Source organism: Peromyscus californicus, unplaced genomic scaffold, assembly GCF_007827085.1.
Source record: "Peromyscus californicus insignis strain IS unplaced genomic scaffold, ASM782708v3 Scaffold_4__1_contigs__length_199733344, whole genome shotgun sequence".
Classification (NCBI taxonomy): domain Eukaryota; kingdom Metazoa; phylum Chordata; class Mammalia; order Rodentia; family Cricetidae; genus Peromyscus; species Peromyscus californicus.
The window spans coordinates 17,433,023-17,576,107 of NW_026294562.1; the positions used below are offsets into that span (position 1 = coordinate 17,433,023).

Genomic DNA, 143,085 nt, shown 5'->3' on the forward strand with positions numbered 1-143,085 from the left:
CCCTACTTCTTCTCTCTCTCTGCCTGGAAGTCTCACCCATACCTCCCGCCTCACTATTGGCCATTCAGCTTTTTATTACACCAATCACAATAATACATTTTCACACAGTGTGCAAACATCCCACCACAGTAGACCAGGCTGGCCTTGAACTCAGAGATTTGCCTGTTCCTGCCTCCAGAGTGCTGGGATTACAGGTGTGTGCCATCACCACCTCACTGAAATTAAATTTTTTAATAAGATAATTCTGAATTCTTCCTTATTTACAGAATCTTGGTGCTAAAAATAATTTTTAAATAGCTTCCCTTTCATTGTCTCATTGTGGTAGAAAAAGAGAAGAAATGCACCATTTTAGTCTTTAAAACAACATACACACATACACACACATAGAGAGATGCACACACACACACATGCACACACACACACACACACACACACACACACACACACACACACACACGCATGCCTGGTATCCTTGGAGACCAGAAGAAGGTGTCAAATCCTGTGAAACTAGTTACAGATGGTTGTGTGCCACCATGTGGGTGCTGGAAATCTGGGAATCTAACCTGAGTCCTCTGGAAGAGCATCCAGTGCTCTTAACCACTGAGCTCTCTCTCTCTCTCCAACCCTCATTTTAGTAATTTTTAAGTGTGCATTGATTGTTCACTGTGTTGTACAGCTACCACCACTATCTATTTAAAATATTTTAATTACGACTAATAAAAATGTCATGCCCAGTAAACAATTATCACTCCACCCCTCCCTCCTGCCAGCACCTGACAACCCCTACTCTACTTTCTCTGAATCTGTGTGCTCTGGGAACTTTGTAGACGTGGACTCACATATTTGTCTTTTGCACCCAGGGCCATCAAGATTCATCCCTGTGGAGGTGTGTGTCAGAGAATCCTTCCCTTCTGTGACTGAGCAGTGTATGTTTATGCCACATTTTGTTTCATCAATCGACTATTGATGTGTAGGCATTCCCGTCTTTAAATCCATTTCTCCAAATTGATGTTGCGTGTGCAGATACTAACTGGGAGCCTGTTTTCCATCACTTCAAATGGGAAGAATGTTAACAGGCTGTGTGTCAGCTCAAATCAGCTGACTTCTTGAAACATAACTAAATCCCAGAAAAAGACCTGTAAATAAGTATCAGCTCCTCTGTGTGTGTGTGTGTGTGTGTGTGTGTGTGTGTGTGTGTGTGTGTGTGTGTGTGATGCCCATGTGGAGGTCAGAAGACAACATGTGAGAGTCAGTTCTCTCCTTCCACCGTGTGGATTCTGGGAATCAAACTCAGGTTGTCAGGTGCCTTTACCCATGGGCCACCTCACTGGCCCCAGTACAAAATGTCTTATGTTAGGATGTAAAGTGTTTAACACAAGTTTCTTGGGTACCAAACAATGAATATGGTTGGTAGGAGTAGGACCTTGGTATTGGCCACACTCCAGGATCATATATCTACTTGTCCACAAGTGATTTTTTTTTCTATTTTGGTTTTTCCAGACAGGGTTTCTGTAGCCCTGGCTGTCCTGGAACTCATTCTGTAGACCAGGTTGGCCTGGAACTCAGAGATCCACCTGCCTCTGCCTCCCGAGTTCTGGAACTAAAGGTGTATCACAGCCCAGCTGTGATTCTTTTCTGTTATGATTTTGAGGCAGAGTCTCACATAACTCAGGCTGGCCTCAGCCTTGCTATATAGCTGAGGATGATTTTGAACTACTGATCCTTTTTGCCTCTGCCTCTGGCATGCTGGGATTACAGGTGTGTGCCACCACACCTAGTTTAAACAGTGAACATAGGGCTTCCTGCATGCTGGGCAAGCACTCTACCGAGCTGCGGCTTAAGCCCCACAGGTGTTCCTGACACCTTACTAAATCTATTGGACAGGTAGCTTGGGTTTCTTTCTGCACACCACTGTGTTTGGAATATCAAACTGAGATTGGTGGACACACATACTGTGTTTACTTTTCCTATAAAATGGTTGGAAAATGTTGTGCTATACACGTGTCATATAAAGTTGGGGTTTTAAAGCCCTAGAGTTGTTGGAGGGAAGTATTTATGGATTTTCCTATGTAGTCTAAGCATAAAAAGCAAGTTATATGGGTATATGTGCATAAATGCAGACCTCTGGAAGAATATACGGCAAACTATCAAAAACAGAGAATGGACTAGAATTGGTGGCCAATGAGAACTTTAGCGTCGTGTCTAATATTTGCATTTTGTTGAGAATGTATTTATATGTTACTAATCTGACTAAACATAATAAATATTCATTTAATGCCAAGGACCTTTAGGGGAGAAGGTTATGAAGTAGGATTAACCAAGACAGAGTCCTCTAAATTTTCTTTATGTGTCCATAGTGTTAAGGTGAGTGATTTCAAATCAGAAGTAATAGGGGAAAACCATAATTAATAAGTCCAGACATATGACACTGAAACTCTGCTGACAGCGACCTTTGGGAACTCATGGAGGATGGGAAGATTCCTATGGAGTAGTCATCACACAATGGGAGGATCCTGTGGAGTACTCATCACACAATGGGAGGATCCTGTGGAGTACTCATCATACAATGGGAGGATCCTGTGGAGTACTCATCACACAATGGGAGGATCCTGTGGAGTAGTCATCACACAATGGGAGGATCCTGTGGAGTAGTCATCACACAATGGGAGGATCCTGTGGAGTACTCATCACACAGTGGGAGGATCCTGTGAAGTCATCACACAATGGGAGGATCCTGTGGAGTACTCATCACACTGTGGGAGGATCCTGTGGAGTACTCATCACACATGTGAAGGATCCTGTGGAGTACTCATCACACAATGGGAGGATCCTGTGGAGTACTCATCACACAATGGGAGGATCCTGTGGAGTAGTCATCACACAATGGGAGGATCCTGTGGAGTACTCATCACACAATGGGAGGATCCTGTGGAGTACTCATCACACAATGGGAGGGTCCTGTGGAGTACTCACCACACAGTGGGAGGATCCTGTGGAGTACTCATCACACAATGGGAGGATCCTGTGGAGTACTCATCACACAGTGGGAGGATCCTGTGGAGTACTCATCACACAGTGGGAGGATCCTGTGGAGTACTCATCACACAATGGGAGGATCCTGTGGAGTACTCATCACACAGTGTGAAGGATCCTGTGGAGTACTCATCACACAGTGGGAGGATCCTGTGGAGTACTCATCACACAATGGGAGGATCCTGTGGAGTACTCATCACACGGTGGGAGGATCCTGTGGAGTACTCACCACACAATGGACGGATTCTATGGAACAGTCATCATCCAGCAAAGACAAAGCTAACTTTTCATTGCTGTGATGCTGTACCTGGGAAAAATCAAGTGAACAGGAGCAAAGTTTTAGCTCACAGTTCTTGGTCACTTGTTTCTGGGCTATTCTGAGGTGAAATGTCATGGTGGGGAGCACTTCAGAAGCAAAGGGAGAACATACTTCATCTCATGGCAGCCAGGAAGCAGAGGAGAGTAGAGGAAGGAGCCAATATCCCAAAATACCCTCCAAAGGTTTGCCTCCTATGACATGCTTCTATCAACGAGACTCCACTATTCAAATTCCCACCACCTCCCAAGAGCACCACTGTCTGGGTTCCAAATCTTCGACCAGCCTTTGGAGATGCAAATTCTAATATACAAGCCCATAGTCAGAAGTTTCTCCAGTCCCTCCTGGCCCAGCGGTTCCTCAGCTGCTTATAAAATAATCAATCATTCAGAGACTTAATATTAATTACACACTGTATGGTCTATGGCTTAAGTTTCTTGCTAGCTAGCTCTATCATCTTAAATTAATCCATTTCTATTAATCTATGTTTTGCTACATGTTCTGTGGCTTTACTGGTCTGCTGGCATCTTGTTGTTCCTTTGGTGGCGGCTCTCTTCTCTTCAGACTCTGCCTTTCTCTTTCCTGTCTCTCTCCTTGGATTTCCCACCTGCCTCTAAGATGCCTTGCCATAGGCCAAAGCAGCTTATATATTAACCAATCAGAGCAACACATATTAACAGCAAACAGAAAGACATCCCACAACATGAGCCTAGAATCTGGAAATTAAAGATTGTCAAGATGTTGATTCCTGGAAGAATTCTAGAAATGGTTATTGTTTGTGTGAAAGTAGGCACAATATGTGCATCCTCTAATCTCAACTTGATATTCTAAACACAGTGGTGTGCAGGAAGAATCCCAAACTACCCTTCCAATAGATTTGGTAGGGTGTCAGGAACAGGTGTGGGCTTGAGCTGTAGCCTCAATTGGTAGGTAGAGTGCTTGCCTGGCATGCAGGGAGTCCTATGTTTACTCCTTAAACTAGGTATAAGGGCACACACCTGTAATCCCAGCATGTCAGAGGTGGAGGCAAAAGGATCAGAAGTTCAAATCACCCTCAGATATGCTTGACAAGTAGAGTGATGATTGGCAGAAGCCATAATGCATCCTCCATTAATAAACACCAAAGGAAGAAATACCAGATTCTGTTGATGAGGAGAATGGACGAATAAGCCAATAGTGGGTGAAGGTTTTGGGTCTTCCTCTTTTTGTCTGTTTTGCTTTCAACAAGGCAGTTTGTCGCCGGGCGGTAGTGGCGCACGCCTTTAATCCCAGCACTTGGGAGGCAGAGGCAGGCGGATCTTTGTGAATTCGAGGCCAGCCTGGTCTACAGAGCGAGATCCGGGAAAGGCTCAAAGCTGCACAGAGAAACCCTGTCTCGAAAAACCTAAAAAAAAAAAAACAAGGCATGTTGTCCTGTATGTGAGAAGTGTGGACTGCATGATAGCCCTGTCTATAGGATTTTACCTAACCTAAAGAGGGATGACCATGTGTTTTATGTTTTGCTGTAGGAACTCTTTGAGCCAGGGACTCAGCTCTGGCTGTGATGTTTCTCTCTCAGAGACTCAGATGAAGATGTAGGTGTCCAGTTCATCACGCTTTCAGATGACACCAAGAGCAGCAGGATCTGATAGACTGGATGACAGGACTTAGGTTTGAAATGATCTCGACAAGCTGGAGCAATGATTCTACATGAACAAATGACATGCAGGGAGGGTGGATGTGGAGCCATGCAGGCAGATGGAGAGAAGAGGTGCCTGTGTGGAGCTGAACCCGGGGTTTAGGGATGGGTCATAGGGGAAAGACTGAGTTTATTCCAAATGTGTTCATCGAGAGTCAGTTGTGCAGCACTGCCTGGGGCATGTTGACTCCCAGACTGCCTCGGTAGAGCGGGAGTCCTGAAATAGCAAATGCTAGTGGTACCAAAGGACCCCATATTTTTCTATGTTCAGAGCTAAAAAAACAACCCTCTTTAAAAAAATTTATTACTTTTTAGTTAGGTAGGGCATCACATGCCTTAATCTCAGTATTAGGGAGGCAGAAGCAGGAGGATCTTGGAGTTCAAGGCCAGCCTGGTCTACAGAGTGAGTTCCAGGATAGCCAGGGCTACAAAGAGAAACATTGTCTTGAAAAACCAAAAAAAATTATATTTTTGTTTTATGTATATAAGTGTTTTGTCTGTATATATATCTGTGCACTATGTGTATAGCTGGGGCCCTGGGAGGCCAGAATAGCGTTCTGATAGCCTGAGACTGGAGTAACAGTTGTGGGTAGCAATAGTGGAATCGAATCCAGGTCCTCTGGAAGAGCAGCATGCATTCTCCTGTCTGTTGAACTGTCTTCCCAGCCCCTGAACCCCCTTTTAAGAGCAAGGAAGGGAAACTCCCAATAGTGAGGAATCTAAACATTCTCTTATGATTAGAGTAATCTTAAAATTTATAACTTCAGACTGGGTCACATTTGAGAGGGAAAACACGTTATTAATAATAAGAATGTACAGTGATTCCACTTTGAGGTCTCACTGGAGAAACTGGAACATTTACACTGGAGGAAAAAATTCTTCAATCAAACAAACAAACAGCAACAACCCAGTTGTTGACCATAGATCCTCAAGGAGGGGCAGGGCTTCATGAGGTCCTCCCTACTCCACGATGAAATCTTGACAGGCACAGTCTTTTGCAGGTCTTCTCCAGATAATCACAGCTACTGAAAGTTCAAGAGCTCAGTGTCATGTCCAGAAGACACTGAGATGGCTCAGTAGTTCAGAGTGTTTATTACTCTTGTGGAAGACCTGCGTTTGGTTCCCAACATCCACATGGAGACTCACAACTGTCTGTAACTCCAGTTTCAGAGGCTCAGACACTCTTCTGGCCTCAAAGGGTACCACACACCATTCATGTGCTTACACACATGCAGACAAAACACTCATAAAGTTAAAAGAAGTAAATCTTAAAAAAAAAAAACCCTAAGAATTATCATGAGATGAACATATGTTTATGACCTACTGTTATTATTATTATTATTGTTTTAATTTTTAAAGATTTATTTAGGTATATAGTCCTCTATCTCCATGTACACCTGTATGCCAGAAGAGGACCTCAGATCTTATTATAGATGGCTGTGGGCCACCATTTGGTTGCTGGGAATTGAACTCAGGACCTCTAAAAGAGCAGCCAGTGCCCTTAGCTGCTGAGCCACCTCTCCAGCCCCCATATGATTACTTTTGAAGTTATTATTTAAAAGGCCGACTCCCCAAGGCCATCAGGAAGATGGCCGAAGAGAGGACAGGAAGGATGTAAGAGTCGGAGGGTTGCGGGAGCTGAGTGCTGTGTCTTCTGGACATGACACTGGGGTCTTGAACTTTCAGTAGCTGTGATTATCTGGAGAAGACCTGCAAAAGACTATGCCTGTCAAGATTTCATCGTGGAGTGGGGAGGACCTCATGAAGCCCTGCCCCTCCTTGAGGATCTATGGTCAATTAATAGTTGCTGAGGGAGAGAGAGACTTTTTCTTCAGTGGTTGTAGACACTGCTAAGTTGTCCGTGTTCCTGTAGACAACCGATCTATCCTGTAAAAAGTCCTCATTAAACTCAATGGGTCACACACACACACAAGACCATGAGAGCAGAAGTGGGCTAGCTGGGAACAGGAGGGGGCAGGTGGGGTGGGAGAGGAGCAAGAGAGGATAATGGGGCGTGAATATGATTAAAAATACATCATATATCAAATTCTCAAGGATAAATAAAAATACTTTTAAAAAGCACAAGGTTCTGGGTTTAATTCCTAACATTAATAATAAAAAAATAACATCATACATAAATAATTATAAAAATATATCAAGGGTTGGGGAGATGGCTCAGCCTTGTGAACTGAAGAACCAGAGTTCGATTCCTAGAATCCATATTAAAAAACAAAACAAGCCGGGCGGTGGTGGCGCACACCTTTAATCCCAGCACTCGGGAGGCAGAGCCAGGCGGATCTCTGTGAGTTCGAGGCCAGCCTGGGCTACTAAGTGAGTTCCAGGAAAGGCGCAAAGCTACACAGAGAAACCCTGTCTCGAAAAACCAAAAAAAAAAAAAAAAAAACAAAACTGGGCATGGGGCTGGAGAGATGGCTCAGTGGTTAAGAGCACTTGCTGCTCTTCCAGAGGACTTGAGTTCAGTTCCCAGCACCCACATGGCAGCTCACAACTGTCTATAACTCCAGTTCCAGGGGATCTGACATCCTCACACAGACATACATGCAGGCAAAACACCAATGCACATAAAATAAAAACAAAGAAATCCTGACAAAACTGAACATGAAAGAAAAAAAATACTGTGGGGCATGGGGCCAGTGAGATGGCTCAGTGGTACTTGCTGCCAAGCTGCCAAGCTGACTTCGAGTCCCAGAACCCACATGGTGCAGGGAGAGACATGATTCCTGGAAGTTGTCCTTGGACCTCCATACGCATTCTGTGGCATACGCACTTATGTGTGTCATATAATAAACAGACGTAAAAAGTTAAAAAGTTGGCAAAATGACTCAGCACAAGTATGTGTATGTCTGTGTGCTACAAGACTGAGGTGCCCATGGAGGCCGGAAGTGGCCATTGGATTCCCTGGAACTGCAGTTCCAGACAGTTGTGAGCCACCTTGTCAGTGCTGAGAATCAAACCCAGGTCCTCTGCAAGAGCAGCCAGTGCTCTTAACTGCTAAGTCATCTCTACAGCCCTCATTTCAAACATTTTACAATTTAAAGTAAGAGAAGAACATGGTAAAATCTTGGTAGTTGCTAAAATTTGAGCTATTGGAGTATGAAAGTTTTCTGTGTTATTCCTCCCCATTTTTGTGTGTCTGAAATTTTCATTAAAATGGTATGTTTATATAGCTCAAAAATGAACTGAGGAGGATATGCAGCTGTCTTCTGTTAGCTCCTTATCCTAGATTGTCTAGATAAATCTTTTGATATGTCATTCCTTATTTTCATTCGCTATGCTGATTTGGACATTTTAATGCCTTATTTTTAGATATAATCTGTTCACCGATTACAGAGGATTAGGGTGAGAGTGCCTTATCACCATCTATATTCATTTTATGTTTGTGTAGTCTCCTAGTACCTCAGCATTTTATCTTTATATAAATTAAACCTATTCTTAATAGAGCAATGTTATTTTATCGCATTTAATTATTCCTTCTCTTTTTCCTTAGCTTTCCCATTCCTTCCTATTTTTACTTTTTATTTTTGGACTCACTGTGGCCCAGGCACTCCTCGAACCTGGGGTCCTCCTACCTCAGCCTCCCAATGCTGGGCTTACAGGCTTGGGCCACCACGTCTGCCTTGTCACATTTAATTTCTCATATAGTGTTTGTTTTTCCCTAGAGTTGATAATTGCCTTATGTTTTTGCTGTTGTTAAATTTTCTAGCCACTTAGTCCTAATTCATCTCTAACAGAAATGAAATTTCCTTTGCTTTTGCAAAATATATATTGTGATCTCTGGTACTATATGTTTATTTTAGTACTGAGATGCTTCCTCAGTTTGTTTGGTTTTGCCTGTTTGTTTTGAGGCAAGGTCTTGCTATATTGCCCAGGCTGCATGGTTCAGGCTGGCCTTGAACTGTCAGCCCTCCCCGTGGTATACTTCTGGGACCTGAATGCTTTCATTAACAGCTGTCACTTGCACAAATGACCACTGTGAGTGAGTTAGAAAAAAGTACTTGTCACGGGCAGATGAATTTATTTTATTTTTACCTTTATTTTTGTAGGCTTTTTTGAGATAGAGTTTCTCTGTATAAATAGCCCTGGCTGTCCTGGAACTTGCTTTGTAGACTAGGCTGGCCTCGAACTCAGAGAGATTCACCTGCCTCTGCCTCCCGAGTGTTGGGATTAAAGGTGTGTGCCATCACACCTGGCTTGACAGATACAAGTTAAAGAGGAGCTTCCTAAAATGACAAATTCAAAAATTTAAGTCTGAGGAAAAATTATTAAGAAATCCCTTTTCCTGTAGTTGATGCAATCCCTCGTCGGGACCTTGGCATGGCAAGCAGAGTGAAGGGATTTTGGCTCTCTCTTATGGTCGCAAAGCAGACGCTTTAGGATGTGGAACACCCTAACAACTGTATGTGGTGAGCTTGTTCTGGTTCCTATTCGGTACAATAACACCATGATCATGCTGTTCAGTTGTCATTGTGAAATTTCCTTTTCCACCATTTTGAGGATTTTGCTCATCTCTCTGATGTTAAATCCTTTGCTTGCTGGGTCTCAAATAGTCTCCTTTCTTGGTTAGTTCCTTCTTGCTCTTTTTTTCTTTTGCAACTAAGTTTATCTGTGTAGCCTAGGCTGCCTTGAACCTTGTATCTGCTTTCCTCAGCCTCTTGAGTACTGAGATTACAGATGTGCACCACTGGGCCTGAAAATCCATTCACTGTTAAGGGTGGACATTCTCTAACAATTTTTCAAGATAACATTCATGAGAGCTAAATTTGAGGAGACTTTGGATGTATGTTAGTGACATTATTTCAGTTTCACTATTGATTGATATTTTGGCTGGGTATAGAATTTTAAATTTAAAATCACTTTTCCCAAGAAAATTTATCTTGATATTTGTCAAAAGGCCAAGGAAACTTCTTAGGAACATTGAAGGCATTATTACATTATTATAGTTTCCATTGTTGGTACTGAGAAGTCTTAGGCTATTCTTATTCTGAATGGTCATATTGGATCCTCTCCACACCCTCTTCTGAGACAGGATTTCTTTGTGTAGTCCTGACTGTCCTGGAACTCACTCTGTAGACCAGGCTGGCCTTATACTCAAAGATCTGCCTGCTCTGCCTCCCAGGTACTGGGATTAAAGGCGTGTGCCAACCACACCCAGCTTATTATTTTTTTCTCTTATTCTGGAAACTTCTACTTCTTCCTTGATGTTCTATAGTTTCACTCTAATGTACTTTAGTTTGAGAACTTGTAAATCTATTGTACTTGCATTTCTTAGGCCCTTTCAATTTAGAAATAAATTCACTTCTGAGGAATTTTTGGAATTATTTATTTTATTTTCATACTTCTATTTACTTTCATGCTTTTACTGACATTGTTCTTGTTAAATGTTCAAACTTCCTGTATTTATGCTCTAGATTAATGTGTGTGTGTGCTAATGTAGGGTGCATATATGCATGTGTGTGTGGAGACAGAGGACAACTTCATGAATTGTTCCTCTGGCAATGTCCTCTATTATTTTTGAGACAGGGACTCATTGGTCTAACTCACAAGTAGGTTAGATAGGCTGCACAGTCTGCAAGGCCCTGCTTTCCCAGTTCCGGGATTATAAGTATGCCCCCACAATGCTTAGCTTCTTTTTACATGGGTCCTGAGGTCAAATTCATATTCTAGTGCTTGTGAGGTAAAGACTTGACCAACTTTACTATCTCCTCAGCCAGTTAAATAGTTTTTCTATCTCTGTGGCTGTTACCCTTTTTCATGATTTCTGAAATTCTTTTTTTTTTTTTTTTTTTTTTGGTTTTTTTTTTAAGACAGAGTTTCTCTGTGTAGTTTTGGAGCCTGTCCTGGATCTCACTCTGTAGACCAAGCTGGCCTCAAACTCATAGAGATTCACCTGGCTCTGCCTCCCGAGTGCTGAGATTAAAGGTGTGTGCCATCATCACCACCACCACCACCACCACCACCATCACTGCAGCGATTTCTTAAATTCTATCTTGAAAATTTTCTATTGAACATTTTTTTTACTTTCAGTGTAGATCACATATACAATGTGCATATATTGATTTCATGGAATTTTATTTATTTATTTATTTATTTATTTATTTATTTATTTATTTTAATTTGGAGCTGAGGACCAAACCCAGGGTCTTGCGCTTGCTAGGCAAGCACTCTAGCACTGAGCTAAATCTCCAACCCCTGATTTCATGGAATTTTAAAAATTATTATTATCTCCTAAATATATCTTCTTAAAGTATTTATTTATTCATTTTATATACATGGGTATTTTGTCTATATATGTGTATTGTAACACAAATTGCTAAATGGCCTTATTAATAAAAAACCTGGAGCCAGATATTGGGGTGAAAGCTGAAAGATCAGAGGAATAGAACAAGCCAGCCACAAGTTCTTACCACTAGGAAATCCTCAACCCAAGAGAGAGCTACTTCCTGTATACCCACGCCTTATATACCTTTCTGTGCCCTGCCCTCTTACTTCTTCTCTCCGCCCAGCTACACCACTTCCTCTTTCAGTCCAGCTCTATCACTTCCTGTCTGTCTATGTAGCCCTCTATGGTTAACTAGTGCTGGGATTAAAGGCATGTGCCACCACACCTGCCTGGCTCTGTTCCCAGTGTGGCCTTGAACTCACAGAGGTCTGATGAATCTCTGCCTCCCGAATGCTAGGATTAAAGGCGTGTGCTGCCACTACCTGAGCTCTGTGTTTAATATAGTGGCTGGCTTTTTCCTCTGATCCCCAGGCAAGCCTTATTTGTTAGAGCACAAATAAAATATCACCAAGTGTATGTAAACCATATGTATGCCTGGTGCCCTTGGAGGTCAGAAGAGAGCCTAGAATTCCCTCACGACTGGAATTACAGATGGTTGTGAGCCACTGTATGGTTTCTGGGACTCGAACTCAGGTCCTTTGGAAGAAGAGCTAGTGCCCCTGGCCATTGAGCCATCTCCCCAGAGCCTCTCTGAATAAATATTAAATCTACCAAAAATTAAAAATATGCTGTGTGTTTGTCTCATGGATGTGAGTTTCTTTTACTTCTCTGATGGTACATAACATACTTTAAAAAAATCTTCTCTTGTTTCCTGAATTGTTTTATTCTTTCAAACTCTTTCTTTCTTTTCTATTTTTCTTCTTTCTCTCTTTTCTTTCTTTCTTTTTTTTTTCAAGACAGGGTTTCTCTGTGTAACAGCCCCTGCTGTCCCAGAACTCACTTTGTAGAACAGGCTGGCCTCGAACTCACAGAGATCCTCCTGCCTCTGCCTCCCAAGTGCTGGGATTAAAGGCGAGTGCCATCATCACCACCCGGCCAAACTCTTTTTCTTGGAGCATTTAATTTTGGAGTTTATCACTTATGCTAGAAATTTGTTTTAAATCATTAGTATCATTTTCTGACTATCAGCATACAAATGTAAGGTGTGCAAAGATTACTCTGACATTTTTGTTTATCTATGGGACCTAGTGATTAGTGTATATAATTGAAGGGTGATCAGACAAAGACCCAAATGTGCAGGAGACATCATAGTCAGTATCTAGAGATCTTTTTTCTTGGGCTGGCCACTTTCTTGAGCATCTCCAGCTCTGAGGGTTGATCAGCTGATTCAGCTGCCAACTTTCTGAAAGTCAATGTTGGAGAGTTATTTACCCCGAGTTTTCTAATTATTCTTCATCAACAAAAGATCGGGAGTCAGATATCGGGGTAAGAACCTGAATGATCAGAGAAACAATGGAGAAGTCACCAGTGATCTCCTCTCTCTTCCATTCCTCAATCCAAAAAGCTTGAGACCCTCTCTCAGCCCTGTCTTACTACTTCCTGTCTCCTATCTATCCTCAGTCTAAGACCTCTATGGTTAATTTTGGTCAGCTAGTGGCTAGTTCCGCCCCGGACTCAAAGAAAACTATTGTCAGAATGCAATCAAAATATCATACAATATTTCCTCCTTTTTGTCTAAATAAAAAGGTAAGGTTTTAACTAACATAGTAAAACTGTATACAATAAGTACAATAACTATATACAAATATATACAGGTAAGAATTACATTAACAATGTCCAGTCTATTTGCATTTGGCAAATTCAGAGAAAATTATCTATCCTATCTTGGTGAGTCCAAAGTGTTGTACCTAATTCACTTTCTGTTCTAACTTGTGTTACCAACCCAAAACTCTCTTATGTCTCTCAACCCTTATACACTTTATACCTCTTTTGTGAGTTTCTTTTCTGAATTGGGTAAGAAGGAATACTATAACTATAACTATCTAGTCTTCAACTCCATCAGAGACCTGAGAAGGGTATAATATTACCTGAGTAAGCAAGAAGTGCAGAGCAAACAACTTCCAAAACTATTTATTTAATTCTCTCCCTCTCTCTTCATTTTTTTTTTCTTTTTGAGTCTAAGACCTTAGGCATCCTAGGTAAGGGCTCTGTCACTGAGCTACATACCCAGCCTTGCTACCCCCAAATTTAAACAGTTAATTTCAGTATAGCCTTAGTTTAAACTGTTGTTATTGAAAACTTCAAGTATGTTTAAAAGTGAGATAATGGTACAATGACCCCAGCTCCAACAATTATCAAGTTGTAACCAGTTAGATTATTTTTTTTCCTTTTGAGATAGGTCTTGTGCAGCCCAGGCTAGCCCTGAACTAACTATGTAGTCATGTATGACTTTGAACTCCTGATTTTATTTTTAAGACAGGGTTTCTGTGTGTAACAGCTCTGGCTGTCCTAGAACTAGCTTTGTAGACCAGGCTGACCTCGAACTCACAGAGATCCACCTGCCTCTGCCTCCCGAGTACTGGGATTAAAGGTGTGTGCCACAACCACCTCCTGATCTTTCTACCTCCACCTCTCAAGTGCTTGGATTATGGGCATGCTCTATCACACCTGGCTACTGTGACCAATTTTATTCCATATATTCATGCAATCAGTTCTGTTCCATCATTATTTTATAACAAAATGCAGATACTGTATCATTTAATCTGTAAATATTTCAGTTTTATCTCTAAGACAAAAAGATTTTTAGTAACATCGCTGCACTAGCACACCTAATTCAGTGTCCAAGTAAAGCAGTGCTTACATATTCATTTCCTCATAACAACCCCCCACTACTTACAGAGTACAAACGTGGTGTGATTAGTCACTATACCTCTTAGCGGTGTTTTAATCTATCCACTTGCCTCATTTCTATTAATTGGAGAAGCTAGGTTATGCGTCCTGCCAGCATCTGGAGTTTTCAAGTTATGTCCTTGCGGTTCCTCTGTCCACAGCATTTTCTGCAAAATGGTGCCTGCATCTAGGCTTGATTAGAGTAAAGAAGGCCTGATTTTTCAGAAGAATTATTTTTTCTTATGTTTCCAGCATAAGGAATCTGATGTTCTGTTGTTTTTCTTTTCCCAAAATTAATAGCCATGAGTGATGGCTGTTAGCTCCATTATTTCATTGGGAAGTACAAAGTGATGATGTTCTAATTCTGTACACTTAGTTTTCATCTGTTAGTTGAAAAAAACCTTTGTAAAAAGCAACTTCTCTGCTGTTTACCCCAGACACCATTCTTATAAGGACAGTCAAGATGCTTGGTGCCTCCTTTCCCCATCAGCTTTCCAAGTGAGGAGTTGCTTCTCTGCGATCCCCCAAAGAAGATGAGCAGAATTTTTTTCTTTTCTTTTCTTCACAGAGATCCTCCTGGCTCTGCCTCCCGAGTGCTGGGATTAAAGGTGTGTGCCATTGCTGCTCGGCCTCAGAATTTTTTTTAAAGTATAATTATGTACTTAGATTTAACTATCACAGCTGCGTTTCAATAATTGCAGTTAACGTTCTCAGTGATGGTCACCTGTCCCATCTTTGGCCAATGAGAGCCTCTAATGGGTACATGAGCCTTTTTTGACATGACCCTACTATTCCCTTTTTGCTTTCTGTCAAGACAAGACTTCCAGAACCATCTTGCCCATATTTTGTTTTAGACCTGGAATCTTCTATTTCTCCTAAAGAGTTCTGGTTCCTTCAAGTCAAAGTGACATTTCAAGACCACCATCGGGGACTGGAGACACTTGTTCCTGTTGAGTTGTTTGACCCCTTGAGACGGACACTGTTATAATTAAAATGCGTTGAGAGTTACCACTGATCCTTCCGAATCAAATTCCAGACCGTGGAGGACTCTATTAATCCTCACTCACCATCTGTTTTTGTTTGTTTCTTTGTCCCACACCCAAAGCCTCCAAGAACATCAATATCATTACGTATTTGCTTTATTAGTATATACCCCACCAGGGATGTATGTGGAGTCAATTATTGGATTTTAAATTACTTGAAATAGTTTCTCTCTATGTGATGCTGACACCAACTCAATAGACAGTTAGGTTCATTTATTTCATTTTGCTTCAGAGTTTATTTATTTATTTGCTTGATTTTTTATTGTGCCATTATGTAAAGTATTTCCATTCTTTTAAATTCAAATCTATAAAATAAGCTATACTTGGTGATCTCTCTCTTCTGCTCCATCCTCTCTCTACTTTGTTTCTTCCCTTCTCTAATTATGATTTAAAAATTTTTTATCTTTTCAATTTGTAAAGTGTAAGCAAATAAGTATATTCATATTTCTCCTTTTTTAGATAAATGGTTTCTATTATGTACAATTTATCTACCTTAATATTTACTTTTTAATAACATTTTTAGATAAGAATATGTTACATATTTATCTTGTGACTCAACCTGCCTCCTTATTTTTCTCATGTTGGCCTATCACACATTTCTTAAAGCAAACAACGTCAAAGGCGTAGATGTGCCACCCCTTTCCTGGTACGTGATTTGAACAAGTAGGTTCATCTCTCCAGGTGTCTTTATCCTCACCTGTAAAATGGAGATAATGAAACTTTCCTTAGAGGGTCATTTGTAGCACAAATCTTTAAATGTCTTATTAATTAAATCAAACCCAGAAACAGGTATTGGGGTGAATGCTGGAAGATCAGAGAAGCAGAACAAGCCACAGCTTCCTCACCTCACCAGTTCCTCAGCTGATCCTGTTTCCTCAGACTGGAAGCCTCCGAGTCCTCATCCAAATGAATCTCTGCTCAAAAGCCTGAAAGCTTAACCAGGCTCTAGTTCCTGGTTCTCACGCCTTATATACCTTTCTGCCATCACTTCCTGGGATTAAAGGCGTGAGTCACCATGCCTGGCTGTTTCCAGCGTGGCTTTAAACTCACAGAGATCCAGATGGATCTCTGCCTCCAGAAGGCTAGGATTAAAGCCGTGTGTGCCACCATTTTCTGGCCTCTGTATCTAGTGGCTGTTCTGTTCTCTGACCCCAGATATGTTTATTAGAGTGCACAATATTTTGGGGAACACAATACTACCACAGTCATTCATCATGGCCGAGTCAAGACGAGCACTTAGCACCGCTGTCAGTATGTGGTAGGTCAGGTAAATGCGAGCTTCCGGTTCTGTCATGATTGGAGCTGGGGTTTCTTTCTTATTCTTGTCAATTTGATGATTCCAAGGATCTTATGAGTACTGAATCTGATTTTCCCTTACTTTTATCTCCCAAAGGCTGAGTGAGTTAAGGATATTTAGATGCTGGTCAGCAGAGATGGTCCTTCTGACCTAAGGCTAGCCTCCTGCGTCCCAGCTAGCTCACAGTGCTGGGTCCTGTCTTTCAAGGCTACCACCATGTCCTGCCTCCTCAACTTTTCTTCTTGGCTCAGCTCTTTGGTTCTAGGATGCAGAATCCTTCCCGCAACTACTTTTAGGCCTCTGTTGCATCCTGAGGAAACATCTTTCTAAAATAACCGATGCTTTTTTATTCAAGTCTCAGGGTTCTGGCACCTTAGTCTAACATATCCAACTTCTTCCTTCCACTGCCTTTGAGACTTTATCATCACGTGACATTACTACTGTATCTTCCATCATGTCATCATTACATCAGTACATCATCACTGTCAGATTGCCACTAGGTTGCTGGATTCTCCGAACAGTGATGTCAGCACTACAGTGTCACGATTACATGGTTACTTTATTACAGCCCAGTATTGGTAACTTGTAGTGCATTGGCCCATCATTTTCTGGTTAACATTAGTAAATTGCCCCGTGATTATCTTGTTTCTGTAACACGTCAATGCAGTTCAGCCCTATCACCCTCACCTTATGGTGACACATTTTTGCTGTATTGTAAAATTTTGAGATTATTGTGGTTTGGTATTTTACTATTATTCAGTTGAAGAATTACAGGCACCATTCACACTGAAATACAAATTTAGAGGGCAGAAGATTGAGGCAGGGGCATCTATCTCCCAATTTCCTGAGCTACTTTTTACTGTAACTCTGTTTATGGGACACCACACCCAGGCACCTCCAACTCAGGCATGGGTAATCAATATGCAAAATCACGCTCATTGTTAGAGTTCCAAGTCGGCCCCTCTTCTTACCTCTGCAGATGGCCCTACCAGCATCCAGTCTCACAGAATGCAGCCTCGGAGGCAGTCATTTTTACTCTGTCTCATTTCCTCACCTTCATATCTAATTGGTAGCCAAGTCTAGATCTGCTTGGTACTCCAGTGACTCTCTCTCTCTCTCTCTCTCTCTCTCTCTCTCTCTCTCTCTCTCTCTCTTCCCTCTCTCTCCCCCTTGCTCACTGTATTGATCATTTTTCTTTTTTTTTGGTTTTTTCAAGACAGGGTTTCTCTGTGTAGCTTTGCGCCTTCCTGGAACTCACTTGGTAGCCCAGGCTGGCCTCGAACTCACAGAGATCTGCCTGGCTCTGCCTCCCGAGTGCTGGGATTAAAGGCGTGCGCCACCACCGCCCGGCTGATCATTTTTTTTTTTTTTTTATCACTGTGACCACAATACTTCATAAGAACAACTTAGGAGACAAGAGCTTTGCTGTACCTCATGGCTTCAGAGAGGTTTAGTTGATCATGGGTAGAAGTCCTGGCAGATCACCATGGTTCATGGTGGTAGAAATGTGCTGAGCACTGTTCACATCGTAGTAGATCAGGAAGCCAAGAGCCAGACTAGAGCAAGGGACTAAAGAACCACCACTAAAAAGCCCCACTCCCAGAGTTTCCACAGCCTCCAGAAATGGTGCCATCAATCAGGAACAAGCACTAAAAAGACAGCCTATGGGGGTCATCGCAGATTTTAATCACAGCACTCAATGCAGTAGCCTCCTGATGGCTTCCCGCCTCTACTTTCCCTTCAACCACCCTGTCTAGTAGCAGAATTAATTTTTCAAGTAACACTTTGCATTTGATCACCCTAAGAAATAGGCAGGGAAAAGGCCAACCTCAACCTGGCATTCATCACCCTTTTTAAATTACATCTCCTTTTCGTCACCCAGTTAGTATTCAGGTCCTGTCGGCTCAAATTCTAATGACCATGTCATCAGTTTGGGGACGTTTCAGCTGTGTCTCCTACCAGCACATGATTTCAGCCAGCACAGGCTCCGAGCCAAGCCTGCTTTACCCAGACCCTATCTTTGCTCTCCTAGGAAGTCTACCCCCAAGTCTACCTGGCCATTTGCTCTAAAACTGTAACCTCTAGCTTTCAGGACCCCCATCCCACCCCCACCCCCCCTGCCCTGCCCGGGCTCCACAGCTGTTGGGATCAGTATTATGGGATCACAAGTTGCTTAAACAGTCTTTGAAATTGAAGAATCTCACCTCTCTAGCCCCCTAGCCTGTCCTGAGCTACAGTAGACTCCCGATTCTGAGGAACCAGGCTCTTAAGTCAGGCTAGGACCTGAGCCAAGGCAGGGCCAGACATTTATTCATCTGACAAGTGTTTTTTAGTATCTATTAAGTGCTAGACTCTAAGAATAAATCATGGACTCCATTCTCATGGAACTTAACAGTGATGGGAAGACTAAACAAGGGGCTGGAGAGATGGCTCCATGGGAGAGCTTGCTGCTCTCCCAGAAGACTCCAGTTCTGTCCCAGCTTTCACAATCACCTATAACTCCGGAACCAGGGGACCTGATACTCTCTTCTGGCCTCTGTGGGCACCTGTACATACAAGGCATACACTCACATAGACATACATGCCTACACATGAAAAGAAAGAACAAATGTACAATTACTAGTGTGATCTGTGAGCGAATGATTCATGGAAGTTTGAAGAACCATAAAAGTACCTCAAGGGTCAGAAGAGGGTTCTTGCCTACAGGACATAAATCAGAGTTTGGAAAAAGAGCTAGGAGTTAGTTCCCTGAGTGCTGGGAGTCCAAGGGTGGAAGGAGTAAGTCGTGCTAAGAGAACAAGGTTTCCAAACGCCAGCAAGGAAGGTCAGTGGGCCTGGAGACAGAGAACCCAGGGCAGCATGCTAGAGGTGTGTCTGGCTAGCAGAAGAGACTAGAGCATATGGTTTGTAAGTTGTTTAAGAGTTCGACTAAGACCTCTTACAGGCTCATGGAAGTCTACCAATGTGTGTGTGTGAGTGTGTGTGTGTGTGTGTTCTATGTGTGTGTGTGTGTGTGTGTGTGTGTGTGTGTGTGTGTGTGTGTGTGGTCTATGTGTGTGTGTGTGTGTGTGTGTGTGTGTGTGAGTGTGTGTGTGTGTGTGTGTGTGTGTGTGTGTGTGTGTGTGTGAGCGTGTGTGTGTGTGTGGTCTATGTGTTTGTGTGATAGAGAGGCACAACAGAACGTTACTTGTGTTTTGATGATTGCAGTAGCTCTAAACAAAAGCATAAGGCTGGAGTGAGGCAGAGGCTGTGATGGCTCCATCCTGAGTGGTAGAAGAGAGCTGGAAGCAAGTGAAATAGATTTGTTAGATTCCCAGGGCTATCGGGGACTATGGGGGTCCAGCCCCTAGAAAGTCCCCTCCCAGGGTCCGGGAAGAATCTACAACCAGAGGATAATTAATCTTTGATAAAAAGAAATGAATCTATGTACACGAGACTCCTAGTTCACACACTTTATTATTCTGTGATAGTTCTCTCTCTACTCAGCTTCTATTCTGCTCTCATGTCTAGCTCCTTTCTTGCTTGATTTCTCTATATTTATCTACTGTCCCCTCTAGGTTCTATCTTAATTCCTTCATCTAGTTCTGTCCCTTCTAGGTTCTCATCTATCTAGTTCTTTCCCCTATCAGCTCCTCTCCTGTCTCCTTCTCTCTCATCTGGCTCTTCCTCATCTTGTTCTTCCCCATCTGGCTCTTCCTCATCTTCCATCTCATTCCTCTAGTACTCTCTTCTAGCCCTTCAATCTAGTTCTTCCCCATCTCAGTTTGTTCCTCTCAAGTTCTTACCCATCTAGTTCTTCCATTCTCTTTTCTCTTCTCCCTTCCTGTGCCCTGGAAGTCCCGGTATATAAAAGGGAGGGTCCGAGCTAAACTGTGTAAAGCTATTACTTAACGTCCACCTCTCCTAGGCGGTGTCTCCTTGTGGAATTTACCGTAAGTCAGGAGACTTGCATGTGGGCTGTTATCATTGTTATCCTCGGAAGTTGGGCGCCCACCTGGGTGGTGTTTCCTGTAGTCCTTGAAAGTGGCTAAGGGAGATAATCTGATTCCAGAGAAAGCCTTTTCTGAGGCCGTTCTCCAAACACCTGGAATGTGTATGTCCAGAGAGTGATCAGTCTACACTGTTAGTCCTTCTTAGGGGGAAGTCAATTGGAAAAATTATGAAGGCTCACATGATTTTCATAACAGAATACAGCTGATAAATAACAAGCCAAGTAACACCAAAAACTCCTTGGGATTTGGCTTCCTCTGGAGGAATTCCCTGATTCCTCCAGGTAGTGACTTTGCCATAACCAGCTGAGTTCTTATGATATATTCCTGCGGCCTGCAGCACAGGGCTTTGAACCCCTAAGGCTTGGATTCTGATTGGATGAGTTAGAGGAAGGAGTCAAGATGACTGGCAGGATGCCGACTTGTGCAGTTGAATGGATGGAGGTACCATTCTCTCAGATTAGGATCAATGAATGGACAGTTGTGCTTTGGGTTACAAATGTTCCCTAAGATGGGTGAGGATTATGATACAGGAGGGTAAGGAGTTATGGCACCTAACTCAGTTAAGTGGTTGAGAAAGTCTTTCTGGTTGGGTCAGCTGGTGGTAAGGCCATGCCTAAATGTGGTTGGGCCTTGAACTAGATGGGAGGGGCCTGGAAGTGGGAGAGTCGGGAGACCTGGAGGCTTAGAAGTGGACCCAGGGTGGCCCAAGGCCTGGGTGACTCCAGCCTTCATTGGTGACAGACGGCTGGGCTAGGCCAGGCTGCCCTCTCCCCCCCTGATAATTAATCCCGCGCGGGGGCCTCGGGCGATGACAGGGCTGTCTAGCGTGCACTTAAGCATTAAATGACCAATTTCTGTCAGACTAACTTCCCCGGCATCCCCATCCCCTCCCCTGCCGCCCACCCCCTGCCTGGACCCCCTCCCTCCGCTCCTTGCACTCCGAGTTTTTCAGCAACTGATGGCTCCTGGTTCATTTCTGTGGAATTAATTGGTCCCTGAATGAATTCTGTTGACAGGGCAATTTATCATGTGTTTGGGCTGACAGTGCGGGTGTATGTGTGGGGTGGGGTGTGGGGGGGAGATAGGCTGGGAAGGGGCCTGAGATGGGGGAGGAGGTTCCAGGTTGGGGTGAATATTGGCTATACATAAGGGCCTGAGAGGCACCAGTCTAAAGGCTTGGGGTACTGTAGAGCACCCCGATCATGGCTCCATCCTTTGCTACACACCTTGGTTCCACAAGCTTGAAAGAAAACTCAGAATTGGAAAGGAACCCTCAAACTTCGTCTGGATTCTCTTCAACTCTTCCATCACTCAAAATTCAGGTGCTTTCATTGGGAGAACTCAGTACCATCCTGCACTAGCCCTAATGTCTGGAATGGGACGCTGGATTCTGAGAGAGAGAGAGAGAGAGAGAGAGAGAGAGAGAGAGAGAGAGAGAGAGAGAGAGAGAGAGGCATTCTCATGCTCTTAAGGAGCGAAGGGCTGATTAGGTAAGCGGGCTGGTCCCCAGAGAGTTGGGCGCTCAGCCGGCCTGGCTAACAGGGGCCTGAGGGACTGGCTAATTAGGGTATTGGGATGGTTTGGGCAGGCAATGTGGAGAGGGTGGAAGTGTAGTTGGCCCCAAATAGCTGCTTCCTTTGTCTCCCTCCCTCTAGGCCCCACCTTGCACCCTCAAAGGTCCCCTCAGGCCACTTTCATTTGCCTTAATGCTTATGTTCTTCAACCCAGAGACCTCTAGGCAGACACTGGGAAGAGAGATGGGGAAAAGCAGCTGGAGGATGGAAATGAGCAATCTAGTCTCCTTCTGTGGCTTAAAACACACCACTTTGCCTTCCCCATCTGTCTGTAGCCACCAGAACTTTCTAGAACTTCTCCCGGCCACAGAAATTGCTAGAACATGTACAGTATACAATCACCAAAGACTAGAACAGTAAAGTGGGAAAAAGCCCCAGAAGCCATCAGCTTCTTTGAGGAAACAGAGGCATACAGGGAGGGAGGCACTTGTTGACAGTCACATAATGACCTTGTAGGATGACTTCTGGCTCTCTTCTGCCCTTGACTGGCTGAACCTCTGCACTTAGACCTATTTTTTGCTCTGCCTCTAAGTCAACACGTATAGATGGGAATTTCTGGGTGAAATTCTTCTTCTACACATGGGAGCAGAGGCCATGTCCATCCAGGCCCTTGGCGACGGACAGTCCCAGCAATCAGACAGTGAGAATAGGTCCAAGGTGATGCTGGGACCCAGTTAATTAGAGAGGTCACATAAAGGATGAGGATGTGGTGGGGAACACGGGAAGGGAATGAAGTCTTGGGAGCCTAGATGCTGTGTCCTGAAGGATGATGCCACAGTGAGTCATACATTTGCCACCAGAGACATGGTTCGCCCTCCCTTGCAGACTTCCCTCTGAGTCTCTGGAAGAGAATCTCCATAATTCTCTGGCCTCCTGAAGGCTAGATCCAGTCTCGTCCTCATCTCAGCGACAGCCCTGTATCTCCTGACAGATCCTGTCTCAAGTCTCTCTTCTCCTTTCTCCTCTGAGGAAAGGTGCCCCCTTTCGTCTGCCTCCTCCAGGCCCCACCCACTGCCGGTGCGTGCCTCCCCCTCCTTCCTCCAGGCTTCTTTCCACACGCCCTCACACCGACTACTGCAGATCTGTCCACCTAGTCCTTAGCCTGAAAAGAGAGCCTCTCCTGAGCACACTGACCACACCACCTGGCCCTTCCTGCTCTCCCTTTCAACTTTTCTAAAGAACCCCCCACATTCTGTTCCCTGCTTCCTCAGGCTCCTCGCCCTACACCTGCTGAGAGCACAGCTCAGAGGTCACCAGGTGTCTCCTTGCAACAAACCCTAGCCTTCCAGTCACTGCAGAATCAAAAGAGCTACTACATTTGACTTCTTCACGAGACAGTTCTGCTTCCATGTGTCAGGGATCTGGTTGTCTCTTGACTTATATTTATGTGTTTTTAATAAAGTCAAAACTAGACTTAAAAAACGCACTCCAATCTCACTCTTGCTTTGTTCTCACCCACACTGCTCCCTGCTCGCATTAGAACGTTATTGGACTTTCATTTATATGCAAACGTGAAAATTTCTTGCCTTCTCTCTCCTCATACAATGTGTCCTCTAATTTTTTTTTAGTCAAAAATGTGGCCTTGTCAGGGTCTGGAGAGATGGCCAAGAGCTCAGTGGTCAGGAGCACTTGCTTTTCTTGCAGAGGATCCGGGTTCGGTTCCCAGCACACACACACGGGCAGCTCACAGCTGCCGGTAACTCCAGCTCCAGGAGATGCAATGCCTCTGCTGGCATGTAGTGTACATATGTACATGCAAGCACTCACACATAATGATAAAAACAAGTAAGTAAAAGTCTGTATAGCCTTGTCATATCTCCACATTGCTTCCTTTCAGAGCCCATCTAATTGTCCAGCTAGTCCCCATTTCTTCTGGCTTCACCTCATTTTCCTCCACCCACGGTCACTCCTTATGTCCCAGTCCACGTCATTGGCAGAGAGTTCTTCCAAATAGCAGACACACGAAGCTATTCTCTTTTGCCTATAGAAAAAAAAAAAAAAGAATCTAAAATCCTTAACAGGGTTTCATGTTCTCAGAACTTCATGGTCAGAGCTTCCTGGTTGTAAGCGACCACTCAAAGCATATTTGTTTAAGCCCTCAAATGGAAGCTCTATTGACTTCTGACCCTGGAAACTCCGAAATAGGCCTTATTTCAGATCTGTCTGGATCCAGAGGCTTAATTAACACTGCCAGGGCTCTCTGGTGCTCTCCGCTCAACTCTGCTGGTCTCTGCTTGATTGAGGGGGCCTCGCTTCCAGGCAGGCACCCCGAGCACAGTGACACATTAGAGGGGTTCTTATGGCTCCTGGGCTTCATCATTGCCCCCCACAGTCCAGGTGGAGACCCTTGCTTCTCCAGGAGCCAGAAACAGTCCTGGTGAGGCACTGAGAGAAAAACTACTCTCCTTCCTTCCTTCCTTCCTTCCTTCCTTCCTTCCTTCCTTCCTTCCTTCCTTCCTTCCTTCTTTCCTTCCTTCCTTCCTTCCTTCCTTCCCTCCCTCCCTCCCTCCCTCCCTCCCTCCCTCCCTCCCTCCTTCCTTCCTTCCTTTCTTTCTTTTCTTCTCTTTTGGCTATTCTGGAACTCTCTCTGTAGACCAGGCTGGCCTCAAACTCAGAGATCTGCCTGCCTCTGCCTCTCGAGTGCTGGGATTAAGGGAGAAAACCACTGTTTCTAATTGAGGTCTATGCCCTGTAGCCAGAGACACAGGGTCTTCATTATGGAACGGGGTCACAGGCCCCATGTGTGGTCAGGAGCTGATGTGGTACTCTGTCAGTGCCGTAAGAGCTACACAGGATGGTACACGGTTAGTCTTCTGTGGGAGGAGGGGTGCACCCCCAGTGACCCTCACAGGAACTGTGATTGGTGCTTTGAGTTGTGTGGAACAGTTATTTGAGAAGTGTGGTGCTTGTAAGTCTCAAACCACTGGCTGTGGAAGGGGCAGCGACTGTCTCCTGGGACCTTTTAGCAGCTCAGCTCCCCCTCTGTGGTCATTCTCTTCCTTCTCTCAACTTTGTTCCTAGCGCCTGCCCCTGCCCCAAGCCTCCTGTTTCCTCAGTTTTCTTTGGCATCACCTCATTCATGTTTATCTGTCATGTTTGTTGAACAGCTATTGTGTGCCAAGCACTGTCCTTGACATCCTAACATAGAGCTGCCATACAACAGACGCAAAGCTGCCCTTCCGCCTGTCCATGCTCTATGGGCAGATGATTGGAGAGAGACAAATACAATGGAACCTGCTGGGGGGGTGGGGGGGTGCACACCTTTAATCCCAGCACTCAGGAGGTAGAGGCAGGTGGATCTCTGTGAGTTTCAGATCAACCTAGTCTACCTAGAGAATTTAAGGCCAACTGGGGCTGCATCGTGAGATCCTGTCTCAAAAACAAACAAACAAAAATCTAACCTTCCAGGTACTGCTAAAACAAAATGTAAATGCAGGGAAGTGAACGGAGAGTGGTGTGGTGTTGTATATAGTTTGTTTGTTTATTATTTCAGTACTGCAGATCCAACCCTCGGTCTTCTGTGTGTTAGGCAAGTGCTCTACATCACCAGCACCTGTGTGCTGCTTTATTTAAGGTCGTTGGAAAGCCTCTTTGACAGATAACACTGGGGTAGAGAGCACAAGGCAATGAGAGAGCCATTCATGAAGTTATCTAGGGGAAAGATTTTGCTGATGGATCAGATGGACATGGGAGTCCATGAAAAAGGTAGGAGTCTGGGAAGAGCTGAGCTCCAGCCTTGAGCACCTGGTAGAATGGAGCTAACTTTATTGACCCAATAAAAATTAGGGAATCCCCTCAGGGTATTCATGGGGCTTTGCCTCTCCTGAGGAACAGCCTCATTTTCTCCATACTGCTTGCCTCTGCTTCGTGAGAAAGGAAGAAACACTGGCTCGGAGTGGACTCAGTCCGGTAGGCTGCATACACGGGCAGGATGTGACTGTGGGTGACTCAGCTTTCCTTAAACGGCAGGTGCCATTTTGACTGTTCTCACCAGTGTCCTGGCGACTCACTGAACTCTTTCAAGCTTCATCTGATATTTTCTCTCCTTGTTCCACCCCAAGCACCCAATACTCTAGCCACTCTAGTATACTTTCATGTCTTTGCCCCCAACTGTTTGCCCATCCTGGGGCACTTTTTTTCCTGTCTATTAAATTGTTATATTTGGTTACACCACTTGGGAATCTGTGCCAACAAGGTGGGGCAGGGCTAGCAGACAGAATGTGGGGAAAGCAAACTGAAGCTGGGAGAGCAGATCCTCTTGGTGTCTGGGTGGGCGAAAGGGCTGCAGTTAGACTAGGGAGCTGGCAGGGATTGCAGAGCATGTTTGGGGGCTTCAGGCCGATTCCAAGATGAAACCAGCACTCCAGGAAGGACACAGTGAGAGATTTCCGCCCGGAAACAGCCACTGCAAACAGTGCGGCCCGGCTGTCTATTTCGGTGGGAGGAAGACCAGAAGTAAATAAGAAGATAAGTGAGTATCCACCAAAACGTCCCTGGCTTTCCAGTTGATGGGTCGGTAGGTAGGTAAGAACCCTGGAGGTGTGAGCAGGCATGCAAAGCCAGGTGCCTGCTACATTTGGCTAGGGCAACATTCTGATAAAGCCACTGAACTTTGGTCTAACCCCAGTGTGCTGTTGGCTTCCAGGAACCCCCTTGTTGAGCATCAGATGATAACCAGGAGTTCTTCCTGGGTGTTTGGAAGCTCCGAATAGGCACCTCTTCTAAGACACAAAATAATCTATTTAAGATTAAAAAAAACTATTAGAACTTCTGTTTCTATGTTTTCCTATTTCATTCATAATGCCCTAATACCTTTATGGGAAGTGTAAATAAGTAGATATGCTTAGATTAGAGTGAACTTCCAGAATTCTTTTACAGATGCATTAGTATCGCCAAAGAGATTGAAGAGTTCTTTCTGGAGACTGGAAGCCAAGAGGGGATGCACCAGGCTGGGTGAGGTAGGATTGCTAGTTCCTGGGAAGGAGAATGGGTAGTGAGAGGGGAGAGGGAAGAAGTTCGCTGATATGTTGGGGGTCCGTGTATCCCCCTGGGGGTGTGATATGAATAAGCCTGGGTAAACCGCTCTAGGGAAAGGTCTCTGACATGTTGGTGGGGAGGAGCTCTCTGGAAGGCACTGCCCTAGCCAAGCGGGGAAGGTCACTCTTTAGTCTGCTCCCAGGTCCTGCTTGCAGCTCTACAACCAATCCTGGAAGAGTCGAGCCTTTCAAGTGGGCAGGCTGAGAAGGACGCTTAGCTATGGACACTTCCTAGAGTTGAGAAGGAAAATCTCTCCGGGTGGAGGACAGATGCAAGCTGGTGCCACAAGTCTGTTGGCAGGAAGGAAAGCTGACAGGCTGCTGAAGAGATGGACAGGGAATATTTCAAAGTTTTTTTTTATGACACACCAGGACAACCATGAACAATCAAGATATCCCTTCTCTAAGCAGGAACAGATAGACACAAGGACAGACACATAGATCCTTTCTTCTCACCTGAGCTCAAATGTGTTTAAAAAGACCAACATTACCCTCCTTCTTTGCTGCTAGACCTTCTGTAGGACACATAGGCCCACACAGAAGAACAAAAATTCATTTATATGCAGGAAGGGACCGACCCACCTACCCACTCACATTCCCCTTTGCCCAGGGCACCCAAACCTTTCCTCTCTGAGTACACCCACACCCTAAACCTGCACCCAGACCCTAAACCTGAGCTACTAGTTTCAGGCACTTGACAGGTCTCAGGTGGGACTCTGCAACACCCAAGTAGCCCACGAAGGTCCCACGAGCCAGCTCTTAGGGTCTAGAAATAAATGCTGAAAGGAGAAGCTTGGGGCCAGGGTTTGAGGTCTCTGGTCTCTTAGGGGACACAGTATCAAATTGCAGCTGTGCCAATGAGCAGATGAACCCACTGGGGGAGCAGAGAGAAGACAGGACCGCAGGCTACCGCCACCCATGGAGAGGGAGCCCCAGACATTGCTCATTTTGGGAACCTGCGCCCCGTCCCCAGGTGTGATTGCAGGACACTAGCTGTAAGACAAGGCTGACTCGGGAGAGAAGGTAGTGTCAAAGTTACTCTAAGGTTCCAGGAAGCCAAAACTCCTTGGTCCACGGCCTGGGTGAGGGTGGGGGTGGGGTACTGAGGGACAGACTTCTCCAGGCCATCATCTGAGTTCAACTGCAGTCCAGGGGTGTCTTGGCCAAGAATTTAGAAGAAATCGCATTGGGAGTGGAGTTGGATCCTTGACAGAATTACTGAGGGTCCACCAGAGTGAAGACAGGCCTATCCCAGGGGCAGGGAGAGACAAACCTGGAGCCATGGGGAGTGACATACAAAATTTTATTATTATTATTATTTATTATTATTATTTATCATGTGCACAAAAAAAAAGAAAGGAAGAAAGAAAGGAAAGAAGGAAGGAAAGAAGGAAAAAAAAAAGAATCAAAACGAACCGACACATTGAAAGTGGCGGAGGAGACCAGAACCATGGAAGACCTTTCGAAGGCTAGGATCCCTGATCCTGGATCCCGCGCTCCTTGAGCGTGGCCAGCCCCACGCAAGACTGGGATCGCGCCTGGCCTCGGAGCTGGGACCTAGGCACCCTCGCCAGCCAGCTCCAGCCACTGGACCCGGATCAGGCGCTGGCATTCCTCTTAAATTATTCTCTTTTCTCGCTTTCCTTTTCAAATAAAAAGGCTCGAAGGGAACAGAGATCTGGCTAGGACTCCAAGCCTTTTTGGATTTGCTCAAGGATTTTTATTTATTTACTTATTTATTTTTTTTTCACTTTTATTGACTTTGTTTCTGTTATTTCGAGTCGTCACGATCCACGGTTGAGAAGACATGCAGGAAGCATCGCCGCTACCGAGAGAGCAACTACGGGGCGGGGCGGGGCAGGGTGGCCTGGCTCGGGCACGTTGGCAAGGCCACAAGGGGCTAGCCTGGAGGCTGGCTCTGCCACTTTTGATGTAGCCTTGGAGGCCTGGGGCAGGAGGGCCGGACCGAGACAGAGACAAGTGAGGCAGAGAAAGAGACAGAGAAGGGGAGAGTAGCAGAGAAAGGGGAGATGACCAGGGAGAGATGCAGGGAGGTGAGAGCGGAAAACACGGAATTACAGAGAAACAGCCAACAAAACAGAGGCGAGAAGTGTCCACGGGACCATGTTCGTCATTTTGCATAGAGATTTCTTTCATAATTTTTTTTTTGTAACGTAAAAAAATGCCCCCCTCCCCCAGGACGTGCTGTGCTTTAGTGGGCATGTAGCTGTGTCCCCCCCTCCCCCCCCCCAGCGAGCGGCGACTCTCAGCACAGACAGCAGGGTGTATCTACAGGCAGGGCGGACGGGGGACAAGGACTCTACGGTACCCGGCGGGCGGGCGGGGCGGAGAGGGAGGGCATATGTACAGAGAGAGGTTCGCCTCCACACCACACACACCGTCTTTCTACAAAGCAGCCTTTCGGGGTTTTGTTTTGTTCATTTTTGCAAAGACCATAATATTAAATAAGTGTAGACCTTTTTTTTTTTTTTTTTTTTTTGCGGCTATGTTCAGCCCCTGCCCAAGGGAAGGCTGAAGGTGGGGGGAGGGGAGTGGGGGGGGGCGGGCAGCCTCCGGTTTCCATCTCTGGGCAGCTGGGTCGTCAGTTCCCTCCTGGCTCCTACCGCCGGCCGGCAGGTTGGGAGTTTGGGGGGGGGTGTCGGGGCGGGGGAGGCAGCAAGTTACTGTTGGGAAAGACCAGTGCTCGCAGCAGCAGTCGGAGGAAACTGTTCCCGCGGTGGCCCCGATGGGGCTGCGTGCTTGGGACCAGACACAAGGCGTCGTGGGATGAGGACGCGCAGCAGGGGGAAGTGAGAGGCCGGCAGATAGATGGACGAGGCGCTGAGGTAGGGGCCAGGCGGGGCCGAGAGTAGAGTCACTGTAGGAGGAGATCCCAGGCCCTGGGGAGCTAGGCAGTTCGCGTGGACGAGCTCAGTTGGCATCTGCTCGCCTTGGGTACCAGCCTTGGAAAACTCCGACGTCCCAAACGCTGTCCCTCGAGTCCGATCCGATTCTCGCGTCCCGGTGCCACTGTCCGCGGCAGGACGCAGACGGGGGGGCGGGGTCCGCCTGGCAGGCACAGGGGGGGGTGGGGCAGGAGTCTCCCCCGGGGTTCCGCCCGCGGCTCCTCCTTCGGCACAAAGTCCTTTCCTTAGTTTCCCCTGCTCAGCTTCTCCAGCGAAGCCTCCCGGTGCCCCCGGCGGGCGTCGGAAGCAGGCTGCCCCCGGGTGGGCCACGCTGATTGTGTGTCACAGGAAGGTGTCGGGCGCGCGGGCCCGAGGCGGGCAGGCTTCCGGGCGGCGCGGTGGTCCAGGCAGGCGGGGAGGGGCGGCGGGCGGGGCTGGCGGCCGGCCCGGGCCTGAGGGTCCCCCACCCGCGGCTCCACCGGCCCGGTCAGGCCATCGACGGGATGACGTGAAGGGCTGCGGGGGGTGGAGGGGTGGAGGGTGTCTCGAGGTGGAGGGGGGGGGTGGGACAGGGACGGTGGCCGAGTGGCAGCGCGTCGCTTCGGTCCTCCCTCCCTCTGGGGTGGGCGGTCAGACTGGGACGATGTGGAGGCCGAAGCTGTCTGCCTGAAGCTTGATGTGGTCCCCGCGGTAACTAGTGGCGGTCATAGGCAGCGGCAGCAGCGGCAGGGGCGGAGCCCCGGGGGGCGGCACTATAATAATAAGGGGAACCTGGAAGTTAACACAGGAGAAGAATGGGCTGGGTGAGAGGACAAACAGGAGAACAAAAAAAAAGGAAAGAAAAGCAAAGAAAAGCCCTCCCCGGGTCCGGCGGGATCAGAACTGGAGGACTGCGGCTGAGCCCTGAGGCCAGATGCCCAGGAGTGCTGCATTCACAGGGCGGGAGAGGGACAGGACAGGTGACACTTGGCGGCAAACAAGCCAAGAGGTCCGACGGCCACTGTGGCCAAGAGCCTTCCAGTAACCGAGAGAGACAGGGGATGGAAGAGGCAGGAGGCGCAGGCGCCGTCGAGGGATCCCCAGGCCCCAGCGCTGCTATAATGAGTCTGTCTCCCTGGCCCATCCCGCTACCCAGAGGTGGGGTGGTTCAGAGTGCGATCCATGTCCCAAAGCAGCCTGCGCACCCAAGCTGGCAGGAGGCGGGCGGGCGAGCCGCTGAGCTGCGGGCCAGCCAGGTGGCGTACTCACTTAGTAAGGCGGGGTTGCTGAATCTCCAAGCCTCGTTGTAGGCGGTGTACTGGGGATGGCTGTATGGGTTGCCTGAGAACTCGCTCCCTGTGGGAGGGCGGGGAACTGGAATTAGACGTACTCAATGTGCCCAGCTGGCATCTTCTGCCCTCCCCACTAGTCCCAGTCTCAGGTGTTCCAAGCAGAGCAAGGGCCCGCGGGGAGGGGGGAGCAGGTCAGAGATGAGGCAATCCACGCTCTCCGCGTGGGGACAGCCACCAAAGGCAAAGAAGTACCCATATCTCTGCACACCTAGTCATGGAGGGATCTGTGGGCACGTTTGTGTCTGGGCTCCCTGTGAAGCACTGCTGCCTACCCCGGAAGGGTTTGGACTGGTCTGGCTGTGCCCATTTAAGTAACTTGGGGGCCAAGAGCTTTTATAGTGGACACTTGCTTTAGAAACTCCACAGGACGCAAGAGGGGGAGGGTGGTGAAGGAAGGCCCTTGAGACACTTTGTCCCAGAAAGTCTTAAGAACCGCATCTCAGTGCTGTGCCAAGACTAGGCAGGTGGTGATGATGGTGCTCTCTGGGGAAATAGCCCCTCCCATTTTTTCCCTCCTGAGGTCCAGTACGAGGGCCATGCAACTGAGGAAGGAGACTTGGAGGAATCAAGTGGACTGCCCGCAGGCCCCGGAGCAGTGAGTAGTGGAGGGCACTGTGGGTTGGGAGCTGCCTCCCTCCCTCCAGGAGGAGAAAGGCCAGGCCTATGGGTTTCCCCCTCGCCCTTTCTCCTGTGTGATGACCCCAGACTGTTTACAGTGATCCCTAACCGCGGGTTAAGTAGAGGAGAAGGGGCCCCACTCCAAGAAGGAGCTGGGTGGGGGTGGGGGACGCAGCCACTGGAAAGCCTGTTTATTGACGAGGAGGGAAAGCATGCGTGCAGCAGGATAATGAGCTTCTGAGCTCAACTGTGACCAAGAGGAACTGAGCTATCTCCTTCCTCATCGCTAATGAAACAAGTGTAATTTCCTCATCAGCACTAGATTCTGTTTAACGACTCCCCCCTTGCCACCATGAGCTCTCTGCAGGCTTCCCACCCCCACCTCCCCACTCTTTCCTCGCCCCCACCTCCCTAAGACCTCCTCCAGCCTCCACCTGCTCACTGATCTACCTCCAAAGCCTCTCCTTGCCCCTACCAACGCTTCTGCATGCCTTCTCCAAAGTCTGCGCAGGAATCCCTGTCTCACACCTCCAGCTCCCTTCAGCCCCTATTCCCTGCTCCCCTGCAGCGGTGTGGTTTTTCTCAGTCCTACCTAGGCTTACTCAGGGCTGTTCCTTGATGGACGAGGCCAATCACCTTTTCTACCCTCTGCTTCTCCCCCTACCCCTGAGGGTTGCACTTCAGGAACAGGGCACACCAAAGACTCTAGAGGCAGAGGGTTGAAGACTGGGAAAGTCTTGGTCATTTTAAGACAGAGATTTGGGGAGATAAGAACTTCTACTCTCTTTGACTTTAAGCCACTCCCACTTGGGTTGGAGGGTGGAGCTAGGAGCTGCCAGGCTTTAAATACAGCCTCTGTCTCCTTAATTCCAAATCCAAGTCCAATGCCTCTCAGCAAAAAGGTGCACTAGAGTCCCAAAGGAGCAGGAGGGCCTGTGTCCTCTGAAGAAGTGTTGAGGTGTTCTAGCTTGTTTCTTTCTGAAGCTAAGGCGTCTCTGGTTCTCTCCTGTCCTCCACTCCACTTTGAGACTCACTTCCTTCTCTCTCTGGATTGGGGTTGGTTCTCTACAGTGCTCCCCCCAACCCCTGGCTTGGTGTGGACCAGTGTGGCTTTGTCTGAATGACTGCCGTGCCCCTGAAAATGGTCTTTGGTTCCAAGTTTCCATGGAAACAAGGGCAGGCTCTTCCAAGCAGTGTCAGCTAGCTGGGGTGGGCTGCAGCACTGGGACATAGGCTTGGACGGATGGGTGCTGAGGAGGGGCAGACCCTACAGCTATGCACACAAGGGGCACTTCTGCAAGCTTCCTCCTTGCATTGCTTCTAAAGGGCCAACTGTGGCTTCTACGGAGAAGGAGGGCGGAAGGACAACGGTTTGCAGGACAATGGCCTGTTGGATCTCCTCCCACCCCCAGCCTCAGACTACAGACTGTTTAGCAGCGCGCCCACAATTTAGTTACCCCCACCTAGATCAGCCATCTACAACATTGTCACCTACCAGGCACCATTCCTGCCAGGGTGGAGGTAGGGTAGCTTCCCTGGCCAGTGGGGGGCACATGAGGGGGGTAACCAGGTAGAGTGGTGCTCGCCATATCACGACCTGGAAAAACACAAAGGGGAAGGAGTGAGGCCTGGAAGAGAGGGGCCTGCCTCAGCTCACACCTGGATGGACAGGACATTCTCCGAGAGGAAGGAGATGTGCAGATGTGCATCTGAGCCTTCGGGCCCCCTAGTGCCTAAATGTGGGTCCAAATGCCTAAACATGTGTCCACCATCAGCCTCGTGTGTGTGTGTGTGTGTGTGTGTGTGTGTGTGTGTGTGTGTGTGTGTGTACCTCTGTTTTATGTTGCTCATTGCATATCTGTGCATAGGTGTCTGCCTGCCTTAGTCTGTGTCTCTGCGATTCCCAACAGAGATGGAGCTGGGTGGAGATGGCCTGGTTTTACTCCTTTTCCACGGATACTCAGCTGTTATTGCTCTGGTGAACCTCTATCATCCTGTTCACTTCTCTTCCCAACTCCTATCTTCTCTTCAGGTTTGAAGACACCCCACGACCACCTCTACAAGGGTAGAGTCCTTATTCTAATTGGAGCTGTAGATGCCGGGCTTGGTAGGTCTGGAGGATGAGGGACTAACCAATGGGCTATTTTGCTGTGACTGTAGCCTTTAAAGGCTAGAAAACCATCTCTGAAGTGAATCAGGAACTTTGAGGGCAAGCGGATCAGATCAAGTTCCAGTGAGCAAAATCTGCTCCACCTACCAGCAGCCTCCCTGGAGGTCTCTGCTCTACCCAGAGCCTAGAGAATGGGGGATGGGACTCTCCTTGCCAGGAGCAGGAAGTGGAGGCAGAGGGAATCAATATTAGAGAGCTACTTCCATCCAGAGACGTTTGTTCTGGAACTCACGTGACTGGCTTCCTTCCAGTTCTAGGAAGGGGATCCCTTCTAGCATACTCCAGTCTTTCATGGACAGTATTGACTCCTTCCTATTGCCTACACTAGAACCTATCCTCTCCTGGGGCCCAGGCATCTGCTGCGGATTTCCCTGGTCATCCTCACCAGACAGTGGCATTCTGCTCCTCATGCTCTGTCCAACCCTGAGGAGGCAAGGTGTGGCTGGAGGAAGTCATAGCACTATGGACACCTCCCCTAGTTCACTTTCTTTTCCTTAGTTGGGTCCTAGTCATGGTTAGGCCCACGGGACTGACTTTCCATGACTATTCTGTAGCATCTTTCTTTCTTCACTACTGTCCACTTGATGAGGCCAGCTACTTCATTCCCCAGACACGTGTGCTTTCTCATCCCCACTTTGACACATCTGAGAGGGTCGTCCTTCTCTAAGGATACAGAGCTACTGCTCAGGCCTTTCCATTCCTGACTGCCTGCTGAACATCCTCATTAGCTGTCCCACGGCCACCTCAAACTCAATAGGAATAAAGACAGATCCACCTTCTCCTCCATCAGTCTTCCAGCCCTTTTGAAGACTTACCTAGAACTTCAGAGTTCTAGACCCAGCCTTCTTTCCCCACCCCTTCCGATACGCAATCAATTTTCTTTAGCCATTTCTGTTATATTTGTAGTTTGACCCCCAAGTACCTGCCTTTGGCTTCCTCCAGTGGGTTTTCTTTGCTTGTATTCCTGCCTCCACATTCTCCCCTCTTACCAATCTAAATATGGCTGCTAGCCCTTCTGAACACTGCTTTCATGGTACCACGCCCTTGTGAACACTGCCATTGGTTCCCTGTAGGCTACAGTTTGAATGGAAACTCTCCAGACTCCAAGTCTCCCAGGGGCTCACCCCACTTGGCTTTCTCAGCTCTGACTCTCACTTCTGGTCGAGTTTGTTTTCATCTTGTGATGTAAAAGATGTGACCTTTGCTTCCTTTTCACTCATAGTTTTCTTCCAGCTCAAGCCTCAACATTTCCATCCTTCTACTCATCAAGGACGTTTCTCTCAAGTTTCCATGACATCTGTGTGCCATGATGGACTATGTCATCATATTATTGCAAAATGCATTGCCAGCTGTGTTGTTTCATGCCAAACAGACCATAACTCACCCAAGGGCGGGACCTGCATTCTGATCTACCCTGCACAGTTGAGAACACAGTACTCTCACTAAGTCCTTATTGATCAATTCTCAATGCCTCCATTGCATCCACAGCCGATCCCTGGTGGATGCTAATGGTTTTCTTATTGTTCCATGTGTGTTGATCTACTACAGAGAAGCAAAGCTAGCACGAAATCCACTAGACTCTTCTCCTTGAAAAATCAATGGAAATGGGGCTGGAGAGGTAGCTTTGTGGTTAAAAGCACTGGCTACTCTCTGGGAGGACCCAGGTTCAACTCCAAGCCTCCACGTGACAAATCACAACTGTCTGTAACTCCAGTCCCAGGGGATTGATGCCCACTTCTGGCCTCTTGGGGTACCAGGCATGTGGTACCCAGACATACATGCAGGCAAAACACCCATATACATAAAAATAAATAAAAGTTTAAACATTTGAAAAATAAATTGAAACAGCAGTGGAATTTTTACAAAGATTTTCAATGACAGATTCATCTCTGGTGACTCAGATTTACCATGCAACAGAATGATTTCCTTCTATTCCTGTTGAGTATAGCTAATGCCTTACATTTCCCGAAATTCACTAGAAAAAAGAACTAGCAAAGAAAAGGTCACTTCTGAATCCCAGCCAGTAGAAGAATCTGCATCTGCTTTTTGTTTGTCCTATTTTGTTTTGTTTTGAGACAGTCTTACACCTAGCTCAGGCTTGCCTCAAACTTGTGATCCTCCTGCCTCAGACTCCTGAGTGCTGTGATTACAGATGTGTGCCACCACGACTTGCTTGTGTTTGCTTCATTGTAGCTTTTCTTGTATTGACTTTTTTTTTTCTAAGACAGGATTTCTTTGTGTAGCCTTGAGTATCCTGGAACTAGCTCTGTAGACCAGCCTGGCCTCGAACTCAGAGGTCTACCTGCCTCTGCCTCCCGAGTACTGGGATTAAAGGTGTGCACCACCACTGCCTGACTCCTGTATGGACTTCTATCGCCAATTTTAAAAAGTACATATCTCCTGACCATTTCTCAGTGGAGAGGAAGTGCACGGTGAAAGAAAATACCTATCAGTTCCGAGAGAGAGAAGAGGAGAAGAATATGGCATTTATTTGTCAAAGAAGACCTAGGAAAAAGGAGGATTATGGGAGATGTAGAGGTTTTGAGGCTGCAGAGATACAGAACTTGATTTCTCCAGGCCCTGGGATCTCAACATCCACAAAGTAGCCAGGAAGCAGAGTGTGCCTCCCTCCTTCTCTGCCCCTCCCTTCTTATCCCCTTGATTTCTGTTCCACGCTGGGCATCATGACTCGTTGTGAAGACAGGAAAACTGAATTTGACCTCAACTGTCATCATTCTTAACAACTAGTTGAATACACATTCCCCATCGTGGAAGGTATTCACATAAAACAACAACAACACCAAACAGAAACAGACAAGAGGAAGATGGGGTGGCTGTTCAGAAGCTCTCTTCAGACAACTTGGAGGCAATCCTCTTGCAAAGTTTATTCCCACAGCTATCTTGCCTGCAAAATGGCATGTTCAACTTCCAGCAGGTAGAAGACTTTGCCTACTGAGATCCGCTCTCTGAACAATTGGTTGGAAGGCACATTTCCAAATTGTAGTTCTTAAAAGAATCTATGGCCGGGCGGTGGTGGCGCACGCCTTTAATCCAGCACTGGGGAGGCAGAGTCAAGCGAACTCTGTGAGTTCGAGGCCCTCCTGGGCTACAGAGTGAGTTCCAGGAAAGGCGCAAAGCTACACAGAGAAGCCCTGTCTCGAAAAACAAAAACAAAAACAAAACAAAACAAAAAAAGCATCTCTATCTGTAGGTAGCGATTTGAAATGTGAAGAACGTGGGAGCAGAGGCCCGCGGGCGGGGAGGAAAAAGCACTCAAGTTTTCTAGTGTTTGTCATACTCCTCTGCTTTGTTCTGTAGAGACGTCACCAGAGAGAGGCGCCTGCTCAGGACCTCTGAGTCAACAAGCTGCCAGCCACTGCATGCAAAGCACGCTCAATGACTTCATTAGTACACAGACGACACCTGAAGAGCGGGAAAAATTGACCAAAGTCTTGCTAGAGCCATATATTCTCCTGGAACACCATTGTCAATAACGGAAAACGCACAGTGCAGGAAGCTTTCAAATTACTAAAACCATCATACACCATTTGCCCAGCAGCATTCTTGGAGCAAGTCTCCTTTGGTGAGGGAATATCAATGGGAAATGGAAGACCTGACAGAGCGCTGGGCGCTGCAGTGTTAGGGAGAGATGGGTAGACGGCAGTGGGGACGACTCTGAAACTGTAAGATGGCACAGCCGTCTCCTTTACACAAACAGGCCGAAGCACAGAAACAGGAGAAAAGCCTGCCCGGCAGAGTGCATCAGTTATAAACTATGGGCCGTCGTCCCGAGGCAGACAGGAAGCAGTAAAGCGTTTGCTTGCTCACTGACAAAGCCAGCAACATAAAAGCAGCACCAGGAATCAAAGCGGATAAAAAGCCAACGTTACTATGAGAGAGCGGGCATTCCATGCTGCCTGCTTGCTTTCTGATGTGACAAAGCTTTCAGAGATGAGTCTCCTGGATGACCATGCCTTTGTCGTAAAGGTAAAAAGGTGGAGACACAGAGGCACAATGACTCTCCTAGGATTATATGGTTAGTAAATGACAGCATCAACATTGGAAGCCACGTCCATGCCACACTGCCTTTAATGACAACACGGACCCAGATACTCCGACACCCCCCCCCCCCCCCCCGCAAAGAGCTGAAGAAAAGGAAAAGAAGTTTTCCAACAAGCAAAACCTCATACCACCACATTACCATTAAGATGAAGCAGGGAAAAGGGGGACACAAGGAATGAACAAGTGTATGGGAGGTCTGTAGTAAAACTCCATGGGGGTGGAGTCTTCATCTCCCTTGAGAGTTTTCTAACACAAAAGAGCCCCTCTGAGAAGCAGTAGTAGTGGAGAATCTTAAAGTCCCCAGAAGTGTTAGAAGCACTGTACTTGATGAGGATGTCTTCTCAGTTCAACCGAGGGAGTCCCTGAAGACTCCAAAGCCAATTTTTGCAGCAGTTGCTCTGTCTGAATCAGACAGTGAGTGCACTTTCGTCAGGCATTCCTTAGCAAATGGGCCAGAGCAAAGCAACTGTTCTGGAGAATTCTAAGTGCAGCCTCTCTCCCAAGGATGGACAGAAGCAAAGTTTCAGGCTTCATGAAGAAGTGAGGAACTTTACGTCATCAGATCACGTGTGCTGCTTTGTTGGGTGCTGGGTCAGCAATCATTTGCTCCTGGTCTTTCTAGCATGCACTGAACAGCTACCATGTGCTAGTCAGTCATCGCCTTCAGTATCTTACATGTGTTATCCTCTCCTTGAATTCTCTTATCCACTCTACCAGTTGACCTATTTTTAATCCCTGATTTTTCAGATGAGAAATTGAAACACGGAGGAACTAAGGATTATGGTCAGGATTTCACAGCTAATCGACAGAAGAACCTGGACTACAGAAGTGATAGGCCAAGGGATTGATCCTGGGATGATATTCCCAAACATGACAGACCTAAAGACAGAGTAACCTGGGCTCATGCTAAATGAATCTGTCCTGTAAGAGGACATCTTGGATTGTTTGTTTGGTTTGGTTTCTCGAGATAGGGTTTCTCTGTATATCCCTGGCTGTCCTGGAACTAGCTCTGTAGACCAGGCTGGCCTTGAACTCGGAGAGACCCGCCTGCCTCTGCCTCCCCAGTGCTGGGATTAAAGGTGTGCGCCACCACTGCCCAGCTCAAGACTATTTGTTTCTTGTGTGTTTCAGCTTGCCTCATTTTGTGCAGTGGGAGATTTTAGGTTGGGGTTCATTGATTCCACAGGGTATCACAGATGTATTTTAAGGGATCCATATAAAGCTATACCTAAGTGTTATTACACCTCTTTCTGAGTAGAAGGTACATTTTAAAAATTGTATTCTCAAAAGTATTCATGACTCCAAAATGAATAAGCTACACATATAAAAAACAAACAAACAATGGAACCTCTGTTCTTTGGTAGAAGAAACTGATTTGTTTGCAACTACTTGAATAGCATTTAATGAAACCACTTAAGAAACAGCACAAAGTGAAGCATCAGGTTTATCTCGAGACCAGGCTGATGTCAGCGTTCAGAAGACCAAGGGAACACTAAGAAGAAGCTGCCCAGGACACAGAAACTGCTGCTGGTGAGGCTTTGGCAATGAGGCTCATTAGACCCTGATTTATACAGCAGAAGTTATACCCAAACAGTTTAGAGATGCTTTTCCTGGGCATCTTTCTCTGCAGAGGAGCATTTCTGATATCCGTTTGACACCGTGGAGGACCCTGAGGCCAGAAAGCATAACTCTTGTTTTACTGCCCCATCCCCACATTTGTCTGCCTCTCCTAAGGTGGCAAAAGGAAGGCATTAGATTTCCTCAAGGCTGGCGCTCTGTGCTTACATCTCACACAAACATAACACACGCAAGAACAGAGTCACCGACTTTTTCATTGCTGCCCAAATATATTTATCCTTGCATTTCCATGTTATACGTAATATATTAAAACAGTGATCCCTGTAAACGATGCTTTCAAGAGAGAGCAAAATAGCGTTCTATGTATTTCATTTTAGTTTTTATTTCTAAGATTCCCAGACTTTCACAAGGTTTGCCCTCTAGAACAGAGGAGCCTGTGGAAGGACCCCACCTAGGACACTGTTTTGGCCCTACACTCAGCTCTAGGCTCGCCTGCTCCGGGTTCCAGCAGAGGGGGCTGTGCTCACAGTTCAGGGTGGCTGTTCTTCTAGCTGAGCGGCTTGTCCACTGACAGCTGGACCTTTGGTCCCCCGGGGTGCCCTAGGCAGAGATGCTAGATCTGCATTGGCTCAGTGAGGTCTGCCCCTTGACCACCAAACACCTGGGCACAACTAGTCAGACTATTTCCACCTTCTCCCCTCACACAAGGCCCTTATAGGGCTGTGCAGTGCAGCACGGTGTGTGTGTGTGTGTGTGTGTGTGTGTGTGTGTGTGTGTGTGTGTGTGTGTGTGTGTGTGTGTCAGGAGGGGGTTTCCTCTAACTCAGCTGGCATGGATAGAACTTCTGGCTCAACCTGAGAAAAGCTAAGAAGACTCGCACTTTCAAAGGGCAGGAAAGAAACTTGGCTCGTTTACAGAGGTAGAAACTGCAGTTTGGGAAAGGAAATCTCCAGTACTCCTCTCGGTTTGCTTCCCCGAGCTGCCTTCTCTGACTCCATGAGCAAATGAAGAGCAGAACCCAGGAGAATGGGCAAGGGACTCACCCATGGGCTCAGTGCATGAGAGACCCTCATGCTGGGTGGGCAGAGGTTAAGCCTGTTTGCACAGTCTCCTGATACGCCGGGTCTCCCAGTTCCTCTCTGGCTTTATTTTGTTCTCTGAGAGCGCTGAGTTGTCAACCCTAATCCTTCTGAAAGCACAGCGTTTTTCAGGCGCTCAGTGTAAGTGAAACTCTAATCCCAAGGAAAACGGGCACTTAAGCTGCCGGAGCATTAGCCTGTTCTTGGAGCGGCCACTGGATTTCCTCCTCTCTGCCAGGCAGCCCAGCCGCCACCCGCCGCCTGCCACCCCGGAGGAGAGCAGAGGATTCCAAACTGAAGGCAGCAAAGCCTCACAGAAGTGACAATAGCCTCAGGGCTACCTCACAAAGCTCGGGGTTAAAGAAGCATTGGCTTATTTGTCCTGAGGCGACAGCTAAGGAGGGTCTTCCTGTCACCTTGTGGGTCTCTGGTTCTCTGAGAAACAGGTTTCAAGTCTTGCCTGGGTGGCTTTAAGGCCACTAAGACATTTCTGAGCCATACCTGTGACATTCCTTAGAGCACCACCATTCAGAATTCCTGGTCATTCAGGAAAGACTGTATTAGCAGCCTTCTCCTTAGGCAGCCTCTTCTTAGGAAGTGCCGAAGAGCAGAGTAAACAAGCTAAGGGTTGGAGGACCCCTCTTTGGGCCACCCCAAGCATCTCCAAACAACATCTGGTAGCTGAGAAGTTCTTTCCACCTCCCTCACTGGGAAAACAGGGTACTGCCCAGGCAGCCCTCATTGGCCTGAATTAGCTACTGTACACACTTAAAAGAAAGACCACAGTTTGTGAAAATGTTTTGATTTCATTCCGACTGGCCTGTCTCTCTTATCGCTGAGTTAGAGGGAGCACATGATGAGGAAAAGCGTGGTCTGTTTGACATGCCCAGCATCTTGGGTGTGTTTCATGGATAGAAGAGATAAAGGGAAGAAGTGGTAGGAACTCCCACTATGTGGACCAAATTCTGGCTTAGCTTAGAAGGCCACGGAAGAAGTTTGCTAAGATGCCCAATCCCTTGTCATCTTGCTCAAGATTCCCTGTGTGGCCTCACCGTCAGACTGTGTGCTTCTGCCCAGGCCCCTTTCTGGGGAGGCTAGCCCAGCATTCCTGGGACGGCTGGTAGGAGAAGACATGGATGGGTATACGTTACAACAGTTAGCTTGGATTCCCACTAAACTGGCCTGCCTGTCAGCCTCAGAGCGGGTTAAAGTCTCTTCCTTTTAACATCTCTCCCCTCAAAATGAGGTAGACTGTATGAAAGAGAAAAGGAAGAGTCCCAGGCAGTGCCTCCCTGAGCTGCAGGCCCAGGGCACCTGCATATCTGTCAATGTCTCATTGCTATGGAAATGCCTCCATAATTAAATCACAGTGAGGTCTGGGGCTGGAGGTCCTTGGGGATGTAGCTAGAGGCCTCAGAGATAGCTAGAGGAGGCCTCACCTCTTTGCCTTGGGCCTTCTCAGCCTAAGCAGAGGTGTAGAGGAGAAGCCCTCTGGGTTGGCTTGGTGGCCGCAGGAATGGGCTGTCCGACTCTCCACATGTCTGGAGTTGTCCTCACCCTCTTCTTTCCAGGTTGGAGGGAAACTCTAGTGTCTGTGCCCTAAATTCCTCCAGCTAATCAGGGGCTTTGAGGCAACAGACAAGACTCCCAGGCTCCTTCAGCAGCTTTCTGAGCTTTTATTGCCTTCTCCTACCTGAGGGGCTGGCCAGGGGCTATGTGTTTATTTTATGGGGGAAATGTGCTTGCATTGGAAAGGGGTTGTTAACTACAGGAAAGGGAGGTCTCTGGAGGTGGGCACTTTGAGTAGAGGAGGAGGTTTCCCAGGGGCCATACCTCTGTCTGCCAAAGGGCCACTTTGCTATCCCTTGCAGATTCAGGCACCATGTGCAAGCTGCTGCATTGGCACCCTGCATCTGAGCTTGTACCAGCATTGTTTCCTCTGGCCCCTAGGACTGGGGTCAATTCTGTTCTTTAGCTCCAAACCTGGGGTCTCTAACCTCCTCACTTCTGTTCAAAGTCAACAGTTTCTACCTCCTCTGCTGACTTGGGCACTCCTCTCTTGGGTAGCACCCACAGATCCTTCCTGGACCTGAGTGACGGCTTCCTTCAAAGCTGTAGTCTCCAGACAGCCAGGAAAGTTTCCCCCGAGCTCTTGAATAAAACTACCTCCTCTCTACCAGGGCTGGGAAGACAACACAGTCTAACTTCCCTTGCAACATACAGAGGGAAGGAGAGCACTGTACGGGGGCCTAAAATCTCTCATAGTCAGTATTATCCAAAAGAAGAGCAAGACTCTCTGCCGAGAAGACTCTGAATTTGGATAAACCAGGAGTGGGCTTGCCCTCTTCCCTTTCGCTCACTGACCTATGGGTCTCTATTATCTGACAATTGGCTTGGAGCCAGGGGAAGGGCTCCTGGGTCTGGGTCTAGGCTAAAGAAAAAGCTAGTCTTTCTCTTCAATCTTTTCCTTAATCGATCTTCACTTTGGGGTAGTCCATGATAGCTAGCTCTTGGGGATGTTAACTGTCCTCTGCGTCACTTCTGCTAACTTTCCCTACGATGATGCTTCATAGTCACACGAAGTGTAGAAATATTTTTATGGTGAGCTCATCATCTTCTATGGTAAGTTTTAATGTTTGTTTGTTTTTTCTTAACGGGAGTCCTTTGCATCTTAGATCATGGGCTGTCTCTACCGGGAAGGTTTCACACAGCTCCTGCTGGCACGGGAGTGAACTATTGCCCCCTACAAAATTCTGTGTTAGTTTTTGGCTTAGGGTTCCTGCAACTACTTATGGCATGAACTTGGACTTGGGTCTATGTATGGGCTTTCACATCTCCATTTCTCATGACATGTGCCTCTCTCCTTTCTTTCCCTGGCTCATGAGGAAGAAAGAGCCCATAGCTCTCCAGCTCCTGGACAGTGTTGTCCTTGTCCTGTCTCTATTTCTCTTGGGTCCAAGATCACACCTTCTGTCTGGTGCCTTACACCTCACCATCCCTGCCCCAGGGGTGCCTCTGTATGGAAGCCACAGTGTCTCACATCCTGCTTTGACTCTGACTTTCCTCTGTTTCTGGCTCCGGAGCGAGGTGTGGCTGTGTATTAACTACTCTGCTGTTATATTTTATCCAGCTCTGTTTTGCTAAGCTTAGTCTGCCTTGTTTCCGAGTGTCATTCCTCTCATACCTTTGCTGCCCTGAGGGTGGGAACTGCATCTGCACAAGGAATGCCCAGTGTTTGGTAGTGATGCCCACTAGAGGCCAGTGAAGCCCGCTCTGTGCAGCTGCTCTGGGGACATGAGTGTTCCTTAGCTTCTCTGAGAAGCACTGGGACTATGTTAGCACCAACTCCCTTCGGCCTCATCTCAGCCCACATAGACCCAGGAAGGAAACTGGCTCTGCTGTAGAACAGAGTTTTGCCCAAGTCAAGGCACTCTGGAATGCTCCGAAGCAGCCTAGTGACTGTGAGGATCCTAGAGCTTGTTTTCATCTTCTCCTCTCAGATTAACATCACTTTCAGGGTCTCCGCAGACTCCCCTACTGCCGCAGCCTGGGCCAGGGCCAGAGAGGAAGCCGTGGGAAGAGGGGCTCTTGTTGCTACTGGTGATGGAAACTTAGGAAGCAAATGATAGAGCCTGTGACTGAGGCAGCGGCCTCTCTGTAGAGTCCCAGATCAGAGGGGTGGTGGAATACTTAAAGGTTAAAGGCTATTCCCCTGTGGGGTCCTTTGAAGAAGCTCCAAGCAACCACCTAAGGAAGCCTGAGGCCAGAGTGGCCCAGCCCATTCTCCCATCTAGTGGGTCCCATTTTCCTTATCACTTAGTTGAGACTCGGCTCTGTTCCAGACCGGCAGCCTAAAGCAGTGGGCTGGAGCAGAGATGCAGCCGAGCTCGGGCAACCCAGCGGCAGAGGGGAGAGTGGGTGATAAATTTAAATAACCAGCTTGACTTGGCAGCTTGCTGAGTTGTGATGCAGTGAAATTAAAATCTCGGCAGAACTTGCAAACGCCACCCTCGGTGTCTTGCCTTGGTTCCCTGCTGGAAGCTGGGTGGGGAGGCTATCGGGCTGAGTCCTAGCCTGTGGCGGCCACCCTTGCCTGTGATGTGATTAGCTGTGTCCTGGCCCACTGGCTCCCACTCTCCCCTCCACACAATAGTCCAGGCTCCTGTCTCCTCTCAGTCCTGACCTTGTGGAACAGCTGTATCAAGTGGCTGGTGAAGTTTGAAATCAGTCTCCAGTGCCAGGCGGTGGCAGGAATATCAATAAGGTCTGACTTCTCAGGTTGGGCCAAGGCCTTCCCAGCCAGCTTCCTTAAGACTCACTTCTTAGGGTTTGCCTCCTCTCAGGGAGAAGAGTGAGCTGGGCACCTGGGGACTTGTGGAATGCCTTGGCACATCCAAGACTATTAGCATAGCATGACCTTGCAGCTCCCCGATTTAGCACCCATGAGGCCGCAATCACCTACCTGCTACCAAAGCCCTTACTATTCTCAAATGAAACACGCTTTTAAGGAATGTTTGTGAGCCGGATACAGTGACTTACTCTTTTTAATCAAAGCACCCAGGAGCTGAGGTAGTTGGATTGTTGTGAGTTAGAGGCCAGCCTGGGCTACATCGTGAGACGCTATGGGGTGGAGGATTTTTGAGAGGAATTTCTGCAAATAAACCGAGTCTCTCTCACCTCCCCAGCGTGCTTGGAGCCCAGTTCTCACAGATGTCAACACCTCCCTAGAACTCACTCCAAGTCCGTTGGTTCTGCCTGTCCTTGCCACACTGCTCATTGCTGCCTATCAAATCCTGGCCCAGCACGTTAAACCTGTTCCCAAGATGGCCCACGAAGTCTCTGGGCGATACTCGTTTCTCACCTTGACAGTACCTCCAGCAAATTCTGTTTGTCCCCATAATAAACACATCATGAATCATTCATCTTTAATAGATTATGCAAATTAGGAGGACATAAAATCAACAAAGATCAATAGCTGCAGCAGTTTAATTGCCAGCAAAAACATTTTAAGAATGAGCATAATCTGCAGCCCTTTCTCGAGTAATGGCACTATTAATCCAAACAGTGGGTCTGGGTCTAAGTGTGCAAAAATCACTCCCTGCCCCCACCCACCCCTCCCCTCCCCCACCCCTCTCCACACTTCTCTCTTTTTTGGTAATTTCCAGTTTCTGAGCGAGTTTCCCCGTCATTACCACTGGTGAACAGCTCCGAATGTTAATGGTTCTGCTTTTGTTACTCCTCGCTTGATTGAAATGTCGCATACAGATTGAGATGTTAGTGCTAACTTGCCACCTGGGAATGTCAAGCTGAGTCTGAAATGAACTTTTCTCACACTTGGATCCAGATGGATCAGCTGAAGATGTTCCCAGGCTGAGCTGGGACCGTTCCAGGGCCATAGGGGGGGAGACTGGTGGGGGCTGCTCAAGGTGGAGGCATTTTTCTACATTAGCCCCCCAGTGTCCCCTGCAGCAGGAGTCCTGCCCGGAAGAGCCACATGTCCATCCCCAGGAAGTTCCTGCCTTCTGGATTGCAGCACTGACTAGGGAGAAAAGTCCTTTACGCTCTTTCAGCACTTTTGAGGACAAACCACTACATCGGAAAGCTGGCTTGACTTGGGTCAGAAGATCACAGAGCAACTATATGTAGCATCAGAGAACTCATGTCCAGGACCTGTGAGCTAAGCCAGAGGTTCTCAACCTGTGTGTGGGTCATGACCCCTTCGGGGGGTCACATATCAGATGTCCTGCATATCAGACATTTACATGATTCATAACAGTAATAAAATTATAGTTATGAAGTAGCAACAAAATACTTTTATGGTTGGGGGTCAGCACAGCATAAGGAACTGTGTGTAGTAAAGAGTCGCAGCATTAGGAAAGCATTAGGAAAGGTTGAGGATTACTGATCTAAGCTGTGTCTTGACTCAGCTGGCGGAGCTCAGGACAGCACTCCCCAAAGCCTAGGCAGCCCGGGAGCACTTGCTTTGGAGGCCTACCCGGAAGACTACAACTCTGTTTTTGCTGGCCATAGCTTCAGGAGAGCATGGGAGAGATAGGGCTCTCTGGAGCCCCCTGGAGGAGGGGCTTTGAGCCCACCTCAGCCTGAGCTGTGTTCCTATCCACAGCAAGTTATGAAGTCACCAACACAACCGATCACCACAGAGCCCTGGCCTATGGCAGGTCCTATGCCCGCTCCCTGTTTTTGTCACTGGATGTGACGCTGGCTGCCTACAGCCTTGCTGTCCTGTCCCCAGGCAGCCTCAGCTCACTCACAGGTAACGCCTCAGTGTCTCCCAATCCCCACCGAGACCCTTCTCAATCATCCTGTCTCCCAAGGTACAAACGGCACATTGGCTTTAGTGCCTCCAGAATAATTAGGTGAATTTTAATAACACCTCAATGTGTGTCTCTCTTACTGGAGCACTCTCCTGGCCCGGAAACCCTTCCATGGCACCAGGGACCTTCTGAAGCTGGCATCTGAAGCATCGTCTACTAGCCCTCCCCTGAGTGGCCACTCCAGCGCCTCTGCAGCTCTCATCCCTGGAAGGCTTGGCCAGGGTACCTCTGCCCTGTATTTGACCTCCCCTGGCCTTGGAATCCAACTTTCCTCTCAGTGGCTTTCTCCAGGAAGTAGGAGAAAGGCTGCAACAACTGGGTTCCACTCTGCAGGGCTGCCGCTACACCCTCAAGTCCCAGGCCGCAGCTACTCAAGCTGCCTGGAGAGAGGTAAGCAAGCCCCTCGGCACCCCTGGGAACAGAGAAGTGTGAAGGCGACAGGCGGGGACCTCTGAGTCACTTTCCTCAGCCGGCCTGTTTGCCCTGACATTCTTCTGCATATGTCCAAAGCCTGGGAAGTCCAGGCAACTTGGGGAAAGAGAGGAAAGGAAGCAAGGACGCAGAGAGAGCAGGCAGCGGGCCTCTGGTCCCACCCTTTCCCAGGCTGACGCCCAGAACCCTGACCACAGTGTTTCAGGCCTACATCTACACACATCTGTTCACGAAGGCTCGCTCTCTCTTTCTCTCTCTCACTCTGCAGATACCATGGCAGGGGGCCCACTTGTCACACTGGGTCCCAGATGGCACAGACCGAGGCACCCCACTGAAAGCAGCGCCCCACCCTCCCGGAAGCCCCCTTACCGGTCACGACGGGGTACGTCTGCGTGCCTGACACATTGCTGCCCAGCTCAGGGTTGGTGGATGCAGATAGACCTGACTTGACTTCATCAAGCCCAGGGGTCAGGGCCGGGAGCGAGTACTCATTCCCCTGGGAGGAGAGAAAAAAGTGACAGTTCTCTATTGATGCGTCCACATGGAAAGATGCAGCACGCAGATGGAGAGGAGGACCCCGGAGCCCGCCCAGATGGGGCTGAAGGGGATGGCTGGGTGGGGCCGGAGAGTTTGGTGAGAGAGGGGGTGGACCTGACGTGGTGAGTGGAGGTATAGTCTACACACTGGGGGTGGACTTCCCAACACCCCTGGAACTGCTTCCTCATCTTTTGCCTAAGAAGCTCCAGGAGGAAGTGTCACAGTAGGGATCCCCTCACTAAGAAGTGTGGGGTGCTCAGGTTCCTCTGAGCAGGAGCCTTTGGGGAGCAGAGGTGGACCCTCCCTGACACATGGCTGAGGTAGCTGTTGGGGGAAGGGCCTAGTGGGCCTCTAGCCTGGCACTGCTGGGTTGCCTGATGGGGTTTGGGCGCCCCTTTTTAAAAAACAAACAAAGACAGCCCCATGGGCCCCTTGCTCTCTGCCTGTGCACTGGGGTATGAAATTGGGGAGGGGGAGAGTCCACATGGCTAACAGAAGGGTGGGAGGGGGCCAGCCATTGAGTCTGAAAGGGTGTCCTGCCCGAAACACTTGGGTAATTGCCTTTTTATTGCAACCACTACCAAGCCAGACCCTGGAGCTGGGCAGACCAGGAGCCCGCACAAAGCAGGAAAAGTTGCTCTGATTAATATTACGTTAAATTAAAACTGATTTTCTGCTCTTTCGGGTCCGTTTTTTTTCCCCTTCCGCTTCCTGGCCCCCCCAGAGGACCCCCTCCCCTCCCTGGCTGGACGGGATTGCCTCGTCATTTCCAATTCCTTCTCGTATTGATCTTCCTGTAGAAATCAGTTTTGTAATTAGCTGCAAATTAGGCCTTCTACTGGGGGTGAAGCTGCCCCCTGATTTATCACCAGAGTAATTCGCTGTGATCGGAGAGAAATTAAAATGAACTCAATTAGGCTTCGGATTTGCTTTATGGGCCCTGCTCCGAGTTTCAGGGGGAAAAATGACTGTGCTGGTGTTTAATAGTCTAATGAAAGTAAATAAAGGTTATTCATTGTAATACAGCCGGGGACTTGGGGAGGGTGCACCGAGCCGCCCGCCTCGGCCAGCTCCTCCTTTGTTGGTTTATGGCTCAGGGCACCTTAAAAAGACTTTTGATTTTTGTTTTATGAAGACAAACAGCTTACGGGATAAAAGGACGGGCGGGGAGAAAGGAGAGAGACTAGGAGCTGCTGGAGTCTTAGTGTGCGACTGTGCTGTGTGGAGCCCGAGAGGCTTTGCCAGTGTCCAAGTGTGTGCACGTGTGTGAGCGTACAATGTAAGCTTATGCACAGCAGGCTGGGATGTGCTGCAGTTGAAGGCCTGACCTAGGCCATATATGTAGGCTGGTTGGGGCAGGGGGGGGGGGGAGGGAGGCTATACTGGTGTGTGGGTGGAGACATGTGCTAGAGGGTTGTGGAGCTAGAGGGTGACCTGGGAAGCGTGTGCATTTATGGGCTTTGCAGGACTGCTGGGTTACATAGTGAGTACTCTGTGGGGTGGGAAGAGCAGGTGAACGATAGCGGGAAATGGCAAGTCTTTCTTTTTTTATTTTTTAAAATTGAAAAACTTATTGTGTGGGGAGTAGGTCATACCATGGCGCACATGTGGAAGTCAGGGGACAGCTCTGTGGAGTCAGTTCTTCCCTCCCACCTTTATGTGGGGTCTGGGGACCAAAGGCAGGCTGGCAGGCTTGTAGCATTGGGTGGAGAGTGCTATTGCCCTCTGAGCCGTCCTGCTAGCCCTGGAATGTGAGGTCCCTGGGGGTCTGTTTCTGGGTGGTGTGTTTTGCTGATGTCACCTGTGTGCCAGCCTATGTCGTGTGCTCTGTTCTCGTCTGTGTCTGTAAGCATTGAGGGTGACCGAGACATCTCTCAGCTGGCCTGGGCTCCCAGCGGATCAGGGAGAAGGCACAGGTGGGTTCCCCTCCGACACGGGACAAGAGGATCTTCACAGACCTTCTGTAGGACCTCGTGGGGCCAGGGCAAGGGTCACAGCAAGAGGATATTTCTGTCTTTCTCGTACCAGGATCCCAGAATGCACAGCTAGGGTGGGGAAACTGAGGGACGACACATTGCCCTTCATGAGGCATCGGAAACTGAAGAGAGATAATATTTATCCTCTCACCAGATCTTATCGTTTCCCGTGACTACATACTGACATTATTTTTCTTCACTCTGCCTTAACATAGGTCTGTGCTGTGGTGTTCACTGCACACATGGCAGCCATATGAACACGTGCAGGGCTGGGTGTTTGGTGTGAGAGGGGCCTTGCTCTGCCCAGTTCCTCTCTGTTCCGGGTGGACAGGAAGCTCCCCTCTCACCTGTTCTGATTTGATGTGCTCTGATGCCTGGAAGACATCGGGATAGGAAGGACGCTCGAAGACCCGATCCAAAGCTTCCAACTGCTGCTGGGTGAAGGTGTCGGCTCGCAGGTGCTTCCGCAAACTGTCCACACCACTCTGGGAGTCTCCATTAGGGACGGAGCCCTCGGACACATCTGGGGAACACATAAACACTTCAGGCACGAGCACCAGGCCAGCAGAAACAAGGAAGGATGCAGTGGGTGAAGGGCTGTGTACTTGGCTCTGGACCCCGGGACCCTGTGCCCCTGCTAAGGTCTCTTCCTTCCGGTCCATAAGCTAGAGGAGGCTGGAGGCCTGGGCCTAGAGGCCTGGGAGGCCAGCCCCTCCTCAGAGACCTGGTTGAGGAAGCCAGAGCTCTGAAAGAAGGGAGGTCATAGCTGGGTGGACAAGAGGTGGGGCCAGGGGGTCCCATGAAGCTGTCTCCAAGGCTTTCTTTTCCCAGCACCTCCACCCATCCCCCAGCCTGCGTCGTCTGGGGGAGGGGCTGGGTTCTCAGACAGGCATTACTGTGGAGAATTGAACTGGGTTCAGATAAATTTCAGTTCCACGGATTCTAGGGGTTGAAAATCAACAAACCAGGCTGGGTAAAGTAATGAACTACTCCCGAGGAGGAGGGGCTCTGGAAGCAAAGCTCAGGGACACTGGCTGGGAGGAGTCATGTGCTGTTTGGGCACCCCTGAATAGACTCCAGAGAGCAGCAAACTGTTGTGACCTGGCCACGGGTCTCCTCTGGGGGGCTCTGGCTCAGGCCTCAGTAAGAGCCAGCTCCCTGGACACCTGGCTGGCTATTCCATCAGGTTTCCATGAGGAGTCAAGACTTGCTCTATGGAAAAGGCCTAGGCGGTGACCACTAGAGTCTGCTTCTGGCCGGAAGGCAGTCCTGTCTCCAAGTGAGGTTCCACCTCGGCCGCTCATTGCCCTATCTGTCCTTGCTTCCAGTGTTTGGTCACTTGGAGCTTTTAGAGCATGCTGAGGACAAAGGGCCTGTCCAACAGCCACTTTGATCCCTCACCTAGCAACTCTCCTGGCCTTCCAGCCCCAGCCCGCCATTCCTTAGCTTTCCTCAGCCCATGACAAGCTAGGGAGCCTTGGGCCTGGGGCCAGCCTGTGCTTTAGGGCCTAGGGTGTTCCTCTGGGACTGTTATATATATCAGTTTATAGGTGATTATATGATATGATATAATCAATATTGCATTATATACAGTAACATCGTACAGTATCATTTGGGAGACCATAGAAAGTATTACATATTGATTAACCTCAATCTACAGCTGTCTTCCCTTGCTGGCCTCCCAGATGGAGCAAAAGGCCCTGTTTTCCAAAAGGACCTCCCATCTTCCCACCATACTGTTCAGGAGCAAAGAAAGTGGGGGGAGGCGGCGAGGGAGAGGTAAAGAGAAAATATGGAGAGAGAGAGAGAGAGAGAGAGAGAGAGAGAGAGAGAGAGAGAGAGAGAGAGAGAGAAGGGAAGAGAACAAGAGAAAGAGAGAGGGAAAGACACTCAGAGAGAGACACTAAGATGAGCCTGAGGTGGGCAGAGGCAGCCTTGGTGGCATTCCTGGGTTCCTGTGGATGTAAGACCTGGTAGTTGTATATTTTTCTGCATGGTTCTGGAACCATGTGTGACCCTGTAGGGGGACTGGAATACAGTATGCTATTTTCCCCTTTGTGTGAGTGTTCTCTGTGCATATACATGTGCATGTAAACATCTGCGTGAATAAGGGTCTTGGTGAGTCTGAATGACAGCATGAATCTCTTTTGAAAGAACACATGCACACGAGGACTGTGGGCCCGTGTCCCCTTTCTCCCGTGAGCATGCCTCTTTCCAGGATGCACACCTCCACGGCCTGCCACTGTCTGCCTGCCTGCGGTGCCCAACTGTCTCTGCTTGCAGCCCTCCTGCCTTCTGGGGGGAGCCCTGCTGCTAGGGCCTAGTGAGAGCAGCATCACGGGATGTTGTGTTTATTGTTCCTACTGAAAGGGCCCTGGGAGTAGAAGGTACATTCGTCTGTGAGCATGCATTCAAATATGTGTGTGAGTGTGAGCACACACATGTGGCAAGATCCATTTCATGCCTCTCTGTGGATTTGTGTGGCTTGCCTCACCCTGTGACCGAGGTGTGTGTGTGTGTGTGTGTGTGTGTGTGTGTGTGTGTGTGTGTGTGTGTGTGTGTGTAGGAGCTGAACTAAAGCTTTGTCCTCAGGTCACTGGCTGGAGGAGTCTCTTTGCCTTCATTTATTCAGGGGCCCTTCAGATCTTGACAAATCTGTCACTCTAAATTTGCGAGAGATTATGGTGCTCTCTCCCCAGCCCGCAGAGAGGTGATATATGATATCTGCTGCCCCTATTGATTGCCTGATCTGGTGGCAGAGGCCGGCGAAATGAACTTGAAATGAACATCATGCCTCAACTCATTGTGCGTATAATACACTACTTAATCCCACATTTTTCAGCCGCTATGGAATTCAATTGATCAATCATGTTCCACTGATAGTACTGTTTTAGGGGTTATTGCTGCTCCCTCCACTCACTGACCTTTTTATTTATTTATTTTTTTGTACACACTGGCCCTGGTGGTGAGACAGGTTACAGAAGCAGCGATGGCGGGAAGCAGGGGTGGGGGGCTGGAAGGGAAGGAAAGAGGAAGCCAGCTCCTGGAAGAGGAGGCCCTGGGAGGTGGGGGCAGAGGAAGGAGACAGGAAAAGTAGGGGACTGGTAGCATGAAAGTGTGAGCTGCTGGCACAGGAGGAAAGAGCTTGAACTCTGATCTTAGGCTGGGGGAGTCCCGGGGGAGGGGGGTGTCTCCAAGTGGGAAGAAAGGCCATGAGGAAGCATCTTCATCTGGAAAGGTGGAGTTTTGATGAGCAGTGAAGTATGGTTAGAGGGAATCACGGTGGTGGTGGTGGTGTGTGTGTGTGAGAGAGAGAGGGGGAGAGAGAGAGAGAGAGAGAGAGGTGAGCTACAGGGCAGGGAGAAGACAGTGAGTGTAATTACTGGTGGGGAGACAGGGAGACATCTCCCTCCAACTTAGCCACAGGCCTGGGCTGTCCCTGGCATGCTCTATAAAAGGGATGGTGCCCTTCCTTTGGGAATGAAGGAAGTGGGGAGGAGCCAAGGCAGAGAGAGGGCAGACAGAGCAGGGAAAGGAAGTGGGAGGGACCATGGGCCAGGAAGGTGCCAGGAGGAGATGCTTCTGCAAGAAGAAAGCAGAGAAGCAGGGCAAGGGCAGGAAGAGGGGGAGGAAAATGGAAGAGACCTTCTACACCAGAAACTGGGAGGTGCTGGACAAGACGGTTGGCAGAGGATGGAACCTGGTGTCACAGCTGAGTGTCCAGCTTTGGGGAGCAGTCTGGAGGGGGTGACGGGAGACTAGGAAGAGGAGGAAAAGGAGAAGAGAGTAGAAAGAGAGATAAAGCGTCAAAGGAACGTGTGGGGAAGTGGAGTAAAATAAAGCGGTTGGCAGTGCTCCTCTGGAGTGACCCCCAGAAGCGATGGAGAGAGCACCCAGGCAGTCTGGAGAAGAGGCCACTGCGAGGACCAGTCAGAGCTTGAGGGGCTGTCTGGCAAAGCTGTGCAGCCATTGGCAGAGTCAGAACTGAGTCCTGACCTTCGAGTGAGAGGGAAGGAACACGTGGGAGTAGTTAGCATCGATTGCAAGGAAGCTAGGTTCTGAGTTCCTGCGGGCAGGGACCACGCATTTCTGTAACTCTAGACTAGGCATGACACATATCAGGTACTCATTACGTGAATGAATGAATGAATGAATGAATGAATGAATGAATGAGCGATTGAGTGAGTGAATGAGACTCTCCCTTATGGTACTCAGAATGAGACCCCTGGCAGAAATTTTCTAGACTGGCCAGCCTCAGCTGGTTGGTCCAGCACACTCGGTCATTTGTCAGCCCACTGTTAGCCTCTGGCAGCGTCAGCTCCCGTCCCCTGGAAGTCCTTGCTGCCTCAGCAATACCATCCACCTACCCACGGCGCCTCGAGCTAACGGAAAACACCGTTCCTGAGCAGTACCACCTACCCACGGCGCCTCGAGCTAACGGAAGACACTGTTCCTGAGCAGTACCACCTACCCACGGCGCCTCGAGCTAACGGAAGACACCGTTCCTGAGCAGTACCACATACCCACGGCACCTCGAGCTAACGGAAAACACCGTTCCTGGGAATTTAGCCTTGGAATCAAAGGACTGCCACCCAGAACAGGTGGCAGAAGCCACTCCAGGACAGGGCTCAGAGTCTACGTGAGTCAACATTTGAACTCGCTGTGCCAAGAAGGCTGGAGTACGGTGACTGTATGTTCTGGACTTTCTGGAACAATCCCTACTTACAATATTCTTTTCAGCTCTCGGGCTTGGCTTTTAGGGAGAGGATGGATAATATTGCTGTAGGCTTCTTACCCTCCGTGTTATGAGAGGACCATGTGCTGGCCTGATAGTCACCACTGATGGAGAAGTCAATCCAGCTTCCCCTGGCCCCTGCCAGACACTCCACTACTGCACAAGGATCGGGGGCCCCTTGGACTGGGGACGCGGCTCAGTGGGAACATTTACACAGCACATTCGAGGCCCTGGATCCAATCTCCAGTACCACAAAGCAAACAAACAAACAAACAAAATAATGAAAAGAATTATAAAGCTGTACGTAGCAGTGCCTGCCTGGACTCTCAGGATTCAGGAAGTTACAGCAGGGACATTGTGAGTCCCAAGCCAGCAGGGGCTAGCTAGGGAGACCCTGTCTCAAAGGAACTAAAAACTAAAAGCGATGCTTCTGTACTCCAGAGCTCCTTTAATCCCTTCCAACAATGCTGCGAAATAAACACTGCGGCACTACTTTATGTACAAGGAAACCAAGACAGAGGACATTAGGTAGCTTGTTAAAGACTGTGCCCACAGAAAATGACAGTCAGGATTTGAGTCCAGGTCCCATATGAGAGCTTGTCTCCTAAATTACTTTACTCTGAAGCCTAGGTACTGAGCCCAGGGGTCTAGGGTCACTTGGCCCTATTCAGGGTACATCCGCAGTTCTTTGCTGGCGCTTTTCCCTGCAGTGAGGCTAACCCCTGTGGTGTGTGCTGGCTGAGCACAGACTGCTCAGGTGATTAGGGTACTGCATTTATGATGTTATGGGTGTGGAGACTAGTTGGGTGAGTGGGAGGTAAGAGGCCAGTTCTCCCAGGTCCCATAACTGGGTGGTAGGGCTTTCGGGCCTGCGGCCATTCTAGGGCCTCTTTCCACTATAGTGTGATTATTCGCAAAGGAGGATGGGCTTACTGCAAGTCCTTTAGGGAGCACAGACAGGCTAGAGATGAATTAATTAAGCCCATATTATCTTCTTTGACTCCTTATTTATTGAACACCTAACACAAAGTCTTCACAGATCTTGGGTTATTTGGGCTTCCAAACAATCCTCCAACATTGCTGGGAATTAATCCTCTTCTAACTTTCGAGAAGACTAAGGTTCAAAGTCACTGAAGTACAGATTAGGTAAGGGTAAGCGGTCGGAACTAGGGCATATCCACCAGGGACCCCAGCACAAGGAAGTTCCTCAGAAAAGGTTAAGCTGTAGACTGAACTGTTAAGACAACACTACCCACTCAGCTCCAGAGCAGGAAGCCTCCGTGTAAAGGACAACCATGAATTCAAAGGTCATCTGCACTGGAAATACTGACCCCAACATGGTCACAGTGGCTTCTTCCTGATCATAAGTCATTTTACTTTCTTTCTGTCTGCACTTTCCTACGCTGTCTGGACTTTGTACAAAGGCATGTATTACTTCTAGAATCTTTATTTTGAAATGTCTCAGGACTAGCAGGAGAGCTTAGTGATGGGCCATGTACTCAAGGCTCTGGGTTCAATTTCCAACACACACACACACACACACACCCACACACACACACACTGTGCCCAAAAAGAAAAGAAAGAAGGGAAATGTCTTTCCCCTCCATCTGACCACCTCCTGACAGCCTTATCCCATCAATACTGCCACCTCATCTGTTCCTGGCTTGCTCTGGAGCAGAGCCCATCTTATCCTGGACCCCAGGCTAGAACCCTCAATGTGGCCAGTCACAAATGGGAATACCCAGTGAGGTCTCAGCAGCTTGGTGAGTGGGAAGTCACTGAATACTGTGACTCGAGCTGGAGACAAAGGAGAAATATATCCTTTCCTCCTTGTGTTTACCTTCACCTGAATTCCAAAAGTGGGCAATGCAAAGGAAAGGAGATAGATGGAGCCATGCACTCACCCAAAGAGAGGTGGGCTATGGGAGCAGGATAGGATTAGCTATTTCTTTTGTCAGAGGGCACCAAGGTTCCTTAAAGTCTACACCCTCAGGGTGAGGTGAGCTGGGCAGCACACTAAATCCCAGCAAACAGGATTGATTTGAGCTTTTAAAATTATTCATATATATATATATATATATATATATATATATATATATATATGATTGTATGATTGTATATATTGGTTTTTTGACACAGGGATTCTCGGTGTAACAGTCCTGGCTGTCCTGGAACTCACTCTGTAGACCAGGCTGGCCTTGAACTCACTGAGATCTCCTGCCTCTGCCACCCAAGTGCTGGGATTAAAGGCGTGCGCCACCACCGCCCGGCTGATTATTTTCATTCTGAACACTATGTAGGCATGGGTTTTCCTCCTGTGTGAGAGTATGTGAATGCAAATGCAGGCACCTATAGAGGTCAGAGGCACTGGCTCTGCCTGAAGTGAGAGTTAGTTACAGGCAGTTGTGAGATGCTCAGTTGGGTGCTGGGACTTGAACTCTGGTCCTCTACAAGAACAGTCCATGTTCTTAACCAGTGAGCTATCTCTCCAACCTCCAAGAAACTTTGTAACACAGAAAAAAACTATATAGCTTTAGTATTAATTTTTTTCTTCTAAAGGTGGTGACCAAACTCAGGGCCTTGAATATGCTAGGCAGGCATGCTAGCATTGAGCTTTAGTTTTCTAAGCCCAAACACAAAGGTGCACTGGTCATGGGCCAACCAACGGTATGAGTTCACCTATACTTATTAAATCTGTTCAACTTTACTGGTTCTGGTTATCGTCGTCGTCTTCATCATCATCATCATCATCACCATCATCATTGTTTTTCAGATAAAGAAATAAATCTCAGAGAGCAAGTTGCTTTGTCTAACATCACAAAGCTGATAAGTAGCAAAGCCCGGATCTGAAGTCAGAAATGTCTGTTTCTTCCTAGTAAGTCGTTTGCTTTGTCTTCTGGCCACTGCCACCACCACAGCCATCATTTCCTGCTCACTTCCTGCCCTCTTGGACAGACTCAAGGCACTTGCCGCACTCTGCCTCTAGCCCTCACAGAGCCCCCGAGAAAGAGATCCCAACCGTTCAATCTTACAAACAAGAAAACAGCTCTGGAAAAGTTCAACGTGACCTCAAGAACTGGTATAGGAGGGAAAGAGTGTAAGGGATTGGTAAAGGAGGAAAACAGCGCTGGTTGGGGCAGGAGCATTGAATTTATTCCTCTACCTCATCTCCTCCACATCCTTCCCCCTCAGAAGGGCTCACCCCAGCCTGTCCCCCAGTCTCCCCGGCTGCCAGTTGTTGTAGTTTCAAACTCAATTGTTCTCCCCGGTACTGAGGCAAATGGAGTCATTAATTACCTTCTATCTGCTGGGCTGAGTTCAGAATGCGATCAATATCCCCTCTTGTCATTCAGGGCAGCCCGTCTGTGCAGCCCCAGCACCACCCCCCACAGCAGTGGCACAGCAGGATCCGGACAGGTTTGGGCTGCCATTTGAGGCCCCCATCTGAGAGTGGAACAGGGAATGAGGTTGCTCCCCAGAACTAGGGTGCCTTTTGTACTGGGAGAAGAGTGAGGAAGGAAGGGAGGAAGGAAGGAGAGGGAAGAAGACAAAGGGGTATCGAGGAAGGAGTCTAGATGGGAAGAAAATGGGGAAATGGACATGGGAGAGATGGGAAGAGAAGATGGGGAAGCCTGGAACAAGCGAGAAGGAGGGAGGAGAGGAGAGGGAGGACAGAGGAGATGCTACTGTGCTGCAGGGGCCTGGACAGCAGAGAGGATGTGGTACCCCACTGCTTCCCACCTTAAGAGGGACAACTTGGAGTTTGGTCTGGCCATGAACCCCGAAATAAGCTTGGCGGTCATGTAAAGGCCCTTGGAAAGCCGAGTGTTGTGGTGCACACCTTGAATCCCAGCACTTGGGAGGCAGAGGCAGGTGACTCTCTGTGAGTTTGAACTCAGCCTGGTCTACAGAGTGAGTTCCAGGACAGCCAGAGCTACGTAGTAAGACCTGGTCTCAAAAACAAAAATAAAAACAAAAACAAAACAAACAAACAAAACCCACAAAATAACAGAAAAGAAGCCCGTGGAATCTGGCCCAAAGTTTTGGCTCTGGGCAATGTTAGGTCTGCCCAGCCCACCAGCCTGGCAAAACCCACATGCTACCTTTGGCCACACCCAGCTTCTAAGCACCACAGGGTGAGAGACTGGGGTAGTTGATAGTAATCCTGGCCTCAGGCTTACTGTGCCTACCCATAGCTACTTACTTCTGGGGACACTATGCTAGGGATCTTAAAACAAGGCTGGAATAGATGTAACATCCTTAAGCCAAGATCCAGCCCTGGAATAGATGTAACATTCCCCAGGACTGAATCTTGGCTTTTCTTGCTCACTTTCCGTGTGACTTTGGACAAGTCCCGTGAGTTTTCTACGCTGAGTTTCCTTAGATGCAGACAAGAAGGCTGGGGTCATCCTACGGCAACATTAGCTTTCCCTCTGTACCCAAATCCCTGCTATAGAAATAATCATAACGTGGCCCCAGATTCTGGTTGATACCAAACACTACGCTTAACAGAGCATGTGGATTTAACTCAGAACAATAGCATGTTCTAAGTGTACAATCTGTGCTCATGTCAGAATTTCCACTGTAGTAACACATTCAATTTTCATAAGAAACACTCCATCAGGGAGCTTCTATTGTTATACCCACGTCATAGGTAAGGAAATAGAAGTTTGGAAATTAAAGGACTTTCCCAAGGTCACCGAGAGGTAGCTGAGGAATGACAGAGAAGGCAGAGCCAGACCACAGAGATGTGCCTCTGGAAACTGAGCTCATAACCTGGGGAAACTGAGGCATTTCCAAGACAGGTGGCTGCTCCAAACCACTCGCCGTAGCCAATAAGTGTCAGAGCCAAAAGTAAACTCTGTAGGCGGCACAGTTACATGGCTACTCTTGGTCTCTTTACTGAACTGTCTCTGGAGGCAGAGACTCCACATTTTCTCATCTTTATAAACCTAGCATAGAGCCTGATGTGTGTGATTTCAAATATTGGCTGATTCGTTGAATTCCAAAAACAAAGATGGGTGAGCCCTGAACTTACCTCCCCGCCCCGCCCCCATTTTACCTTTCAGAAGGGAAAAAAGAGGCAATAATAGCAGTTGACACTGTGGATTTGACATCACACTTTCCAGCTGCAAAGTGTGACCTGAAGATGATTTAATCCGATTCCATCTTAGAGATTTAAAATCAGAACAAAACAAAACGCAGACTCAGAGAAGTTAGGTAGTGTTTCTGTGTCACAGAAATGGTCACCTGTCCTATCCCTTGACTCTGGCCAAGAAAGAAAAATGAATTAAAGACAATGATGGGAATCTGGGGAGAAAGTGACCCTGTCTAAAGCCGGCAGAGGAGGGGGACGTTGGGGGAATCCCACAGGAGGAAAGAATACACATGAAACTCCATGTCAAGAGATTCTAAAAAAGAAGACAGCGTTCCACGGAAGACAGACGCTCTGAAAGATGAAATTCTGCCTCCTTAAGCTTAAATGAGCAACCTGACGAAGTAAAGGGACTGGGAGAAGGGGAGGGCGGAACCAGAAGGGCCTTTAAGGAAATCACCGTTGCCGCACACGGCTAAGCTTTAAAATGTGATGAGCCTAGACTTTAAAAGGACATGTACATCGAACAGTGGAAGATTATGCAGCCATTAAAAAAATCATGTTTTCAAGGAATATGTAATGACACGGGAAAACGCTACTATATAATGTTAAGTAAAACTAGCAAGACACAAAGCCGTGTGCATCGCAGCACTCCAGCCTTATTAGGAATCCCATATCTAAAGTTACACGTGCAGAGGAGAAAAGGCTCCAAAATCATACGCCTAGTTTCAACACTGGTTATCACTCAATATGGGTGTAGATTATTGGGGTTTTTTTTTTTAGAAACTTATTGTCCTGTCCAAATATTTTACAATAAACATGTATTGCACTTAGAACCAGACACAGCACTCCACCCCCAAAAGGGCACAAAACGGATGGAAGGAGGGACCACAGCCAGGGAGGGAGATGAGAGTAACACAGGCCTGCAGGAAAACAAAGACCCAGAGGGCCTGAGACAGTGCCAAGGGCCCTGCCCTGCAGAGGAGGATCATGGTGGAGGGTACCTTGGCTCAAACCTTGGTAAGAAGAGATAGTCATGAGAGCAGAGGATGGGGAGGGGAGGGGAGGGCAGGGGAGAAGAGGGGAGTGGAGGGAAGAAGAGAGGAGAGGATGGGAGGAGAGGGCAGGGAAGAGGGGAGGAGGGGAGAGGAGAGGAAGGGAGAGGAAGAGTGAACTCCTGGTTCACCTTTGTCTCCCCAGGAAAAGGAAACAATCCCCAGTGTGAGCGCAGAGGGCTGGGGAGGACCCAGGCAGCAGCCCTGAGCTAACTTTCTCAGGTCACTGTTACACCTCAGGACTCAGAGGAACCAAGGATCCTAAAACTGCTGTTGCTGAGGCCTTGAGTCCAGATGGCTGGTTTCAAGAAGATTTTGCAAAAGACACTGCAACACCTTCAGTCTCAGGCTTTGGATATTTTTCTGAAAGAAATTATTTTACCACCGATTTGCAGGGGCCAGAAAATAAAAGGTGACAGACCAGGACCTGAAAGTACTCACTGGAATAAGTTGTGGCACATTAACTCGATATTGATGCTTAGATTAAACGCTCCCCCCGCCAACCCCTGCCACCATGATGGTGTGCCCAATTGCCTTGGCTGGAAGCTATAACTCTGTTTTGCTTTATCTTTTAAAACATTCTTCATAGCTTTTCTGCCATGATCACAGCATCAATCACATTCTGCTTGTGTGATGGTGTGCACATCTGCATATGCACATCTGCCTCTCAACTAGATGATAAGCGTCTTGAAGTCAAGAGCTGTTCCATTTACCTCTGTAAGCCAATCACGCATCTTTACTTAGCAGGTGCTCAGTTTTCTTAAACTGGCATTTTCCCCCTTAGCTGATTTATTGAGACAGTAACGTGGATATAGTAAATGCTAGCATTTGACAAGCACTTCCTCCCCTTTCCTAGCGGAAGGACAGGGTAGAGGAAAGTGAAATAGTTGATGACTGTTGAGTTCAATGGTATCACAAGGGGGAGGAGGTCTTCGCTTTTTGCCACATGATTTTCTTCATTTGAAAGAAGAATAACAACAAGAAGGAGGAGGAGAAGAAAGAGGAGGGAGAGGAGGAGGAGGGAGGGGAGGAGGAAGAGGAGGGAAAAATCCTAAGACTTCTCGGATAACGACACAGAAGACATCCTAATGACTTTAATCAGGTAGGGTTAAGAGCCTGAACCAACAAGATGAAAATGCAGAGGGATAAATGGAATGCCCTACGTTTAGGTTAAAAAAAAAAAATCAATTACACAAGTACGGACTGGGTGGGCCTGGCTGGAGAGCAATTGATGTGGAAAAGATCCTGAGGTTTTAGTTGACCATGAGCTTAATATGAACTTGGGTCGGACACGGCTGCTAAAAAATCGAATGTAATCTTAGGCGACGCTCTGGGTGTGGAGTCTCCCGGCGGGAGAGGGCAGTGGTTCTGCGGTACCTGGCCTTGGCTGGACTGTCTCTGGGGCTCAGCGTTCATGAATCCAGAGACAGGTGACTAGGACAGTGAGAGGACTTTCTCAAGGGTAGGAACCTAGTCATGTGCTTGGTAAATAGGGTAAATGACTGAGGGAAACAGGGAGAGAGAACGAAGGAGCTAGTGAATGAAGGTCCTTTATCACCATCCACTACTGTACTGGTAAATGCCATGATCTCTAAATATTTCACCAGAAACTAAGACTGTGAGAGATAACGTAAATACTCAAACACCCTAGAGCAAGTAAGGTGTGGGGTGGGCTCCTGTCCTGTGCCCTTCCCTCAAAGCAGAGAAAGGCATAGCTGTAAGCAGCAGACACTCTTCAGCCATGTCTCACGTCCACGCACAGGCTGCGGCCCAGCAAGCAGAGCTGAGGGAAGGGCGGGCTCCATGGTGAAAGGTAGGCAAGACCAATGACCCTCAAGAATCGGGGCTCCTCCCCTGCCACCGCTCTCCCAGCCCCTGGCCTCCATCCACATGGGAGGTGTCCTTGGAGCTAGCCAGTCCCAAGGCAAGCTCCACTGCCTGCTTGCTCTTTTGGTCATCCCCCTGCACCTCCCGAATACATAACCAGGAGGTTCACCTCTTAACGAGCAGCCGCCTGTGTGCCCTGTGCAGCCCTGCCCTTCCAGTCTACCTTCAGCCCAGCACAGTGGGCATCAGGGCCCACACTGGCACAAAGCTCAAAGAAGAAACCTGTGCATTCAATACCCTACCTACTTACCACAGCAGCTCACAGACTCTCAGCTTTGAAATCTGTCTGCGAACAGAGGGATAGTAAGCCTGATCATTTAAGGCCCTCATGGTTAATAGCCAACCTAGAAAAAAGAGATGGGATAGAGGAAGCCTAGAACCCCAGAAAATTGTACTAGTATGGCTACTTTGCCCAATTTGAGTAAGCTGGCTTCCTCTTCCGCCCCAGAAAAGCCCACAGGTTACCCACTGCTGAGGCCGAGCTGGTCCCCACATGTGACACCTGTATGAAGAAGTTGGAGATGCTCAGTGAATAGAGATGGGGGGGGGGGAGGAAGATGAAGGCCAGAGGCAATAGGAAGACACAGGAGTGGTAAGAGAGCGGACAGACAGACCCACCCGAGGAAGCAGTCCTCGGGGCCAGCTTCTGTTGGCTTACCCTCGGAGCCAGTGGGGAGGAGGGGCTTTGGAGTGAGGGTTCCTGTCTGGACCCTGGCTCTCCTTTCACCTCCTCCAGAAGGCACTGGGGCCTTCTGCCTGGTGTAACCCTCAGTGGGCTCCAGTTGGGCCAGGACCAGTCCGAAACCTGTCTGAAGCTAAGAGGGAAGGGGGCTTTGTTAGCTCTAAGGACACAAGCAAGGCGAAAAATTACATCCCAGGCCGCCCTAAGTATGCTTGTTTAGAGAAACTGCTTGCATTTATGAAGTCTTTGGTGCGGAAAGCAGGGTTGCAAATGGTTGCATCGGAGCGACAGCAGAGGCCATTAATTTCCTGTTATGTTTTCCTGTGTTGGGGGCTTTATTAATTTAATTTTACACTGTCGAACAACAGCGAGAGCTGACACGGCCACACCGCCACGGTTGGCGTTTTCTTTTTGTGTGTGTAGCAAGGCTTTGCCTGACATGCAAATCAAGGCTATTACCAGAACCAATAAAGATGTGTGGAGGGAAGAGGGGAGGGCTGAGTGGGGAGGGCAGAGGAGAGAGCAGGGGACAGCGAGGGCCAAGGCCGTCCCTGGACGGTTTCTGCCTCACTCTGGGCCTGGGGTATCCCGGATGCTTTGGTATCCTCCACACTCAGCAATTCCTGCCCACCCTCCCCCTCTCCCTACCTCCCCTCTTCTCTCCCTTCTGTGCCTTTGTGGACTCTACCTGCCAGTTCTCCTCCGTCCAGGATCCTGGCAGAACTTGAACACAGACATGGGGAGGGGCGGTAAGCTGACATCTCACTGGCAGGTCAGAGTCAAGGCACCCTTCCCTTTCAGCCTCATTCTCCCCCACAGGCCCTTTTCTCCAAAGTTATGGGTCCTGGTTAAGCTCAGTAGGACATATACCCAACACACACACACACACACACACACACACACACACACACACACACACACACACAAAAGAAAGAAAGAAAGAAAGAGAGAGAGAGAGAGAGAGAAAGAAAGAAAGAAAGAAAGGAAGGAAGGAAGGAAGGAAGGAAGGAAGGAAGGAAGGAAGGAAGGAAGGAAGGGAGAGAAAAGGAAGAAAACAGAAAAAACAAAAACAAACAAACAAAAAAACCCCACCAGGACTATGGAAGAAGAGAGGGTCTGGTCGGGAAGAGGGGATTAGAGGAAAGGAGGGGGATAAGAAAACATTATGGGGGTGAATATAATTAAAAATATGCATGTATGAGATGTCATAATGAAACCCATTATTATCTATAGCTAACATTTGCTAATAAAAACAAAACCTGTTATAAAAATAGTAAACAAAGTTATGGGTTCTGGCTCACTCACATAATCCTAGTGTGCATCAGCACAAGCAAGCCCCATGCTGTGGCAGAAAGGTCTGGAAGGGCCAATACTCTAACTTGGTCGTAAGTCCCTTGGAGATCTCTCATGGCCTCACCTTGTCAGTCACTTACTTCCTTAGAATTCTTGGAGAGCAGGCAAAGGTCTCCAATAATCTCTCCCTAAAAGACTGCAGTAGCTGTCTTTAGTCGCTACAGGGAGCCCATGTGGACATCGCCCAGCGTCAGAAGAAGAGGTAAGTTTCAAGGAGACCTAGTGGTACCACATTCTGGTCCCTTCCATGGCCAGGTCTTCATTCCCACTGTCCAAGACCACACTGTCCCTTGCTGGCTTCCACAAATTGGCTGCTCCAGGTGGTCCATAATGTCTTTGGTTCCGTTTACCATACAGCCATGCCACCCAGTGCCCATACTGCCAAGTGTCTGGGCTGGCCACACTGCCCGGGGGGATAGAGATGGCAGGCGGGTATGGAGAGAGGAGGAAAGAGGGGCTCCTGGAGCTTCTCCTCCCAAGCACCATACCATCTGCACCCCTCTGTCCTGGCTTCTCAGACTTTCTCAGCCTATAGTGTGCGTGTGCGTGCATGCGTGTGTGTGTGTGTGTGTGTGTGTGTGTGTGTGTGTGTGTGTGTGTGTGTGTGTGTGTGCGTGCGCGCCCACCTGAGCATTTGCACAGTGTCCATGCATTTCTCCCTCTGTCCTGGCTTACTCACTCTCCTGCCCACACTTTTTTCTTCTGGAACCAGTTGGCAAGCTTGGAGAAGCTGTTGGATGGAATCCAGCCCTCCTGAGGAGGAAAGCATAAACTTCATAAACGGCATTTACCTTAATGCAGGTTCCTAGGGCTGTTTTCCTCTGGCTTCTCTTTCCTCCCCCATCCCCTCTGTCTCCATCACCTTCTCTGCCTCTATATGCACCCTGACATATGTATGCATGGGTACACACACACACACACACACACACACACACACACACACACACACACACTGTGCAGGTACATGTGCTGTAGCTAATCCTGGGAGGTTGAAAGTGGGGTGGAGCGGAAGGGAAGGGGGACCAGTTCTGCTCTTCCATTCATGGGAGAAGGCCACAGCCGGGGGTCCTCCACAGGCTCCAAGGGATGCCCACGCCCTGTCTCCAGTGGAGATAAGCACAAAGGGTGCTTTGAAGCTGGCCTGCCTCGGGGAGGGAGGGATGCTGACATTTCATAAGGATGGCCAAATGAGGAGCCACCTGGAAGCCAGGCCACAGGGCTGCTGGGAAGGGAGCGAGAGAAGGCTGGCCTGCAGCAGGTTTGTGAGGCCTCTTGTGTGATGCTGTCAAGGTCAGCAGGTTTGGGTTCACTGAAGGGTCAGGATGGTTTGAATTACTGGCTCTGCTGCAGCTAGGCTCTGAGGCTCATGACTGACTCCCAGCCTGCGCCAGGCCCCACCCTCTCCCAGACTGTCTGGCTTTTCCACCACTGTGGGCCAGAAAATGAGGTCCCAGACAGCCCCAAGGCCACCTTGGCTCTGAGGAAGGCAGGATGGGGAAGGGTCGCTGCCTGGTCTCAACAGTCTAGGAGGCTGCAGGCATCCTGGACCTCTCAACCCTTTCATTTTCTTCACATCCATTCCTAGGGGTTCCATGCCAGGGGCCTGTCTTTCCCCATTGCCCATTGGTCTGCAGAAGATGAGGGCACCCAGGAAGGCGAGCCCACAAGCAGCAGGGCCCAGGGAAAGCCCTGAGCCTGGCTCTTCCCTTCTATGTCCAGAGCTCGTGCTGGGGTGGGAGTGGGGAGGAGAAGAGCTGAAGCAGTGGATTTCTTGCTTCATGCCCTTGCTGGGAGTGGGGTGGGAGGAGCCAAACCCACCCACAGGGTTGGAGGGCGGTTGCTGGGGGAAGATGAGGAATGGAAGACATATACCGATGTGATGGGTTCTCATGTGAGGGTGACGACAGGAAAGATGTGGAGGACATGCATGCCTTTGCAGAGAGTGTGTGGCCTACACTCAGTGTTCAGGAGCAGAGGGGTACAAACCATCCCCTCTGCAGCAAGTCAGCACCTCCTCTCCTGGGGTAACCACCCTCCATTCTTTCTGTCAATGTATAGACGATGTATAGACAATGCGTGCTGTTGTGGGAAGCCTCAGAATATTTTAAGCAACTCACTCTTGAGCCACAACAGCACGAACTAGCTGAAAAAAAGGAAACGTAACAATTTGGCTTTCAACTCTAGTTTAAGACTACACATCTGCACCTGTCTGTCCCACACAGCCATGGTTTAACTCGGTACCTCCCCACAGAAAAACACGAGTTACCTCGTCTGCACACAGCCCACAGCAAAGGCTCACACACAACATCGACACAACCCGCATTTGCTTCTGAGGAGTCACAGGCTCATGGCCAGTGGTATCCAGAGAGTTCAGCTAAAATATGTGATCTAACCGAGATAGGGAAAAAGAACCGCAGCAGGTACAGCCCGTCTCATTTCCATAACCAGAACCACGAGAGAATGTCCATAGTGGGGCTCTCTCTGGAGTCCTAGTGACCTTTGAACTTAACTCTTTCTTGAACTGGATAGTAGCCAGTTTTGAGTCTTTGCTGGAGATGAACATAAATTGAGTGTTGTTTAACACAGTCGAACCCCAGCACTTGTCCAGACAGGGGGCTCCCATATTCGGGCCAAGAGACCTGTCGCACTGAGACAGAGTCCGTGACACATGCTAGGTGGTACCCAGCACACACAAAGCCATAAAACCCCAGTGTGACCCACAGGAGCCTTAGCTCTTCCTAATTCCAGCTTTTGCTTTTCCTGGCTTCAGTTACCTTCTATTTATTTAAGTAGATGGGACTGGAGAGATGGCTCAGCGGTTAAGGGCACTGGTTGCTCTCCCAAAGACCCAGGTTCAATTCCCAGCACCCACATGGCAGCTCACAACTGTCTGTAACTCCAGTTTCAGGGGACCCAACACCCATGGCAAAACACCAATGCACATAAAATAAATAAATAAATAGATAGATAGATAAATAAATAAATAAATAATATTAAGTGGAAAATTCCAGAAATAACAATTCATGGGTTTTCAATTGTGTATCTTTCTGGGTAACACAATAAAACCCTGAGCTGTCTACTCAGTCCCACCCTGTGTACGAATCAGCCTTGCGCTCAGTGTACCCATGCTGTACCCATTGGTCACTTAGTGGCTGTCTCGGTTATCAGACTAACTTTCACAGTACCAATCTATAATTGCTCTGTTTTAATTATTGTTGCTGTTTATCTTTTACTGTGCCTAATCTATACACTAAACTTTTGTATGCATGCATTGGGAGAAACAAAGCCTGTGTAGATAGAATTGGGCATATAGGACTCTCCATGATTTCACGTGTCCACCAGGGGTCTTGGAGATATGTCCTTATGGGTAAGAGAGGAGTACAGTATTCTCAAGATGTGAATCAGATAGCATCCTCCCACTCTCTCCAGCTCACTTTTACTGTACTCTTTCCCAGACTCTGTGTGTGTGTGTGTGTGTGTGTGTGTGTGTGTGTGTGTGTGTGTAAGGATTAGGTGGGCACAACTGTACCCAGGTGCTTGACTTAAGTTAAAGAATCAGTACAATATCATTCTGTTGGACCAACATGTGCAACCTTACAGTGTCTCCTGACTCCCCTCAACGGTTCTCCCAGTTCCTTCAGGCTGTATCCTGTCCCATTGAAACAGCATGTAGTCAGCAAAACTTCCTTGTGTCCTTCCCATAGGACAAGCTCCAAGACCAAAGGCCATTGAGAAAGTCAGACTCAATCTACAATCTCTACCTCTATTCAGTTTCTTCGTATCCATTCTGAGGGGGTCCATGCCAGCAGCCTGTCTTTCCCCATTACCCATCGGTCTGCAGAAGACGATGGGCAATGTGGAACGCCCACACTCCTCTCAGGTCACAGAAAGTCTACCTATCCAGCCTTGCTCACCTGCGTACCCACCCTGAGCTGCCGCCATAGCAAGCCGTACCTAGAGATCCAAGGCCAGGAGAGCTTCTCCTCTTCCCCAGGATCTCCCTTGCCTGTCTTGTCTGACACTGGTTCTCTTCCCACGGCTCCTCCAAAGGACAGCTGGGAAGAGTTTGGTGACCAGGGCACGCCTGGTTTCCATTAATGAGATACACGAGTGTAAGCCAGCCATGGAGGCAGTCTACAAAAGGAGGCGATCACGGGCGGCCAGGAGCCGAGCTGCTCAGGTAATTGGTTTATCTATCTGGAAGCAGGGGGAGCGATCTCAGCACAGACAGACTAGCAGTAAAGTCTCTTCCTTAAGGCTATTTCCTTTGTCTTTTCAATTGCTTGCACATCCATGTGAGAGAGGGAGAGAGTGTTAAAGAGAGAGGGAGAGGGAGAAATGTTAATTTGTGAATTAATGGCTTTTCTCAGCGGAATTGTAAATTCAAATGTCACCTCACACGGTGACACCACCGCTGGTCTGCTGAAGAAGCAATGATAAGATCCCCCACCTCCCTCAGTGCCCCTCCCTCCCCAAAGATAGCTGTGGAGTGGAACATGCTACTTTTAATTTGCAATAACACCACAACAGAGGTAGACGGTAATGACTGCCTCTGCCACCCTCCTCCCAGCTTCCTGCCCCCCAGTCCAGGTGGCTCCCCCATTTCCTCTCTCCCCACCCCCTTCTGAAGTGCCTCACCTCACCCTGCTGCCCCCACCCACCCCAGCCGGTGGCTGATCACATGGGGGGTGCCTTCGGAACGCTGCCACCCTCTCTTCTCCTTCAATAATCAGGGAATTAATGACCCTGAAGTTAAAGTGAGGCTGATACCGAGGCCCTGCCCAGCGCTGGGAAAAAGCCCTCATTGTTTTCAAGCAGGAGGCGGGCAGCAGTGAGGGAGATTCATGGATGGAGATTGAATATGCAATTTTCTTTCACCTTGCCAAGAGCTGCCCCTGGGCTGTGCCTGGCCTAAATTTTTCCTTTTACCATCTCTGCCTTATCCGGCCCTCCCACCTCCCTTCCATTCTTTCCAGAAAATTACCTTCAAAATTGATTTCCACTTTTACAAACAAATATAATGGGAACACAGGAAAAAACTTGGGCCGTGATGAATTAGGGCTGTCAGGTGCTTCCAGGTCTCCTTTGCTTTTGTTTTACTACCCGATCTACTCTTTGTTTTTCCAAGGGCTGGAAAAACTGCCCCCATCCACAGAGCGGCTGACCCTCTGGGCCACCAGGCCTCAGCCCACAACCTCTGTGGTGGCCTATGGTGGAAGAAGGGATCCAGGCCCACAGACTGTTAGCTCTCTAAGGCTCCCAGTGAAAGCCTGTGCCTCTGCCTCCAGTTGGCTGTCTGCCCTTAGGACCCATTTCTCTAGCCACGCCCCCCCAAGCTATTCCCCTTAACCCCCACACCATGTTCCCTCTGGCCCTCATACCTCTTAAAGTCCAGACCAGATGCAAACCTCCACCTCCTCTAATGTGGGCAGGATCAGTGTATACCTCGACTAGAGTAAATAAGAGACAGACAGACAGACACTGAGAGATCCCGAAGGACAGGCAGGTAGATTGGGGGCCAGATCCCCAAGCTGGGAGACCAGGCTCCTCTTCAAAGAGATGCAAAAGTTCTGAGCTGCAAATTACCCACAGCCTGAGTGGGAAGGACTAGTTCTCTGCCTCAGTCTCCCTCGTCTTAGGGCCCAGCCACTCTCAGGGGTGGGCTTAGGACAGTCCACTGATTTGTCAACAGATGTAGGTTGATACCAATGGGGTCTTGGGGCTAAACTATATGCAGGCCCATCCAACATCCAGTGTTGAACATTCAACATGCTTGGGTCTGGCTTAGGATTCTCCTGGCTGCTGGTGTCAGCATGTACATGGCCATATAATACTCTCTCCAAGCATGTGCATTATCTAAAACACTGCATGTCTTTTCAACATGTGACATTACACACCCCCTCACTCCTAAAGGTCTCAGAGCGACATCACACACACAATACACTTACATAAATCATAGAAATTTTATATGTGGTATAGAAAACAAGCATCTAGTCTCCAAGGTAAATAAACAAACTTGCATGTAGGAATAGAAATGCACACAGAAGGACAGAGAGAGTAATAGTCCCATCTTAGATAAAGAAAAGCACTTTTGTATTGACATGCGTAGAAAACTATGGTGGACGCTGAAAATGACAAGTGGCCCATTAGGTAACCACAGAGCAACAAGTGGACAGGTAGAGGTAGACACAGGTGTCTCAACCACGCAGGTGAGGCCAGCTGCCTCACTCTTTCCAGATTAGCTTGTCCCAGAGTTACAAAGAGCCCCGCTGGGGTTAGGGAGTCTAGGCCCAAATAGACTTCTTTCTGTCCTCACAGCTTTATTTCATCCTTGTAAAGTTGACACCTGCCAATTAGACTATTTTTTGCCTAGGTACACAGTGATCCATCTTCCAGAGTGGAGCTGGCTTAACACTTTAGAGTAGTGGTTCTCAACCTTCCCAACGCTGTGACCCTGCAATACAATTTCCTCATGCTGTGGTGACCCCCAAGCATAAAATTATTATTTTCTTTTTGTCTTTTTTTTTAAGAGCTAAGGACCGAACCCAGGGCCTTGCGCTTGCTAGGCAAGCGCTCTACTACTGAGCTAAATCCCCAACCATAAAATTATTTTTGGCGCTACTTCATAACTGTAATTTTGCTAGTTAGGAATCTTAATGTTAAAAAAAAAAATCTAGGGGCTGGAGAGATGGCTCAGTAGTTAAGAACACTGGCTGTTCTTCCAGAGGACCCAGGTTCAATTCCCAGCACTCACATGGCAACTTAAAATTGGCTATAGCTCCAGTCCCAGGGGATCTGACACCTTCACACCAATGCATATAAAATAAAGTTATTTATTAAAAAAAAATCTATGTTTTCTGATAGTCTTAGGTGACCCCACAAAAGGGCCATTTGGCCCCCAAAGGGGTCGTGACCCACAGGTTGAGAACCAATGTTTTAGAAACCCCTCCATAAGAAGTTAGGGTTGATCAGGGTCGTGATGATGTAGGCCTTTAATCCCTGAACTCAGGAGGCAGAGGCAGGTGGATCTCTGAGTTCAAGGCCAACCTGGGCTACAGAGTGAGTTCCAGGACAGCCAGGGTTACACAGAGAAACACTGTCTCAAAAAACAAACAAACAAACAAACAAAGTAAGAGTTGTTACTACCCCACTTGACAAAGGAGCTGGGGTAGAGAAATGACTTCCCCAAGGTCACACAGCTGAGGAGTTCTAGGATTCCAGTCCAGGGTTCACGGTTAAGGTAGGGCTGTGCGGAGGCTTCGGCCCTGGCAGGCCTTATTCATGCTTCTTCCTTCCTGATAAGGAGTTTTGAAACCTCCTCTTGCCTCAATCTAGGGCCTCTAACTGGGTGCTGGTCATGTCCATAGCTCAGTCCCCTTGTGGGCTCCAAGCATAGCCTGAGCACTGTTCTTGGGGACTTCTAGGGGGACAGTAAGGAAACAATCTGCTTCTGCCAGCACCAGCAGCATCCAAAGCGGAAGGGAGCTATTCACGCGGTGACGGGACTCGGCTGTTTGCAGCCAGGCAACCCGTCCGGCCTGCAAACGCACAACCACGCCGGCTTGGCACCACCCCCGTCACACAACTCATTGTACACCTAATTAATGGAATACAAAATCACGGCCCCCTGCAAGCCCACCCATCCAAGGCTGGTACCAACACGCCTCCCTCCCACACATCAGCAGCCCCTCACCATATGACTGCATTTGGATTTTTAGGCAAGTTATAAAACTTCTCTGTGCTTCTCACCCCCACTGCCAGTGGACAGCAGTGCACTGGGCTGTGGTTGAAAAGAGTGGGGGGTCGGGGTGGGGGCAAAAGACACAGTTTTCTGTGGTCGGTTTTGTTTTCTTTCCAGGTTGGGGATCGAACCTAGGACGTTACTTATGCCTACCAGGCAAGCACTCCACCGTTTCGCCACACCCCCAGCCTGGCTTTAGTTCCTCAGTCTGAAGATAGAGAGGCTATTACAACTCTGGTTTCCAGCCACAAGAGCCAAGGTGTGTAACATTCAGGGAATTATGTTTCTTAATACAGCTGCCCATGACTGTTGGTTGGAAGCGAAGTTTTCAGCAGGGCATTGATGAGGATTTCTCCTCCTTGGATTGATACACAGCCTGGGTCCCAGGTGCTTCATGCATATTTATTTTCCTTATCTCTCCCTGGTCTTTCTGCCTGGGGTCCTGGATCCCTAGGAGGAGAGTCCAAGCTTCTTGAGTGCCACATTTCTCCAAAACAAGTCTGAGTTTTTGCATATTCCCCATAGGCCAGGGTTTGGGAAGGAGTCTAGATCATCTCCCTATCCCATCCCTGAGTCAAATCTGATTAGCCCTTGATGAATATCCCCATGATGCTGTCCACATTCCAAGGGCCAATGCCAGTAACCTTCTGGTTATTGCCAGTGCGACACCAGTAACTACTGCTGAGAAGGCCTTCATTAATGCCAGCACACACTGCGGTCATCACCCTTGCTAATGCCCACCACCTCAGTGCCCAATGGTTAGAGCTAAAGAATGGGCCACACCCTGACCAGTGACCTTACCACCTAGCAGCCTCACAACTTGCACGACTTGCACGACTTGCACGTAGCCCTTCACCTGCACGTCCCCCTTCACCTGCACGTACGGCATGTCATGCACCCCTTCCCTCCTTCCTGCCCCCTCTCATGCTATATAAGCCTTGCTGAGGAGAATAAAATTTGCAGCTTGATCAGAAAAAAAAAAAAAAAAAAAAAAAAAAAAAAAAAAAAAAAAAAAAAAAAAAAGAATGGGCCACATTGTGAGGTGGAAGCCAGAATGGCTTCCTGGAGGGCAGAGGGACACCCAGCTTGCCTCAAGACAATCTAGGGAGATGTCACTACATCTGAGGTCAAAGGAGGGTCAATACAGTTGACACCTTTAGGACTCTCCCAGAGGAAAATGACCTGGTCCTCTAGTCCCTGGACATACGTCCCAACGCTCTGCGCTCCCTCAGATCAGTTTCCTTTTTACCCAAAGTTCTGGCCCCAGAGTTGAAGGGCACACCTGGGTGGTTTGTGCAGCCTATGCCCAAGGCTCCTCCTGCGACAGGACAACGACAATGGACTGGCCTGCCAGCTGCTTGCTACCTTGGCCTGACTGCAGAGTTGGGCTACATCATCTTGACACATAATTATCTCCCCATTCTTAATCATCTGAGCTGCTCCCTAATGCAAACTGGGCCCTGCTGCTCGGAGGCCTCTGGAGTGGGGGAGGGGAGGAGTCCTCCAGACCTCCCTCTGCATTCTCCTCTCTCTCCTCTCCCCTCCCACCTGGGTCCCATGGATCAAGACTGAGATGGTGGTTGGGGGAAGCTGGCGTCCCTCCCAGGCCCAGCTTCCAGGGAAAGGACAGCTCCATCTGGCCTGGGCTTGGTTTAAGAGAGAGAGAGAGAGAGAGAGAGAGAGAGAGAGAGAGAGAGAGAGGGCAAGAAAACCCCCACAAAAAATGACAGGGTCCCTGATGCTTCTTGTAACCTGGTTAGGCCTAACAGACGAGCCTGTGAGGCTCTCACTATCCCTCACTTGAAGATTACAGCTGTTTCCTGCACTGCCACCCTGCTGGAGGCCCCAGACCAACCCTGCTCCTGGGTCTTCCTGCCCAGATACATTTAGGGCTACCTCTGCTTTCAGAGAAAAGCCTGTCCTCTTACATAGCTCAGTCTTGGTCTCTTCCTGTGACTCTGTCCACTTGGGCTTACTTCTCAGAGTTCCCCCTTTGCCCGCTCAACTCATCCTGGCCAAAGCCACCCAGCCATTGCTGTTCACTGGCTTGATGCGTGAGACAGAAATTTCAGGCTGACGTTGTCCTTAACACCCTCCTCAGCCATGCCCTAGGGCCTTCCTCAAAGAGCAGCCCTTCCTGGCAGTGAGCTTCCCCCCTACCTCCTTCCCCATATAAAGGCCTGGCCAGATCTCCACCACACCATATCCGATGGCCTTCCTACTCTCTGGACGCAGTGTTTAATGTATGCGTTAGAGTATAAGCTTCCTAAGGACAAGAATCACATCTTGTTTGGCTCAGGGACCTTCTGTACCAAGCTATTCTCATAGCTGACAGGCAGAGGGGGTGTCACTGAATTGAACTGACTGGAAACAATGGATGTGAGCAGGAGGAAGGTAGAGCATTCTGTTCCTGACCTGGCTGGCTGGCCCAGCCTGGGTAGCCCCCGCCTCCCTTCACCACCCATGAAGGCCCAGGCAGCAGAAGGCACACAAAGCCCCCACCTCAGACCAATGAGGGAGAGCACAGAAGGGTTCCCATGACCTTCCGGTCCCCCTGGACACCTCACACTCTAAACAAGGCAGGTGGCTAAAGAGAAACCCTTAGGGTTGGAGGCAGACTCTACCAAGGCACTTAGGGTGCCAGGGAGCTTGGCTAAGGCCTAGATGTCAGAGGCCCCAGGGAGAACCGGGGCTTAGGGCCTCTCCCGGAGCCTCCCCCTGCCCATCAGGGGCTGCCGCCAAAACAACCACAATGAAATTTAGTGAGTGGCAAAGGCCGTGGCAGCCAAATGGTTTGGATATTTTGGAAGAAAGAGAAATCGAGCCAGACAAGCTGTTTCCCTGTGAAGCGAGGCCATTAGGGCTTCTGGAAGGAGGCCAGCACCAGGTCATCACTGTCTTGCCAGGCCCAGGTCTCTCCTGCACTGTGTCCCTTCTGCTGGAGGCCAGGACTCTTCTGCTGTCTCTTCACCCTCCCCAGCCCCGCCTGGGTCTGGAGAATCCAGACTGCAGCGTAAGGAATGTCATCTCTGTCCCTGTCTCTGTTCTTTACCCCCTCAAGAAGAGCTTGTCTCTCTGCTTGGGATGACCACAGAGCCTACTGTCCAAACACGACATTTTCTGAAGGGAGAAGGAGACGATGCCTGGTTCAGATGCAGGGACAACAGCATACATTGTGACTTCCTTGAGCTAATGGAACATATGGTCACATCCCCCTTTATGTTCATCTTTGCGGGTTCTGTTTTACGGAGAGTATCTATAGAATCCTGTACATCCTGCAAAGACCAGAAGTTACCACTTCCCTAGCTGGGACCATGAGAGAGTTGGAGCAGGAAGCTGGCCTGAGATATTGGTATCTGTGTCCATCTGGGTGCCCAGGCCTCACCCTCAGAAGAAAACTAGCTGGCCACCAATGCGCCACCAGTGCCACAGTACCCGAGAAGCACCTTGTCCCATGCTTATGCTATCAATCTCTCCCCTGATTTTCTTTCATCCCCTGTCCTCCTCTTAATTCCCCATTCCTCTTAACTGGGTCTGTGCTATCTGAGGTACTGGCTGTACCTCGAGGGCTCAGGAAGAGACGTGGGAGTCAGATGGTGTCCACTCTCATGATCAAGAGTATGGCGAGGCCCTATGTCCAGATTCTCAAGTGCTTTCAACGGGAGCAGTGTCCATGTGCTACAGAGAAGGGACCCCAGGGTCCTCCATGTCCATATCACCTGCTACCTCTAACTGGGATCAAGTGAGGTCAAAGTAGGCTGGCCTTTCATCCCCAGGTCAGATACCAGCTATCTCCCCAACCTCTCCAACCTTCTCAAGGTAAACAGTTGATGCCACTCCTCCTGGCATCCCTCGGGGACAGCTGGGGTGAGTCCCAGCAGAAGGTGAGACCATTGGGGCTGAGCAGATGGTGAAGCTGGTGGCCCAGCAGCAGCCTCCCTCCCTCACTTCAGGAACCAGCAGGGCAGTGGGGGTACCAAGGCTTCGCGGCTAAAACTGATCTCACGGCGCAGCAGCTGCGAGGCCAGCAGAAACCGGAGCCCTGAGTCCAAGGACAAAGCATGCAGAGGGGGGCCAAAGCTCTTCCTCCTCCCTACCTTCATCACGTTTCCTCTTCTCACCGTTGGAGCGAGGAATCCCCAGGATCCCATTGATGGAGTAGGATCCCACTGGGTCATTCGAGGCGCTGGAAACAGGAGGGGAGGCCGTGCTGGGAACTGAAGGAGAAGAAGGAGGAAACACCATCAGGACAGCAGTTGTGACTGAAGCCCCAGGCTGGGACAGAGAGGAGCAGAGGGCAGAAGGACAAGGAGCTCATACCCCCTTCCTTCTGCGGAGGCTTGAGGGAGGAATCACTCCCACAGACAGACAGTGCAGGTGGTTAACACTTCTGCCCAGCTTGAGGTGAGTGGTGACCAGTCAACCCAGGCCTCCTCAGCCACCTATGGCAGACACTGGTCCCTCAAGCCCCTCCCCTCAGATGGATGTAGTATAGGCCCCAAAACTGCCAAGATGAGCTGTCTAGAAAGTGCTCCAGTGACCTTCTCCATAGCACAGTTCCAAGGGTGCCCTCTGGAGCCACGCTTCTAGCGTCCACCTAATCCAAAGGCTGAGCAAATCCTTCCAAACAAACCCCAGCTCACTGCTTCTCAGTCTCCTGGGTGGAGTCTTTGCCAGCCCTGATTTAGAGTCTGAGGTTTCCTCAGATCTGTCTCTTGACACTTGGGGAGGCACAAAGCTGGTCCTGGCGTTCCCCAGAAGCAGCTCTCTCTCTCCCATATGCTTCTGGTCTTGAAATCGACGGAGAAGTTCCTACTTCGCTCTTGGGGACAGGCCAGTGAACACATTCACTGTGCCATGATCAGCTCAGGTATAGCTTAGCACACCCCTCCCTCCAGCACAGTAACCCAGGCCTGGTGAACAAAGGCTCCTGACAGCCCCAGCAGAGCTGATCCAGTCACTTCTGTCTCCTGCTGGTCAGGAGGGAAGAAAACCACGGAGAAGTCAGTGTGCCTGTCTGTGCACAGGGAGGTCGGGTTGGGGGTGTGGAGCTGGAAAGCTGCAGCAGGTGTTCTGACAGGCCTGGGTTGTGTCTCTGGGAGCCTGTGAAAAGTTAAGAGGGCCAGAGAGGCAGAGAGCAGCAGAGGTAGAGACGAAGAGATGAGAGGAAACAGGCCAGAAGAAAAGAGGCCAGAAGGAAGGATGGAGGGAGACAGAGGGAGAGATCTATAACCAGACACATGAGGGGAGGGAAGAGGCCTGGGGAGGAAGGGAGAGATGGGGAGAAGAGAGAAAGATAACTAAAAAAAATTTTTAAAAGTTGGGGATATAACTCCATGGAAAAGTGTTTACCTACCATGCATAAGGTTATGGGTTCTATCCCTTCCTCCCCCAGAATTTTTTTTTTTTCGAGACAGGGTTTCTCTGTGCAGTTTTGGTGCCTGTCCTGGATCTTGCTCTGTAGACCAGGCTGGCCTTGAACTCACAGAGATCCACCTGGCTCTACCTCCCGAGTGCTGGGATTAAAGGTGTGGGCCACTGCCACCTGGCCTCCCCCACAATTTTTTGAAGAAAGATTTACTTTTTGTTTTGGTTTGTTTGTTTTTTGAGACAGGGTTTCTCTGGGTAGTTCTGGCTGTGCTGGAACTCTCTGTAGACCAGGCTGGACTTGAACTCAGAGATCTGCCTGCTTCTGCCTCCCCAGTGCTGGGATTAAAGGCAAGCACCACCAACTGCCTGGCAAGATTTACTTTTTTAAATTTATGTGTATCTGTGCACGAATGTGCACATGCATGCCTACGGAGGTCAGAATGGTATAAGATCCTCTGGAACCGGAGTTACAGGTGGCTATGAGTCTTGCCTGACATGGCTGCTGAGAATCAAACTTAGGCCCTCTGTAAGATCAATACATGCTCTTAACTGCTAAGCCATCTCTCCAGTCCACTCCCCCACCCCCCCAAAAAAAGATGTTATTAAAAAGATGAAGTAAAAGAGTAGATTTGAAACAATGTAGGACTTAAGGAAAGATACATGGGGAGAGTGAATCAGATAAAATAAATGATGATGGGGAGGAAGGCATGTTCAAAGGAGAATGGCTGAGGGATGGCTGGGGGCGGGGCGGATGGAAAGGGGAGAGGAGGGGAGGAAGACACAGACTAGAGAGGCCATGTGGGAGGCACTGATCTAATGTCACCAGGGAGGCCCTAGGAGGGAAAGGAGTGACTGGGGACCATGGGACCATGGATCTCCCTGGGGTGGACAGTTCCCAGGGCTGGGTTGTGTTTTCCAAGTTGATTTCCCTCTTTCCTGAGCCCTCTTACCGATGGTGTGGCCAGGGGCAGTCACTCCTGTCCCTGCGCCATCCGGTGTCGGGTGGAAAGGCTGCTGAACTTTGGTCCGAATGATCCTGCAAAGCATCACAACAGCATTACACATCACAGGCCAGGCCCAGGCTCACCCTGCCCGGCAGAGGGGCCTGCTGAAGCCTCACTCGCCTGCCTGCCGGGCCTTCCTGCCCTCCCCCACTGCTGCAAGGCTGGAGGTTTCTTTCCTGGCTGCTCTGCAGTTCGCTTAGCACAGGCCTGGGCAGAGGTGGTCTGCATTCTGTCCTGCCTTGAACTCCAGCTGAACTGCAGGTGGAGTTTGGGCAGCAAGAATTAAGGCTCAGTCAAGTGGGCCACAGCATCTTTTCCATTTCTGGGGGGTGAGGACTGCCCTGGGGGCTAGTGGCCCACCTTCCTTCCCCAGTCACACTTAGGTAGCGCCTGGGACCAGGAACGCCTGGCTTTCCAACTAGCACCAAAGTTAGGGAAGAAGCTTCCTCATCTACTGAAGCCAGGAGAGAAGGTCCAAAGGCAGGGCTGGACCGACCCCAGGCAACCCCACCATAGCGCCTTGTCCCTTTGCCGGCATCAGGCCCCACACCACCTGCTCCTCATCTGGCTGGCTTACGGCCTCCCTTTCCTTTCTACGGTCTTCTTTGACTCAGACCTTCTTTACCAGACTGGTTGAAGAGCTAGTGTCATCCTTGTGCACCCCCGGGAAATAAAGGAACAAATCAAACCCTCCCAGGAAAGAGAAGCCCATCTTACAGGAGTACAGAAAAACACAGAGCTCCATCATGCAAGAGACCAAGCCCAGGGACTGGGGAATGCTTCTTTCTCCCTCCACCCTGTCCAACTGAGTGTTGCTCCTCTCTATGGAAAGCCAAGTTCACTTCTACCATCTCAGTAAGTTGAGAGTCATGAATCATTCAACTTTAGCTTTTTTTTTTGAGACAGGATTTCTCTGGTTGTCCTGGAACTTGCTCTGTAGATCAGGCTGGCCTCCTACTCACTCACAGAGATCCCCCTGCCTCTGCCTCCTGAGTGCTGGGATCAGCTCAGCTTTAGCTTTTACTGACTGCTTGTAGGCACATAGCTGGGACCCTGTCTCCCAGTGCTGGAAAGTTGGGAGGGCGGATTTATATTTAAAGGATGCCAGGTAGCCCAAGGCAATGAGGCAGCCAGTGCCAGAGGAAGAGCCACCCCTTGGAGGTAGGGACCAGGGGGAGAAGTGAATGAGGAGGTGGAGCCTAGCACAGACCCACAGCAGAGCTGAGCTGAATGCAGGAGGGGCATAGAAAATAGCAGAAAGTGTACCGGGCTGTACCACAGAGCCAGTGCTGGTTCTGTCTCTGTCATTAGAAAGCCTCGTACTCTCATATTTATCACTTAGTGTCTTTGTACCTCAGTTGGTCCAGGTGAACAATAAAGGTCTCTCAGGGACACAGCATCTCCAAGATCTCTTTCCCCAGGGGAAAAAAATAATATGATTCTAAGATGAACAAGAGCATGGAGGGAGGCGACGTCACACACAGGTGCTGGAGGAGGGCAGGAAGTTTGGTGCGGAGGCCTAGGAGGAACACAGGCTGGGGTGACGCCAACACCCCCAGCCAGAAGTGGTAGAGGTGTGAACAGGAGGGAGAGGAAATGGGGCTGGAAGCTTGCACCCCATGAGGGAAACAGCCATTTCCACTCATTAAAATGTTGTACATCAAGCTGGGCGGGGGCGGCGCACGCCTTTAATCTCAGCAATTGGGAGGCAGAGGCAGGAGGATCTCAGTGAGTTCGAGACCAGCCTGGACTGTTACACACAGAGAAACCCTGTTTTGAAAAACCAAAAAAAAAAAAAAAAAGTTGCACACCAATCTCATATATAATCTATAAGACTCCATATGTACTTCTCTTCATTTTCACAACTTCAGAAATAAATGCTATTGTCTTCATCTTGCAGACAGACAACCGAAGCTGACAAAGTTTAGCAGTGAAGGTTTCTTTGGGGCCGTACTACCAGTTAGAGCGGAGTCTGAATTCAGTCTCTAAAATCTGCGTCTTCTGCTACTTTGTCATTGTTCCCTCATCGTGTGAGAATCAAGCCTTAGAGGTCTGAAGCCGTGCGCAATGCTCACACTAGAGGGGATGTACGCAAAGTGGTTGATCTCAGGAAGCTAATATGTCGGCATGAGGTAGTAACAGGCTGGTCTCAAGAAAGAAAGAAAGGGGAGCATCTTCAAGAGTGCAAAGGGAAAGAAGCAAGGGAGAGTGGACAGAGTTTGGCGACTTACTGGAGTCAAGCACGGCTCTAAAACACTCCCGTGTCGCGGAAGCTGTGTGGCGTGTGTCGTTGTGGAGAGCAGGGATGCAGGAAAGTGAACGGCATGGGAAGAAAGTGTGATGTTGGCTCTGGAGGTGTGAGGTGGGCAAGTGCAGGCATGGCTGGCCCAGAGGAAAGGAGTTCATAGGTAAAGGAGCGTGGAACAGTATGGGAGGCTGCAGTGGTGGCCACCGGAAGCACCAATGTAGAGCAGGGTAGCCTGATCTCAGTAGATGGAGGAAGCCATGCTAAGGATTTAATCTACAGTGCCAAGGGTGGCCATTAGTGACTGAGCCAGACAGCTCGAACACGATCCTGGCAAGAGGTGTAGGGAGGAGAGGGGAGTTCTAAAAGATGACTGTGGTGTGGAAGTCACAGGATGGCCCACTAACCAGAGTGTAGGAAAGGTCATTCAGGGCAGGAAAGAGGCGTACCAGAGAAGAGGAAGAGAGTGAGGTTGCCAAGGAGACTGAAGATGATGTAGAGCAGGGCAGAATAGTGGGGGGCTGGAGTGAAGGACCAGGGCAGAGTTAGACATACACAACAAGAATGCTAGAAAGGAGCTTTGACAGCTTTGCACTCTCAGCAGAAGGTGGAGGCGAGGTTTTGAGGCTGATCACTGAGAGCCAGCCATATGACCCCGCCTGCAAGAAAGTCTAGAAGGTAAGACTTCTACCAAGCAGCTGTTACTATACACGCGTCCAGGGTCTGGCGAGCCTGCAGTGGCTCTGCTTATAGCTGACAGGCTTTGGTTTAAGGAGTTCCGGGGCTGGGGCTGGGGCACACAGATAACTGGACTGGCTGGTGGAGTTCCTGTCTTTATTACCAGAGCCTCTGACCCCCGAGGCACTGATACAGATTTAGCTGAGGCAGCAGGTGATGGAAAATCGCTATGCCCTGACAGCAGCTTGGTGGTGCATGGGAGAGAAGCTGGGCAGGGCGCCTGCTATGAGTTACTAAAGCTCTTGGTGTCCATCCATGACCCCAGGGAGTGGGCACCTGCCAGGTCCCAGAGCTGATCATAGGGAATTTAAGAACCAGGGTTGTGAAGACCCTATGGTTATTTATATTCCTCCTACATTCTGTGCTCAACGTGAAAGACAGGGCACCGCTCCCCCTTCCCAACCAAGCAGGCTTTCCCACACAGAGTGCACTTTCCTCCTCCGTTTCAGTGAGAGCTCACCCTGCTCGGTGCTTTACCTGGCTCCCAATACAGGGACTGCTGGGATTTTAATGTCTCCCAAGGATGCATGTATAACTAAAGGAATTTGGGTTTCGGTTTTGCTTTTCTTTTTTTTAAGATGTATTTATTTTTATCTTATGTGTATAAGTATTTGCCTGTATATGTGTATAAGAACTATACACATGCCTGGCACCCATGGGGGACAGAAGAGGGCCTTGGATCCCCTGGAACTGGAGCTGTGAGCCACCATGTGAGTGCTGGGAAGCAAACCTGGGTTCTCTACAGAAGCAGCCAATGCTCTTAGGCATCGAGTCAGTTCTTTCGCCCCTGACTTGTTCTGATTTTGTTTGTTTGCTGTTTTGAAATAGGGGCTCACCATATAACTCAGAAATACCTCGAAGCTGGTCCTTCCGCCTCCCAGGTGCTGAGCGGTCATAGTCCAGGTGTGTGCCACCACCCCTGGGCTAGTGAGGGCTTTGGGATATGGGCTGCAGGCTCAGTCTACCTGAGTCAGAATCTCAGCTCTGTTTCATTCTTCCTAGGAAGCCCTTGGACTTTTCTTACTCCTTTATCTGTAAAATGAGATAGTACTACTATGGACTTCCCAGGGCTATAGTGAGGATTAAGTAGGATAATTCCTGTAAAGTGATTAGTATGATGGCCAGCTCAATAAACGCTAGCTGTAACAATAATGTCCACTTGTGTTACTATCCCTGTGGGTGACCCCTATGCCTAACTGCTTTCAATTTAGGGGCAGAGCCAGGTGCAGGCAAGAGGCCTCCCTTCTCAGTATGCCCCAGCTGGATCAGTGCAGGTACTCCCTGGGAAGAAATGGAGAAGACGGGATGAACAGCAGAAGGAGTCACAGGCTGACCCCAAAAAGGATGCAATCAGACTCTCCAGAAGGCAGACTGGGGCCTGGACTAAGCTCCACCTGAGTGCACTGGGATGGGCCCACAGAGCGCTCAGGTGGTGGCAGGGCTTCAGAGCATAGGATGACGAGCAGATGGTGAGGTCACTTCCTCTTTGGTTAAACTCCCAGGGAACCTCCACTTCCTCCCACCTTGAAGATCAAAACAGTCTCAGGTGCTCTGTGAGACGGATGAAGGTCTGCCTGAGTTTCCTAGCAAGCCTGTTAAATTGGTGAGGAGATAGCTCCGTCTTCCGCTGGGAACTCGGACTCCTACTTAACCCTTCTCCGCCTTTCCTTCCTTCTCCCGCTGTTTCCTCTACGACCTTCTCCGTCTCTTCATCTGTCTCTGCCCCTCTTTCTCTCTCTTTGTCCATCTGTCCATCTCCTTGCACCCTGAAGTCCCACGATGGCTGTGTGAGTTTATTGATTCCCGGGCGCCGGGGGGGAAGCGGGAGGTGGGCTGGGGTGCAGGGCTCAGGGATGGAAATAGAAGGCTATAAATTATTTGTGACAGGAAAGCAATAGTGGCAGAGTGCTGAGCACAAGTCCTGTGTCACTATTAGATTCCTTTTAGCCTGATGACACTGTAAAAAAGGTTAAGTGTCTGCTGGAATCGTACACCTGGGGGGCCGGCTTGGCCTGGGAGCAGAACAAGCCACTGAGAGCAGGTATATCAATTCTCCAGGCCAATAATATTCCTCTCATTGATCGCCACGCAAAGTTCAAAAATCTCATTACAGCCAGGCAGAGCGGGAACTTTTTACAAATCAATAGAATGATATAATGTATGTATACATAGTACAAATGTATCTATTCATCTATCCATCCATCCACGGTCTGCCTCAGGGTTTCCAGGTTAGCCTACCCATCATATTATGTTATGTATAATAGTATATTGCATTATATTATATGATAATAAATGATGTGCAAAAACTTCCCCTCAGGTGGAAACAAGAAGCAGTCCTATTAGCATTGAGATGACCTCAGACAGCTCACCTTGGGAGGAGTAAGGCCTAGGTGGACTGCTAAGAGCGATGCCTCCCAGATGAGACTTTTGTGATTAAAAAGCACTGTGCCCTGAATCTTTCCTGTGTGAGATGCCGTGTTCTAAGCACCTCAAACATTTCATCTGCTCCATTCTCCCAGGAACCCCTTTTGCAGAGGGTCATAGGCGATCTATCTATTTTATAAATGGCAAGTCAGAGATTTGAATTCAAACAGACTGATCCCAGGGCCCACTTCCTCAACTGCTCAACTCTACTGCTTCCAGAGAGAAACTTGCAAAAGCGCAGCCTCCCAAGTGCCTGTATCCTGGACCCAGTAGTCTGTTCTTAGACACGGAGGCTAGCAGACTCCTGAAACTCACCGTTTCCTACCAGGATGTGGGAGTAATAACATGTGTTGGAGCCGGCTGCTAAGAATATGTGGACACGGGATCGCCAAGAACGTCCTCATGAAATCCTGCTCACTAGCTTGAAGCAGACTGCCTTGCCAACTTTGGAATTGTTTCCTTAAGGAGCAGCAGGCTGCCCCTCAAGCATGGTCATACCATTGGTTTAGCCAAAGAGCCTTGGACTGCTCCACTCCGGAGTCTACAAAACATACTTGATTCCTAGTATGGGATTTGTAAGGCAGGTTACAATGTTTCCGACTAGATAAGCTGACTGCCCACTAACCAGTAAGAGAGTGGGGCCTCTCTCTGCCAGTGACTTCCAGCTGCATGGCTATCACGAGCTGGCTCATTCTTAAAAACAAACAAACAACTACATTTGCTTCAGCAAAGGATACTTCATCCAACAAATGCAGGTAACTGCTTCATCTCGGGTTTCTCAGAGCTGCCTGTGTTAGGCATATATCCCGGGCTTGGCCCTGAGGCAAGCCAGCTGGAGATGTTTCCTAGCAAGTGAGATGTCATAGATCACCCAGGAAGCTGTTACATCTCCTGATGTGGTACCTGCTCCAGAGGACCCCACGGAACTAAGTAGCCCTTCCAGATTGGAGGCTGAGACTTCCTTTCTCCTCACACAAGGACCCCCGGACATTCTGTCCCTGGCATCCCCAGTGACCACTTTGAGGCACTCCATCCACACTCTTCCTTTGTAGTTTGTATGGTTTAGAGGTATTGCCCAGGCTTGCTCACAGGCTCTGTGGGTTTTAGCTTGAACAATGGGAATGCCAGTGAGGCAAATCAGGCCATTCTTTACAGCTGAGAACTGGCCTTTCCATTCTGGCTAGAGCAGGACACAGCTAGAACACACAGGTTCTAGGCTATGAGAGATCTTCCCAGATGATGTAATATATATATATATATATATATATATATATATATATATATATATAGAGAGAGAGAGAGAGAGAGAGAGAGACAGACAGAGACAGAGACAGAGACAGAGAGAGACGAACAGACAGACAGAGAAAGAGGGGGTGGTGCTCATGTAGCCCAGGCTCACATCTTAAACTCAATATTTATGTAGCTCCCAAGTGCTGAGATTAAAGGCATGCGCCACCATGGCCTGGCTTGCCTTGTACTCTTAATCTTCCTACCTCTGCCTCCTGAGTGCCTGGGTTGTAGGGATGCTCAGCTGGAAGTTATAATTAAGCTCCAAGAATGAGAACCCTAGCAGAAAGCTCACAAAAGTGTGTCCTCAAATGACTGCCCTGGAACTACCTGCATCATAATCCCTTGGGGCATTTGCTAAAATGTAAATCACTCAGTCTCTCCTTGGTCTTCCTAAATTAGAATTTCTGAATTCTACAGTCTGAGAAGATGAGCTCAAGCCAGGGTGTGAGGGAAGTACCTGCTGGTTGGGGATGGGGGGGGTGGATGGGGGGGGTGGGGAATCAGGAGATGCTCTCAGTGCATGAAGATGGCTCCTTACTCTTACTTCAGGCCACATATCTCTCCATCTGCTAATCCTGACTTCAACCAACAGTCACCAAAACTCCAGAAGCTATCACTTCCTTTGTAGAGACTAAACTCTAGGTTAAAAATAAAAACATTTCAAAGTCGTTCTTGTGAGTCCCAGGATGATTGACTCCCAGTGGTTTTCTAGACTATGCAGTTTCCTGCAACAACTTAGCCTTCTAGGACTGGCGTTGAGGGTGACAGTCCCTTCACCATGTGTCCCTGGGATCCCAGGCCAGACACAATTGATTAGATGGGCCATGGGGCTGGCCCAAGGGGGCAATGGTGATAGTTTATATGATGAGTGGTAAGCATATGGGTTGATTTAACGTCAAGATATGCATAGGTTTAAAAATTAAGGGGCAATGTGTTTAACTAACCATTTGGAAATCAGTCTACAGTGTATGCCAAGCCAGAGCGTGACCAGACTCCCCCATCTTGTCACCGGCCCTGCCCTCATCTGTCAGGGCTTCCCGCTAAAGCTGGGGTTTACCAGCTGTTCACCCCACGGTCCCGCCTGGGAGAGTCTGGTGGCTCGGGGACTGCCTAATGAAATGGTAAACTGGTCCTGCTTATAGGCTCACCACAGCGGTGAGTCTTCCCCTCTGAGCCCGTCCATCCCGCCAACCCCTCCACACGCGTGTGCCGACACCCCTCTGTAAGCGAAAGGAAGCCTGCAGGGATATTGGGCTCTCCAGTGACTGCCTGGCCTTGCCTCTAGCCCTTGTCACCTCAGCCACTCAGGGATTCAAAGAACAATCCATCAGTCTCTGTCCTGGAAGAATAGGATGGAGCTAAATGCTGCCCTTGCTTCCTGATTCAGACACGGCCAAGTCAGGGCTTCTCAGCCTAGCTTTCAGAATCTTCCCACCAGCCTCCTGCCCCCACCCACCTCCTGCCTCCATAGCTTTCCGGTCCATCTCTTTCTGTTCCCCCAAAGAGCTGAAACCTTACTTTGCTTATTCAGTTCATACTGAACCCTCCCATGGACTCAGTTCAACAGGGGCAAATGTCATAATTATTTTTCTCACCTTCTAGCAACAAACAAGGCCAGCTATAATAAAAGAACTTAATATTAAGTTATTAATACTATTGGAAGAGAAGAGTCCTAAGGGACACTGTGTGCTAATATATGTTCTATATGCACCAGCCATTGTACTAAGTGTTTTATATGGACTTTAAAATTTAATCCCTGCACTCAGGAGGTAGAGGCAGGCAAATCTCTGTGAGTTTGAAGCCAGCCTAGTCTACATAGTGAGCTCTAGGAGAGTCAGGGCTATATAGAGAGACCATGTCTAAAAAAGAAAAATAATAATAATAAAATTCAAGTCTTCTAAGTACCTATGAAGATTCTTATCCTCGTTCTTTAATGTGGAAACTGAGGCTCAGAAATATTAGCTCACTTGCCTAAGTTTACACAGCATTTCTGTAAGAGTCAGAATTTCAACGTGGGCGTCTTATTGCAGGGATTAAATTTTAAAGTCCATATAAAACACTTAGCACAATGGCTGGTGCATAGAGAACATATATTAGCACACAGTGTCCCTTAAGATTCTGCTCTTCCAATAGTATTAATAACTTAATACTAACCTGCTCCACTAACCACTTGGTAGACAAACTTAGTCTTATCAAGAACAAATGGTAAGATCTATTCATCTAAGGCTAGACCTCACTAGAAGAGCTGCATAGAATAACAGTGAAAGTCATAGTTATATTTGTTTTAAAGGCTTTACATGCATTTATTTGTGTGTGGAGCGCTAGTGTGGAAGTCAGAGAGGATCAGTTGCCAGAATACGTTATCTCTTTACACCAGTCTCTGACTTTGACTGTGTAAAGGGTGTGGGAATTGAACTCGGGTCATCAGCCAGGGCAGCAGGTACCTTCACCCACTGAACCACCTTGCTGGCCCCGATCATTTATTTTGTATTCGCTGTAGAATAGACATTTACACAATGCATTTTTCTCGTTCACATCCTAACCCCAGCTCTATCAGATAGGTGTGTTCTCCAGTCTACCTTAGAGTCAACAGCATGGCTAAGCAACTCACCCAAGGTCACATTTTTAATATCACATTGCTTTGGATCCAGGTCTGTGACTTCAATATCTGAGAGTTAGGTAATATGCTCTCCTCTGGGAATCTCTGTATTAATAACCCTTTGTGTCTATTAGCTATTTGAGCATGAACAGTTTTCCTAGTCTTTGCACATACACGATCTGGACAACTGAGCAACCATCTGTAGACAGCTGGCAGAGGTTGCATGTTATTCGAAACATGCTTTCCTCTCCCATGCATGTGCCATAGATTATTTGGTAAGCATCATGTCTGTGTTACAAACAAACCATAATTTGCAAATCGTGTACACAATCCCATGATGATCCTGCGTATAGATGTTTCTCAGCTTCTCTACACTTTAGGAACTATTTCTGTGATGAGCACATCTTTATATTCGTATCTGCATTGATCTGAGATTTATAACAGTGAATACACTTATCAAAAGCGACTTCATGAATATCTGCCAAATTATGCCTGTTTCTGTTAAACATGTTAAGCCACAGCAAAACCCATCAGTGCTCCCTTTTCAGTGTTTGAGACTCCCACATCACAATCCTGTTTTTATATTGGTTCATGCGGCAGTATCGATGTGCATAAATGTGCATTTGTATACCTGTGTATCTCCCTGTCTGTGGCCAGAATGGGGTAGGGGTGGGGGATGTGGAAATGAGAGAATTATTAAATGCCAAGTAGATGTGCAATAAATTCCATTGATTTTATAAACTCCAACTTGTCTTCAGTCTCCTTCCATTCTTTATCCTGGGGGCATTGCAACAAAAACCTATTTTAAATACCTTGGCCTCCCCCTCGTCCCCTCCCCAAAAAAGTGTCAATATTTTATTTGGATTTTTAACTTCACTCCATAACAGTTGTTTGACCTCCTGACTCGTGCAAGTCACATAAATTCTGGGACTTTATTCAGGAGCCATGTTCCTGCTATTGAATAAGCAATTTGGGAGGGTGAATTAATGACTCGTGCTGGTGCCGGAAAGTCCCTGAAGAAATATTAAAATTGCTTGCAGACTCAATCGATACTCAGTGAACACCCAGCAAGAGACGGCTTCAGCTCCAAACGGCCACAGAGGCAGGAGTCAGAGGGGAATTCCTGCACCCAGCCTGGAGAGCCCCCCAACCCCACTCCTCCCCTTCATCCCTGGAGCGCTGTCCGCTGTCATTTTCCGTAACAGCGAGGTCTTATTAAACCCCAGCCAGGATGGAGCTGATTTGTCCTGTCTCGGGAAGCAGGCTCTGGGGACAGTTTACTCTTTTAGTAGCCGCCAGAGCCTGGAGGCCTTATCAGAGGTGATGGTCTAGATACATCCACCTGCTGGACAGGGGGCAGTGCTGGGTCCTGGCAGCTGCACTGTGCTTGGGGACACTGTGGCTGTGACTATACTCAGGAGGGTGTGCTAAGGGCTGGGGGTTCCAATGCTGACTCTGTCTTTGTATGTCTTACCAATGTTTATCATTGCTCCAAGAGCCACCTAATTTCAGTCTTTGTGTATGGGTGGCCTGTGGGATGGAGAGTTTGAACTGGGTTACCACTCAGCATGTGTGGCATCATGTGGACACATCCCGGCAACTGGCCTCGGGTTTGTTTTGGTTTGTGGTATTGTATCGAGGTGACTGCACTTCCTGTAACACTGAGTTGGAGGAATTTGAGTATTGTTTGGTGGCAGTGTGTGTTTCTGCTTTAGATTATTGTATTCATTGATCATATCTGCATCTCTTTATTCATAATGTATGTCTCAGAGATTAGGTTAATGGGTGTCTCCTTGGTGATGTGGGCTGAGTAATGATGCTGGATCTGGGTGGTGGTTGTGTGATTCGGTAATTGCTTTAATGGCCTTCTTATAGTTGTGAGTGAGAGCGCCAATCTTTTGGCATTTTTTTTTTTTTTTTAACCTTACTCTGGCCTGGTCATTTGTGCTGCTTCTTTCCAGAGGGAAAATTCCAGAGATGCAGGACAAATATCCTCTTGATGATAAAGTTTACATTTCTATTCTTGGCCAGAAGAGTTCTGACTTAACAACACTGGTTCAGATCTGGGTGACCGCCCCCCCCCCCCCCCGACCCGCCTAATCTGGAGAGGGAAGCCTTGAGGCCAAGCATTATCCCTGTATAGAGTCTAGATCCTGACTGGGGTTCGGGGAGGTGGATGGAAGTAAAGCTCCCAGTCCTGGTGGGAACAACACCATGACCTCTGTCCCCCAGAGTCCCTGTTCCTTTCCACACTGTAGCACTCCCCTGAAGCATCTTCTCCCCACCACTCCCAGATGATGTGGCCCAATAGCAGACCAGTGTCATGGAAGAATTACAGGTGTGACTTTCCACTAAGGCACAGGGTGCATGTTCTAAGCTTGTAAGTAAATACATGAAACTGCAGCAGGGCATGAGACTGAGGAGAGATTAGTCAGGCCTGCATTTTCTTTGATCAAAAGTAGACAAGGACTGTGGTGTAGCAGATAAGCACATGGGTTCCAGCACCACGACTGCATGGGTTTGAATCCTGGGTCTGCAACTTAGTCTGTGACCTTGAGTAAGTTATTTGACTTTTCTGTACTCCAGTTACCACAACTCTAAACGCTGCTGTAAAGGCCTGTGGGGCTGTTCATCAGGCCTAAATCAACTAATACATGTAACTTACTGAAACTGCTCTACTGTAGCAGGGACTGGTTAGCGATGAGTGTGATGATGGTGATGATGATGATGATGATGATGATGGCCGTGATTTTAAAAATCACTGGGTAAATTTAACATGAGACTGGCCAAATACAAACATGTATGCAAGTATGCTAATGCACATAAAATCATAAGGTCAATTAAGGGGTGCATGTATGTGTTTTAAGAAAAGAAATATAAAAACTGCAGTTGAGGGGGCTGGAGAGATGGCTCAGTGGTTAAGAGCACTGACTACTCTTCCAGAGATCCTGAGTTCAATCCCTAGCACCCACATGGCAGCTCTCAACTGTCTGTGACTCCAGTTCTAGAGGGTCTGACATCCTTCCACAGACATGCACATAAAACACCAATGCACATACAAAAATAAAAATAAATATTTTTTTAAAACTGCAGTTGAACAAACAGGGCTGCGGGGAGCTCTCTTCCCAGGTTGTTTGGACAGTGCAGGGGTTGGGGGCTTGACAATGGCAAGAGCTAGCTCTGTACTAATGATGAGAAAGGAAGACGACAGCCCTCGTGTAGGTTCACACTTAACTGAAAAACTCTGAGGGTGATTCAGCCCCACGATTCCAACTTAGCTGATTTTAAATTTTTCCTAGGGCTAGGGATATGATTCAGTATTAGAGCAACTGCCAAGTGTACACAAAGCCCTAGGCATAATCCCCAGCACCGAGTTACCTTTATAATTAAAAAAATCAGGACCTTTAACAGCCAATTTTATGGTTGCATATCTAGAAAGAGGCTGGGGAGATGGCAAAGCATTTTGATTCCTGCAGAAGATCTGACTTCACTTCACTTCACTTGCACCCCTGTCTGGCAGCTCACAAGTGCTTGTCACTCACAGGGAACCCAACAGCTCCGGCCACCAGGGGCACATGCACTCACATGTCCATACCCATTCCCACTCTCACACACACATAATGAAAAATAAAAGTAATCTTAGGATATCTGATAAGTCATGGGTAGGCACTTGAGTATGCCTCTTTGGGGGTTCACTGGACTGAAGGCGGTCACTGAGCCAAAGGGGGGAAGCACAAGATCAGGCCTTAGCCCCATTCCATGGGATTTCCCATAGAGATGAGAGACATGTCATCCTGAGTCAGGACAACTTTGGTTTTCACCTTGTTTTTGATGGGCACAGAATAATTAGAAAAATCTATTATTATGCAGTTACTTTGGACCATTGCACCAAATAGACTAAGCCCAGAGTAATTTTGCTTCCTCAAATCTTTTCTTCAAATACCCTTCCCTCGGCAGCGGTAGTAGCAGCAGTGGCTACTGGACCCCTGTCCTCCCGGGAACATCCAGACACAAAGGCCCACACTTGACAGATCTGCCTCCAGTTTGTCAACTGTTCGCTTCCTCCTCTTTTTCATCCTTTGTCCTTGCTCTGTTTTCTTTCTTTCTTCCCCTCCTTTCCCCATTTCGGCATTTAAGCACCGGGACAACCCTTTAAAACTATCGCATGAAGATCCCCCCCCCCCCCCCGCATCACCACTGTTTCATTTATCTCTTTAAAAAATTACAAATGCAAAGAAGCACAACTCGGGAAAATGCCATGGAGCCTGGAAAATGCCAACCTTCAACTCCTCAACCAACAGCCCACTCATCCCGCAACAGCGCAGACCTGCACACGAGAGCATGTACACAGGCATGCACACACTCACGCGCGTATACAGGCTGAGCTTTCAAAGCGGACACAGGGGCAATTACTTAACTAACTCTCTCCAGTGGTCAGAGACCCGAGGCACAGAGATTCTCCACCTCCCGGAAAACACAGAGTCAACTCCTTTCCTGAATTCAGCAGGACTCACAGGATGCCATGATTCTCACTGGCACTCACGATATTCAACCCTGCTCATAGACTATCCTTTTGGCTCTTTAAGAAGCTTTCTTTCTTTTCTTGTTTGTTTTTTAGATACAGTTTCTCCTTATAGCCCTAAGCTGACCTTAAATTCAGGATCCTACTGCCCCAGCCTTCTGAGTGCTAGGATTACAGATGTGAGCCAAGACGCTTGACCCTTCAGACCTTCTTATCTAAAATACTTCAGTGCTCATACACATACAAACCAGAAGACACACATATTGACACAGTCTAAAGCTAGAAATGCATACTTGATTATTACTATTGCAATAAGAACAGTAACATTTATTGATCCCTTAATATTGGCTAGTTGCAATTCTAAGTAGATTTATGGGGGGGGGGCTCATTTAACCCTCATGAGAGCCTATAAAGACTTAAGTGATTATGTCTACCTTATATGACAAGGGAAACTGAGGAACAGAAAGGACATGAGATTAGCCAGAATCAAAATATGGCCATTTCTCCCTGGAACTTGCCTCTTGCATTGTGCCATGGAGCTTTATGTGACTTGTCTGGCACATAGGAGGCACTTAGCGAGACATTTCTGAATGGGTGAATGAAATGATGAATGAATGAATGATCTTGTCTATTAAGGACCTTCAGATGGCAGTTTCCCTAGTGGAAGCCAGGCCTAATGGACAGCCGAAGGTTATTTGGATGAAGCCTCTTCCAGTGTGTCCAATGGCTGTGCTTGTCCAGACACTAGCTGCTGCCACCACTGTGCCTGGCCCAGGCTCCCTTTAAATCAGAAATCAGACCCAAGTGTATCCAAGATGCTTCCTAACAACACTTTGTTCCCTAGAACATTTTTCTCTGAAATAAGTGTTTCCTGAAGTACTGGTTCTGTGCCTGAACGAAACCTGAGAAATCTAATCCACCAGGTGGACGTGCTAAATCACCAGGTCTTTGGCATCCTATGGACAACTAATATAGATGATTGACTAAAGTTTTTGATTTCCATCCAGATGTTTGGGCGTTGCTGTGGTCATTAACCTGCTTGTCAGCAAATGCTCATGCATTCCCGAGACACAAGCGAACACTAAAGAGGAAAAGAATAACCCAGAATAAAACAGACTAAAGAGGACAGGGTAGCACTTGTTTGCAAAATCAGTCAGGCAGGCGGTGTTCCAGGAATGGGCTGCTACCTTGGAGAACCATTAGAACGTGGATCCAGCTCACAAGAGACTCATGTGCTTAAAGACCTTTAAAGACTCTCATGCGGCTGTATCCTTGACGGTCTGCAGAACCATCCCAAGCAGATCCCTGCACAGGGAGCCGATGGATCAATCCCAGAATCCAGCACAGTGAGCAGCCTCCCCACTGCCAGGCCAGCCCACCCTCCCTACACGGTCAGGATGCCTTGGGCCTGTGCACTCAGGCACACGGGATCATCCCCACCTACTGTCAGTCCAGGCTGTAGATTTTGCAAAGCTTGGTATAAATCTGGTTTGTGACTTTGTACACGAGCCCCTATTTGTGATTTAACACTCTGCCTTTTCTCATCTCTCCTACCTCTATTTCCTTTCCCTCTTGCGTTTTAATGCTATTTACAACTTCCTTGCTCATAGAGCACCATAGCTATTTTTCAGTGTCTCTAACTGATATACCCAAATGATTTTTCTTACCTAGGCTTTTCTCTCCTCTCAACTTAATTTATGTTTTAGTAAGCAGGAACTTCATATCACTCCATTCAATAGTATTAAGGGTTACTGCTTCTATCAAAGGGATCATGGCACTAAAAGACTCATCTGAGGGCCATTTGTTTATTCTTATGAGCAACCAGCTCTCCTTGTGTGTGCGTGCAGGCGTGCGTGCACAATGTCCTTCACGATGTGTGCCTCTATGCTCCACTACCCTATGTCAATGCCACTTGGCCTTGGCAGGAAGGGCCCAGCACACCCATGATGTGGGCAGCAGCTGGACCTCCAAGTGCTGGAGATAAAGCCAGACTGTAGGCCCTCCCTGTTGACGTCATTGAGTTCTTCTAGGAGCAGTCACGTATACGCCTGGTGAGTTTATTTCCTCTAAATCCTCCCACACCTCTTCTTACCTCAATTGCAAGGAAGGCTTATGATGACATTATTCACCAGCAAGTTTGTTTGGTTGTTGTTTTTTTTTTTTGGGGGGGGGGGTCCTATTCTTCTAGAAGGAGGAAGGTTAGAAAACCAAGAAAATGCTTTCCTACATTACTGGGTTGTCTATTGCCTTTTCTCCTCTTTAATTCCTTCCATAACTTCTCCTCGTGGCTTATTGTATTTGACCTTGAACTCTGGCCCTTTCCTTCACAGCAAAAATTTGCTGCACAGCAGACAGTACCTGCAGAATAGTTACCCAGCCTGACAGGCCTGGAGACCAGTAGTCAGAGGGGCCAGACCATCACTCCACTCCTGGAAATAAATCCCATTGTATTTGCATTTTAATTTTCCACATAAACAAAGGCTCAGAGTACTCGCTTGGGCAGCATCACTGGACGAATTTAATTAGAAATGAAAAGTTTATAGGGCCCTCTTTAATGCGATTAATGCTCAGTTAACATTTATCACATTCGAATGCCGGAATCGCCTTTTCTGAGCAGCCACTAGCCATGAAATGAATTTCTCTCAACCTTTTTGTACCTACCCTGAGAGGTCATCTCTTAAGAAGTCTGCATGACCTTCCAGAGTGTCTCCCTCCGGTCAGGAGTTGAGGAAATGGGAGTAGAGGAAGGGGCAGATGTTACATGGTAGGCGGGGTGGTAGGGAGGAGAGTTTCTAGAAGGAACTGGACTGGAGTCAGAGCTGTGTCCTCTGCAGGAGGCCAAGCCCCAGCGCAGAAGGCTTGCAGGAAGCCTCACAGCTGCCTACTTCAGCCTCTTCCTGTGGCCCCACAGCAGGCTTGAGGCAGGGCCGATCTGTGTCAAGGCATCTGGCCCTCACCTCTCTCTCCTGCTGCCTTTTCTCTCTTACCTGGGAGTTCACCAGGCTTCCACTCCCAGGACCATGGTGTAAGGAACCTCCTTTCCTCTGGCTTTCCCAGAAGCCAGACAGTCCCAGCAAGTGGAAGCCTGCCTGCCCTTCTTAGAAGAGCCGAGGAGAGAGGGGAACACGACACCTCCATTGGTCCCTGGAGGAAAGGTGGCCTCGCTTATCTTATCAATGTCTCTTCACTCTCCAGTTAGAATCAACTGAGATTGGTCTCTCTCCTACCCATCCATCTAACCCAGGGGGAGAAGGAAGGGGAAGGACTGGGGGGGGGTGCACTCCACAGATGGTTGCAGATAACCATCCTGACCTTTGGTCTCACCCATACCCAGGCTGCCTCTGAGGTCACAGGTAAAGACAACCAGTGCTATGGCCACCCACAGGTGACACCCACTTCCAACAGAGCAAATGTGCCCTGATCTCACCTGGGCCCACACTTCCCAGATACAGGTGTGCTCACAGCTCATGTCAGAACCCTTTGTAGACCTGACCTGATCCTTACCTATGGACTCACTAGGACATCTATTGTCCCCTTGAACCCCCCCTCTCTGGATAGCATTCAGCAACATCCTGAAAGAGCAGACTATCCAAGCCATGGCAGGGGTTCTCGCTTTGGGACCAAACAGTTCAGCCAGCCAGGAGCTTTCTGAATAAAGAAGCCACCAGCTCCCAGTCTGACAAGCCTGACTTCTGAGAGCTCCCAGTGATGCTAGGCCAGCCTCCCAGGCTGTGAAAGCCAGGCTTAGCTAGAAACCACCAGCCTCCATAGTCTCTAAAACAGAGCCACACGAGGCCCCCAGGCCAGGGCTATCAGCTCCTCTCAGGATACGATGAGCCTTGAAGTAAGACAAAGGCCGGCAGCACACGGGACAAAATGAGGTACTTATGCCTGACTATCTCAGTGATCCATCAGACCCAACAGGGTCCGCAAGGCTCCTGAGCTCCTTCCCTTGCCTGATAGGTATGGACTGAGCATCTGGACCCACAAAAATTCCAGGGCCAAGAGGGAGCACCAGAATCAGGAAAGGCACCCCCAGTACTAGCTAGATGTCATCTGTCTGAACTCTGGGAGTCCTTTGTTGTCGCCTTATGCCCTGCTCTCTCTCCCAGGTCACCACATCCTTCCTCGTATTTCTCCGCTGTGCCTGCAAGGTGAACACGGCTCCCTTTCCAGCCAGCTGCCCTGCTGTGGAGCCTGCCAGGAAAAGCCTGGCACGTTCCCACAGCTTTCCCTGCTCTCAGGCCACTGCAGAGGGAGCTCACCATGGTCAGACAGGCCTGAAGACAAGGATAGCAGGAAGTCTGGAGCAGTGTGGCCCTAATCTCCGGGTAGCAGGGTAGAGGGCACTCTCCTGTGGAGCCCCAGAGAGCAGGGACCACCCTGCCTTCTTCCTGACCTCTCTCATGCTTTTCCTGGGCCTGCCAATGACAGCCACACTCACTGCCAGGGATATGCAGGATGCTGAGGGGCAGGTGGTCACAGCCATGTTCACGTTCCCGTAGCTCTCTCTTAGAAAGGACAGAGAAACTCTGACCTTGAGGGCTTGCCTGCAATATCACTTCCTCTGTCGCACCCTCATGTGGGAAACTTCTCCCCAGCTGGTGTCTCCTTTTCTCCTTTGTCAATTCTAGGCTTCTCAGAATGCCACCAGTCTGAACTGCCAGCTACCCTGGGCACTGATTTTCTCTAACCGTATCTAAAATGCTTCAGAGGACCAAGTGTCCCTTATTTAGATTGTGGCATCCTGTCCCCTTTCTCAACTGTAGCTGCATTCTCTACGCTGCAGTCCCCAATACCATCCAGACCAAGGGAGCTCCCCAACCTCTTCATCCTCTACCTTCTCTTCTCCTCCATCATGCCTGTGTCTGCCTCACATCTGCTGCCCCCCTCATCACCCATGACTCCCCAACTCCTCCTCCAGCTAGAAGGAGTCCTACCATCTCCCATGACATCCCCAGAAGCTTGTGTACAAAGGTGCAAGGGAAATGTTGGTCCCCTCACGCCTGCTCTGAGGTCACTGCTCTTTCCTAAAGCAGAGATCAGCAGTGTACGGAGTTACACGGACCAGAGGCTGCCGACTGCTGGCCAAGATAGAATCGGACCCAACGTGTGCTTTGTTTGCCTAGCACGGAGTTGGTAAAATTTGTCTTTTGGGGTCCTGCAAGGTGGCCCACTAGGTAAAGGCACTGGCCATGCAAGCCTGAAAACCCAACTTCAATCGCTAAAACTGACAAGGTGGGAGGAGCGGCTGGGGAGATGCCTCAGTGGTTAAAGAGTTTGCTGTGCAAGTGTGAGAACCAGAGAACTGAGATTCCCAGAACCCACATAAATGCTGAGTAGGAACAGTGGCCCACCTGCAGTTCCAACCTCAGAAGACAGAGATAGGATCCCCAGAGCAAGCTGACTAGCAAGACCAGTCATATCAGCAAGCTCTGGGTTTGATTGAGAGACCTTTCCTCAATGAATAAGATGGGAAGCTATGGAGGATGTTTCCTGATGTTAACCTTTAGCCTACACACACACACACACACACACACACACACACACACACACACACACACACTGCACCAAAATGGGGTGGAAGAAAGGTAGAATTAAAAAGGATAGAATCAACACTCAAAAGCTGTCTTCAGACCTCATCATCCACACACAAACAATAATAAATGTAAAAACTTTCTCTGTATCAAGGCCCGTAGGTTGGGCCCATGCTCTCCAGCTCCTGTAGCCATCCATGTGCCTTTTCTGCCAGGGCCCTGAAAACACTGGTTGTGACCCCTGTGGCTACACACATTTCCATCATTGCTCTGGGCACACACCAGCTTGGACTTTGGGGCTCTACTTTCCTTACCCTTGCATCCAAAGCCAAGTTCTCTGGAAGAGATGACCATGGCACTCTTAATCCTTTTTTCTCTGTCTCTCTCTCAACATAAAACACCTTCTCACCACATTGTCACACAAAATATCTTCTCATCCCCTTGTCACTCAAGAAACACAAGAAAAGGTCCTGATATTTCCATGGCTCGAATAAGCTGTGAGTGGAACTGGGCTAAATGACCACTCCCATCTGCCCCCCTTCCACGTGCCTTGCTTCCTACCTGGCAGTTTCTTGGATACAGGGGGGGCCTACTCTTTCTCCTTCAGGTCAGGCCATTTTTCTCTCTTCTCATAGGCCAGCAGCTCCCTTGCCCAGCCTTCTAAGAAGTTCCCAAGTCACTGCCTTTGACACTGAGCCCTGTCTGTCTTCAAAGCCTTCTCCAGTTCTACCATGTATTTAATTTCTCATCTTGAATCATCCTTGTTCCCTAGTACCTGGGAAGGATCTGGAGTCTGGGCCTGGGCCCAACAGAGAGAAAGCTATGTTCATAACTATATACTACTGTTTTTTTTAAAAAATAATTTATTTAAACTTATTTTATGTGCATTGGTGTGAAGGTATCAGATCCCCTAGAACTGGAATTACAGACAGTTGTGAGCTGCCATGTGGGTGCTGAACTCAGGACCTCTGGAAGAGCAACCAGTGCCCTTAACCACTAAGCCAACTATCCAGCCCCTGTTACTGCCATGCTTCACGTTGGGTATCCTGGCCTGTGGTTCCCTGAATCACAATGTGTGTGTGCATGGGTGGGGGGGGAGTTGGTTTTACTTGCTTTTTTGAGACAGGGTCTCATTCTATAGACCAGGCTGGCCTTGAACTCATGGAGATCTGCCTGCCTCTGCTGTGATCAAAGGTATGCACCTCCATGCCTGGTATAGATCATAGTTTTGGGGGAAAGTATGTATCTGGAAGAGTATAGTCTTGGCTACTGATTTGACTGGTCCCTAACCAGTCCTGCCAACAGGGCTTGGGCTCATGTCAAAGTAAGGATGAACATGTGATCACAAAAGTCTCCATCACAAAGGTGTCGCCACAGAGGCAAAGACTCTTGCATTGGGGTTAACTGGACTGAGGGAATATTGTAAGATAAACAAAACATGATGGAAAACTTGACCCCAGGTTGTCTAAACTGTGAAGTGGAACCACCTTCAGCCCAACTCTATGGCTGTTACCACTCCAGGCAATAACCCAAATGACTGACTTGTGATTAACCATCTGAGCCAAGGACAAGGTGCCCAGCCTTGTACTGTAACAACAGGTCACATACCAGGGACTGTTTTCTTTGTTCTCTTGACCTCAGAGACCTGGACCGAAGGGTAGATAGAGGTAGACACACAAGCATGCACAATCTCCCACACAGAAGGTAACAGCCTTTACTCCTATATACCATGGTGCATACATTCTACCTGCACCTCGAGAGCATCGAACCCCAAAACATGACCGACAAGAGGAAACCGTCTCTGCCCAGTGGCGGCAGATAATTCCAGGAGACAACTTCTCTCCAACTAATGTTTCCCTTACTTGGGTACTGGTTGAGAGGCACCAGTCTTCAGGTTTCAGGAACCCTTCTGCCTTCTCGGGGCGCTTCATTGACCATAGATGCCTCCACCCTGTGAACCTGAGTTCTGGACATCTCGTCTGATGGGGAAGGAGGTATGAAAAGACACAACAGTAATCTAGAAAATTGGCAGGTCAGTTGGGCGCCGTCTACTGGAGTCTTTTAAGGACATGGAAAGTGGCTTCTTCTCAATGTGTACATTCTCCTCTTAATGGGAGAACTGCGATGCAGCCCCAGATAGCATCAAGGAGGGGCTCAGGGAAGCCCTGAGTACCAAGGCCCTGCCGCGTAGCCAAGTCTGCTGCTGTAGGAAGCTGGGAGTGGACAAGGGCCCCTGGGTTAAAGTATTCCTTCTTCAGTCCTGCCGAGAAGACTGAGAAGCAGGGCCTCCGTCCCCTATGGGCTCATGGGAACCCCCCTCTCCAGAGTGCAGGCTTTGGGGACAATGATTCATCTCTGCTGGTTGCTACTGCTTTTCTCTCTAAGGCTGTGATGATCTGGTCCTCAAGTCTATCCCATCATGTTAGCAATCGAGCCACCCTCTGAGTACCACACAACCACTCCCCAGCCGCCCTCTAGGGCACGTGTGCCCACCACCCCAACATGCAATGTTGCCTCTCCCTCCTGGGGTTGACGACACAGCAAGCCTTGCCTGTGCCAGTAAGCATGCGCAGCCCTGCCTTCCCAGCCTCTCCTTCTCCAGGACCCCCTGCTTCCCTTCTCAAGAAGCTGTTCCTGCCTGGCACCATCCCCACTTGGCTAGTTCCCCTCGTGGCCCCTCTATTGAACTGTTGTGTTGTCCATTTCCCTGGGACAAAGGGCTCTGGTTACAGAGTTATTGATTGGTTTCATGCAGACAGATGGGCCCTTCCTGGCTCCCATCGAAATCCCTGGCTGTATGGGCTGATTGTTGCCTCCCAGGGTGTAGGATTGCACCAGAGACCACCCTCCACGCAGTCTCCTTTGCTCGGGCTGTGGATGGTAATAAATGGAGTCAGCCTGAGCGATAATAAAAGCAATCCAGTAGAGTTACCTGTGCAGACACAAGATTTATGCCTCTTCATATTTGATGTGATTGCTTTATTGAGTTCTCAGAAAGTTGGGACTTTATTTGTTTATTTTGGGGTTCACCCTCTCTTTTCCTCTTTACATCACCTTCTAAACCCAACCTGGAGTTTTTAAGATAACCCCTCATCCTTACTTCTCAAAAGTTGCCAGCTGAGGTAGGAACTCAAGGCAACCAACCAGTGGAAACCTGTAGCTAGAGTTTTCCTGCCTGGCCCACAGTCAGAACAAATTTCTCTCACCTACCAGTAGCTCAAACCAGCAGCTGCCGCTCATTTGAGAGAGACAATTAGGAAGCTGTTTTTAGCTCCGTTTTAGAATCTTTTTTCTCAGTTTTTAGGTGGAAACTCTTGCCCCACGTTGGAAGCCATTTTGTTTTGTACTAGCAAAGGCTAAATCCACCACACAGCTTAATGTGCCACTTGCAGAGGCCTCATTCCTGCCATACTGCAGGTCGAGCATGCACGCACGCCAATATAAGTCTCTGTGTTTACTTGGTCGGGTCTGAGTGGCTGTGGGACTGGCAGGTTTGAGAGATTTGTCCTGACTGTGGGCCAGGCAGGAAAACTCTAGCAACAAAAACCCATGAGCCAATCATCAGGGGATCGTCAGACCCGGAAGCCCAAAACAATCTTCTAAATTCAATCCCAGAACCCATGTGATAGAAGGAGAGTGCCAGCTCCTGCAAGCTGTCCTCTGACCTCCACCTGAGTACTGTTCTAGGTGTGCAACACACACACACACACACACACACACACACACACTAAATAAAGATGAAATGTGAAACATTAAAAACACAAGAAACAGATCAACAGCCATGCCTGTCTCACATGCCTCTCTAAGTATGGGTGAGCAGAACAGCAGAGACTCTCTCTAGGAAAAATGGGCGAGCATGGCTTTGAAACAGAAACCACGGAGAAGATGCTACTTGCAGCCCCTATCTGAAAGGCCTAGAGCCCCTTATTTTTCTCATCCCTCTTTGGGATGAAGCCTTTGTCTTAGGCCGCTGACTCACCCTGACTCTCTGTCACCAACAGTGGTGACCAATAAGCAGCCTCAAAGATCTGAGAGACGTGGCGAGCACTGCCACCCCCTCTGCCAAGCCTGGTCCAAGAGTCAAGTCTCGGGGATCTAGATCTGAGTCTCAGAGGCAGGAACAGACGTGTTGCTCTACAATGTGTCTCCAGAATTCCCATGGCTGTGATCAGTGACTATCAGCTCACTTGGGAAAACAAGTGGTAGACCACTGCCCACCCCAGACCAGTGACAATGTCTGAGAATGGCACAGCAGGGGACACCGGGGTGACCTGACTGGCAGTGCTTCACACAGCCCTGAGGCTAGGGTCTTCTCGAAGTCAGTGCTGCTACTGGAGCAACGTGCTCACTTCAAGCCAAGCAGGCTAAGGAAGAATGAAGGGGTGGTGATGGGTGAGCCCCGAGGGTCCACTGCAAGGATCTAAGGGTACAGAGTCCTTGACCCCAAAAAGTGTTGACTAGCCTCAAGGCCACACCCAGAGAGTCTTCAGTAGCCCTAGACTCCACTTGGAGTTCCTGCTGTTCTCCCAAAGAAGTGGTCTCTACCCAGGGCAACAGGCCAACCTAAAGACTCAGATGTATCATCAGGAAAATCCTTCGTGCTTCGTCAATAACTCAACCTGACCGGGCAACTTTCCTCCTCTTTTAGTACGTGGATCTTCCATCTCTTCCCTGCCCACAGGTCATTTCCCATGCCAGGTTTCAATCTAAAGTTACCTGTTTACAAACACTGTCCCCAACAGTGGTGCCACACAAGCTGAAGAGCTGGTAACTCCCGCACTCAGCTGTAAGAACCCAGTATTTACAATGATTCAATAAACCCCACGACCTGGTCAGAGCCAAGATTTTAGCCAATGGTCTCTAGGTGTGGATGGTTCCCTACCACACCTTTGACCCAGAGAGGCATTTCTATGAGGCTCTGCCAGGGGAGAACTCAGGTTGGACAGCCAGGGCTTTATTGTGACGGGATCAGAGAATGCCAAAACCATTTTTAAAGCATGAAAAGCAATTTAGTTTATAGCCATAACAGCATATTTCAAGTGCGGCGACAGCATCTGTTTGGGGGAGGAGAAGACGAAAGCCTTTGGCTCAGGTGGGTGAGCAGGTGTAGACTTCCTTTCTTGCCAACGTTGGCTCCTGAGCACCCTTACTTGGGACAGGTATGTATGTACATATATACATGTGTGTATGTATATGTATACATACACAATAACAGCAACACAGATGGACACCCTACCATCCCCCAAGCTCTGCACTCAGGCACTCCCCCCACTTCCCAGTGCATACCACTCTACACACAGGGAAATCTCCAGCTGCTTCCTACAGTGAGTAAGAATCCTCAGAACAGAAAGGCCCAAGTTCCTGATACAACCAGCGCCTGCAGGAATGCCACGCCTTTATCAAGCATTTGCAAGAAACACCACTCCAGAAGAACCTTCCCCTTCAGGGCAGAGTACCCACAGGAATGATATTGATGATTGGGGTGCCCAAATGTGTCCCACTGACACACTGGGAAACCCCAACCAATTTTTTCCAAAGTATCGACCATGGGAGGATTCCTCCCAAAGCAAAATTAAAAACAGCCTGATAGATCCTGTTGACAAATTAAGCCTTAAGCCTAACTGCGGAGCCAGGGCTCTACTGTTGGTGGGTGGCTTCCCTGCTCCTGTGCTCACACTCCATGCACCTTCAGCAAACGCCTACCCAGAAATGCCTCTTTCTCCACACCCAAAGGAAGCCTGTGTGTACCTTAGGTAACAGGACCCTTGTGGCCAACAGCCTCTGCAACTGTCAGAGTGGTCGGGCTCAGGCCATTCTTTCCCTAAAGCTCATCTCATGGGCAACCAGCTAGTCTACTTTCTTCCAATTTGGTAGGTGCACCTTCAGACCTCTGGGATTTGATGTTAGGGTCACTTGTCCTCTGTACTCTAGGACTTCTTTTCAGGATGAAACATTTTCAAACTTGTGCCTAAGCTTTAAAAATAGCCCAACCATCCATGGATATGTGTTGGAGGGGGCGCGGACAGGGAGGGTGCTAGGTGAGGCCGCCATTACACCAGACCCAAATGAAGCAAATCGCTGTAACAATATATGTCTCGGTCCCTCCAAAGCTTGCAATTCCCATCACAGACAATAGATGTATCTCCAAAATAGTCCCCAGGGCACCGCTCCCCAGCCCAGTGACGTCACCCCCTCCTCTCAGCTACTCTTGGCTCTGCTTCCGTCCTGCCAAGACCTCAGTCCTAACTCACCACAAGGACCACCACCAGGTCTAGAGGCAAAGTCTCTGAGTGGCTCAGGAAAAAAAGAGGGGAAAAAAAAAAAAGCATTGTCCCCTCCCCTCCCTAACGTCACACCTGCCCCAATACCCAAGCTTCCCCAGCCTCTTGACTTTTAAATGCAAAGCCCTTATTGCTTTCTCAAAACACCCAGTGATTTTCTCCAGCTCTTTTGGAAAGTGTCTAAATGTCAAACAGCCACACATTTCCAGTACCTAGCTGAGCCAGGCCCAGGGAGCTGGAGAGTTTCGGAGGGTGTATAATTAGCCGATCAGTATTATGTTACCCTGTTCATAACTGAATCACCATTTTAATACAGATGGCACACACTGGGATAATTTCTAGGGTCGCCTTGCAGTACGTTACAACATGAGTGTGGCGGAGGGAATCTTCTTTAGCCAAGGTACATTCTACCAGCTAATTTTACCTGCTGTTTTCAGGATGATTTGGGATAATTCCATATCATTTGCAAAATATTAAAAAAAGATAGGTAATGCTGGTTGCAGAAAGAAACACCATCTGAATTATTAGTTGTTCTGATAATGGGCCTGTGAAGAGCTTCAAAGAACAACAGAGTGTGAAACTCTTAACTCTCTTCGATTGTGGGGGGGCCTGAGAATGCGGGGACCTGCTTCTGGCTGGAGTGTGACTGGCAGTCCTGAATCTCTGCATACAATGGTCGGACTGTAACAGTTCTGCAGCTACGAAGCCAGTTTGGGATCCCGGGATTTAGTACTGCCTGAGTGTTCTGAGGTCACCCCAGATCGATAGCCTGGCGCACACTGGCTGGGGTACATATGCATAAAGCATAACCTTGTGGTCTCCCAGATAGCACTCCAGAGCGACCTGGGGCTTAAGAGACCTAAGTACCCTGCAAGTTGAACTGACTAGAGCCTGCATGGTCCTAGTGTCTGAACCCATCATTATGGAAAAGGTTTCAGCCTCAAGATAGGCATGCTTGGTGGTGGGGGGCATCTCCCAAGAGTCAGCCACAGGGACCCAGCTCTCACTCCCTGCCTGGCATCCCAGTCCTTGTCCAGCTCCTCTACTCTCTGCCAAGTCCTGGCTGGTGGCTGGCATCTGCTCTGCAGGCCTGGATGCCAGTGCTTCTCGGCCGGAAATTTGTGTGGAGCTGGCTAGCAAGACCTGGGCTCCTGGGAGGCAAGCTTTGTGGGAGCTGCCTGAAGGGGTAAAGGAGTCAGGGTTCTGGCTGCCCCTGGGGAAGGGTACATGACTTTAGAAAGAAAAGTCTGTTTGGAAGCGATGAATAGACAGTGGTCATTTTAAAAGCTTTGCTATGGGCTGTGATTGTCTCTAGATCCCGAGGCGGGTAATCTTGGAGTCTTAATTACCACAAACACTTGGATTCATTTTCAGGACACCGGCGGGAGAAGCCTGGCAGGGAAAACCCAGCTCTGAATTGGAAAGAGCCCTGTCTGTCTGTCTGTCTATTTCTGCCTCTCAGGTCCATTTTCCTTGCCCAAAGAATTCAGGCTGGGAGCTGGAAGGAAGGGTAGGGGCTGGACAGAGCAAGGATGGGCCCTGGGAGATGGCCCAACAGGCAGGAACAGGGAACTGGAGTCCTGCCCTCCAGGCCCAGGGGGGGCTTTGCTCACCTGTTGATGGATGAGACGCTGGGAACCGTGTCATTGTCGCAGATGCCCTCCGCTAGCAGCCGGTCCCGGATCTCCCAGGCGAACATAGTCGGGTTCTGTCGCTTGTATTCAGCAATCTTGTCCACCACTTTGGGCGTTGCCACCTTGGGCTTCGAGCCACCAATCACTCCAGGCTTGATGCTGCCAGTCTCGTAGTACCTGGGCCAGGAAGGCCGTCGGGGTCAGCAAGAAGCCGGTGGTGGCAAGGGCAGGGGGGCTGCAAGCTCCAGAGCTGCTAAGCCGCTCTCCCTCCCTAGGCATCAGCGTGAAGGGAAAAAGGCCCTGTGTAGCTGAGCAGACTCCAGAAGGTGGTGACTAGCGTGGAAACGGGCATAGTAGCTAAGCGTGGATAGTGGCTAGAGCGGGTACCCCGGGAGTGGAAGTCTGGCTTTCCATTTGGGAAGCAGAGAAGGACCCATGCTGGGAGAGCTGATTCCACCTGAAGCACAGAGTCCCTTTGGAATCGGAACCCTCTTTTAGCCTTCCTAATGCTGCATTTTCTCATCTTGGGACCCCCTTCTTCCATCCCCATTCACATTGATTAGCTGGGGGAAAATCCCTCCTTTTCAGAATGTAGCTGCCTTCCTCGAAGGGCCCCGGAGCTGGGTTACGCTGGGTAGACGCTGCTCCACCCTCACTCCATGGCCTAGCCATCACTTGAATGTCCGCCTCAAAAAAGGGGCAGCCAGTCTTTTAAATCCCTTCAAGTCCGGACCTTCCTTTCCTGCCCGGCATCTCAACTTTTAACTAAAGCCTCAGCTGGGAAGGGAGGCAGCACCAGCCCTCACCTGCCCAGGATTTTGCTGACACAGCCATGGCTGACCCGCAGCTGCCGCGAGATGTCACAGGGCCGCACACCCTGGTGGGCCAGCTCCACGATGCGCTGCCGCACCACGTCGGGTAGGGGCCGGCCGTTCACAAACACCCCCCCGAGCTGGTTCACACCCCCGTGCCCTGCTGGGGAGAGACAAGAAAAAAACACAACACCCCACACACAGCAGGGACCGGCCATTAGTCAGGGTCCGAGGCCCGGCACGTGCGAAGGGAGCAGGCAGGGCTAAGGGGCATATCCCGGGGGGGACTCGGGGAGAAAGGCGGCTTGGTGGGCGTGCAGGAGACAGGAGGATTAGACATCAGAACCCCAGGCTAGCTGTAGGAACTGAGAAGCTGGGCTGGGGAAGAACCCGCCCCTCAGACTAGTGCGCTGCAAAGGAGAAAGTGCAGGAAGAGCAGAGGAGCCAGGAGAGAGAGGAGAGGCGAAAAATGGAGAGGGAAAATAAACGACCAAAGGGAATAATGTCAGTAGGGATGAAAGCAGGGAGCTAGGGAGAGGACGCACCGGGCCAGGGACAGTACTGCTGCGGGCTAGGAACCCGCCTGCGCCGCAGGCTAGGTGCGGCTTGGGTATCACAAGGGCTTGGAGCTAGATGATTTTGGAGGGTCGGGGTCCTCTTGACTCAGCTCAGCGGAGTCCTCAGTGTAGAGAGGGACTAAGTCAAACGCACCCCCTTTTCACCTTCGCTGCCTACCTCTCCCCTTGTATCTATTTTTAATTGTAATTGTATGGTTTCCTCTTTCCCTGTTTTTCCGTTTTGTTTTTATTGGAAGTTCTTTCTTCCTTCTCTGTTTTCTGTCTTCGGGTATTTTGGACCATATTTCCCCTCTGCATCCCTAATGGCTAAGGTAGGAAGAAATCTAGGTGGAGAAGGAACGGCAGAAGGGGTAGTGATTCGGTATCCGTTGCGCTCAGAGACCGCGAGGCGGCTAAGAGTCTCGCTCTTCCCGGCAGCCGCTGAAGAACGCGGGCTGCTGGGGTTCGCTTGCCTACCACGCTGCTGCCGGCTGGGGACCCCGGAGTCTCCCCCAACCCCAGGTGGCATGGTAGGGACCGCACCTGCGGGCTTAGGACTCAGAGGCACTCGGTGTTGCAGTCTAAGCCAGTTCGGGACCCTCTGACCCCTCTCAGACCTCGGCAGCTGCCTAGGAAATCCAACCGTAAGGACGGATGTTCCACCGGTCAGAGCAGAGCCCTTGGTTTCCAGTCCAACTTGGCGGGAGCTCCCAACCTGGAAGCCAAGAGAGCCACCGGGTGCCAGGCTCGAGGCCGCTGCAGACTGCCCCATTTTCCGCGGCCTAAAGCAGCTTGGAAATCCTGCACCTAGTGCGATTAACCTACAGCTTCAGTTACTCAGCAAGCTAACGCAGAGACTTGTAGCCGCAGTGTCCGGCCAGACAAGGTCGGCAACCTGCAGCCACTGCCCCACCGCCTCACGCGAGTTTCGGAGAAAGCGGGCACATCTCGCGCCCCCTTCATCTCCAACCATCTCATTCTGGGGAAATCAACACAAGCGTGGGAGAACACCCTGGCCAGAGGCCTCTAATGGAGTGGTTCCGGGAGGCCCGGAACCTCTTCTTATCTTACATCCCCATCCCCATGTTCTCCCCATCCTTGGTACCACTCTTCTCCCCTCCCCTCCCTACAAACCCCGACCATCAATAATTTAGGCCCCGGGAGAACTCGCGTTACCGGTATGAAAAGGCGGCAGCTGCGGGCAGATTAAAGATGAATAATTCAGCCTCACCGGGCTCCGGGCCCGGCCCCTCTGCCCCAATATATGGGAAGGGGATTGCAACCGGCAATCGGCTGGAGTTCAGGGCCGATGGTCTGCGGAGGATCCGCGCTGAATCAGGCCCGGAATGTGCTACTGCCGAGGGCGCCGACCCGGGCTGTAGCTGCTCGCCCGCCAGTCGGCGGCCTTGCCGGCCTGCGCAGTGCCCCTCTCCCTTCCTTCGACTGCCTTCTGCTGCCTTTGCTATCTTTTTGGTTTCGAAGTGGTTCCCTGAGACTGGCCCTGACTGGCGCGTCCCGGAAGCAATTCTCAAAAAAACTGAGCTAGGCAGTGGCAGCCAGGCTGAGACAGGCCGGCCGCCTTGGTGAACTGGCGTGTAGACTCGGTTTCATTCCCTCCGAAAAAGAGCTAGGCTTCCCGGCCGCCGGAGACACCCGCAGCTGCCCGAAGTCCCTGGCTTGGGTTTCCTTTACCTAGAAATCATTTCGGGAACTGTATTTTATTCCAGGAGGTTTTTTTTTTTTTAATTGTCCCGTAAAGTTAAATGTGTGCTTAGGAAACAAATAAACAAAACACGACTGTCTTATTGGATCACATTTAAAGCACAGATCGAGGCTAGGTCTAAAAAGTTACCTTGTGGAAAGTTACAAATTATCCTTAATTATTAATCTATAGATGGGGAGGGTTTTCTACTTAGAATATTATTTATCTTTTTAAGCAAAGGAAGATACCTGACAAATAGTTTTCCAAGTTAAAGACCTGGCATGAATTAGATAAATTCAAAATTCATTAAGACATCCTCCTCATTTCCTGTTTTCTTACCCCCCATAACATCCTTTCAATTTTCTTTCCTTGATTTCCCCTCGTTTTGATTTCTCTTCTCTTTCTCCTCAGCTTTAGCGGTTGTCTTTCTTTTGTTCCTTCCCTCTCATTTTTCCATTCTTGCTGACCCCCTGGCCAGGGCGCTGGCTGCATGGTCCTCAACGGGGAGTGGAGGCAGGCAAGGGAGTCTCCAGAACGCAGAGCGTCCAGGAGCTGCCTTGGAAGGCTCTACTATTCGCTTTCTTCCTGACTTTGACTTCTCAAAACCTCTTATTGTTTTTAGAACGATCACCTCCCTGGGCAAAGCCAAGGAAAGTGACTACCTTCTCCTGCCAATCTCGGGCTCCTAGCTGGAAGGGAAGGAAGGGCGGAGTGAAAGAGAGAGCACGGAAATATTTCAAACAAGCCCCACTAGGCTGGAAGGAACCAGAGAGGCTGTGAGCTGAGGCTCAGAAGGGGGTCACACCCCCAGGAGCTTCTCCATAGCCGTCCTGACACCGAGGCTGCTCAAGCTAGGAGCCTCCTCCTGATCAGCCACAGCTCTAAGTTTGAGAAAGGTAGACACGAGAGGAGGGAGGAGAGAGAGAGAGAGAGAGAGAGAGAGAGAGAGAGAGAGAGAGAGAGAGAGAGAGAGCCCGAAAACTGACAATTAATCCTCCAGTCCAGTCCAGGGCAAAGGCTAGGGAGTAGTGGGAGGCTGGAACCCGGGCCCAGGGCTATGGATCCCGCGAGGTAAGGAGGAGCAGGTGGAAAGAGCAAGCAGGTGAAGCACTAGGGGAGGTAGAAAGGCAGACAGAACGATGAGCATGGGGTGGTAAAAAGCCGAAGAGAGAGTGGCTGAAGGCATGAGAAACACTAGGTTAGAGAAATAGGCAGAAGGCAAAAGGAAGGGCCGGGGGAAAGCCAGTGTGGCCTCTAGGAGCCTCTGAGCGCAGGGGGCCGGGCCGCGCTGGGGCTAGATGGGTTTGGAACCGAGACAAGAGCCGGGCGCCGGTACTCACGGTGCATCGCGGAGAAGGGGTCTGCTTTGCAGTGCATATCCATGGGGAGGCAGAGGAGCGGGAGCAGCGCGGCCGCCGCCGCCGTGTCGCCTCTCAAACTCAACTTCAGGACTTGAGGAGAAAAGGAAGGGACGGTGGGGGAGGGAGGGTGAGCGGGCGCCCGGCTGCTGCGGGGCACGCGAGGGCGGGGGGCGCCGCGCTGCGCTCCCCGCCGGGACTCCTCCGGGCCCGCCGGGGTCTGCAACCGCAGCGGCTGCAACTTGCCACCGTCGGGGCACGCGGCTGGGCAGTCAGTAAAGCAGCCCCCGGGCGACGGGCTGGGCCAAGGGGCACAGGGGGCGCATGGCTCGCGAGCCAGCTGCGGCCGGAGCTGAGGCCGGGTGGGGAAGACGGCTCACTCAGCTCCCCTGGAACCCGGTGGCCCGAGAGGCTCTGAACAGAGAGGGCTCAGGGCAGGGGCGGCCCGAGGGCGCCGGGAGGGGAGCCGGGCCGCTCCAAGTGCTGGCGAGTTGGCGAAGTTGGCAGAGAAGTAGCAATCCCCGGGATGTCCAAGCGGGCGCCCGCGGGAGGGGAGCGCGCGAGCCGGCCCCCGCCCCCGGAAAAGGCAGGCGCACGCCGCGGCGGCCGGAGGGCCAGGAGGGAGGGAGGCAGCCTAGGAGCCGAGCGGCGCCCGCAGCGCTGTGCTGGCCCCAGGTGGGTTGCGGCTGCAAGAAGACTCGGCCGGAGACTGGAGCCTGGGCTCCCGGTGTGTGTCTCTCTAAAAGCTGCAAAGCCCCCTCCAGACCCCCTCCTCCTCCCCGCGCCGGGAGATGGATGACTTGTCAGACAAAGGCAATAGATTCCACCACTCTGTGATTCGCCAGCGCCGGAGCCCCGAGCTTCGGCAAGGAGGGCCCCGCGCCTGTCACTCCGGTGCCGGCGAGGGGAGGGCCGGGGAGGGGGAAACGGGAGGGAGCAGCGGGCGAAGGAAGAGGGAGGGTGAGGAGCGGGCCAGGGGGAGGAGGACTAGGAGCCCAGGATTAAAACTACACTGAGAAACGAAACTCGCCGAGAAGATAAACGTTAGATAAGGATAAAGAGCGGCCAGCCTAATGAATATTCAGGCAACTACAGAGGGCCTTGGAGCGCGCCGCGCCCCGAAGCCAGGCTCTCTGTCCTAACTCGCCCAGCCCTGCCATCCACCGGCCAATGCCCGCAGATCCCACCGCCCGCGGGTCCGCATCCTTAGTCCCAACTCGGCTGTCCTTAGCGCTGAGTTCCCTTCCGCTCTTCCCTGGGTCTTCCTTCCTCCATCCCTTTACCTCTGGTCCTTCCCTTTCGCATTTCCCTCCTGTGGTACCTTCCCATCCACGCACGCCTGATTCTCATTCCGGGGCAAAGTGCCCAGCAGTTTGTCCCCTCCCGTCCCACACGCGGTGGCGCGCACCCCCTCTCCGGAGTCTGGGCAGTCCAGAATGCTTGGTTTAGAATCAAACTAGAGGCCTCTGGCTAGGACCCACCTGCCTTGGTGGGACCCAACGGACGGCAGGAGAGCCAGGGAACTTGGCTCCTGGACCCTCGGGTAGCTAGGGAGGGGATTGGGCCGGGAGACAGTGCGCAGCGGCTTGTCGGCTGCAAAGGATGCAGCAGCCCAAGGCGGGACCAAGACGCTCTCTCTCCCCGGCTGGGGAGAAGAGGAGGCTGTGGACGCGGCTGAGCGCCGCCCGCCGCTAGCTCTGCGGATCCGGAGCGAGCGCAGCCGGCGCAGCACGCCGGCCTGGCCCGGCTTCTCTCGGAGCCGCTGGCCCAGTCTCTGCAGCCTGACCCGCGCTCGCTCCCTTGTTCGCTGGGGTCCTCTCGCACGCACTCGGCAAGAGAAGCCCTTTGTCTCCTAACTGGTTAAGTACAGAATATCCGGGAGATCTTTATGAAATATTTTCCCTCGTCTCATAAATCATCTTGGCACTTCAGCTGATGTTTTAACTCTCTCTCTCCCCCCTTCGCTCCCTCCTCCCAGGCTTCCCTGGGTCTGAGAAAGGGCGGCTCCGGGAAGCTCGAGCTGCCAAACACTGCTTTTTTGCCTGGCGGACCCGAGACTCTCGGCATTGTCTGCAGCTCCTGGAGCCCAGAGGAAGGACAGTGAGTGGATTCGTGCCCCTGTCCCTATGGCCCAAAAGCCTCAGCAGTAGTTGGGATTGAGGGGAAGCACCCACCAGACTCAGCCCGACTCAGACTGACTCCTACTGGGCATCTAGAACCCTGGTTCTAGAATCCAGGATGCCCTTACTCTGAGTGGGTTTCAGGCCAGGCTCAGCTGCACAGGATTCTGAGCTTTCCATTGCTTGGGGAGATGGGTCCGCTGGGACCTGGGCCTTTGCCCTGTCTCCCGGAAATTCCTGATCCTGATCCGATTAATCCAATTGCAGAGTAACTGCTGGAAAGTAAAAAACAAAAACAAAAACAACAAAAAAAAAAACAAGACAAAACACCTACCCATCTGTCCCCCACTGCCCGGACACTTCCCTGGGGCTGAGGACTAGGTTCCCTTGGGCAGGAGGCTGTAGGCTCAGGGGTCCTGCCTGGAAAGCCAATGCCTTCCTCCCAAGGCCTGCAGATGGAGCTCGCGGGTTTGCTTTGGCCTCAACCCCAGGAACCCGCACTAACTTCGTGTAGGGAACTAAAAAGGGAAAACAGAGTAAGCCAGCTCCCCGGCCAGGGGAGCCAGGACCTCTCAGGTGGTAGTAACTGGCATAACCTTGGCAACCTCAAAATTGGAGGTGGGGAGCATTCAAAAGGTTCCTATAGAGAGAAACCCATAAAGGAGCCCTTGCCTGGGTCTCCATATGTTGGGCATACATAAGTTACGTCTTGGTAAGTCTGAACTGTTGGAGAAACAAAAATGCGTGGAATCCCTCGATCCACACAGAAAGTCACACTTTTCTAGAACTCAGTGTATTCCTCTGTTTCGTATACTATGAAGTATGAAGATGGACAGTGAGTGTTTTCACATGCAAGGGGTGGGGTTGATCTTTGCATTTTGTAAAGAGAACTAACAATTTGTAAAGCATGTTTGAAGTTGCATCACACACATACCCTTCAGTACCCTTTGTATACACCCTCTTAGGAATGAGGGCTACTAATTGTCTAATTTCCAGGTAGCCTCAGAAGCCTCAGCACACCTTCCACCCCTTGCTCCTGGGACATCACTCTCCCACGGCTTCCCAGTCGGTTTCTGGATCTAGATAATCAAAAGGCAATCCGCCCTGCTGCTTTGGAAGTTCCGTTAGCCTTGCACAGCCTTCTCTTTGGACTTCAGCACGAAGGGCTGAACTGCAGATGCCCCTCCTTGCTGGCCTCTCCCTCCGACTCCCCTTTCCTGTCCTTTTTCTTTTTCTATGGGCTCTAACAGAAGGGGAAAGAGTAGGAAAAGAAAAGAAGAAAGAAGAGGAAAGGGAGGAAGGAAGGAGAAAGAAAGAAAACAACCCAACCCCAAACACAACCAGGGCTCCGACCTGTCAGGGTTGGTTGCTTTTCCCTCGTCTGCCTCTAAATGAACCTTTTCTCTCTAGTGTTTTCAAAGCAACCCTTCCACCCCCACCCCAACCTAGGGGCATTTACACTTCAAACAAGGCGCCCGCCTCCCTGCGGAAATTTAAAGGCAAATAAACTTTTGGGGAGTTGCTGTGATACCCATCTCGGGATTTGCTTCATTAGCCGCCTCTGTGCAACTGATCTGCCCAATAAATCTTCCTTGTGGATCTCAGCTCCTTCGCCTTCTCCGCTCCCATCTCTGCCATGCTCGCTTGGCGCCTGGCGGCCCACTCCTACCTCCTCCCTTTCCGACCAGCTAGGGTCGAGCTGGTTCTCTGCTGGAGCGGGCCTGCTCCGCTTGAGTGTTAAGTGTGCGGGAGGCTGTGGTCGCAATAAGAAGGCCCTCTTGTATATGCTTATGCAAAGGTGTCCCAAGCCGCGTGTGACTTATACCTCAGCTTTCAGTGTGTCTCTGGGCAGATTATGCCTAAGCCAAATGTGAGTGGAGATCCTGTCTGCTATCCCCGCTTGCCTTGGTCCCTTTTTATGACTCTTTTGCTGGGTTTTTGTTTTGTTTGCTGCCCAGGAACTTTCTGTCGGGATGGAAAAGAGAGTGACGTGGCTGCCACCCTTCTGCTCACAGGGCTCTGACCCTGGGACTGGGCACCAGGTCTCAAGCAGTTCTCAAAGGTGGCTGTGCTACGGGAGACCTGGTGGGACCGGGGCTGCAGCGGAGCATCCCAGCTGTGCCCCCTCCCCCGTGGCCTAGGCCTGTCTTTCTCCTTCTACCTCCTGGGGAGTAGCAAGGGGAGCTAGGGCCTGAGCTCTGACGGAGGGGATTAGAAATTCCGAAATTAAGCGTATCTCCCCAGGAAATGCTCCCCACAGCGCAGACCAAATTAAATGCATTAAAGTTGGGGAGGGGGTTGCTGTTTAGAATTAAGGGACAGAAAAAAAAAAGAAAAGAAAAGAAAAAAGAAAGAAAGAGGAAAAAAACTAGTCCGAAGCAAAGGAAAGCAGGATCGAAAGAGGGAGAAAGCGAAGGCTGAGTAACTACTAGGTAGCTCAGTGTCTTTTCTAGATTATGCCGTTTGGAACTCACCCATATCCACTAACAAAAAGAAAAGAAAAAAGTTCTTACAATCAAACTCTGGGTCGCACACCCGCGGCCCACTTGCCCTCCGAGTGAGTCCTTGGCGGGCGTACCCTAGGCGGTCCAGATCCCTGGCAGTGGGGGAACGCTCCGAGCCCCCTCTCCTGTCCCGCCTGACCGCCTCCCGCCAGCTGCCCCCCCACGCGCCCCTCCCCCTGCCTAGCCGGCTTTCTGGTCACATTGGAGGATTTTTTTTTTTTTTTTTGGAAGAGCTTCTGGTACAATATGGAGCACCATGGGCTGCAATTTCACACTCCACAGCACATTCTCCCTAAAGCTACTTTTTTTTTTCATCTAAGACCCCCTAATTTCTGCTTCCTCGCTCTCTCCCTTACCCCCTCCCTCCCTCCTGCTCTCGCTCTTCTTTTCCCGCCTTTGTTCCCAATATTTGGACACCCCACAAGAATCCCGGGGGTCCTGACTGCCAGCTGGCCCCGCCCGCCTAGTCTGTTGGTCCTGTGGAGGCCGCGCGCACGTGCTGAGCCTTTATCCTCCTTGGCCCCTCCTCCTCCCTTTAACCCTGCTTCCCTACATAAGAGGACCTAGCAACCTCCCGGGTCCTTCACAGCTCCTTTGAGGAGCAACGACAATACAAACCACTTGGCCTCATATTGGCACGGGTCAGCCAGGTGGCTGCCTGTGGACCACTGAACTATCGGAGGGTGTGTGTGGAAAAACAGTCAAAACATGGCCAGCAGACCCACAGGGTAGGAGTGGTGGACTATGACCAAAGAGAGGAAACTAGATGGGGAAAGAATCAAGGAGACCCCCATAATCCTGGCTCAGACCTGAATACCCCCAGTACCCCAGGCACCCAAGGAGGGCTGTAAAAGGACCATACACACACACACACACACACACACACAGCCTACGGGAAGGAGAAGCTGCCTCTGCCTGCATAGTCCCTAGGCTTCTCTAGACCCCAGTTTTCTCAGCTGTAAAATGGGGACAATTACACTTGTCCACTATGGAGCCCACCACTGGACACTTTGAAAAACAAGCACTTCTCTAGTAGATGAAGGGATAATTGTCTAGCTTTCTGAACACCTGGCCTCCACAGAGAGGGAAGGGAGGGATCTGAGCATGTAGGCCGGCAGAAGGTGGTGTTTTCCATCCTCGTACCCCACAAACGTTCCTGGGATTCCTCACCGACACTCTTTCCTGTGTTTCTTCTTTTGCAGACTCCCGCCCCTTCCCTTTCGACTCTACCACACCCATCCAGGTTTCTCTTCCCTTTTGCCACTCCTCCATTCCCACGTCCTGCAACAACAGCACCCCCACACACACACGCCCCCACCCCACCCCCGTCTACTGTAACCGCTAGATCAGTTAAATTCCTCACCCACATCCCCCAACAATCGGGTTAATTGTGACCCGAGGCGCGGTCCCCTTTGGGCCACTCCGCCAAAACCTTTGGCAGAGATTGGGGAAGGAAATCCCGTTCTGTCCGGTTGCAAACAAAGACTTGGGCGTCCCAGAACCTGCAGTCAACTTGCCAAAGACCGAGTAGAGAGGAGACGTGGGCAGAGTCTGAGAGGAGGCAGAGGGAGGCAGAAGAGGTGAAAAGCAGCACCCCAAAGGGGTGCTGAGACCACCGAAAAGAGACCTGCCCCCGGAAGGCCTGCAGAGTGGTAGGGCGAAGCCGGTCTCCATCGGGCCAGCTGCCCCCTCCTCCTCTGAGCCTGGGTGAGAGAGTCCAAGGGTGGCTGAATGTTGATGGGGAGGTAATGATTAACCCTCTTCTCAGCCTGCTGGAGCCCGCGGCTCACCGGGCTGTGGTGGAGGGCGACTGTGCTGGCGGATCTGGGATGTCCCCAGCGCCACCCGTCACCGCCACAGCGACTACAGGGACTGCAGAGGGAGGGGACAGGAGGTAGCCAGAGGTAGTTGAAAGGCAACTGAGTGTAGGGCAACTCCAGACGCGGGGAAGCTAGGGGTGGCTAAATAGCCAGGGCCCACACGTCGGGAAGGGAAGGGCCAGTGTGTGCGGACCAGGGCTCTCGGCCCTGCGGTGCAGAGGAATAGTTGGAGAGGGGCGGGAGCACCCGGGCAGAGTTTCCCGGGAGTTGCCGGGAGTCACCAAATCTGCGGTCTCGGATCCATCCGCGCGCCGCCCTCCCTTCCTGCTCTCTCAGCAGCTGTGTGGATGTGCGGAGCAGGCGGAGCGCGCCTGAGCCGGGAGCTGGTAAGGCCGAGCGAACCCCGCCAGCGAGGCAAGGGAGGCTTTGGGGGCACGGCCGCCCAGGCGGGGGAAGGGCTGCGAGGTGGCTGGAAACAAAGGACCGGAGAGGAGGGGAGAGAGGACACAGGGGCAAGAGGGCTGGCTGGGATGGGAGAGGCCCAAGAAAAGGGGTCTCTCGGGGACAGACCAAGGTTTGTACACGCCTGTCTCTTCCACCACGCCAAGCTCAGAGCCAAGACGCTCCCGGGGATCATGGCCCGACGACCAGTGGCCTCCGGTCGGGACAGGGCTTGTAGCCAGTTGCCGGGGGCCTTGTAAGGGTGCGAGCTTGCAGGTGACTGGGCTGGGGAGAGATAGGGAGGGGAGGTCCCTCCTAGGGGTTCAATTTCTGCATTTGGTGCTGCAAGCCTCCGCCCTCCGCTCTCTGCAAGCCCTCAGAGCATCCATCCCCTCAAACTTCGCTGAAGCAAAAGGCCTGAACATAATTTTTTTTGAGGTGCCCTTCTTTAGCTGGGAAGGGGATGATTTGGTTTGAGAGTCTAAAGTCCATCTGTATCCAGGATTATCTCTTAAGTTTCTGTCACTCCCTAGAAAGAAAAAGCGGCGAACAGTGAATCCCAGGTAGAAAGCGCTCAGTCTCAGGAGTTCTCCTATCACGTCTAGATCCGCAATGAGCTCTAGACCCACGGAAAATGAATACATTGATGAAACTGACTAACGAAGAGAGAACACCCTTTCAATGTCTAAATCAATTCGGAGAATTTCTAGTGTGTCTCCTTAGAGGCAGAGATCTCTTGGTGGGGTGGTTGGCTGAGCATGTCTGAGTGCTGTAAGGGGTTTTTAACGGTGGTGAAGGGTGTTTAGGCAAACAGCTGTGTTCCACGCGGGGCTAAGAAAATGGGCCCAGGATCTATTTCCAACGCCTCTCCCTCCTCACTCAGCCCCAGCCTAGGCTGCTCCGAGGCCAAGGCCTCCCAGCCTCTTCCAGCAGGACTGCCAATCAATCTTGCAGGTCAACACAGCAATTAATAACGGGGTGAGGAGGCCCGGCAAAAGAGGGTGGGAGGTGTCAGTCTGGGTCTTCCCCCAGGCTCTGAAGACCCAGTGACTGGATCAGGGAGAAGGAAGCAATCTCGGAGGGAAAACAACAACAAAAATCCTGGGAACTCAGTGGGAGTCTGGGAGTCCACTCAGGGCTACCGAAGGAAGAGGCAGGGGATCACCTACTGGGAGCCAGAAAGCTAACTGGAGATTAGGACAGAACAGAGAAACAGAGAGGGCCCACACCCCTCATTTTTATACTTTGGGTGCAAGATCACAATGACCTAGCTGCCGACTCCTGCTCCTTCATCCTTTCTTTACCCTTCCGGTGTGTGTTGTTGCTGCTCCGAATTGGGCTGAAGAAACTAGATAAAACCCGCATCTCACGTACACCCCCGCTGCAGCGGCTGCACTACTGCTGCGGAGAGGCACATTTGCTTGCTGCCTCCCCTGCTCTTCTCTATGTCATTGTCATTTTGAACAGTCAGACTGGGATCCAAAAGCTCATAGGGGGACCACAGGGGGACACAGGGCACTGAGGGAGCTGTGCAGCGGTGGGACAAGCCTGTGATGGAGAGAGTGAGGGTAGAGGATCGGGAAGGGTGGAAGAAAGAAAGAGAGAAAAATAATTCAGCCGGGGGGTGGGGGGTAGAGGACTTGGGCTGGGCTTGGCGGCCATGGGGGTACCTTGAAAGAAACACCATTTTTCCTCTTCACCATTCCCTGCCTCCTGCCTCGCCTGGCAGCTTCTTCCTACCCAGTACAAACTGTGCCTGACTGGAGTGCCAGCCTGGCTCCAGGAAAGGAGGTATGACAGCAAGCCTGAGCTGTAGCTCCTGTGCCATGAGCCGAGCCTCTTGCCTACCCCACCAGCTGATCCCAGGGTAAGTTTGAAGAGCCTGGTTTCTTCCGAGTGTCCCATGTAACTTGGAATGAGAATCCTGACAGGGTCACAGGGATGCCTCAGTGCTCTGCCCTCTCCTTCCCAAAGTGCTGAGCAGGAGGCTTGCATTCGGCTGCTTGCTGGGACTAGGAACCCAGTCTAGGCAACTTAGGTCTGCAAGGCAGGCAGAGGCACATGCTAAAAGAAAGGATGGAAATGTTGGAGCCTGGGCAAAAAGGACCTGGGAGGGAAGGGCAGGGGCAAGAGGCAAAACAGATCCAGAGGGGGTGAGCTGGAGAAACCCTACGTAGGGAAGGAAGGAAGGGGGAGAGAGGTTCCCAGGAAGGCTCAGCCATTAGGTCTGTCCTTGGGCTGCATATTTATACGGTCGAGGGGGTGCACAGATGGGTTCTCAATTGAATTCCATCTTCAACACCATCAGAGATTGATTTTATACTCGCTTTTAATTTTGCCATAATTAATTAGATCATTACAACTGTTTGCTATTGATCTCCCTACTTAAACCTCTGGTGTGGAGGGTCTGCCCAGAGCCCTAAAAGCCCAGGAGGCCACAATTGACACTCATAGGGGCTCAGGTTCTTCAGTGGGGACAAGGCCCTAGAGAAGAGTGGCAACAGTCCAAGACTGAGCCAAGAAGCTAGAGGAAGAGCTGTGTTGGGACGGGGGCTCCTGAACTATCAGTTGAAAGAACTGAACTTGAGCTGGGGTCGCGGGGTGGAGAGAAATGAGATTTGGATAGGTGAGGAGTGAAGAAAAAAGGCCCCGAGTTAGGCCTTGACCTCTACAGAATTATTTGGAAAACTCTGGAAACTTGATCCAGCCCTCTCACTCACTGCCAATCTCAGTTTGGGTATTTGGCCTCCCACCCTTACACTACACCAGGACGCCTAATGGGCAGTCACAGCTGAGTTGGCAGGTCTGGAGAAGAGGGGGAGGAAGGGAATAAAGAAGAGCCGCACTAACAGCCCTCAGTTTCAGATTCTCCTCCCCATCCAGGCCCCCTGGCGCCTGTCATCTTTCCCCTAGGCCCCCCCTTGAACCTCTCTTGATTTTTTTTGGGGGGGGGAGTTTGACTCTCTACACTACTGCTTATAACCAAGTATTCAAAACCCACACGCATGTGCACACAGCATATATATTCCCACCACCGGAAAACTAAAGCCTGCCCAATGTTCCCAACTTGAGGAAAGTTGTGTAAAATATTTATGCCAAGAGAGAAATCAGAATAATCAAGTCCTAAGCACTCAATAGAAAGGAAAAGCCAAGTTCTGCAAAGAGAAGTTGTAAAACTCACGTTTCCTGGGTGGAAAGTTTTCAACAGAAGATTCAGAGGTCACCAGGAGGGAAGGCTTAAGACGCCCCAAAGAGGAGCGTCCACAGAACCTCTTTTCCCCAGCCCTCACAGTCCCAGCTGTGGACCATACCCCGGAAGGAAAGAAGAGTGGAACCCGCTCTCAGCTACACAGTCCCTCCTTCTCCACTGATCAGCGCCCTCACCCCCACCCCCACCCCCCACCCCGTTCCCTCACTCCCACCCTTGGCTGGGACAGCTCCGACGGGTCCTAGGTCTTACCTGCTCGACCCGCACACTGTTCCATGCTCCGCTCGCCGCTGCCCGGGCCTGGGTCTCGGCCCGCCGGCTCCTCCGCCGCCCTACAGTCGGTCCTGCCTTGGCCGCCGCAGCCGGGAGATCCGGGAGCAGCCACCCGCGACGGAGCAGCTCAGATAACCGCGGCTGCCGGCCGCCCGGGGGGGCTGTGAGCTCCGATCGCGCCCGCGCTCACACACCGGGTCGCAGAGTACAGCCACCGGCTGTGCAGCCGCCGGCTCTCCGGGCCGCGCACAGGCGCGCACACGCACGGAGGCCCCCAGCCCCGCGGGCAAGCCGATATCCACACCCTCGCTGTCCAGAAGCACCCGGAGACCGAACCCTGGGTCTAGACACCCGCACACCCTCTTACCCCACCCCCTCATCTTCACGGTCACACCCCCCCCCTTCAGATTACAGCCTGCAAGGCCAGGCGTCCACTTATGGCCCTTGCCTTCTCCCCAACTTCGTGTGGTTCCCCTTTGCCAAGACTTCCGGTATTCGCCCTGCCAGGCTCCTTTACCTGCCTTGAACTTTTTGGCTCCCAGTTTAGCTTCTAAAGTCTCCACAAACGCACCCTAACTTTTGCAGACCACACAATCATTCCCAGAGGTCCCCATCCCTAATACATTCACTGTGGCTCTGCGCTCTGATTTCTTTACAAATCTGCTCTGGATTCTTTTTCTTTTCAACAAACAAAAACTTAGGATAAAAGGAAAATGTCCCGGTGTCCTTGAGGAGGTGTTGACCAAGAGGAGGAAGGAAGGGCCCACTCTTCCCTTCTCATTCTGCGCTCATTTGGACACAACCCTTCTGCAGTATTCTGATCACCCTCCACTCCCCCCCCCCAACCCCTCCACCCCCTGGCAAGTTTCTTGGGCCTTCAGACTCACACCCTTTGTAACCACACCTGTGCTTTCATCGGTGATCAAAGGCCCACTTTCCCTTGTCCTACATCGTACCCTCTCAATCTGCAATTTACATCTCTCCAACTTTGGCCACAAATTCTGTAAATCTCTTATAGCCCATTTTCCTTTTATGCACCTGCTCGTACTTCCTTCAGAAGCACACATGCCCCCTCAGGAGCACTGAGGTTCCCTCCCTGTGCTCCCTTTCCTCATCTGTTCCATTTTATCTTGCTTGTCCTGGGACTCCCCCTTTTAGAGCCTTGTTCTCATAACCAACCCTGAGCAGCTGTCCAGGAAATCACTGGATAAGCCCTGTGTACAAGAAGAGGTCTATGATGCTGTCATACAGAGAGAGAGAGAGAGAGAGAGAGAGAGAGAGAGAGAGAGAGAGAGAGAGAGAGAGAGAGAGAGAGAGAGAGAGAAAGCCTGGGAAGAAAGGATCAAGGCAAGAGTTGTGACTCCAGGTGGTGGTGCATACCTTTAATCCCAGCACACCAGAAGCAGAGGCAGGCAGATCTCTGAGTTCAAAACCAGCCTGGTCTAAGGAGTGAGTTCCAGGACAGCCAGGGCTACACACAGAAACCATCTCTAAAAACAAAACAAAACAAGCAAGCCAAAAAAGAACAATGTGACTCAAGTCCTCCATACCCTCTTTTCTTTCTTAAAGACTTGAAGTTGACTCCTGAGGCCACAGCCCGTCCACTGAGCTCACCCTGGAGAGATTGTCCAACCAGAAACAGGAAGCCAGAGAAGCACTAGGAGCCACAGCAAGCCTGTAGGAAGATGACTTTCTGGACAAATTATCACCTCATTGGCTTTTTCTTTTCCAGCAGCACTGGGGACTGAACCCAGGAATCACTCATCCTAGGTATTCTACCATTGAGTTAGATGTGTAGGCTCCAGACCTGGCCTACCAACATGTCTTGTTTCAGACATTAGACTTCATCAGCTACTTCTCCTCCTCTTCTTCTCCTCTCTCTCCTCCTCATCTTCCTTTTTCTCATTTTACAATGGTTTTCCAACCCAAATGCATAAAAACTTAAAAGTTAAAAAAAAAACAACAAAAAAACCAGCTTACTGGTCACAGTGGTGCACACCTTTAATCCCAATACTCAGGCAACAGAGGAAGGCAGATTTCTGTGAATCTGAGACCAGCCTGGTTGAGAAGCAAGTTCCAGGCCAGCCAGGGATACATACCTAAAACTTTTTTTCTTGCTGTTATATACAGAGAAATATTTCCATGGTCTAGGTTAGGAGGTCGGTAGGCACAATTACACACAACTGTCGTGCGAGTATTCTGCTCGTGCACATGAGATGACAACTTGTAATCAGCTTCTCATTGTCACCTGGTCACACACCCTTTTGCACTTACGTGTTTGTGTGTGTGTGTAAACATGGTGTGCACATGCATACCATCTCATGGGGAGGTCAGAAAGCAAGATATATAGGAGATGGTTCACTCTCTTCCCACCATGTCTATGGGGGTCAGACTCAGGTGGTCAGCTCTGGCTGGCCTAGAACTCAGGGTGGCCTTGAACTTGACTAGGGTGGCCTTGTAGACTAGAGTGGTCTTGAGATTGAACTCATTGAGATTCCCCCTGCCTCTGCCTCCCAAGTGCTAGAATTAAAAGTGTACACTGGCACACATGGATTTTGTCCTGTGGAATCATACCTTCCCAGCAAAGATCTCTGTGTCTTTGTTTCCTAGCGTCTGAAATGGTGATAATAATCCCTACCCTCTTCACAAGTTTCTTAGGAGTCAAAGTTTGCTTAAATGATTAGGAAAATCTGAAGTTAGACCACACCTACATCAAATATTCTTGTTCCCACTAAAACCAGGACTTGAGACCCAATCTCCCAGACACACAGGCCGGGAAGCACTCACTTTTGAACTGAGGTCACACACTCAGCTTTCTTGTTCCTGAGCTAACTACCCACCGGTGCTTACATGCAGGATCCAGGGCTGGGGCAGTGCCAGGCTCAGACACGGGTCCTGGAGAGGCAGCTGGGCCCACTGGACTTACAGGCATCACTGAAGGAACTTGAGAGGGAAGAGGTTTCTTAGTTTCTCCCTCTGCTACCCCTCCCCCAGACACCTATGAGATGATGGCAGTCAAAGGCACCCTGGCCTTCAGCTCCCTTCAGCCTCTCCCTCAGCGTCTGTCTCCCTTTGTCCCCGACCCTCACTCCTGTGCCACACTGTCTCTTGGGCCCTTTGCTCATCGCTGGTCCCATTGATTGAAAGTTTCTTTCAGGATCTCCAAGGAGTCACAGGAAAAATGATCCGCCAGCCTATTGATTCTTCATTAGAATTACATTTTCACGTGTGCTAAATTGGTTTTAAAAGCTTTTTTCTGTTGTTATTGTCTTGTCAGACCCTGCGGTCCAGGGCAAACCAAGTTTAAACGTTGTGGCTTCTTAGGGAGAAAAAAAATCACCAGCTCTGGGTCTGTGATTACCTACCTTTCTGCCTTACGGTTGTCATCATGACAACTGTGATTGGGTTTAAGTGTCTTTAGGAAAAGGGCCTCCTAAGGGGAGGTTGCCCAGGTCAGCCTGAGGCTGGCTGGAAAGGGGTCTGAAGCCCCGAAGGAAAGATACTAGAGCAGGTTCTTTTTTTCTTCCTGAAATTAAATTTAGTAGTATAACTTGGAATAATTGCTTCTGGGACAAGAGGGAAAGCACAAATTTTAAGACAGATTTTCCTGTTATCCTGCTTCCCTTTCAGATGGAAGAGGAGAAATGGAGAAAACACCTTTTCTTCTCCTTAAATAAGTGTGTGTGTGTGTGTGTGTGTGTGTGTGTGTGTGTGTGTGTGTGTGTGTTTCTAAGTTTTTTGTGGGAAGGCTGTCTTGCTTTGAGTCAGGGCAAAAGCCCAGTTACAAGAACGTTGGTCATCTCATACTCCGGGCTGTCCAGGGAGGGAAGAATAGAAAGGGCAGGGGAAAGTCTGAGTCACGATAGTGACCAGGGACAGGGAATAAACAGGGATGGACCCGCAAAGAAATGGAAAGAAAGAAGGACAGGAGGGAGGGAGGGAGAGAAGGAAAACAAGAGAAAAAAGAAGGGAATGGGGTGGAGACAGAAAGAAAAATGTACAAAAGAAAGGAAAGAGGAGGAAAGAGAAAAAGAGAGAGATCAAGGGGGGCAGAGGAGTAAGCCCCAGGGACTCCCAGCCTAAGCAGCCTGCCCTGCCCCCAGCCAACCCCCCTTTCCTGGCCTGGCAACTGGCAGCGTTGGAGTGGGCACAGGCTTCGATGGAGCTGAGGCAGGGAAGCTGAATGTCTCCGTGATGTGTTTATCCCCTAATCAGTTCATTAGTTATAAACAACATGACATTAGAAGTTAGGAGGCAGTTGATATTAATTTTTATTTAACTAGTTGATGTTTAATCCGTCACGCCAGGCTGGGTAGCAGCGAGAAAGATCTTCCTGACACAAAACCAGTTAGAACTTCATAAGGCGCAATCAGTGTCCGTGCCTTGAAACAAACAAGAGAGACAGAGACATCCATACACAGGGAGGAGAGAGAGAGACAGAGAGAGACAGAAGCAAACCGCCAGAGGCTGAGAGAGAACCTGGCGGCCAGGGAAAGACTAACTCAAGGCTAGGGCTGGGGGAAAATAAGCTAGGAAGACCAAGAATGGGAAGAGGATTGCTGTGCACGGGGCTGGCGTGCCCAGTGTCCGGGGCGAGTCGGACAAGGGCAGCCCTAGGAACAGCAGCAGGGGCCTTGGTAAGCCTGGCCGCAGCCGTCACCAACGCCCCTCAGCCCGGAATGCTCCCGTGTCTAGCAGCCTGGCCAGAGGCTAACGTGCCCGTCAGACGGGGTCCCAACTCCTAGGTTTTGAGGGCGATGACCTTCTCTTTCCCTGCTTCAGGAAAAGCACGCCAGGCAAGAAAGCAGGAGGAGCGGTGGTGGTGTGTGGGGGGGAGTAAGGAGTTTAACAAAGTTTGCAGCGGTCAGAAGCCAGAGCAGGGTGTGCTTACGTGTGGACTCTGGGGTGCGGGCAGTGACTGAGAGGGGGAAGTGAGTTATCTTCCCGGGGGTCCGCAGGCCTGAGAGGGCTCTCCCTGAGTTCGCCTGTGTCTTCCGAACATTCCAGCAAGCGAGGCTTGGGGCGGGGATCTGGCTGTGTGGCTTTCTGGGTTCCTGGGGTGATTGTACGTGCCGACGGCTGAGGTTCCGGGCTAAGTCTGGGTTAAGCTCCCCCCACCCCCCCACCCCCACCTTCGCTCCAGCTCAAGCGCTGGGCTTTTTCCACCTTCTCTGCGGGCATTGGCTGGGTCACGGCCCCTGCTCAAGCAGGCGTGGGGGACCGGGGCTGTAGTTTTCCGCTGTCCGGCGGCGGGACAGTTTGGAGGGACACAGTCATCCTCGCGGCGGGCAGACTCGAGCCGATCGCCTCCCCGCTTGCATGTTAATCTGCTTCCACGGCGAAAAAGGAAATCGCTGAAATTCCGAAGAAAATTGCCTCTCGCCAACGGTTAATAGTTAACTCAGACAGGAAAGTTCCCAGGGAAGGGTGCAGCCCGGGCAGGAGGCGCAAAGGAGGCTCCTGGGAGGCGCCCAGGGAGGCCCGCAGCCCGCGCCTTGCCCCTAGCTGGCCCAGCTCCGCCCTGCGCCTCTCCCCTCCTCCGGCGGCGGCGCGTCCCGCACCCCATAATTAGCATCGTTTAGTTCACAAACCCTTCCTGGGAGAAATCTGTTCCCTCGTTCCGGGGCTCGGTTCAGCACCTGATTCCGCCGAGTGAGGCGAATAAATCACCGTGGCGGCGGGGGAGCCGAACCCGAGCCCGCCAGACGGGGGGCCCCTGGGAGAAGGAAAAAGTGAGAAAAGGGCGGAGGGGCCAGGGAGATAATGCCGGGGAGACCTTGCAACCTTCGTCCAGGGACAGCCAGGGTCCAGGAAGGGACGTCCCAGAAGGAGAGAAGAGGCTGAAACAGAATAGGAAAATAAAGACAGTCGATAAAAGAGAGGCAGAAAGAGAGAAAGAAAAGCGAAGGGAAAAGAGAGGGAAAGGGGGGAGAGAGAGACGAAGTCAGAGAAGACGCGCTAGGAGGATGGAGAGGAAGAGGGAAAGAAAATAAAGAAAAGTGAAAGAGCAAATGCTTTTGCGGCTAGCCATGGCAGTCAGTGCGTGCCCTGTGGCGGTCAGGGTTGGAGCAGTGGCCACTGACTCAGGACACTGCGGGGAGCTCAGTGTGTGCCCTGGGGGCTCTGGCCGGGTGCCACACAGAACTGGACTCACACAGAAGTGTGTGTGTGTGTGTGTGTGTGTGTGTGTGTGTGTGTGTGTGTGTGTGTGTGTGTGAAGTGACATTCTGAGTCCATGGTAAGTGAGGAAGACCTATGTAGATAACAACACAGGGTTCTTTTTAGGAGTTGAATTGGGTGCCCGGGACTTTTGCCCCAGCCTGCGTGGGGCAGGGACCGGACCGGGTAGGAGCAGAGGACCTTTAGCTCAGACCCGCTGCACCCCCGCAGCTCGTACCCTTCGCTCTTCAGCAGGCCCTGGGAGAATTTCTCTGTCATGGATCTGGAGCTCCTAGGAAAGAGAGACGGGCCACAGCTGTGAGGAAAAGAAAAAAAAAAAAAAAGGCTGAGCTGAGAACCGCGACCCAGCGCCAGCGGAGGGCGCATTTCCTAAACCTGGGATTTCTGCAAGGCACTGCGCTGACACTCCTCGCTTTGGGGTGCCTTGGCCAGCACTGGCTGCCTAGACCACAGGGTAGGGGGAATGAAGAAGCTTGAAAGAAGGAAGTAGTGGGAAAGAGAAGGGAGGAGAAGAAGAAGGAAAAGTGGGGGAAAAGGAGAGAGGGAAAGGGAGTTAGGTCTAAGGATGTTAGGAATTTCCCTGTGAGGTCTCTGTGGATAGACGTGGGAGCGCCCTCCCGGTTTCTGGCCTCGCCATTGCAAGCCCGAGCTTTGGTACTCCCAGGACGCCTGAATGAAGACAAGGTTGCTAAGGACCTCTGCGTCGGTGTGACCCAAAGTAAGGAGAGGAAGTCATCTAGTCTGGCCTGGCAGCCTCTGGATGACGAATGCTCGGGAAAATTTCCAGCCTTAGAGCCTCTGGGTCGGTGGGGTCCAGCCCACTCCACAGATCTGTTTCTGACCTTCCCTCTGAGCTGCTGTGGCAGGATGAGAAAAACAGTCCTCCAGGAAGCCGGTGGGCCACTTAGTCACTTCCTACACGTGCAGGGACTCGAGGTGTGTAACCAATGCTGAAACCTGAGGGCTGAAAGTTGAGGACAGAAGGGAGGCATCACTGAGCTGGGACAATGCCCAGAGGCGGGCTATCTCTTAGTAAGCCTGGGTCTGCGCGGTGCTGCACGCTGGCACAGATGTTACCCCCCCCCCCCCCAACCCTCGCACTTGTCCATCCCTTTTAAGGATGATATTACCTGTTGGCAAATAAAAACTCTGAATGTGTCAAGGTGTGGGCTCTCAGCTGGGCTTGTTGGTGCACACAGGAGGCTAAGGCAGGCTGATCTCTGAGTTAGTTCACTAAGGTCAGTCTGGTCTAAATATGGAGTTTTAGAGGAGCCAGGGTTACATAGTGAGAACCTGTCTGTCTGGGGTCGATGGTGGGTGTGGGTTGTCAAGGTGATTGGAATACACAATTCATTGACAGGGAACGCCTGGTAAAGGGTGTAGGGCCTCACAAGATGACTTGAGCCTCTTGCTGCAGACCTGTGATCCCGCTACTCTTTGTGTGTGTGTGTGTGTGTGTGTGTGTGTGTGTGTGTGTGTGTGTGTGTGTGTATGTGTGTGTGTATGTGTGCACTATATACATGGGAGAACCCACAGAGGTCAGAAGAGTAGTCAGAGCTGTAGGAACTGTAGTTACAGGCAGTTGTGAGTGATCACGTGGAAACTGAGCCTGGGTCCCCTACAAGAGCAGTAAGTGTTTTTAACTACTGAGTCATCACTGCAGGCTCAGCCCGGCTTACTCTTGAGGTTGAAGCAGGAAGATGGAAAGGTTAAGGTCTCTCTGGATTACAGAGCAAGTTCAAGGCCACCCTTGGCAACTTAGTGAGACCCCGGCTCAAGAATTTAAAAACAAGGGGCCAGGAAATCTGGGGATATAACTCAGTGAGACGTTGTTTGCTCAGGGTCTGTGAGATTCAATCTCCAATGGGAAGGGTAACTAAATGTACCCTAAATGGAGGGGTGGGGTGCTTATTCCCTGGGCCTAGAGTGTATAAAGAGAAAACGCATGGGGAGGGTCAACAACCGACCTAGTTGGGGAACTGTTAACAAACAAACAAACCTAGGAAGCCATGTAAGGGGAAGGGCAAAAGCCAGGGCAAGGAGACAGGCCAGTAATAGCATTTTCCCTAAACTTTGATTTTCCCTTGCAGGCGCATGGTGGGGGAGGGGCAGTGGGAGGGTTTAAACAAGGGAGTAACAGGTCTGATTTTGGGAGGAAGGTCATTTTTGGAGGTGTGAGTAATGGACTGGGAGGTGAGACAGAGCCGCAGAAACCAGGTCGTCAATCTTTCCCAGAAAAGACAAACTCTCAAGGCCAACCAGTCTGAGGGAGACACAGAGGTTAGGTGGAGAGGTAGAGGCAAGAGGCTCATATATTCTCTCTCTCTCTCTCTCTCTCTCTCTCTCTCTCTCTCTCTCTCTCTCTCTCTGTGTGTGTGTGTGTGTGTGTGTGTGTGTGTGTGTTGGGGTGAGATGCTTAGTAAATGCTAAGTAAAGGCCCACGTAGGTTCCTGAGGAAATTTAAAATATTTTATTAAGTTTGATTTAGTGTGTGCATGTGAGGAGCTCGCACATGCCACAGAGTGCATGTGGAAGTCACAGGACAGCTTGTGGGAGTCTGTTCTCCCCTTCCGCTCTGGGGGCTCAGGGACTGAACTTGGGTCATCAGGCTTGGCAGCAGGCACCGTGACTTGATGGGCCATCTCACCAGCCTTCGGGTACTTTAATCTCAGCTCTGACTCCTTCCCAACATCTTCCATCATCCTCACTTGCACACCGTCCTTTAGAAGGCAACCCTCACGGGACAGTGCATGTCACTGAAGGGTGTGGCTTGTCACTAATCCTGAAACATCAGAGAGGGCAGCATCCAGAGCGGAGGCAGCAGTCCTGAACTCTTCCTCAGATAAGAATCACACCCACTACATGGTCAAATCCCTTGAACAAGGCGCCTAAATGTCCACATTTGTAATCCAGAGCACAGAAGTTAAATATCCGTGTATCCTTGGTGCGGACCTCATTCTTTTCCTACTCGCTCCAGACTCAGACCTCTCTCTCTCTCTCTCTCTCTCTCTCTCTCTCTCTCTCTCTCTCTCTCTCTCCTTCTTTCTTTCTTTTTAGATAGGGTCTCACTGTATTGCTCAGTCTGGTGTCAATCTGGAGACCCTCCTGTCTCAGCATCCAAGTAGCTGGATTATAGGTATATGCCACCTCACCAGGCCTCTGACTTCTTCATGCTGAGCACAGGACAGGGCGTCAGAAGCACAAAGGATTGGTTAATACAGGACTAATACCGGGGAAACAGTTCAGAGGGCAGGCCTGGAGGCAAGGTGAGTGACAATAAGCAACAAAGACAACTGACTGCATGCCACACTGTCTGAGTACTTTATATGTGGTGATCCCTCTCATTTTCACCTATTATTATTATCTATCTATCTCTCTGTGTGTATTTCTCACACACACACACACACACACACACACACATATGCTTTCATGTGTGGGCACGTGTGTGTGTGTGGGTGGATGGGTGGGTGTGCATGCATGTGTGTATGTACATGTAGAGACCAGACGTTAACATAGAATGTCTTCCTCATTTACTCTCTGCTTTACTGAGGCAGGGTCCCTCAGTGAACCTGGAGCTAACCAGTTTAAGCTAGCCTAGCTAGCCAGTTTGCCTCAGGTCTCTACCTCCTGAGTGCTGGGATCACAGGTGCTGTCCATGCCAGCTGGCTTTCATGTGGGTTTGGGGGATGCAAACTCTAGCCTTTATGCTTTAGCGGCCAGGGCATTTTCCACGGAACCCTCTCCCCAACCCAACACCTACTATTATCTTCATTTTACAAATGAAGACAGTGAGGCACAAAGCATCTTAGTAACGTTTCCTCTGTCACACTGGGCAGGTGGCGTAGACAGGTTCCCTAGCTGTTCCAGAGGTTGCTTCTGTAACCTACAGTTCTGTGCTCGTGCTGTGCTAGATGTCTCTGGTCCTCAGAGGACAGTCAGAGGGGAGAGAGATTCTGTCCCATCTAGGAGGGCTGCCTTGGAAGTCTTCCTTCTGCTTCAACACAGGACCTTTCTTCCACTCCTGTTCCACATCTTCACACCGCTCCCCACTCTCCTTCTCCACCCAGGGCCGGCCTGCCTGCATCTGGAACCTCAAAGCTGGCATCTATGATGAGGCTGTGATACTCCTGAGGCTGCAGGGCCAGGCAGCCGTCACCGGGACGCACACTCCAAGAGGTATTCTCTGGGTTGGGAGACTTCATTCCCCAGCCAGGCCCTGTTTCTGCCTAAGATGCCCTCTGACTCAGTTTTAAGTTTCAGGATGGGGAGCTAAGGTACCCTTTGTACCTCATGGCAGCTGGGCTTAGCCTCTGATTAGGCCTGGTCCTCAACACCATCTACAGACAAGACTCCTGAGAGTCTAGTGGCTCTCAACCTCCCTAATGCTGCGACCCTTTGGTACAGTTCCTCACGTTGTCGTGACCCCCCAACCATAAAACTGTTGGTGTTGCTACTTCATAACTGTAATATTGCTACTATTATGAATTGTAACGTAAATATCTGTGTTTTCAGATGGTCTTAGGTGACCTTTGGGAAAGAGTCATTTGACCCCAAGAGTGTTGACACCCACAGGTTGAGAACTGCTGCCTTAGGCTGATCTTGGTCCCCAACCCCAAGGCATGACCTGGGTTGCCCCATGTAGAGCCTCATGAAGCTGGCCAAAGCACCCCACCACCACTGGAGGCCTGGGGGGGGGTTTGCTGAGAACCCCACTCCTCTCTACAGGGTCCTTTGTGTCCACATCACACAATGGGTGTGTGACTGTCCACAGAACTGACCTTATGGAAGCCAGAGGACACCACCTACACCCATGTTCATAGCATTTTATCACAGCTCCCTTTTAAGCCAAAAGTCCCCACCTCCTGACAAAAGGTAGGAGTTGAGGAAACCCTGGAGCCCTCCAGGTCTGTGGGGTACACTCCTGGCTCCCTCAACCAGGTGGAAAGAAAGGAGTAAACATGTTGTCGGGGGAGGATTCTGGGCCCATGTTTCTGGAGAAGGCTCTTTTTTTCCCTTATGTATATAATTTGAAACTTAACCGTTTCCTGGCAAACAAACACTTAATACCTTCTTCCAAATGACCTTGGAGTTCCGTAAAACAGTCGCTGTAGTTGAACAGATAGATGTTCCCACAGAGCAAGCACCATGGAGCAGAAACCATTTATGTACTCCTCTCAGGGGTCTGCCTTTACAGCTCCAAGTCTAGTCTTGAAAATCTTCCTGGAAGATGGACAGGGTATTGGGCAACATGCCAAATCGTTCAGAGCCGACACTGGGGATGAAGGTGACTGACTGGATGGGTGTAAATTAGAGATAGGAAATGTCTCTCTTGCATCTCCCTCCCACCTCCTCACCTTTCTGGGCCAAGGAAAAGTGTGTGTGTCACGGGAGAGGAGAGCAGACCTAAAGATCCCTGAAGTAGACAGCTTCCCTCCCAAGACCAAGTTATTCTTGAGTCTTAGTTTCTTCGTCTGGGAAGTGGGAAGCCTCATCTTTCCGATTAGGGAAACTGAAATCTTAAAGCACCCTGCACAGTACCTAGCATTCAATAAGGAACCTCATCAATGCCATTGTCTTGATCATTTGCCTTTCAAGGATGCATCCTGCTCTGGGTCCTCTGGGAGCTGGGAGCTGGGGATAGAAATGGAGGGGTTCCTCTAGCAGAGCCTTCTGTTGCAGACTTGCTGACTTCCCAGGCGTGGACCCCGGGGTTCAGCTACTCAGGTGCGCAGGTCAGGCCTGGAATCTACTGCTTGGGAGTTGTCTACGGCGACACGGGTGCCAGGTGCATGAGATCACTGGGGGACTCTGCAGGCTTCAGCCCGCATCAGAAGGGGGCCTGATGCCCGGCCCTCGAGCGGACTGCACACTCAGAGCCTCGCTCACCCGAGGGCCGCCCCTCCCGCCGAGCGCCGGTGCTCGATTAATAATCATAAACCCCCCGCTCACCCTCCTCTTAAAATTAATAACTCTGTAATTAGAGTCATTTCAGGAGCCTCTGGAGCCGCCGAGGCCAGCAGGGCCGCCGGCCGCCCCGCACCGTGGGCAGGAGTGAGGAGAGGCAGGGCGCGGGCGCGGCATCTGCAGGTACCGAATGAGAATTAAAATCGCTCTCGCCAATCCAATACACTTTTTATCAGCCATCTATCTGGGAGCCGGGCCCATTCATCATCCGAGGCATTCTCCCTGAAAACAAGACCCATTCAGATTTTATACAAATTATCATATTTATCATCGTCTCCAACTCCGGAGTAACATCTCCGCAAAGTGTCTGCGGTCTCCCCGGGGAGCCGCGCGCCTCGGAGCGCCCGAGCGCCCGCCGGTCCCCCACCCCCCACCCCCCGCCGAGTCCCTCCCGGGTCCCTCCGGAGTCCCTCCCATCTACCTCCTCCCGCCCCCCGCGCTGGCCTTTGATCGGCTGCGCTTCCCCAGCTCGGGGGTCCACATTTCCCCCAGGCTCGCCCAGCTCTTCTCTCCTTATCTCTCAGCGTGGCCTTTGATCTCTCCCACACTCCCTCCCCCTCCACTTGCTGACCAGGGCCCAGTGGCCTACTGGTCAGCCCGGCCAGCCTGCCCTCTCTCTCCCCTCCCCGCTTTCTTTTTTCCTCTCATTCTGTGTCTACATCTTTACTTCTCTCTGGTCTTCCTCCGTCAGAGTCCAGCTCATCTCCTATCCTCCTAGGAAAACTAGGAAACAAGAAGGGGCCTCTAGAATTGCTTGCTAGACTTCCCTCAGGGACTGTGGAAATCTTCCAAAGTGGGGCTCCCACTAGCTGACTGTGGGGACCACCTGGGTCCCACATTCAGGAATGAAAAGAAATGGAGCAGGGCTACATACATGCCGGACATGGTCTCCAGCGTGTAGAAAGCCGGCATGGCGGCTGCGCAGTTCACTGTACACAGCAAAACACAACACCGCAGACCCACTGCACAGACTACTACAGTCCTCTCACGGCACGTTCCCAGCTCCAAGTTCCCACACAGCCTCCCACTGCATAATGTCACACACACAAACACTGATGCTTAAATAGAACTCTGGGCACACACATATCCCAGTCTCCATATGTAAACACAGCTCTCCACATATTGCCCAATGCATGCCCAACTTTCTGCTGCATACACGGTCCCCCAAATACGCACAGATACACGAAGATGCAAACAGAATGTGGAGATCTACAATGCTTTTTTCTCGGGCTCTCACCTCTCTCTCCTTCCCTCTTGTCATCCTTCCTCCCCTTCCTCCCATCTTCCTCCTCCTCCACACTGATCCCCCTCAGGTGGGCACAGGTCAGACATGGCAGCATCAGAAACATGTCTCCTTTGGGGGAGGGGAGGAGTAGTTTCCCTATAGCTAGCTGCCCATTCGGCCCTTGGATCCCACTTGCTCTGCTCTGATCCATAGGGTTAATGAGCCTTCTCCAGGTAGGAGGGCTTATCCAGACTCCAAGGGGAAGAGGTCACACACACAAAAGAGAGCAACAATATTCAAAACACAGGCTTCTGACTCACCCATCAGGAAGGGCTGCTTCCTTTGTAGGCCTGAGTCCTGGGAGTGGCCCTTTGGCTCCTCTGGGAAGAGCTGGTCTCCAGCATTGTATTGCTGTCCACTTGACCCAGTGTGTTCTCAGTTTCCTAAGGGTTGCCTCGGTATGCTGCTGTGGAAGAGTCTGTAGCTGTGTGTCCTGTGGGTCGTCGGTTGGCTTGTTCATTCATTAATTTGTTTGTTTATTCCTAAGTTGTTCATTCCAACAGCATCATTGAGTGACTTCTCTGTGCCAGCTCAGGGAAGGGCATGAGAAACAACTCCTATCCATAGTGGACAGGAGTTAAGGAGTTCCTGTCTTTGTAGCGAATCTAGTCTAGAGCAGTGTATCTGGAGAACTCCTGAGATCCACTCAGGAGGATGTTCTGTACTGCGCTGTTCAACACGGGGCCCACTATGTGTGGCTATAGAACATCTGAAATGCAGCAAGTGTGACTGAGGAACTGAGAGTGTGTATGTCCTCACGAGGGTGCATTGGGTGCATTTGTGTTTTTGGAGGCTGGTATGCACTTGTGTGCTTGGAGGCTGGTGTGCACTTGTGTGCTTGGAGGCTGGTGTGCACTTGTGTTTTGGGAGGGTGGTGTGCACTTGTGTTTTGGGAGGCTGGTGTGCACTTGTGTGTGCCTGTGGAGGCCAGAGATGGAGCTCAGGCGTTGTTTCCAGGGACTTGGTTTTTTAGACAGGTTCTCTTACTGGACTGGAGTTACCAGTCGGTTAGGCTGGCTCCCCAGCAAGCCACAGGGATCTGCCTGTTGCCGCCTCCCATCACTGGTGTTGTAAGAACATGTTACCATGTCGAGCTTTTTCTTTAAAAAAAAAAAAAAAAACACCTGGGTTTTGAACTGAATTCAGGTCCTCATGCTTGGATGGTGAAGAGTTTACTAATGGAGCTATCCTCCCAGTTCTAAGGGTGCTAATTTTTAAAATTAATTCATTGGGCATATTTGATAGAAATGTGGCGAATGGCTACCATATTGCCCGGTAAAAGGCTAGCAGGCAGGTTAATCTTCATTTTGTTAAATCTGACATGATATAGGTGAAGGAATTCCTCCCTCCTCCTTCCCGAGCTTTGGGAGACCTGTGGGCCTATCTGAAAAGTTCCTCTTCCTGTTTGGACCTCCAGTTTCCTAAATACTCTAAGAACCCAACGGCAGAGATGGCTCGGCAGTGAGAAGCTCTTGCTGCTCTCGCAGAGGACCCAGGTTTGGTTCCCAGCACACACATAGCAGCCCACGACAGTCTGTGAATCCAGTTCTAGGGCATCAGACACCCTCTTCTGGCTTCCAAGACACCAGGCACTTATATGGTACATCTGCATATATGCAGGCAAAGCATTCATACACATAAAGTTAAAAATGTACAGACTTAATGAAAGAATACAACCTACCCACACATGCATGAAAATAATTCAGTCAAAATCTGAGCCCCTAAAACAGACACATTCTAGAACTGTAGATAGAAGAGTAACTCCTTGCAAAATAGAAATAATCTATATTGCATACTTTTTTGGTACCAAACACTGTTTTTACACGATCTGTTGTATAAATCTTACCAGGGCTCAAATGTGTAGGAAGAGTTAGTTGAGAAGACAACAGAAATGGGCCTATGGGAGAGCCAGAGAGGGGAGACCTCCTCTTTTAATATTCTGTGATGCTGGGCATGGAACCCAGCTTAGGGTGTGCTACACACATGCATCACCACTGGAGCTCCACCAGCAGCCTAGGGAGACCTCTGAAAAGCACAGGGTTCCTCTGTCCAGGACACATTGGGCTGAGATGAAGTTCAGAGGCAGAACTGTTGTCTACAATGCATGAGGTCTTGGTTCAATTTCCAACACTGGGGGAAAAAAGGAGACTATCGCCATGTAGAAAATGGAACTGATGGTGACAAGTTGTCTGGTTAAAAAATATAGTTTGAGGGTTTATCTATCTATCTATCTATCTATCTATCTATCTATCTATCTATCTATCTATCTTTTTGACACTTTGGTGCAGAGGCTCAGAGTCTGGGTTTCATGCAAATTAGGCATGTGCTCTCCCATTGAGCTACATTGCCAGCCCAAGTTGCTTAATTTTTAAACAGCAACCAGACTGACTGATTTTTACATGAAATGCACTGGACACGATTTAAAATATAAAAGACAAGCAACCTAAAGACCAATGATCAAAGGACAGATAAGCAAGGATAGCCATGGCCATTTTGTTTGTACATCATTGAAAGTCAACAGAAGCTGGGCTGGAGAGATGGCTCAGCGGTTAAGAGCACTGCTTGTTCTTCCAGAGGTTCTGAGTTCAATTCCTAGCAACCACATGGTGGCTCACAACCATCTATAATGAGATCTGGTGCCCTCTTCTGACATGCCATCAGGACATTGTATATATAATAAATAAATAATAAAAAAAGAAAGTCATAGAAGTTATTGAAAGCCCAATAATGTGGTTCAAGCCAGGAATCCTAGCACTTGGGAGGCAGAATTGGAGAATCAGGAGTTCAAGGTCATCCTAAGCTATATATTGGAGTTGAGGCAAGCTTAGGCTATATGAGACCCTGTCTCAATTTTTAAAAAAGCAATCCTAATGTCTGTTGTTAGGGCGAGTTAACAGACTTAATACTTTTCAACAGAATACTATGCAGCCTTAACCTAGAGAAAAGGGTCTCTTCACGTTGAGACATAGAAAGATCTCCAAAATAAATGAGGAAAGAAAGCATGGAACAGGTGTGCAGTATCATGGACGTGTGAGAAAGAGCATGCATCCATGTGCATCCCCATGGGACCTGCATAGATGAGTCCTGGATTGATGCAAAAGAAACTGATTGCTTCCATGAGGGTAGCGTGGATGGAAGGATCACTTGTTTTCCCTGTGTGCCCTTTGGCATATTGTAAGATTTGCTTTTGTCTGTTGAGACAGCATCTCATTATGTAGCCCAGCCTGGTCAATGTACAATCCTCCTCCCTCAGCCTCCTGTTAAGATTCCAGGTGTGTGCCTCCATATCCGAAGTCTGCTTTACCTTCCGCACTAACCCCATGATTCCTTACAGTGCAGGCTGAGCAAACCCTGCTGAAGACCAGCCATGGCTTTGGGCCACGTTTCTAGGCTCTGGTCCTCATGGGACATTTTTCCGAAGCAGGTGTTGTGAGTTTAGCATACTGATGAAGAAACTGAGGCTCATGTGGGTTGAAGCTGTACCAATGCTCAGAAACTATTTCGTGTCTGGGCTTTGATTTTACCCCTGCCTACCAGCCAGGGCAGCACACAGCCTCTTCTCAGAAGATGGGGTGGCAGGTGTGTGTGTGTGTGTGTGTGTGTGTGTGTGTGTGTGTGTGTGTGTGTGTGAGAGAGAGAGAGAGAGAGAGAGAGAGAGAGAGAGAGAGAGAGATGGTGATGCCAAATGTCAACATCAGCTGAGACCATGTTCTGCACCAGGCATTTCCATAAGTCTTTCAGGCAACAGTTAGTCCTCACAACAGCCTTATGGATTAGATGCCATTATTACCCCATTTTACAGCTAGGGAAGTTGAGGCAAAGAGGTTAGTTAAGTTATCCAGTTACACTGGCCAGAAAACGGCTGAATTGAGAGCCTTATATGAATTTTCTAACTCCTGAACTGTTTCAATGCACAGACAGAACACTGAGCATTTTAAATTTATTATTATTTTTTTTGTGTGTGTGTGTGTTCATGTGTCATTGTGGTGATGGAAACTAAATCCACAACTTCTTCCATGCTAGACACGTCCTTTGCCAGTGTCCTTCCTTCCTTCCTTCCTTCCTTCCTTCCTTCCTTCCTTTCCTTTTTAATAATTTATTTAACGTTATTTTATGTGCATTGGTGTGGAGGTGTCAGATCCCCTGGAACTGGAGTTACAGACAGTTGTGAGTTGCCATGTGGGTGCTGGGAATTGAACCCAGGTCCTCCGGAAGTTATTTTATTTTATATGCATTGGTGTTTTGCCTGCATGTCTGTCTGTATGAGGGTGTCAGATGCCTTGGAACTGGAGTTACAGGCAGGTGTGAACTGCCATGTGGGTGCTGGGAATTGAACCCGGGGCCTCTGGAAGAGCAGTCAGTTCTCTTAACCATTGAGCCACCTCTCCAGCCCTACTTCTTTCTTTCTTATATGCCTGTACTGCCCCAAGACTGAGAGCAATGAGAGGCGTCTCTATCTTTTAAGTAAATGTGAGTGTTGGACTTTCGGACCTTGGCTATTAACGACAATAAGAGAATGTGGAGCAAATTCTCTTTCATTCTGTAAAAACAAAAAACAAACAAACAAAAACCCAGGAAGAATTAGTGCTCCTCTTCTGTGGATGACATCCCAGGGACTCATATATCACACGACACACGTACAGCCTGACCTATATGAGACCTTATCTCAAAGAATAAAACAAAAAGAACTAACCCAAAAGTCCACTGTTAGGAGCCTGGTTAAATGACTTATACCATCTCATCAACTTTCTATGCAACCTTAACATGGAAGGAAGTGGAAATGATTGGGTTTAAATCAAACCAGCTACTCCATCATCTCTAGCAATGCCTCCAAGTCCTTGTGGCCATCTAGGACCTAGAGGAGAAACCTTAAATAAGGACCAAACTGGAGGAGGAAGATATCCATTATAGTAGCAGAGATGTGACGGGAGAACCATGACTTGCAAGAGCTCATCCCATCGGCAGCTGGAGTATGACTTGAGGTCTGATGTCACTTTCTGTGCCCAAAGACTTGTCTCTATTCCAGCAGCTCCAAAGGCTCCAAGTTCCCCTGTATTTTCACCCACAATACCTTCATCCTTCTGCCAAGCCTGCTCAAAGACCAGATGAAGAAGAATGCCCCCAAATTCTCCACCTTCTCCTGCTCTAGGTACCTAGCATTAATCCCAACACCCCACACATGACTAAGGAAGAACAAGCAGGCAGGCCTTGAAGGAACTTTCCATACCCCTTCTCTCACATCCATGCTTCTGTTGGCCCAACAAAAGCTCTGGCAGGATCCAGATCGGTGGGCCTAGGGCAGCCAGAGACAGCCTTAGACAAAAAGGCAAGTTTGGCAACTGGGTGTACATCTAGGGCCTCAAGCATTACCTCCAAAGAACTGATTTTACAGACATTTATAAGGCACTTACAACACACACAACACTGTTCTAAGCACATTGTTAACATGTTAATTTCCTCTTGCTGCCATAACAAATTGCTACCATCCCTTAAAACTCATTTTATTTTATATGTGTATGGGTGTCTTGTCTGCATGTGTATCTGTGCACCATGTGTGGGCCTACTGCTCGAAGAAACCAGATCATGGCACTGGATCCAAGTGCATTTGACTGTTAGGCTGTCTCTCTAGTCCAAACTGTGAGCATCTTAAAGATTACATTCTCTTACATTTGGGGGTTCAGAATTTTAAACTGTGGTAGTGGGGCTTAACTTCTTCTCAAGACTCTGAGAGAGAATTCGTTTGCTTGTTTGAATCTTCTGGAAGCCACCTACATCCCATAAGTCATGGCTGTATCATCTCTTCCTATGCTTTTGTTCATATTTCTCCTTTGACACGTGTGTGTTTTCCTCTCAAGGATCTTTCTTACGGCATGAGACCCATCTACATAATCTATGATAATTCTTCATTTTATTATTATTATTATTGTTATTATTATTATTATTATTGTTATTATTGACAGGGTCTCACTATATATCCCTGGCTGGCCTGGAACTGTATATGTAGATCAGACTGTCCTCAGACTCACAGAGATCCACCTGCCTCTGCCCCCCAAGTGCTGAGATTAAAGGCATGGGCCACCACTGCCTGGTAATCCAGGATAATTGATTCATCTGGAGATACTTAAATTTTGTTCAAATTTTATGTGTATGAGTGTTTTGCCTGTTTGTTTGTCTGTGTACCGCATCTGTGCCTAGTGCCCAAAGAGGCCAAAAGAGGCATTGGGCCCTCTGGGTTTGGAGTTATAGGCAATTGCAAGCCATCATGTGGGTTCTGGTAACCAAATCTAGGTCCTCTGTAAGAGAAACTAATGCTGAGCCACCTCTCCAGCTCTAAGCTCTAGCTGCTGCTGCTGCTGCTTCTTTTCCTCTTCCTCTTCCTCCTCCTCCTCCTTTTTCTTCTCCTTCTTCTCCTCCTCCTCTTCTTTTTGTTTTTGTTTTTCAAGAAAGGGTTTCTCTGTGTAACAGTCCTGGCCGCCCTGGAACTCAGTTTGTAGACGAGGCTAATCTCTAGATTCTTAATCACATCTTGAAAATTCCTTTTGCCATGAAGGAAACCTATTTATATGTTTTGGACATTTTTAGGGCACCAGCCATTCTTGTTTCCACCATACCAAGTGTTAACTTGTCTAACCCTAATGACAACCCCGTGAAACAGACACTGTCCCCATTCTGCAAAGAGTGATCCCAAGATACCTAGAGGCTGTTTGCCCAAGGTCATACATACACTCAGGACACAGAAAAGCACATACAATTCAGAATATGTCCCGAGTGTGTGCTCTTAATCGCCACATGTTTGGAGGCCTGATCCACACAGATGCTCTGTGTCGTCCAGTGCACACTCTGTCAGCTCACATGTCTATGTGCTTTTCATACATGCACATATACTTCTCATGAATATGTAATCTGCTCAAATATTTATGCACTGTAGATATAGACATATATACCAAAGATCTGGGCACTTACATCCCCTTTGCTCATTTACACTCACATCAGGTGCACATGCCCTAAACACATGCCCTGCACACTCACACTCATGTATCATATCTCAAGTACTGTCTATGCATGCTTATCATGCATACACAGCAAACATAATTTTGATAGTATTTGGACTTATCCTATTAAGATAGTATTAAAAACCACATAATGCCCTTCGATGTATGAACCCTACATAATCTATACATGGAACCATGCGACATATAGCCTCTAGGAAAAATATATCGTGCCTGCACTAAATACATGTACTTACTGTATATGCACACACCATACAGCAGGTACTCAGTAAATACCTATGCTCCTATACTATCTAGACTTACCTCTCACCCACACGCACTGTACATACACCCATATATTACACACAGAGGCTCATTTATCTCACGTACATGCTATAAACATTCAACGTACAACTCAAAACATCTTGCCCTGAATTCCCTATTTATGTGCATATCATGCATTTGTACTCCATATGCATCATGTATGGAGACCCTGAGCACACAGTACTGCACACGCATGCGCGCAGCGCTCACACACACACACACACACACACACACACACACACACACAACACACACACACACACATAAACTCACTGAAGTGCACACCAAATCCTTTCTTAATACATTTTATGCACACTTCCTGCAGTTGTAGAGAGGTATACATCCTATGTAGACATTCTAAATCCATACTGAATTCTCTGCTTCACTCAATATAGCCCATAAGAAATAACCTCACAAATGTGCGAACTCGTTTGAGGTTTGGAGGCTCTTCCCTCAGACGTTCCCCACCTAGAAGTTCTGTTTACGCCCATTTTCCTGGGGAGGAGGCTGAGGCAGGAGAGAGGCGGGGCTAGCCCAGGGCCGCCCCGCCCCCACCCCGCCCCCAGCCGAGGTGTGATCAGCCCCCGGCACCGTATCCCTCATCCCCCATAGAAAAGTAGTTCCAATACCATGTTTGTTAACTAGGTTATCTAGGCTGTGGAAGATTTTAATGTTGAATTTTATAGCTTTACCACGCTCTGCCGTCCTTGTGAATATTGTAATATTGCATTTTTTACAAGTTACTCTTCTGTTAATGTTCCAGCTAGTAACTTTTATAATCCTCCTCAATGAAATTTTTTTGTATTCTTCCGCACCGTTAACCCCAATGGCGGCGCCTCGGCCCCTGGCAGGAGGCAGATACGAGATGAATTCCTCTTTAATCAGAAATAATAATAATAAAAACACACACGCGGCTACGCTGCCTCTCGCCCCGGCTTCCCTCGCCCCGCCGCCGCCTCCTCTCGGGGCCGCCTGTGGGCCCCGCGGCCTAGGCCCGGGGAGGCCTGCGACAGGCGGCGGCGGCGGCGGCTGGGGCGGCCCGGGCTCGCAGCCACCTCGGCCGGCCGGCGGGCCAGGGCGCCCCCGGGTCCCCGGCTCCCGAGCCCGACCCCAGCCTCCGGCACCCCGCTCTCCCTGCATCCTCTAACTGTGGGTGTCCATCTGTGCGGGCCTCTCCGCCTGGGCCAACCTCCTCTGTCTAGATCCGCCTCTTGTCTCACCCTCCTTCATTAG

The 143,085-nt window shown here is 49.6% G+C and overlaps 1 protein-coding gene across 3 annotated transcripts; it reads right to left on the reverse strand.

Annotated features, from left to right (window-relative positions):
• Window positions 1-30,460: 30,460 nt before the first annotated feature.
• Pax2 (paired box 2) lies at window positions 30,461-116,640 on the reverse strand. 3 transcript variants are annotated; one of them, XM_052713877.1, is made up of 12 exons: window positions 116,633-116,640; window positions 115,815-115,831; window positions 110,727-110,837; window positions 107,122-107,290; window positions 106,295-106,492; window positions 78,992-79,077; window positions 76,769-76,888; window positions 50,471-50,646; window positions 47,980-48,106; window positions 33,450-33,551; window positions 31,254-31,340; window positions 30,462-30,776 (listed from the first exon to the last, which is right to left on the reverse strand). In XM_052713877.1, the coding sequence occupies exons 1-12, from the start codon at window positions 116,638-116,640 to the stop codon at window positions 30,700-30,702; spliced, it is 1,278 nt and encodes a 425-aa protein (XP_052569837.1). In that variant the 3' UTR covers window positions 30,462-30,699. The 3 variants fall into 3 exon arrangements, with proteins under 3 accessions (XP_052569838.1, XP_052569837.1, XP_052569836.1); XM_052713878.1 differs by lacking the exons at window positions 110,727-110,837; window positions 115,815-115,831; window positions 116,633-116,640 and having other exon boundaries at window positions 30,461-30,757; window positions 107,122-107,976; XM_052713876.1 differs by lacking the exons at window positions 110,727-110,837; window positions 115,815-115,831; window positions 116,633-116,640 and having other exon boundaries at window positions 30,464-30,776; window positions 107,122-107,975.
• Between the last annotated feature and the right edge of the window lie 26,445 nt (window positions 116,641-143,085).

Bases quoted from the DNA above. Each gene is read 5' to 3' on its own strand.
- Pax2 (XM_052713877.1), bottom strand. The intron at 107,291-110,726 runs GTGAGTACCGGC...GTCTCTCCCCAG, and splicing joins CCCCTTCTCCGCGATGCACC to CAGGGCACGGGGGTGTGAAC. The intron at 50,647-76,768 runs GTAGGGAGGAGG...TGTGTTCCCCAG, and splicing joins GAAGAGGAAACGTGATGAAG to ATGTGTCCGAGGGCTCCGTC.